Consider the following 144,179-nt stretch of genomic DNA (forward strand, 5'->3'; position numbering starts at 1 on the left):
CATTGGAGTATCCTTCTAGAAGACCCTCTATTAAAAACCTCTATAACAGATACCCCCAGGATTACATATCGTAGAGCACGCAATGTAAAAAGTTTTATCGCCCCGAGCAAATTGAAAACCGATAACAAGCCAAAGCCACTCAGGACATTCCTCACCCTGAAGGGCATGTACCAATGCAAGAAACTAAAGTGCCTTACCTGTAAATTCGTCCACCACCGCCAAAAATCCTTTACCACTAAGGGCAATACGTACCAACTGAAAGAATTTTACAACTGCTCCTCTGAGTTTGTAATATATGCGATCCGCTGCCCTTGCAACCTACTTTATATAGGGCGTACCATTCGCACCCTAAGAAAGAGGTTCGGCGAACATCGCCGATCAGTAGAAGGGGATTCCAATCTCACTATCCCACGACACTTTAAAGAACACCATCAAGGGTCCACAGAGGGCATGCAAGTTTGGGCCCTTGAACAGATACCTGGATCCTTCCCCCTCGCAGAGCGTTTTAAACGCCTCTGCGAGAGAGAAACTTTTTGGATATATACGTTAGACACCCTCATGCCTGGAGGCCTCAACGAGGACATAGAAATCAACTCAGTTGTTTAATCTTTATCCATCACACTTTCTTAATGAGACTTAAAATCCCCCCGCCTTCCCTACCACAAATCAGAATTAACGCGCCTTTTCAGATCCCACTGCATGTAGGTCCATACACGTGTGTGTGTGTGTATATATATATACACATATATATATACACACATATATATATATATATATATATATATATATATATATATATATATATATATATATATATATATATATATATGTATATATGTGTACATAAGTGTGTGTACGTGAATCAAAATGCACACACATATACAATCGTAATACAATACTTCCTACTTTTTATTGAATATATTCTTTATATATATATATATATATATATATATGTTTTATTTGAACATCATTTTTCATTGTATCTTATAATGTCAAATTTCATAGTATCAAATTCTATCAATATACATTTCTCTTACTATCTTACGTCCTAATACCCACCAAAGAAATATACCTTCAGTAATTTAATTAATAATTTTTTTGCCCCATCCCCCGTTTTTCTCTATTTTAATTCTTTTTATTTCTTTGTATTTTTATTTTCATTTTCATTTTCATTTTTATTATATTTTTTTTATTTTTATTATCATTATTTTTTATCTATATTTTTATCGTTATTTTTATTTTTTATTTTTATTTTTCAATTTCTAATAATTTTTTTATATTAATTCTTTTATAATCTATTTCCATTTTGTGCTCTTTTTACAAAATTTTTACAAATATTTTCGTGTTTTTTAAAACAATTAAATAAATAATAAAAAATCCCAACTCTTATCATTTTTTCCACATTTTTAATTTGTATCTATATACACATAAATTTAACTTTTCCTTCACAATGGCCAAGTTCCTTTATGGACACACACACAATAACAATATGCAACAAGCCTGCTTATCAACACCATGCCTTGGTCGTAATAATTCCGCCCCACAAGGTGGAACCTGAACTCGAACGACCAATTAGAACTGCTCTTTTCCCTATTTAAACCACTTCCAATATGGTGATCCAGATGCCTGATGAAGGAGCACGCATGCTCCGAACGCGTGCAACGTAAACCATAACGAACGTCATCGCAGTGCGCCCCCAACGTACCAACGAACGGACCTCCCTGACGCTGCTACACCAGGCCGTGCGACGCTGGGAACCACCGGCGCCACCGGACGAGAGACACAGCCGAATGAGAAACCGCTTCTCCTCGGGAGCCCTGCGATGTCCCCCAGAGACCTTTCTAAAAACATGATGTGCCTGAAACTTTCTGGTAGAGAGTGAGTGTATAACTTTACAAATTAAATGTCTGTGATCTAAAAATACTGCACTTAGATTGGCGCTGTTTTTCTTCTGTTTGTAGAAGGAACACTGCATTTCATAAAAAGAACATTATACCAACAGTAAAATATGGTGGTGGTAGTGTGATGGTCTGGGGCTGTTTTGCTGCTTCAGGACCTGGAAGACTTGCCGTGATAAAAGGAACTATGAATTCTGCTGTCTACCAAGAGATCCTGAAGGAGAATGTCCGACCATCTGTTCGTGTACTCAAGCTGAAACGAACTTGGGTTCTGCAGCAGGACAATGATCCTAAACACACCAGCAAGTCCACCACCGAATGGCTGAAGAAAAACAAAATGAAGACTTTGGAGTGGCCTAGCCAAAGTCCTGACCTGAATCCTATTGAGATGTTGTGGTATGACCTTAAAAAGGCCGTTCATGCTCGAAAACCCTCTAATGTAACTGAATTAGGACAATTCTGCAAAGATGAGTGGGCCAAAATTCCTCCAGGACGCTGTAAAAGCCTCATTGCACGTTATCGCAAACGCTTGGTTGCAGTTGTTGCTGCTAAGGGTGGCCCAACCAGTTATTAGGTTTAGGGGGCAATCACTTTTTCACACAGGGCCATGATGGTTTGGATTTTTTTTTCACCTTTAATAATAAACACCTTCATTTACAAATTGCATTTTGTGTTTACTTGTGTTGTCCTTGACTATTGTTTAAATTGGTTTGATGTTCCGAAACACTTAAGTGTGACAAACATGCAAAGGAACAGGAAAATAAGGAATGGGGGCAAACACTTTTTCACACCACTGTACAGTGCCTTGCGAAAGTATTCGGCCCCCTTGAACTTTTCAATCTTTTGCCACATTTCAGGCTTCAAACATAAAGATATAAAATTTTAATTTTTTGTGAAGAATCACCAACAAGTGGGACACAATTGTGAAGTGGAACGAAATCTATTGTATAATTTAAACTTTTTTAGCAAATAAAAAAACTGAAAAGTGGTGCGTGCAAAATTATTCGACCCCTTTACTTTCAGTGCAGCAAACTCACTCCAGAAGTTCAGCGAGGATCTCTGAATGATCCAATGTTGTCCTAAATGACTGATGGTGATAAATAGAATCCACCTGTGTGTAATCAAGTCTCTGTATAAATGCACCTGCTCTGTGATAGTCTCAGGGTTCTGTTGAAAGCACAGAGAGCATCACGAAGACCAAGGAACACACCAGGCAGGTCCGTAATACTGTTGTGGAGAAGTTTAAAGCCGGATTTGGATACAAAAAGATTTCCCAAGCTTTAAACATCTCAAGGAGCACTGTGCAAGCGATCATTTTGAAATGGAAGGAGTATCAGACCACTGCAAATCTACCAAGACCTGGCCGTCCCTCTAAACTTTCAGCTCAGACAAGGAGAAGACTGATCAGAGATGCAGCCAAGAGGCCCATGATCACTCTGCATGAACTGCAGAGAACTACAGCTGAGGTGGGAGAGTCTGTCCATAGGACAACAATCAGTCGTACACTGCACAAATCTGGCCTTTATGGAAGAGTGGCAAGAAGAAAGCCATTTCTCAAAGATATCCATAAAAAGTCTCGTCTAAAGTTTGCCACAAGCCACCTGGGAGACACACAAAACATGTGGAAGAAGGTGCTCTGGTCAGTTGAAACCAAAATCAAACTTTTTGCCCACAATGCAAAACGATATGTTTGGCATAAAAGCAACACAGCTCATCACCCTCAACACACCATCCCCACTGTCAAACATGGTGGTGGCAGCATCATGGTTTGGGCCTGCTTTTCTTCAGCAGGGACAGGGAAGATGGTTAAAATTGAGGGGAAGATGGATGCAGCCAAATACAGGACCATTCTGGATGAAAACCTGTTGGAGTCTGCAAAAGACCTGAAACTGGGACGGAGATTTATCTTCCAACAAGACAATGATCCCAAACATACAGCAAAATCTACAAAGGAATGGTTCACAAATAATCGTATCCAGGTGTTAGAATGTCCAAGTCAAAGTCCAGACCTGAATCCAATCGAGAATCTGTGGAAAGAGCTGAAAACTGCTGTTCACAAACGCTCTCCATCCAACCTCACTGAGCTCGAGCTGTTTTGAAAGGAAGAATGGGCAAGAATTTCAGTCTCTCGATGTGCAAAACTGATAGAGACACCCCAAGCGACTTGCAGCTGTAATCGCAGCAAAAGGTGGCTCTACAAAGTATTAACGCAAGGGGGCCGAATCATTTTGCACGCCCCACTTTTCATTTTTTTATTAGTTAAAAAAGTTTAAAAAATCCAATAGATTTCATTCCACTTCACAATTGTGTCCCACTTGTTGGTGATTCTTCACAAAAAATTAAAATTTTATATCTTTATGTTTGAAGCCTGAAATGTGGCAAAAGGTTGAAAAGTTCAAGGGGGCCGAATACTTTCGCAAGGCACTGTATTTCTCTTTATCCAAAATGGCTATTGCTCCGCCTTTGTTGGCGGGGCGTATAATCAAATTTTTTTGTTCACTTAGTGATTTTAGTCCTTTCTTAAAACGTGGATCTAGATAAGTCTTCTTAGAAGGTAATTCATCTAGATCTTTCAAAACCAAATTGCGAAACACACTAATGGCTGGAGCCATAGTCCCTGGAGGATTAAACAAAGACCCGTGTGTGTGTGTATATCCAAAATTTACAATCAAGGCCATATTGGAAGGGGAGGTAAAAAAAATGTTGTTGGATACTCAACTTTCTAATAAATTTTTGAATATCAATAAAAGTAGAGAATTTATTAAGTGTCTTAGGAGGAACATATTTCAGTCCCTTGTCTAACACAAATTTTTCCTCACTGGTCAAAGTAACTGTACTTAAATTAAAGATACCAGGGCAGGTTAGGTCCTTTTTCTTTTTTCTTTGGATCCTCCACCCGCCTCTGGTACCTCTCTAGGAGGGCGCTCGTGCACGCCAGTCTGCCAATACCGGCGTGCGCGCGTGCGCACACCTTAAGTCACTTCCGGCTCCGGTGCAATGTTAATGCGAGGCTTGGTTTGTTTACAACCAAGCCTCACTTTCGGATCCTATAGTCTTTTTCCTTTTAGACATCAAGGAACCCATTTGGATTGGTCAACACCCTGGGTCATAGTAGTACTATAGTTGGGCATTGGCTGATGTCAGCCACGTGTCAGGGCGAACCGTTTTCGCTGGCTTTTTGCTTGTCTTCACTGGCTTTTATGAAGATGATCATAGCCTCTGCCTGATCTCTATAGGCTCTGTGTCCTGGCCAAGTACTGGGGGATTTTTGTACAAAGTGTAGGATTGGTGATATGGGGTGATTTTAGTCCATCATGTGAGTAATCCTACCCTATCAATGAATTTGTTGTTATCAATTACGGATTATGATCTTTGATTGGTGCTATATTTGTTATAGTTATTTATATATTTATGTGCAATATGGGGGAGCAGTTAGATGCCCCAGTAGAAGTTCTTTGGGATGAAACATGTAGGGCAAGGTTTCTATGTTCCCTGTATTGCTTTTATATATGTGATCATGTTTTTAAATCCTTTTTTTCTGTATATGCTGGTTTTATGCCAATAAACAGCTAATCCTGTTTTTGACCTACACGATGGGAAGTCGTTGTTCTTTTTGTTTTACATATGATTCCCTTCGGGAGTTTTCTCTTTATTATTAAATATTGGTTGGAGACCACCTTTTTCCCATTGGAACCTTTGGAAGAAAGATTGGAACCCTCGAGACAGTGTCAACCCCTTCTTCATCAACGAAGGGACCTACAGCCCCTCCATTGGCTGATGGACCATCAGTGACCTGTCGCACGGTTCCTGTGGAGTCCAGGACTCATTTGTTCAAGCTCGATTGACCTGGTGTTACCCACATACAGGTCCTTTGTCTCTGGTAAGAGTACCCATTTTATGTACATCTCGTTTGATGTCATCTCCCCAGATGCCCTTTGGATCACCTTTTTGCCTATGCAACATATGAGCCACCATATTGGTGATATATACATGGACTCTGGGGACTGATTCATTAGTGTTTGTATTTTTTGTGTATTTGGATTGTACCATTTGGGTTGGTGTTAGCCACTTCACCACTCTTTTATTATCATTATTAATATTTTTTTCAGCGCTACATTATTGTTTTTCTTTGCATATGAATTTTTGTCAAGTTCGTGTGTAGCGGCTTGGTTCACCTTTTTTATATATAGGTTAGCGCAATAATATTCTTTGCATTTTCTAATGAATGAGCAGTAAGAGCAGCAGAGTTGTTATTTGTAGAAAATGAAAGCAAACATGGTTTCGGGGAAATCATTTGGTTTCTTCATGTGGCAGTTTATGATTTTTTTTTTATGGTGGGCAAAGTACAGCTGTAAAAAAATAGCAATAAAAGGCTGCAGTATAAAAGGCTTCTGCATATTGACCCTGGCTTAATCTGCAAGAATATTTCAAAGTTCATCTTCTCCCTGTGATTCCTCCTATCAGAAGAGTATGTCTCGTAGTGATATTCCTACAACCTGATGCTCTCATAAAGGGGAAAGGAACTATACAGCACAGTGAGTTAACTTTAGTTTCACTTTAAAAGTGTTTAAAAGTTAGAAAACAAAAGATTTGCTAGCAGTTGGAGTTTTTTTGGTGGAGAAGAGACATTGGATGTTCATTCTCTCAAGAAATCCTTTACCTGTCCCTAGAAAAAAAGTTTGTACACTGACTGCATCATATATACTGTAGAGAACACACTAGGGATCATGCCAGCCCATGCCAGGCATCTTAAATATACTGAGAATAGATTCAGGTTCTGGCATACTGTAACAGAAGTTACATTAACAGTGCAGCAGAAGAAGATGTTGGCAGGGAGAGTGGACCTCACACCTCTGGAAGAGAGCAGACCCACCAGTGGAGAACATGCTGTGCAGATTGACCTATTATGGTAAATGCTGCTGCCTACTAAAGGATCCACTCTCAAATAAAAATAGAGAGTGTCTGCCAAAGATCTATAGGATGAAGAGTGTGGGGCGGAGTAGACGACATTGAACACCGTGGTCACCTGTCTTGTGCTTACAAGTCATTGATAGACACTCTCCATCTGTCATCTTCTCCTTGGCTTCTTCCAGGTGCCAGTGTTTGGCCGTCTTGATTGGCATTGCATGTCTCTTCTGCAATAAAAACTTGCCTGTTCGCATTTCGTTTTACACTTTAGTTCCACTTTAACACAACAGTTTTTTTGTATTCTGAGTCCCCCTGTACCTGTTGATCCTGTCAGTAAGTTTGGCACTTGGGAATCACCTCCCATGTGCATGCATGGTACCAGAATTAATGTACGCATGTGTGCTTGCACAGTCATGTTCATGCACAGTACTGGAATTAATGAATTCTTATGCACAGTGCTTTCATGAACGGACTGCTATGTGCATGCATGATGTTGGAATGAACTACTGTGTACATGCACAGTGCCAGAATGAATGGACCCCCATTTGCATGTACTGGAGTTTCATCATTCCCAACAAGATGGCCAAAGTCCTGGAGAAGCTGGAGAGAAGATGTGGACTTCAGTTCTGCTTTACAAACAAGGTTGGCCAGCAAAACTGCCAGCATGTTGCTAATCTCTGCTTGTTCCTGACCTAATCCTGCTTATGATTTGGTGCTTTGCTGCTCACCCAACCCTGACATGTGACCAGACTCTGCTCATTTTTGAACCTGGTGCACCCTCTGTGTATTTTTTAGCTTAACTTCGGCACATCTAATAGCAGCGCCTCCCAGTTTAAATCACCACTTTCCGCACCCAGACACTTCCACTCTTCCCACTCCTTGCATCTTCCAGGATTGCACGGACAGGAATTGTGCCAGAGGCCACCCTTGCCATGTCATGCTTCTCATACAGATATGTGGGAGTTGTCAGGATTTATTCATATAGGTAAAAACTTTATCCCAACAAGAAAAACACTCTTTAACTGCTAGAAAAGTGTTAACTTGAGCTATACTGTATGTTAGTTTGTTAATACGCTTATTTATGTAAAGCCCATTTATATAAATCTACTAGTCTATTTGATACTACCCTTAGGTGACAATGGCACTCCTCAATAGATACAATGGAGGAGTGTAAGCATAGCTACCCAAAGACAAGATGTGTGTTACTAGCAAGATCACCGGGTGAAAATAAAGGAAGATAAACCCTAAAAAAATAAAATGAATGTGGCCATACATCTAAGGATTGGAAAACTGTAATGCAATACATTTTTGTTTTGGATTTAGAATCACTGAGGGGTAGATTTACTAATGCAGAAGCGTGTGAAAGCTGGTGCAGCTGTGCATGGTAGCCAATTAGGTTCTAACTTGCCTGTTCAATACAGTGCTGCAGCAGATTTTTCACTAGTTTTAGAAAATCAGCCACAAATGCTGCTCAAAATGGAACTCTTACCTATTTGTGGTAAATGTTGGCAGGACCAAGTGGTGGTGAATGCAGTGACATGGGGCTTTCCAAACATCCATCCCACTCCACCCTAAACCCAAGCCCCGGCATTTTAGATGACCTTTGACTGGCTGTTCCCACTGGAGAAACTGTGGCTAGAGTCTTTTTCCAGGCTGGAGGGTTCTCCTATGGCATTGGAAATCTTCAGAGTTCAGTCCCTTCCTCTCACAAAGAGTGGTTACAATGTATGTGGATAGGGATGAGCAGAACACCCCCCCCCCGGTTTGGTTTGCCAAACAGACAAAAAACCTGTGCGAACATGCGAACACCGTTAAAGTCTATGGGACACAAATGTTAAAAATCAAAAGTGTTAATTTTAAAGGCTTATATGCAAGTTATTGTCAAAAGAAAAATATTTGGGGACACGGGTACTGCCCCAGGGAACATTTATCAATGCAAAAATGTTTTTTAAAATGGCCGTTTTTCAGGAGTAGTGATTTTAACCACATGCCAACTGGGCCATAGCCGAAAGACAGCTACAGCGCGGTCGGCTTATTCTGGGAGGACGTTCATGGACGCCCCAGCGCCTATTAGGAGACATAGTAGCCTCTAGTGGTGGAAACTCTGACAGGCTCAGTTGGCTTATATTTCTGGTAAGCTTACACACAAAGGGGGAATCACCTGGTGGACAGGTGGAGGATCAACAGCTGCAGTACTTGTAACTTTGTTTTCATGATTATCAGAAATGAATTCCAGCAGCTATTGGTGGTTGCTATTGCCTACCCTAAGGAACTTTCTTTTGGTGGATGGATTTATGACTTCACTTTCTGATATGCACATTGGTTTATAGTGTATCCTTGGACATTGGAGTGGACTGATTTGTTTGTTCATTTCTTCATTATTTGGTTCACTTTTTTCTATTTCTTCGCACCTAATGAGACATTAACATGCTGTAATAGTTGTATGTCTATAATTAGCGCTGTCAATGCTTGTAATGTTCACATTCTGAGCATATTTGTTTATATTGAATAGTAATGGTATGATCACAGCTGTGGGTGCATAAAACTTTTCTTTTTTTTTTTCCATTTTAGAGCACTAGGTCCAGCAGTGCATAGTATTTCTGGAATTAGTACATAAAATAAGCAATCAACGTGGAAAGTATATAAAAAATTCAGTAAACTCATTCCAGAAGCCACCGATCCGACTCGTGGAATCGGAGGTATGACATCAGCACGTCCAGGCCCAACCTAACACGTTGCTTGTTTGGAGCACTCACTCATATTATTACACACCAACCTTAGCATTATGGTTGGTCTTGCTATGATGTGCTTGGTTGGTCTGTATCACTGACACATTTTGTCGCTGTACACAAAACCACATTCTGGTGGATAATCCGTTCTGGATTTGCTGTACTATTTCTTATTTTCAATAAAACTTATTTTTGAATAGTAAAAACAAATTAATCACAAAGATGGTTGCCCTTTAGAAGACTTCTATAGCATCATTTCTAACATCCCAAGCATTGTCCATTCCAGAACAGGTATACTTTTGCTTATATTTTTTATATACTGTCATTTTTATATCTCTTCTCTTGTACACATTATCAAGCATTCTGTCATGTGTCACCAGGTGTAGCTTATTTTCACTTTATTTGTTTACTGTGTTCTCCTACAACGTACTTTAGATAATGAAAATCATATTCTAAATAAAATGTATGTCACATTTGTAGATATGATGAAGGGGGGAAAGGCCTATCCCTTTAAACACATTGCTCAAGTAGTCAGAGGTTGGAAATGAATATTCTCTGTGCAGAGCATCAAAAGTTTTAACACTTTGGGAGAAAAGTAGAGGTTTGATTGTGATGTTAAATGCAGTTTCCAGGAAATTAAACCAAGATTGGGGATTAAGAACTTGAGGAAGTCGATTGATAATGGACAAGCTTAATTCGGTTGGGATGGTAGGTCACAAATTTAAGTGTCAGTCCATACTTTAAGGGTTGCTTTAATTGTCATTGTCAAATTATTAAACGGGGAGCGGAACCCTTTTGTTTAATGGCCAGAAGTTGAGGGTCGTGTTCAGGGAATAAGGAGGATTCCATAAATGACCAGATTTTGTCACTAGAAGGGTCCCACCAGGATTTAATTTGAGCTTGTATCAAAGCTGCAATATGTAGTAGAAACATACATTTAGGAGTCCCATTCCTCCTTTATATTTAGGGCATGTCATGGTGGAAAAGGGACACAGGTCAGTTACTCTCCAGAAAGTGAGAGTTGATTCCTCTTTGTAATGAGTAGAACAATGAGGCTGGAAGAGGAATAATAATTTCTTTAAAAAAAAAAGAGAAATTTTGGGGATGCAATTATTTTGAAATTCGCTTTTCTGCCAGCTCTATAGTGTTCACAATATTGCAGGCTACAGACCTTTTGGGGTAGAGAGGATAGGGTTTTTTGTACTCCAGATGAAATAGCCACAAATCCAAGGACAGGAATTGGATGCTCAAGAACATAGTAGCTTTGTTAGTGTGTAGTGAGATAAAACTTCTTGTATAGCGCAGAATTGGTGAGCATCAGGATAACATCTTCCACATATAGACCATTTTTATCTAGAACCTTCAGGGCCCCGGTGCAAGAAACCATAAAGTACCCCACTGATCCCCTGGCCGGGGGCCATCCCACGGTGGTGGAACATCAGGGTCCAGTTACAAGCGTGACCTTTGTGACCCTGGTAGTTCTGCCACTGGTGTCAGTAGGTTTTTATTTTTGGAATTTTTTATTGGTTTTTGCCATTCTATTTATTTACAAATATATTTTTATTATTTTATACTAATATACTAATATAATATATCATTTTTTAGAAGCCCTGTTGGGGGGACTTTGGTGAGATATCAGAGGTCTAAACAGACCTCAGTTGTTACACCTTTGTGACAGAGAAAAGATTGAGGGCCCTCAATGTGTGGGCTTGGTTGAGAGTATGAAATCCAGAAATGCAAATGCAATATGGGCATGGTTTACGTAAAATGGTGGGCGTGGCTTACATGGGAGTGGCTTAAAGGGTGTGGTTAGAGTCTGAGATGAATGCGGGATGGAGAGGGAAAGGGGGGGATGGAGAGGGAAAAGGGGGGATGGAGGGACAGCAGCCCCAGATCCTACACCACAATAGCATGTGTTTTCCAGAGTTTGACAATCAGCAGATAAAGATACTCCAAATACCTGGTGTTAGCACTTCAGTCATCCCGGCACCATGATTGTTATGGTGTCAGGATGATTGAAGCACATTATTTCTATTATTACATTGTAATATAAAATGAAATCATTCTACTCACCATAATGCAGAATCAGTGGGAGCCATGAGCACGTCACTAGCCGCGTTGCCTGCCACCAGATTCCATCAGGTGACCCCAGCAGAGTCCCTCCTTACATCAGGTGCCCCATCAGAGCCGTCTAACTCACATCTGTGTCTCCATCAGTGGAGCCCTTCCTTACATCTGGTGCCCCCATCAGTCCTCCTTACATCTGGTGTCACCATCAATCCTCCTAACATCTGATGTCACCATCAGTCCTCCTTACATCTGGTGTCCCCATCAATCCTCCTTACATCTGGTGTCACCCATCAGTCCTCCTTACATCTGGTGTCACCCATCAGTCCTCCTTACATCTGGTGTCCCCCATCAGTCCTCCTTACATCTGGTGTCCCCATCAGTCCTCCTTACATCTGGTGTCCCCATCAGTCCTCCTTACATCTGGTGTCCCCATCAGTCCTCCTTACATCTGGTGTCCCCATCAGTCCTCCTTACATCTGGTGTCCCCATCAGTCCTCCTTACATCTGGTGTCCCCATCAGTCCTCCTTACATCTGGTGTCACCATCAGTCCTCCTAACATCTGGTTCCCTCTGACATCCAGACTGGCCCCCCTCTGACATCCAGACTGGCCCCCCTCTGACATCCAGACTGGCCCCCCTCTGACATCCAGACTGGCCCCCCTCTGACATCCAGACTGGCCCCCCCGACATCCAGACTGGCCCCCCCCGACATCCAGACTGGCCCCCCCCGACATCCAGACTGGCTCCCCCCGACATCCAGACTGGCTCCCTTCTGACATCCAGACTGGCTCCCTTCTGACATCCAGACTGGCTCCCTTCTGACATCCAGACTGGCTCCCTTCTGACATCCAGACTGGCTCCCTTCTGACATCCAGACTGGCTCCCTTCTGACATCCAGACTGGCTCCCTTCTGACATCCAGACTGGCTCCCTTCTGACATCCAGACTGGCTCCCTTCTGACATCCAGACTGGCTCCCTTCTGACATCCAGACTGGCTCCCTTCTGACATCCAGACTGGCTCCCTTCTGACATCCAGACTGGCTCCCTTCTGACATCCAGACTGGCTCCCTTCTGACATCCAGACTGGCTCCCTTCTGACATCCAGACTGGCTCCCTTCTGACATCCAGACTGGCTCCCTTCTGACATCCAGACTGGCTCCCTTCTGACATCCAGACTGGCTCCCTTCTGACATCCAGACTGGCTCCCCCTCTGACATCCAGACTGGCTCCCCCTCCGACATCCAGACTAGCCCCCGACATCCAGACTCTGACTCACTGGCCCCCGACATCCAGACTGGCCCTCAACATCCAGACTCTGACTCACTGGCCCCCGACATCCAGACTGCCCCCTCTGACTTCTAGACTGTCATTTCCGAGCGGAAAGAGATTGAGCTGCGGCGCGCTCCCACCTTCCGCCCCTTTCCATTACACCTCACAGACACTGGCAGCGGTGCGGCAGCATCTCTATTGTAGACCAGCTTCTGGTCTTCTTTAAAATGGCGGCCACGGACCTCTAGCAGCTGGCGGTGAAAATCGGGACTAACCGAAATTCCCGGGACATTTCCCGGGACAAAATTTAATTGGGACAAGGGTCCTAATCCCAGTAATGTCCCGGGAAATTCGGGACAGTTGGCAACTTTGCCTTATAGCATAGAATGCATTAACCACTTATGGACTGGCTCATGACTATTTACATCATGACTTTTGCAGCTAGCTACCATAACCCCGGTATCCTGTTCTTCAGCAGGCGGTCCGCTTTCCGATAAAAGTGGTCTCTGCGGGGGATTCACTGCAAGATCACTTTTATTAGGGGCGGGAGAGGACCCCCCGCCATGCTCCGGTGCCCTCCACCGCTTTCCGGAGCCGCTGGCAGCGGTGGAAGAAATCGGATCCTTCACCGTGGTTGGTATGGAGCTGAGGGGAGCGAGGGAAAGCTCCATACCACTGTAGGGCAGAAGCAATGTCAAAACCTCACTTTCGCCCATAGCTCCTAAAGAGACAGTTAAAAAAAATTCAAACTTTTTATTTTATTTTATTTTTTTATTGCATTTTTGTGTAAATATGAGATCTGAGGTTTTTAACCCCCAGATCTCATATTTGAGGCGGTCCTGTCATGCTTTTTTTTTATATTACAATCGATGTAATATAATTTTTTTTAAAAGAACAGCATAAAAATAAAAAATAAAGGTACATTTTTTGTAACACGTCCCATCCCTGTGAGCTGGCACGCAGAAGCGAACGCATACGTGAGTAGCGCCTGCATATGAAAACAGTGTTCAAAACACACATGTGAGGTATCACTGCAATCGGTAGAGCGAGAGCAATAATTCTAGCCCTAGACTTCCTCTAACTCAAAACATGCAACCTGTAGAATTTGTTGGGAGATTTTTAAGGGTAAAAGTTTGTCACCATTCCAAAGCAGGGGGCAATTTTTAAGCGTGAGATGTTGGGTATCAATTTACTCGGCGTAACGTTGTCTTTCACAATATAAAAAAAAATTGGGTTAACTTTACTGCTGTCTTATTTTTTAATTTAAAAAAAGTGTACTTTTTCCAAAAAAGTCCTCTTGTAAGACCGCTGCGCGAAAAGGGTATGACAGAAAGTATTGTAACGACCGCCATTTTATTCTCTAGGGTGTTAGAAAAAAAAAGTATAATGTTTTGGGGTTCTAAGTAATTTCTAGCAAAAAAAATTATTTTAACCTGCAAACAACAAATCTCAAAAAAGATGCTGGGTCCTTAACCACTACAATACAGGGCACTTTCGCCCCCTTCCTTCCCAGCCCAATTTTCAGCTTTCATCGCTCTAGCACTTTCAATGACAATTGCGCGGTCATGCTACACTGTACCCAAATGAAATTTTTATCATTTTGTTCGCACAAATAGAGCTTTATTTTGGTGGTATTTATTCACGACTCTGTTTTTTATTTTTTGCGATATAAGCGCAAAAAAAGCGGAAACTTGGAAAAAAACCTATATTTTCTTTTTTCTATTTTAAAAGAAATCCAATAAAATCAAATTTTGTCATAAATTTAAGCCAAAATGTATTCTGCTACATGTTTTTGGTAAAAAAAATTCCGTTAAGTGTATAATAATTGGTTTGTGTGATCACGGACATACGTACGCAAATGATCATGTACAGATGTGTGCAGATAATCATTGGAGCATGTGATTTTAGTGGGACATATGTGGGGGACATGTGTTTTTTTATTTGGGGACATGTGTGGTGACATGTGTATTGTGGTGACATGTGTGTTTACACTGTGTGGTGTGTTGTGTGTTGACTAGGGATGAGCCGAACACCCCCCGGTTCGGTTCGCACCAGAACTTGCGAACGACCCCCGCGTTCGGCACGAACGTTAGAACCCCATTGAAGTCTATGGGACTCGAACGTTCGAATTGGAAAGTGCTAATTTTAACGGCTAATATGCAAGATAGTGTGCTAAAAAGGGTTTGGCGATCTGCCTCATGCCTCAGGGGACATGGGTCACTACAAAAAAAAAGTTTTAAAAACTACCGTTTTGGCGGGAGCACTGATTTTAATGACGATTAAAGTGAAAAAAAAAAAGTGAAATATTCCTTTAAATATGGTGCCTGGGGGGTGTCTATAGTATGCCTGTGAAGTGCCACGTGTTTCCCGTGTTTAGAACAGTCCCTGCACAAAATGACATTAAACGGAAATAACACCATTTAAAACTGCTTGCGGTTTTAATGTTATATCTGGTTCCTGCAATATGGTTGAAAATCATTCAGAAAAATGGCATGGGTAGCCCTCCCTGCCCATTACCAGCCTATTTGGGTCTTGTACGCATATTAAGGGGAACCCCGTACCCATATTAAAAAAAAGGAAATGCGTGTGGCCCCCAGGCCCTATATACTCAGAACAGCAGTATACAGGCGGTGCAAACAAGACAGGGACTGTGTAGGTTTGTTGTGTTAAGTTGAATCTGTTTGTAATTTTCAACCGGTACATTTTTAAAGTGTAGCTCCAGTCAAAAAAAATATCTTTAAGCTTTTTGGAAAACATAGGGAAGGGTTATCACCCCTGTATAATTTGTTTTGTCGTCCATCTTTTTTCATCTCACTTGCTGTTGTCTCCTTCCGTTTGCAAGTAGGAGATGTTTGTAAATTGGATGTTTGAAAGTAGGGGCCTGCCCTATATGCTCTGCAGAAATGGCGGAACAAGGTGTTGGTTTTGCAACAACATTGTAAGCCTTCAAAGTGACTCTTGGTGGCCGCTGGAGCGCCCTGCTGTGAACGATTATATCAAGAATTGTAATTACATGCCATTGTTGAACAGTGGTAGAAAAATTGACCTTTGGTGGTTGTGGTGCTGGTGCCACAACACTATAAGTCCTCACAGTTACTCTGGGTGGGCACAGGAAGGGGCCCTCCTGTGAAATATTATATCAAGAATTGTAATTACATGTCCCTGTTAAACAGGGGCAGAAAAATTGGGCCTTAGGCACTGGTGCCATCACACTGCAACCTCTGCCATACACTCTAGTTTTATTTCAGGAATTAGCCCTGCTGCAAAGCATTGCATCAAAAATTGTACTTAAACGCCCCTGTTAAACAGGGGCAGAAAAATTGGGCTGCTGGCATCACCCAGAACCAAAAATGTTCTTCCAACATATCAGCGGAGGAGGAAGAGGATAGACAATCAACATAACAGGACAGTCACTCAGCATCAGCATAGGCAGTCTTGAAGGGATGTGGTATTTCAAAAAAAATTATTCGGTTACATCAGCTTCAGGTGCTTGGTAGCTGTGGGTGATCCAAGACTGATTCATCTTGATGAAGGTCAGTCGATCAACTGATTCGGTGGACAGGCGCACCCTGTGATCGGTAACGAAGCCACCAGCAGCACTGAAGGTGCGTTCCGAAAGAACGCTGGATGCAGGACAGGCCAGTAGCTCAATTGCATACTGTGCAAGCTCTGGCCAGTGATCCATCCTCAAGACCCAGTAAGCCAGAGGATTTTCAGTGGGAAAGGTGTCCAAGTCTGACCTTGCCCCTAGGTATTCCTGCACCATGTAAATTAGACGCTGGCGATGGGTGCTGGAACCAATCATACCTTGGGGCTGCGGACTAAAAAATTGTCTGAACGCATCAGTCAGACGGCCACCTTCTCCACCGCTCCTTCTGACTGATGCCTCAGCAACACGTTGTCCAGGACCAGGAGTTTGTGACCTCCCAGTCTCTGGGAACGCGTTGCACAGAGCTTTCTGCAAGGCCTCCCGGAGATGTCTCATCCTCTGCTCCCTCTGCGATGGCAAGATAAGGTCGGCAACCTTACCCTTGTACCGTGGATCAAGGAGAGTGGCCAGCCAGTAATGGTCCCTCTCCTTGATCCGAAGAATACGAGGATCCTTCCGCAGGCTTTGCAGGATCAGGGAGGCCATGCAGCGTAGGTTAGCTGAGGCATTCGGTCCGGAGTCCTCTGGGTCACTAAGGACAACATGATCCGCAGCTACCTCCTCCCAGCCACGTACAAGTCCACGTGTTTCTTGGGACTGTAAATCATCCCTATAAGACTGCTGCTGCTGATGCTGAGTGCCAGCCTCCACCTCCATGCTGACACAATCATCCTCCTCCTCCTCTTCCTCCTCCTCACCCTCTTCCTGTGTGATGGGTGGCACAGCAGGAACACTGTCTGGATAAAGGGGGCCTTGAGAGGCAAGGAAGTCCTCCTCTTCCTGCCTCTGTTCTGCCTCAAGTGCCCTGTCCATTATTCCACGCAGCGTATGCTCCAAGAGGTGGACAAGAGGTATAGTGTCACTGATGCATGCACTGTCACTGCTCACCATCCTTGTGGCCTCCTCAAACGGTGACAGGACAGTGCATGCATCCCTGATCATGCCCCACTGGCGTGGTGAGAAAAAACCAAGCTCTCCTGACCCTGTCCTGGTGCCGTAGTCGCACAGGTACTCATTGATGGCCCTCTGCTGCGTGTGCAGCCGCTGCAGCATGGCCAATGTTGAGTTCCATCTGGTGGGCATGTCACATATAAGGCAGTTCTTGGGCAGGTTCAACTCCTTTTGGAGCTCAGCCAGCCGAGCACAGGCATTAAATGATCGGCGGAAATGCACACAGACTCTCCTGGCCTGTTTCAGGACATCCTGTAAGCCGGGGTACCTGCCCAAGAACCGCTGCACCACCAGGTTAAGGACGTGAGCTACACAGGGCACATGGGTCAGTTGTCCCTGTCGGAGGGCGGAGAGGAGGTTGGTGCCATTGTCGCAAACCACCATTCCTGGCTTAAGCTGGCGTGGCGTCAACCACCTCTCGGCCTGCCCCTGCAGAGCTGACAAAACATCCGCCCCAGTGTGGCTCCTGTCCCCCAAACAAACCAGCGCAAGCACGGCATGGCATCGTTTTGCCTGCGTACTTGCGTAGCCCCTGCAACGCCTACGGAGCACCACTGGTTCTGAGGACAGAGCACTGGAAGAGGCCGTGGAGGAAGAAGAAGAGGAGGGGGTGGAGGAGAGAGGTGTGTCACAACCAATAGTAGCATTTTGGAGGCGTGGTGGCGGAACAACCTCCAATACTACTGCACCTTGTCCTGCATCCTTCCCAGCAGCCAGAAGAGTGACCCAATGGGCCGTGAAAGACAGGTAACGTCCCTGTCCATGCCTGCTGGACCATGAGTCAGCGGTAATATGCACCTTACCGCTGACCGCCCTGTCCAGCGAGGCAAGGACATTGCCTTCCACATGCCGGTAGAGAGCCGGAATTGCCTTCCGTGAGAAAAAGTGGCGTTTGGGGACCTGCCACTGAGGAACCGCACATTGTACAAACTCACGGAAGGGGGCCGAATCTACCAACTGAAAAGGCAGCAGTTGAAGTGCTAGCAATTTAGCCAAGCTAGCATTCAACCGCTGGGCATGTGGATGGCTGGGAGTAAATTTCTTCCGCCGGTCCAGCAGCTGGGGCAGGGACATTTGTCTGCTATAATCGGATGTGGATGTACCACTAGCAGAGTTCCCGGAAGCACTTGGCTGTGACACACCTAATTCTACACCTTCATTCCTCTCAGAGCAGGTTTCAGAGAGGACTGAAGGTCTAGTGGGGTTGGAGATGCCAGCTGATGAGGAGCAAGGAGAGGTCCGCTTTGTTCTTTGGTGTGGGTCTTTGAGGTATGCTTGCCAACGAGCTGCATGGCAGGTCAACATATGTCTGGTCAAGCATGTGGTGCCCAAGCGGCTGATGTTTTGGCCACGTGAGATACGCTTGAGACATATGTTGCAAATAGCAGCGGTGCGATCTGATGCACTCGTCTCAAAAAAGGCCCACACCAAAGAACTTTTAGAATAACGCGCAGAGGAAGCGCTCTGCGCAGAGGAAGCGCTCTGCGCAGGCGGAGCTCTGCGGTGTGATTCAGTCGGTGTGCTGCCCCTAAGCTGGCCCCCGGAGGGCATCCTGCCTCGTTGGACATGTGCCTCCTCCTCCTCCTCCTCCTCCTCCCTCCTTCCAGGCACCCACGTGGAGTCAGTGCCCTCATCATCCCCTCCCTCTTCATCGCTGTAGCAAACCTGGCAGTATGCTGCAGCTTGTGGAACATTACTGCCAGATTGCTGTCCTTCTTGAGCATCCCCTCTCTCTGTGCTCACGCTACTGCCTTCCTCTAGCTGAGTGTCATCATCAGAGCCCACCAAACACTGGGCATCCTCCTGGAGCATGTACCCAACACTGTGCTCAAAGAGTTCAGGAGACTCCTCAGGAGGACGTGGTGGGTCTAGGGAAGGAGTCACTGATGATGACATTGAGAGGAGGGACGACGATGTGTTGGCAGCTGCTTTTCTACTACCCTGAGACTGGGTGAGAGAGGATGAGGAGGATGAAGAGGGCTTGGTCATCCACTCTACCAAGTCGTTGGCATGTTGCGGTTCAACATGTCCAGCTGCAGAAAAGAAGGACAAGCATGTCCCATGGTCACGTGCTGATGACAATGCACCGTGTCCCCGACCAGCACTGTTGTCTCTAGACACAGAGCCTGCTTGCCCTCTTTTATCGGCTCGCGCCTGTCTGCCTCTCCTTGCTGGCCTTCCAGACATGGTAATGGCCTGAAGGGAGTTGGGTAAAACAGTAGTTGGGTAGTTTATATTGTGCTGGAGGCACACAACACCCACTAACTCCTGCAGATGCCTTTTTTATAGAACAGCAGAGTTAAAGGGGTATATACAGATGTATACTGTGCTGTGCTGGAGGCACACACAACTTCCAATAACTCCAGCAGATGCCAATCGGGCCCAAATACAGAACAGCTATGTAGGTGGATAATAGCGGTATGTACTGGGTACAGAGCAGGCACACAGCACGCACTATCTCCTGAGTGACACTGCTGACTGCAAGCTCTATTGTTAAAGATGGACCACTAGCTATATAGGTGAGGTGAATATCACGGTGTATACTGCGGTCAGGGCACGCAGACAATAACAAGAAAACAGCAGAGTTAAAGGGGTATATACAGATGTATACTGTGCTGTGCTGGAGGCACACACAACTTCCAATAACTCCAGCAAATGACAATCGGGCTCAAATAGAGAACAGCTATGTAGGTGTATATAGTGGTATGTACTGGGTACAGAGCACGCAGACAGCACGCACTAACACTACTGACTGCAAGCTCTATTATTAAAGCTAGATCACTAGCTATATAGGTGAGGTGAATATAGTGGTGTATACTGCGGTCAGGGCACAGACAGTAACCACTACACAAGAGCAAAATAGTAAATCAGCCAAAAACGATTGGTGTGTAACTGTGTTGAAGGTACACAGAACACCCACTGCTTCAGATGCTAACAAACACTACACGAGGCCGCCTGAAAGGCAGCTTTATATAGTGTGGGGCGTGCACTACACAGTCTGAGCTATGATTGGCCACAGGCAGGATGCCTGTGGCCAACCATTGCTCTTCCCGCTACTGGCGCTGCGATTGGCCAAGCATGCGGGGTCACAGTGCATGCTTGGCCAATCGTGAGACAGCAATGCATTGCGCCATCGCAGTGCATTGTGGGCCACACGAATTTTGCCGCGAACGGCCCAAACGTTCGGAATTCGGCGAACGCACGAACGACCAATGTTCGAGTCGAACATGCGTTCGACTCGAACACGAAGCTCATCCCTAGTGTTGACACTAGACTGGTGATCAGTTAGTAAAAAGCTGTAAAAACAGCTCATACTCACTGTTCACCAGCCGGCTGCAGCGATCTGCTCTCCTCTCCTCAGCGATGACTTCTGTGTGAGGAGAGGAGGAGCCGATTGCCTAGCAACCGGCTGTTTGTTTACATCACATGACGGCCGTGATTGGACACGGCCGTCATGTGATCAGGAGGACCAATCACAGAGCCCTCCTGCCGATCCGAGATGTGCCATGTCCGGGTGACACGAGTGCATCGGGATCGCACCGCTGCGCGGGCACGCACGCGCGCGATCCCCCTCTTTCTGAAGGATGTTACTGAATGTCCTATCAGAAGTAGACGGCCCCCACCCAGGTGGGAAGTGGTTAAGTGATTAAGGTAAAAACCTTACACTTTTAGAACCACGTAAATTTATACTGTAGTTAGTTTAGTGTAAAGCGTAGTGGAAATGTTTCGCTTAGTATAAGGTTAGAAGAACTTGAATAGGCATGTAAGCTCATCCTCAGACACTGGAGGGGGACGGAGCCCCCCCACTCTGAAAGAATGGATAACTCAAATGGGGGACACCCCCCGGTTGGAGAAATATATCTTCCAGCATCGGGATCGCCCTTAAAAATTCAATACCATATGGTCCCCATGGCTGGATACTTCGGGCCTGAGCCCAGTGGAGTTGGTATTAGACAGACTGTTTTCATGATGTGATGAGTGATCCCTACTGCAAATCTATGAACGTTGCTTTTGTTTTTTAAGTACACTTCTACTTACACCTAACGGTGTTGGATGCTAGTTAAAGGGGAGTGGGAGTAAAAGGGTGGAATAGGGAGGGAGGGCAGGGACCAGTAGAGATATACTTCAACTTTGCCTCTAACTAGTGTATTGTGATTGTGATAATGATGTGTTGAACCTTCTATGCTAATATCTGGTGTGAAACCTGATTTGTTGAACTGTATGTTTACTGTTATTTCAATAAATTCTTTCTGATTTAAAAAAAAGAAGATCTTAAATAACTAAAATGCCAATGAATGAGCAGCAAGAGCAGCAGAATTTTCATTTGTATGTAGCACTGGTATTTTTGCCTGCTAATGTAATGCAATGTTAATCTATGAACAGTGTTATAATTTAGTATTTGGCACCATCTAGTGGCCAATACAGGAAATGGACTCTAATTATTTTCTTTTCTAGAGTATTAGAAATATAACAGCAAGTGACTGTTTACATTTTACTATCACCTACCTACCCAGAATGCCAAGTGACCTACCCATGAACACTCAGAGAACTTCATGCTGGGTAGGCTTTCTCTTCTGGACACATGGCCTGCCTACAAGGACCTGTGAGGAGGTTTCCAGAGAACTGTGGCCTGTTCGGCGTGGAGCCACATTTGAAGCCAGAGGATGACTTCACACCACAGTGTCCTGGGACAGCAGTGTGGTCAGATCGGGAAGGATCCAGAGGCACCCCGACGGAGATAACTGAGGACTCCTAGTGACCTTGTGAAGCGGAACAGCGTGACGGCATGGCCGCACAAATAGACTGAGATCTTGTGGAGCGGAGACATCCATTTGTTTGGACCCAGTTTGGTGAGAGGTTTGTTGCCCATAGTTTATTTTTTTAACCTTTAAAAAATTTTTATTTTATTTGCTTTATATTCAGATTCACAAATATTGCCACAAAATAATCACATACAATAATTCCCCTTACAAACAAATTTCCCTTATCCCCCCCTCCCATCCCCCCTCCCCCTATCAGCCATCTCCCCCTCCCATTCCCCCCGCCGATAATATTCAATTCACAATTATACCAAAAAAAAAAAAAAAAAAAAAAAAGGAAATTTTAAATAACATCAAACTTAAACGAATTACTCATTCCCTTCTCCCATCCCCCTCCCCACCTCTCATTCATTCCCTCCTTCATCCAACACTCTTACAACTTACTCACCCTTTCTCATTTCTCACCCCACTTTCCCCATATTTTAACAAACTTCCCATAATTACCTCTTTTCCTATATATGTATTCCTCCTTTTTTATATTATCTTTCACCCTTTCCATCCATTCCTTTACTGTAGGCGCTTCCCTCCTCTGCCATTTAAACGCAATTAATTTCCTCCCCTGAAAAAGGCATCTAATAACAGCTATGTGGGTATCCCCTTGTACCTCCTCTTCTTCTATCAATCCCATTATACAGATTTTAGCTTCTACTTCCAGTGATAACCCAAACACTTTATTAATTTTCCCTATTATTCCTACCCAATATCTGTATAATCTTGGGCATCGCCAAATCATGTGTATTAAATCTCCTCTTCGGTCTCCACACCTTTGGCATTCTGCGTCCTGTCTACTCCCAAATCTAAACAATTTAAGAGGAGTGTAGTATACCCTATGGATTAAATACATTTGAGATATAATATGTGATGGCGATAAGGAAACTTTCGCCCCCAATGCCAGAACCTTTTCCCACTGTTCTACCGATATTGGGCCCACCTCTCTTTCCCATTTTACCTTTTTTTCCTCCTCTATTACCCCTTCTTGTTCTGTTCCCTTTAGATACCTATAGATCTCAGAAATACCTCCTTTCGATATATTATAACTTATAATTCTCCTTAGTACAGGCATCTTACTCCATTCCAACTTCCTGTCTCTAAATTGTGCCTCTAAGGCATGTTTAATTTGTATATAATTAAGGAGGTAATAGGCCGGCAACCCATATTCATCCCTTAGTTCCTGAAATGTTTTCAGTCTCCCGTCCTTATATAACTGCGCTAAGAAGTGTACACCCCTCCGATCCCATTCTGCTAATCTCCCCATTTTCTTAATTTCCTCCAAATTTTTATTTTCCCATATTGGTGAGAGTTCTGTATATCCTCTATACCCCAATATTACTTTTACCTCCTCCCAACACTTTACCATCAGTTGGACTGTGGGGCAGCTGGTCCTAAATGAGTCGGCTTCCACTGCTTCCGTGACCGTATTATGTGGAGTATCCCTCCCCAGGGGGCCACCCCCCTTTCCTGTCACTGCTACTAGGTTACCTCCCCTCATATACTGTAATTGGGCAGCCAGAAAGTAGTATCTCATATTAGGTAGTGCCATCCCACCCATTTCCCTTGGTCTCTGTAGTACTTGTAAGCTGATTCTTGCCACACTGTTCTTCCATATCACCTCTCTAAACAAACTTTCTATTTTTTTAAACCAATATTTTGGAATCCAAACCGGTGAGTTTTGTATAACATATAGTATTTGAGGCATCCACACCATCTTAATTAAGTTGCACCTACCGGCTACTGACAAGGGGAGGTTCTTCCATATTCTGATTTTACGCTTTAATTTTGCCATAAGTGGAACTAAATTCCCTGCTATATACTGCCTTGGGTCTGCCGTCATATTCACTCCCAAGTACTTCATTTGTTTAACTATTTCTATTTGGGATACCTGTACTGGCAGTGGGGTATCGAGGGGATCCACTGGTAGGAGAGCAGATTTTTCCCAGTTAATTTCAAGTCCGGAGAAATACCCGAATTCTTTTATCAGGGTCATTGCCGCCACCAATGAGGGCCCCCTGTCCCCTAAAAACAACAGTATATCGTCTGCATACAAAGCAACCTTTTCCTCTTCATTCCCTCTTTTAAACCCCCGGATATCCTGCGCCTCTCTCAAGGCTATCGCCATAGGCTCCATCGAGAGGGCGAAAAGCAGGGGCGACAAAGGGCACCCCTGTCTTGTCCCCCTCTCCAAATGGAATCCCTCTGAACATTCCCCATTTATTCTCACTTTCGCCCTTGGATCTGTATACAGTACTCTTATCCATTGCATAAATCTCGGACCAAATTGAAATTCCGCCAACACCCTCCTCAAATAATGCCACTCCACACTATCGAAGGCTTTTTTCGCATCTAGGGACATAACTGCTCTATTCCCTTTGTTTTCTGAAGGAATCTGAATGTTTAAATAGGCACGTCTCACATTCATATTTGTGGACCGCCCTGGGATGAACCCAGTTTGGTCCTGATGTACTAATTTTGATATTATATTTTTTACCCTTGTTGCAAGTACTTTTGCCAAGATTTTAACATCTGAACACAGTAAAGATATAGGTCTATATGATGCGGTCTCCAATTGGTTTTTCCCTTCTTTTGCTAGGACCACCACTGTGGCCTCCATCATTGATTGCGGCAGCTGTCCCGCTTCAAAAGCCCCATTGAGCACCTGTAGGAGAGCCGGTAAAAGTATCTCCCCAAATTTTTTATAAATCTCTATCGGCAGTCCATCCGGACCTGGGGCTTTCTGATTTGTCATTTCTGCTGTTACTTTTTGCAGCTCCTCCAGGGTCAATGGTGCTTCCAAGCCCTCCCTATCTTCCTCCGACAGCCTGGGTAATGTTATTTTCCCAAAAAATTCCTGCATCTCCCCCTCTACTTCGGAGTTTGAAACTTTATATAGTTCCTCATAATATTTTCTAAACTCTTCCACTATTTCAGGTGTTGACTTCCTCATACCTCCCTCCCTGTCCAATATCGCCGGTATTATTGGGGACGAACTATTTGATTTAGCAATCAATGACAATACCCTCCCCACTTGTTCCCCTTCGCCAAAGAAGGACTGCCTCTGGAACTGCCTTTTCTTCTCCTCTTTCTCCCATATAAGTCTTTTATATTCTACCTGATTTTTCTCCCATTCCTTGGAGCTTTCTTCTGAGGGGGCCCTTATATACCTCTCTTCTGACCTCCTTACCCTCTCTTTTGCTTCTATTTCCTTTGCTAACCCATTCTTCTTAATCTGCGATATCTTTTTTATTAGTTCCCCCCTTAAGAAGGCTTTCAAGGTATCCCACATTATTCCCAGGGACGTAGATCCCACATTTATGCTCAAAAATTCTTTTAGATTTTCTTTTACCCCCTCCATGTTATCCATTAGTTCTAACCAAAATGGATTTATCTTCCATTCCCTTCTGCTACATCCTCTCCCTATTGTCATTAAAAACATTACCGGTGAATGGTCCGAAATTCCCCTTGGCTCGTACTCCACTTTCTCCATCATCCCCAGCGCCTCTTCATTACACAGCACCATATCGATCCTGGACAAGGTGGAGTACGTCTTAGAGTGACAAGAATACTGTTTTTTTAAGGGGTTCCACCTTCTCCATATATCCACAAAACCTGTTTCTTCACAGAATTGAAATAACAACCCATTAGGTCCCTCCCTACTACCGACCTTCTGTGGGAACCTATCTATTTTTTGATCCATTATCATATTAAAGTCCCCTGCTATTATGACTGGGATTCCAGGCTTATCCTTTATAAACTTCAGCAGTTCATATAATATTTCTGCATTAAATGGTGGTGGGATATACACAGTTGCAATCACACATACTCTATCTTCTATACCACAAAAAAGGAACACATATCTCCCTTTAACATCTATGATGCTCTGCCTGCAGGTTAGACCCGACCCAGGATCTATTAAGACACTCACTCCCCTTGAGTAGGAGGTGTATGTAGAATGATATTGTATCCTATATTTTCTGTGTCTTAGCACACTGATTGTATCTCGGTCCAGGTGGGTCTCCTGCAAACAGAGCATCCCATAGTTACCCATATTCCCCATGGAAAATAACGCACGTCTCTTCAACTGTTCCTTCACCCCCCGTACATTCCAAGAACAGATTTTAACCTTTTTAGTGAAGTTCCCTACCTTACTGCTTACTCCCATATTTAAAGCCTAAAAACACAATATCATACTTTTATTCTCCATTCTACGTGCTTTCTCTGTGTTTTCACACGTGATCTCCCCCTTACTTTTTTTTTTTTTTCCCTGTGCTCCAAAATTTTAATCCCACACATATTTTGTATCTCATATTTACCATATTTCTTATGCACATTTTACACACATTTTATATAAATTGAACAATATTATTTCCTTGTGCCTCCCTTAATTTCATTTTCTTGTGCCCTTTTTCACTGACCACCGTATTTAATGCAATTTCACACATCAACTTTATACTTAAATATTTTTTGTGCAATTAACAATCCTTTACCATGCCTACCTATATCCTTTCCTATCCTTTCAACCTCCTTTCTCTCGCTATCATTCATCCATTCATACTCCCCATCCCTTTTTTCTTTCCCCTCCCCAACCCTCCCATGCCCCACTTGGGGCCCTTCTAAGGGGCTTCCAACATGACCGTTTTTACCTCCCAGGGTGATATATCCTCCCCACCTACTCGCCCTACCCACCCACTCCCATTACTCTTATTTCTATAACAAAAAATAGTCCACATTACTGCCGAAAAAAAAAAAAAAAAAAAAAAAAAAGGGAAGGGGGGGAAGAAGAGAGGGAGGGAGACAAACAGAGCAATATGGGGGCATTCCCTCTTAGTCCGGAAAAAAGGAAAAAAAAAAAAAAAAAAAAAAAAAAAAAGAAAAAAAAAATGTCCATTTTCTTTCTGTTTTCATATTACAGCATTCCCCTCTGTTGCAGCAGACATTTATTTTCCTCCAACCACGACTTAACTTCTTCTGGACTATTAAAAAATATGTTTTCCCCAAATGCTGATACCCTCAACTTTGCCGGATAAAGCAATGCATAATTCACTTTAAAACTCTGCAATTTCTTTTTACACTCTATAAACTTGGCTCTGTCCTTGCAGCTCTGGGGAAAAATCCGGATACAATGAAATCTTTATCCCATTATATTCAAGATTATGCAGTTCTCTTGCTCTTTGAAGGATAACAACTTTATCTCTATAGGACAGCAATTGGATGATTATGGGTCTAGGATGACTTCTTCCTTCCACCATCCTAAACGGAATTCTATACGCCCTTTCGATTGCAAAAAATCTTGATAGCTTCTCACTCCCTACTTTATCCTTTATCCATATTTCCATAAATTCAGCAAGATCATTGCCTTCACTTTTCTCCGGAAAACCTAAGACTCTGATATTTTTCCTGCGTATAGTATTTTCCATATTGTCCATTTTAGCCATACACAAATTTAACTGTCCCTTCATCATTTGCATCTCCTGTTTCAGCGGGAGTACATCATCCTCCACCTGGCTGACTCTCTCCTCCATATCTGATATACGGGCCGCAGTTTTCTGTACTTCATTTTTAAGATTTAACCCATCTTCTCTTATCTGCTTTAATTGATCTGATACATCATCCAATGATAATTTACATGTATTCACCGCAGAAAGAATTTCTTTTAGTGATGGTTCTTTACCTTTTGCCCAAATTTCTCCTTCTGTACTTATCTCAGTGTCCCGTCCAATCCCCCTCTCCAAGGAGAGATTACTCACGAACGCTTGTGCTTCCGATATTCCACCCATTACACCCGTAGTGTCCGACCGGACTGCCACACATATTGCTTTATTTAAACTTGTCGGCTCTATTTCGGTCGTCAAGCCCTGGCTTTTCCTTCCGACCGTTTGCACGGCTGCAGTACTCTGCGGCCGCCCCTCTCCGACTTGCACGTTCTTTTTGGGTGTTTGGTTTGGAGTCTGATTAGGCGTATGGGCATATCGCTCCAGTTTAGAAGCGGCGGCAGCAGCAGCAACGCCTGTCAGCCCGGTCGAGTGACCAGCCTTATCTTTGGAACTACGTAATGTTTGTGATCCATTATGTGTGGTCGCCTCCTCCACCCCCCTTTTCCTGGTCATACCTTCAGGTCTTACGTCTCTTCCACCGGGGGGGGGGGGGGGGTATCGCTCAATCCCTCCCTTCGCTTTGATTCCCTCTCTCACAGGGTTTCTTACGTGGGGATCGATGTTCCTCTATGGGAGAGCTTCCTGTGGCGACCTTCACATACCTCCACTGTTGCGCCGTTCCGTCAACCGAGTGTACCGTTACTCTCGCTTTGGTGGTGTCACAGCTTCGCAGCGTCCCCTCGTTTCGGCACCTCAACGCTCGGCTTCTCCTTCCCTCCTCCTCCTCCACACTACCTCGGCAGCATTAGTCTCTGGAGCGAGCGGTAGGTCTGAGCCCGCCGCGACCTCTCACCCTGACATCCGGTCACGCCCCCCGACCAACTAAAATTTTAGCCACAACTGCCAGGAAAATTCGCTCATAGTTTCTTAACGCATTTTTATACACCTAGATATTTAACACAGTGTTGCTGGGACCTGTAGTCCCACAGAGGAAATCTTATTCAAAAGGACTGAGTTTAAACAGGCCTCAAGCCTATCCTTCACTGTATTACTGACACTGTGCTATTCAAAGCCAATTGCACCGGAGGCAGTTACAGGTGTACTGCACTACAAGAACAGTTCTAACATTCACCTTACTTTAATCCTTGTTTGTTTAGCTGTTGGATTACAATTATTACAATACAAATAGCTAGCAGAAGACAGAAGACTAAAAGGACTGCATCTATCATTGGCCTTGCATCCTATTAATGCTAAGAGGGACTGCATTATAAAGCAGGGGGAGCTCCCTAGTAATTGTGTTGTGCTTTATTAACAACTTTGTATTTCTGTAGTCACCAGAGTGTGCTGGAAGTGGGAAGGTGCTCAGTTAAGGCGTTGTCACTCTGAGCACTAGTCCCACTTGGAGACACATTCTCAGGGGTCATCTGAGACAACTTTACATGTACAAACTGTCGTGAATACCTATTGTGCTGTTGCATTATGTTTGTGTGACAGTAAAAAATACTGAGATTGCTATTTCATACCCATTCCAGTAAAAATACGTTTCTGGTTAAGCACAATTAGTGTGGAGTGTTGTTCCTTTTCCAGCAGGTGGAACATCGGATACCCAGGTAATAACAAAGGTATATTGTTGTTATATTCCACATTGTGGGGTTATCCTTTACTATTAGCTTCACACCAACATTGCACCACAGCTGTGTCAAGGGGACTGAGCCAAGTAACTGGGGATTTAATAGCAGAGTACAGGCCCAATCAAATTCAGCAGCTCCTTCGGGGGTCAGTGCTACATGTAGAAAATAAAAGTAAACATGGTTTCAGGGAAATCATTTGGTTTCTTCACGGGTGAACAGCGGCGCTAGATATGGTGATAACATAAAATTATATAACAACTGGAATATAGGTATACATAAAATGTGTGTGAATAAGCACACATGATATTAAAACATTTGTTTAAAACATAATGTCCATAAATGATCCGAGATCTTGTATGATTAGCACCTGGAGGCAGCTCCCTTAGAGTGAAGCGATGAGCTCTGTGTAGAAATGGGAACAGAGGGGCGCCAGACTGAGTGCAGTATAAATCATATATTTAATAAAAACAAGTAGTAACTCACAGGTTAAATTAGATGAGTTCAGTATGTGGTGAAAATCGCCAGTCCTGGAGTCTCATAAATGTCTTCCCTTTGCAGCCTGGGGCACTGGTGTGATCTTACAGGGATCCAGAGAATGCTGAGAACCAGGAGGCAGGAAACGAGAAGCAGCTGGTCGTGACTTCACAGGAACAGGAAGTGTGATTATTCACAGTGGCAAGGAATGGTAATGCATTTCGAAGCTACAGCTTCTTCATCAGACCATGATTGGCTGGCAAACCTGGCAGTCTTATATTACAGAGGAAATAGAAACAGAGAGATCTGATGGGCTGGCCAGCCCGTCAATCAAATAGACAGATTCAAAGAGGTAGATGGCTGGAGACCGAAGTGAATGTAAATATGAGTAAGAAGCTTGCTGATTAATAGTGGAAGATAAGTTTATAACGTTTGCAGAAATCGATCAATTCACTAATTGATTAAATACATAAATATTAAATGTATAAATATACCTCAAATTTAAAATGAATACATTTTTATAAGTAAATTAACTAAAAAATGAATTAAGAAAATTATTAGCAATTTGGGAATCAATTGATTATTATAAATTATAATGAATTAATAAAATGGTGAGAATGGAGGAAAGAGAGGACTCTATGCTAGGTATAATATTAAGGTTCTAAGTTATATCATGACCAAAACATCATGTACATGTTTACAACATGCAGTTGTAAACATGTACATGTGCAACAAACGCATGTATATACGTGAGTATATACAAACATCTTTCTGTCCCAATACTCTCTAGAGGGAACATAATATTGTATAAAAAAGGGGAAGGGGGAAGAGAAAAAAAAAAAAAAAGGGGGGGGGGGGGGGGGGTGGTAAAAACAAAAACAAAAAGGGGGGTGGTAAAAAAACAAAAACAAAAAAAAGGCGGTGCCAAATTTGTGTCCGTTGCCCAAATGAGCTATTTAGTGGATAAAACTGGGTATCCATTCATCAGTAACCGGGCAACCCACTGAGGCATGACCAGGGGAAAATCACACCAGCACCTGATTAAATAACAGTGCTGATTTCGATCTCCTCGTTCATTCCTCTAGGCGACATAGTATCCAAAGTGAAAATCCAATATGTTTCCTGACGACACAGTCTTTTGAAACGTTCTGCTGGGGGAAATGTATCTGGAATTGATTCAAGGACCCAAACTTTTAGATCCTTGGATGATTGTTTATGATATTCTATAAAGTGGCGGGGGACACTGTGTTTAGGGATAGTGATGGACGAACTTCCGACGGGACGTTTCGCGAACGCGAAATGCGAACGGACCCAAACGTTCGCGAAACCGAACGTTCGCCGCGGGCCCCATTGACTTCAATGGGAGGCGAACTTTGCAAACCTTCATGTCGAATTTGCGGCCACGTGGTAATTATTAGGAGGTAAAACGTAGTCCCACCATCTGGACAATGACATAATACATGTATGAGGTGAATTTGGGATCGATAACTACAAGCATTTTTTTTTTATTTGGGAAATTGTTCTAACAATTCAGGACTATGGAGCTAATGAAGGCAATGGAGGAGAGGGAAGGTCAGGGACCAGGGTAGGCAAAGAAGAGGGTGCAGGAGATGATCACCAGCAGCGTGACATACCGGAATGACACATGCACCGTGATAGAGGCATCTGACAGCAGCACCGTAATACAGAGCACTGACATCAGCACCGTGACATACAGCGCTGACAGCAGCACCGTGACATACAGCGCTGACAGCAGCACCGTGACATACAGCGCTGACAGCAGCACCGTGACATACAGCGCTGACAGCAGCACCGTGACATACAGCGCTGACAGCAGCACCGTAAGCAGCCCCAGGAGGAAGTCAGCACAGCACAGGGATGGTGTGATCCCCTCATAATAAGAACCCCCAGGAGGAAGTCAGCACAGCACAGGGATAGTGTGATCCCTTCATAATAAGAACCCCCAGGAGGAAGTCAGCACAGCACAGGGATATCATAAGCAGCCCCAGTAGAAATATGACACCGCTCAACCTCTTCAAAGAGGAGGGTAGGGGCATATAGTACGGTGTGCTTTTTTGGGTCAAGGAAGTGAGCCAAATGAATTAAGAAGGTCTGTGTGCTTGATTAAAAAAATAGTTTATAGACATATACATGGTCTACTGGTCACATGTGTTGAATTCCTCCGAGATCCATGCCTCATTCATTTTTATAAATGTGAGGTAGTTAACACTGTCGTGAGCTAGGCGAGTACGCTTATCGGTCACAATCCCCCCTGCTGCGCTGAACGTCCTTTCGGACAGGACACTGGATGAGGGGCAAGCCAACAGTTCGATTGCAAATTGGGCAAGCTCTGGCCAGAGGTCAAGCCTGCCCACCCAGTAGTCCAGGGGTTCATCACTCCTCAGAGCGTCCACATCGGCCGTTAACCCGATGTAGTCGGACACCTGACGGTCTAGGCGTTCCCTGATGCTGGATCCGGATGACACCTGTCGATGGGTCGGCTGAAAGAATGACCTCATATCCGAAGTCACCAACACATCTTCAAACCGGCCTCTTCTTGCAGGCGCTGTTGGATTGGTACCCGCAAATCCTTCTCTGGGAGTGGGAATTGCTCCTCTGCCAGCGCACGCAAAAGCAGAATGCAGCATTTCTCGAAGCAAGGCCTGGAAGTGCTGCATTCTGACAGCCCTCTGCGACGGCGGTAACATTTCCGCCATTTTGTGTTTGTACCGGGGATCTAAGTACGTTGCCACCCAGTACTGGTCCTTGACCCTCATGCTTTTTATACGGGGGTCCCTATTAAAACACTGGAGCATGAAGGCCCCCATTTGCACTAAAGTGGAAGTGGTGTGGTGGCCTGGCTCCTGCTCATCATCCAGGATAATGTCGTCCTCTTCATTCTCCTCTCCCCATCCTCGCACAACAGGGATCCCAGAAAGGTTTAAAGCACGCTCTTCTTGCTCCTGCTCATCCGCCCCGGCACCATCCTCCTCTGACTCCTCATCAGACTCCTGTTGTTGACTTGTCTCAGATAGAGTAGCCCCCCCTGGGAATTCATCCAGCATTGCGACTTCCTCATCTTCCCGCTCCTGCTCCTCCACAGCCTGATCAATGACACGACGCAATGCACGCTCCATAAAGAAGGCATAAGGTACCATGTCACTGATGGCGCCATGGCTGCGACTGACCAGTTTGGTGATCTCCTCAAATGGCCGCAGAAGTCTGCATGTGTCGCGCATGAGCAGCCACTGGCGCGGTGAAAAAAAACCCAGCTCCCCAGAACCGTTTCTTTCGCAGAGTTCATACAGGTAGACGTTAACTGCACGTTTCTGCTGGAGCAGCCTATCAAGCATATAGAAGGTTGAGTTCCATCGCGTCGGGCAATCGCAAATAAGACGTCTGACCGGCAGATGGTGTCGCCGCTGAATGTCAGCAAGGCGAGCCATGGCCGTGTAAGATCTTCTGAAATGGGCCGAGATTTTCCTTGCCTGCCGCAAGATGTCCTGGACCCCAGGTTATTTGACAAGGAATCGCTGCACGACCAAGTTTAAGACGTGTGCCATGCACGGCACGTGCGTGATTTTGCCCTGTTTCAATGCGCTAAGCAGATTGGCACCGTTGTCACACACCACTTTACCAACTGTCAAATTGAGCGGTGTTAGCCACTCATCTGCCTGTGAACGCAAAGCTGAAAGGAGTGCCGGGCCAGTGTGGCTCTTTGCTTCCAGGCACAACAGACGCAGCACGGCATGGCAACGTCTCACCTGGCATGTGGAATAGGTTCTGGGGAGCTTGGGCGGTGCAGCGGAAGAGACGCTAGCAGCGGAAAAGGAGGAGGCAGCTGAGGAGGAGAGGGAGGAGGATGGAGTAGGAGGAGGAGGAGAAGAAGAGTCAGGCCTGCATGCAATCCGTGGCGGTAAAACCAAATCTACACGGGTGCCACGGGTTACATGCTTGACGGCCGTCAGAAGGTTCACCCAGTGGGCAGTAAAACTGATATACCTTCCCTGCCCGTGTTTGCTAGACCACGTGTCTGTGGTCAGATGAATCTTGGCACCGACACTGTGTGCCAGAGATACATTCACTTGCCGCTGAACATGGCCATATAGCTCTGGGATGCCCTTCTCTGAGAAATACTTCCTTCCTGGGACCTTCCATTGTGGTGTTCCAATGGCCACAAATTTGCGAAAGGCCTCCGAGTCCACCAGTTTATATGGCAGTAGTTGGCGGGCTATGAGTTCTGACAAGCCAGCCGTCAACCGTTGGGCAAGAGGGTTATCCGGCGTCATCATTTTTTTACGCTCAAACATTAGGCCCACGGAAGCCTGCCTTTTTGCAGAAAAACGTGAGCTTGGCGTGATGGAAGGTGGAGTGGAGGACAATTGTGAGGAGAGAGGAGAAGGAGAAGTAGAAGACGAGGCTGGACGGTGAGAGCCTGCAGTGTGGCTTTGTGTGTTCCGTTGCTCCCACTGGGCTCGGTGATGTGCCTTCTTAAGACGGTCGTCCCTAGGTGAGTATTGGGCTTACCGCGACTAACGCGTTGACTGCAAAGATTGCAGATGGCAACGCTATTGTCAGCAGCGGACACGTTAAAAAAAGCCCACACTGTGGAGCCATGTGCCGGGGTCCTGGGAGCGCCAGATGTGACCGTACATGGTCGATGACTCGCTCCTGATACATTTGCAGTCTGCTTTGTCCCTCCTGTGCAATGTAAGTCATTGCTGCTTCTCCTCCCTATCTGCTGGTCCATATCTCCCTCTGAACTCCCCTCCTCTTCCTCTCTTGTGGGCACCCACGTGACATCACTAGACACGTCATCATCAACGTCATCTTCCCCACCGCTATAAGTAGAGATCTCGGAGTAGGCAGCAACACCGGGGACCAACCTCCTCCTTGGGCTGATCTGGGTACTGTCGTCAGACTGCTGAGTAGCGCTTGTTGCTACCTCCTCTTCCTGATCCAATACCAAGAGTGGCTGCGCATCAGAAATGTCCTCTTGATATGGATCGGAAAATAATTCCTGTGACTCAAGCGGAAGGTATGTGGTGGTGGTGGTGTTGTTGGTGGTAGTGTCTTTGGGGGTGCACATAGCAGAGAGTGAAGAAGAGGGTGCAGATCGAGAGGATGAGGAGGGTGCAGAAGAGTAAGGCTGAGTGAGCCACTCAACCAAGTCTGGTGCGTCCTTTAAAGTAATTGAACGCACCTTCTGCAACTTCCCACTTTGGCTCAAGGCTGTTGCTCCTGCCCTAACCCTACCACCCCTGCGGAAGGGCCTGCCTCTTCCTCTGCCTGTCATTTTTTAAATCACCCTGTGACAAAACTCTTAGTCCCTATACCGTTGAAGGACTGCTGCAGTATAGGGCAGCGGTCAGCAGTGGTGCACGTCAACCCTATCTATTGTGGACCGATAGCGGTCCTTACAGAACAGCAGACTGTACCGCACTCAAGCCTATGTACCGTAGCACCCTATACCAAGTTACCAGTCCTTATAAGAACTTTTGTGGACCAAGCAGGTTGTGTATTAGTGTTTAGCAGACTGTACGTCAGTTCCTATACCGCTGAAGGACTGCTGCAGTATAGGGCAGCGGTCAGCAGTGGTGCACGTCAACCCTATCTATTGTGGACCGATAGCGGTCCTTACAGAACAGCAGACTGTACCGCACTCAAGCCTATGTACCGTAGCACCCTATACCAAGTTACCAGTCCTTATAAGAACTTTTGTGGAACAAGCAGGTTGTGTATTAGTGTTTAGCAGACTGTACGTCAGTCCCTATACCGCTGAAGGACTGCTGCAGTATAGGGCAGCGGTCAGCAGTGGTGCACGTCAACCCTATCTATTGTGGACCTATAGCGGTCCTTACAGAACAGCAGACTGTACCGCACTCAAGCCTATGTACCGTAGCACCCTATACCAAGTTACCAGTCCTTATAAGAACTTTTGTGGAACAAGCAGGTTGTGTATTAGTGTTTAGCAGACTGTACGTCAGTCCCTATACCGCTGAAGGACTGCTGCAGTATAGGGCAGCGGTCAGCAGTGGTGCACGTCAACCCTATCTATTGTGGACCGATAGCGGTCCTTACAGAACAGCAGACTGTACCGCACTCAAGCCTATGTACCGTAGCACCCTATACCAAGTTACCAGTCCTTATAAGAACTTTTGTGGACCAAGCAGGTTGTGTATTAGTGTTTAGCAGACTGTACGTCAGTCCCTATACCGCTGAAGGACTGCTGCAGTATAGGGCAGCGGTCAGCAGTGGTGCACGTCAACCCTATCTATTGTGGACCGATAACGGTCCTTACAGAACAGCAGACTGTACCGCACTCAAGCCTATGTACCGTAGCACCCTATACCAAGTTACCAGTCCTTATAAGAACTTTTGTGGAACAAGCAGGTTGTGTATTAGTGTTTAGCAGACTGTACGTCAGTCCCTATACCGCTGAAGGACTGCTGCAGTATAGGGCAGCAGTCAGCAGTGGTGCACGTCAACCCTATCTATTGTGGACCTATAGCGGTCCTTACAGAACAGCAGACTGTACCGCACTCAAACCTATGTACCGTAGCACCCTATACCAAGTTACCAGTCCTTATAAGAACTTTTGTGGAACAAGCAGGTTGTGTATTAGTGTTTAGCAGACTGTACGTCAGTCCCTATACCGCTGAAGGACTGCTGCAGTATAGGGCAGCGGTCAGCAGTGGTGCACGTCAACCCTATCTATTGTGGACCGATAGCGGTCCTTACAGAACAGCAGACTGTACCGCACTCAAGCCTATGTACCGTAGCACCCTATACCAAGTTACCAGTCCTTATAAGAACTTTTGTGGACCAAGCAGGTTGTGTATTAGTGTTTAGCAGACTGTACGTCAGTCCCTATACCGCTGAAGGACTGCTGCAGTATAGGGCAGCGGTCAGCAGTGGTGCACGTCAACCCTATCTATTGTGGACCGATAGCGGTCCTTACAGAACAGCAGACTGTACCGCACTCAAGCCTATGTACCGTAGCACCCTATACCAAGTTACCAGTCCTTATAAGAACTTTTGTGGAACAAGCAGGTTGTGTATTAGTGTTTAGCAGACTGTACGTCAGTCCCTATACCGCTGAAGGACTGCTGCAGTATAGGGCAGCGGTCAGCAGTGGTGCACGTCAACCCTATCTATTGTGGACCTATAGCGGTCCTTACAGAACAGCAGACTGTACCGCACTCAAGCCTATGTACCATAGCACCCTATACCAAGTTACCAGTCCTTATAAGAACTTTTGTGGAACAAGCAGGTTGTGTATTAGTGTTTAGCAGACTGTACGTCAGTCCCTATACCGCTGAAGGACTGCTGCAGTATAGGGCAGCGGTCAGCAGTGGTGCACGTCAACCCTATCTATTGTGGACCTATAGCGGTCCTTACAGAACAGCAGACTGTACCGCACTCAAGCCTATGTACCGTAGCACCCTATACCAAGTTACCAGTCCTTATAAGAACTTTTGTGGAAAAAGCAGGTTGTGTATTAGTGTTTAGCAGACTGTACGTCAGTCCCTATACCGCTGAAGGACTGCTGAAGTATAGGGCAGTGGTCAGCAGTGGTGCAGGTCAACCCTATCTATTGTGGACCGATAGCGGTCCTTACAGAACAGCAGACTGTACCGCACTCAAGCCTATGTACCGTAGCACCCTATACCAAGTTACCAGTCCTTATAAGAACTTTTGTGGACCAAGCAGGTTGTGTATTAGTGTTTAGCAGACTGTACGTCAGTCCCTATACCGCTGAAGGACTGCTGCAGTATAGGGCAGCGGTCAGCAGTGGTGCACGTCAACCCTATCTATTGTGGACCGATAGCGGTCCTTACAGAACAGCAGACTGTACCGCACTCAAGCCTATGTACCGTAGCACCCTATACCAAGTTACCAGTCCTTATAAGAACTTTTGTGGACCAAGCAGGTTGTGTATTAGTGTTTAGCAGACTGTACGTCAGTCCCTATACCGCTGAAGGACTGCTGCAGTATAGGGCAGCGGTCAGCAGTGGTGCACGTCAACCCTATCTATTGTGGACCGATAGCGGTCCTTACAGAACAGCAGACTGTACCGCACTCAAGCCTATGTACCGTAGCACCCTATACCAAGTTACCAGTCCTTATAAGAACTTTTGTGGAACAAGCAGGTTGTGTGTTAGTGATTAGCAGACTGTACGTCAGTCCCTATACCGCTGAAAGACTGCTGCAGTATAGGGCAGCGGTCAGCAGTGGTGCACGTCAACCCTATCTATTGTGGACCGATAGCGGTCCTTACAGAACAGCAGACTGTACCGCACTCAAGCCTATGTACCGTAGCACCCTATACCAAGTTACCAGTCCTTATAAGAACTTTTGTGGAACAAGCAGGTTGTGTATTAGTGTTTAGCAGACTGTACGTCAGTCCCTATACCGCTGAAGGACTGCTGCAGTATAGGGCAGCGGTCAGCAGTGGTGCACGTCAACCCTATCTATTGTGGACCTATAGCGGTCCTTACAGAACAGCAGACTGTACCGCACTCAAGCCTATGTACCATAGCACCCTATACCAAGTTACCAGTCCTTATAAGAACTTTTGTGGAACAAGCAGGTTGTGTATTAGTGTTTAGCAGACTGTACGTCAGTCCCTATACCGCTGAAGGACTGCTGCAGTATAGGGCAGCGGTCAGCAGTGGTGCACGTCAACCCTATCTATTGTGGACCTATAGCGGTCCTTACAGAACAGCAGACTGTACCGCACTCAAGCCTATGTACCGTAGCACCCTATACCAAGTTACCAGTCCTTATAAGAACTTTTGTGGAAAAAGCAGGTTGTGTATTAGTGTTTAGCAGACTGTACGTCAGTCCCTATACCGCTGAAGGACTGCTGAAGTATAGGGCAGTGGTCAGCAGTGGTGCAGGTCAACCCTATCTATTGTGGACCGATAGCGGTCCTTACAGAACAGCAGACTGTACCGCACTCAAGCCTATGTACCGTAGCACCCTATACCAAGTTACCAGTCCTTATAAGAACTTTTGTGGACCAAGCAGGTTGTGTATTAGTGTTTAGCAGACTGTACGTCAGTCCCTATACCGCTGAAGGACTGCTGCAGTATAGGGCAGCGGTCAGCAGTGGTGCACGTCAACCCTATCTATTGTGGACCGATAGCGGTCCTTACAGAACAGCAGACTGTACCGCACTCAAGCCTATGTACCGTAGCACCCTATACCAAGTTACCAGTCCTTATAAGAACTTTTGTGGACCAAGCAGGTTGTGTATTAGTGTTTAGCAGACTGTACGTCAGTCCCTATACCGCTGAAGGACTGCTGCAGTATAGGGCAGCGGTCAGCAGTGGTGCACGTCAACCCTATCTATTGTGGACCGATAGCGGTCCTTACAGAACAGCAGACTGTACCGCACTCAAGCCTATGTACCGTAGCACCCTATACCAAGTTACCAGTCCTTATAAGAACTTTTGTGGAACAAGCAGGTTGTGTGTTAGTGATTAGCAGACTGTACGTCAGTCCCTATACCGCTGAAAGACTGCTGCAGTATAGGGCAGCGGTCAGCAGTGGTGCACGTCAACCCTATCTATTGTGGACCGATAGCGGTCCTTACAGAACAGCAGACTGTACCGCACTCAAGCCTATGTACCGTAGCACCCTAGACAGACCAAGTTACCAGTCCTGATAAAGAGCTTTGTGGAACAAGTGAGTTGTGAATGATTAGCAGACTGCAGCAGAAGGGCAGCAGTCAAGTATAATATTCTTTCTATATTTGGAAGAAAGAATATTATACGTGTACAAGCCTATTACCGTACCACTGATACCAGTCCTGAAAAGAACCTTTGTGGAACTAATAGTAACAGCAAGTCTTTAAAATTACCCTCACTGCCTGACAACACTGCTTCCTTCCTGTCCCTATACAAATTGGCAAAAAAGAGTAGGCTGGAACGATTAGTGGTTACTGGAATAGCTCTTTTGTGGACCTGATAGTAACAGCTAATGATGATGATGATGATGATGATGAAAGACTAATCTGGCTGTCCCTGTAGCATACACCGTCCTTTCCCTTTCTCTAAACTAACAAAAGACACTCAGGCTGCTGCAAGAATCAGCAGCACAGCAAACCTATAAACACCTAACACCTATACCAGTCCTGAAAAGAACTTTTGTGTACCAAATAGCTAGCGGTTTATCTCTCCCTACTCCACACAGGAACCTGTCCCTATCGTAACAGAAGAAAGAATGTAAAATGGCCGCCGGATCGGGTGTATTTATAGGTTAGGGGGAATGTCCAAGTGTCCATGTGCTGTCATGTCTCAATTGGCTGTCCTGTATCACATGATAAACGTGTCACCAAAGGTTAAAGTTCTTGTATACATTAAACACGTAAGTCCGCCGCGGCGAACGACGGAAAAAGGCGTTCAAACGTGCGGACCGCGAATGTCGGAAATTCGCCGCGAAACGACCGTCCATCACTATTTAGGGAGACCAGCATCGACAAATCTGCGATGTTCCCCAAATCTGGCTCTAAAGGCTCTGATTGTACGGCCCACATATAGCATGCCACAAGGGCAAGCTAGACAGTAAACCACAAACATGGAAGAACAGTTATGGAAGGTGTTGAATGTGTATGTCTTACCCTTATGAGCAAAGGATTTTTGACCATGTTGAATATGAGCACAAGTCAGGCACAGGGATTTTTTACACTGAAACATGCCCACCAGAGGAATGAGTGTTAGTTGAATGTTATTGGATATAGATTGGGCAGATTTAATTTTGCTAGGAGCGATTTTCTTCCTATAGGCAAATTGTGGCACTTTAGGAATAGTGGTTTTTAAGTGTGGGTCTTGCTGTAGTATAGACCAGTGTTTTTTGAAAACGCTCTCCATTTTCCAGTGTTTGTTGTGATATTGGGTTATGAATCTTGTTCCTACATTTTCTTGTGATCGCTGTTTTGATTTTGGAATGTCATTGGTATTGTAAACCATATGAGCCAGATCGATGAGGTCTGGGGGGTAGCCTTTCTCTATAAATTTCTGTTTGAGGTGAACACTTTGTGTATTATAGTCCTCCAACCTAGTGCAATTGTGCCGTAACCGGCAAAATTGACTTTTGGGGACATATTTAACCCATCTCGGATGGTGACAACTGGTGAAATGTAAAAAAGAGTTCCCTGATGTGGGCTTGGTGTAACCTTTAGCTATAATTGTGGACTCTTGGTGACTGAGTTCCAGGTCCAAAAAACAAAGAGAAGTGGCATTTATTTCTGAGGTAAAGGAAAGACCAAAATTGTTAGAGTTGCAGTGTGATAGAAATTCCTGTACAGTATGAGGAGGACCATCCCAGATGATAATAATGTCATCGATGTAGCGCCCATAGAAGACCAGGTGCGCTGCGAATGGGTTATGTGCCCATATGTACCTGGTCTCCCATAGGCCCATCGTGAGATTTGCATAACTGGGGGCAAAATTTGCCCCCATAGCAGTCCCAGTATTCTGAAGGTAATAATCATCCTCAAAGTTGAAGTAATTATGTTCCAGGCAGAATCTGGTCGCTTTCAGAATAAACTGTGACTGTCTGGAATTGATGTCACTGTCCTCGGATAAAAAATGCAAAACCGCCTGTAGTCCAACCTCATGCGGGATCAAGGTGTACAATGAACACACATCCAACGATACCCACAGATATGTTGGTTCCCAAGTATATGGTTGTAATAACTCTAGGAGATGGGTACCATCCCGGATATACGAGGGGAGAGCTTGGACCAGAGGTTGGAGGAATTGATCGATGTAGAGAGAATAACTGGTGGTAATACTCTCCATGGATGCCACAATGGGACGTCCAGGAGGATTCTCAAGGTTCTTGTGTACCTTTGGAAGATGGTAGAAGTACGGTACATTGTAATATTCTCTATGGAAGAAAGAGGCTTCAGCTTTAGAAAGGACACCCTCAGTTGAAGCTATGGTAATCAAATTCTTGGATTCCTTGATGAAATCTGGTAAAGGGTCTGTTTTTAGTTTTGTATATGTGCTACGATCAGAAAGTAGGCGGTGTGATTCATCAAGATAGGTGGCTCGGTCTTGAATGACTATACCACCGCCTTTGTCTGCCATTTTGATAATTATTTGTTCGTTCTTACTTAAGTTGTTTATAGCTAGACGTTCTTGAGAGGTGAGATTGGCTTTATTATGTATGGATTTGAATTGTTTACATATTTCCAGAAGTTCTGAATATACCACCTGATAAAATGATTCTATGTAGGGGCCTTTGTTATGTCTTGGGTTAAAGATAGATTTTGGTTTAAAAGAGGTATGTTTAATAGGTGGAGAATGGGCTAGTTGTTGGAATTCAAGAATTTGCTCCATATTATCACAATCCTCCCATAGTTCCATCAAATCGCTCATGGCTCGTATTTTTATAGAGTTATCGAAAATGGTGTCAGGCACTGGGATGGTGTTGACATTGGCTACTATGGTATCTTTGTGTTTGTTGGCCTGTAGACTGAAATGTCTCTTGAGAGTAATATTTCGGATGAATTTGTTCAAATCTTTGAAAATGGTAAATGGATTAAGTGGAATAGTAGGGGCGACATTTAGACCTCGTTGTAATAATGACAGTTCATCATCAGTAAATTTAATGGAAGACAAATTGAAGATCTTTACAGTCTCCGCATTTTTTCTGGGTGTGGTGTGTTTAGATCTGCCCCCTCTCCTGCCTCGTCGTTGTCGTGTTTTCTTTTGTTGGGGCTGGATCGGGGGGTTAGGCATAAAAAAAGATGATTTATTGAGAGCACTAGGAGATCGAAATCAGCACTGTTATTTAATCAGGTGCTGGTGTGATTTTCCCATGGTCATGCCTCAGTGGGTTGCCCGGTTACTGGTGAATGGATACCCAGTTTTATCCACTAAATAGCTCATTTGGGCAACAGACACAAATTTGGCACCACTTTTTTTTTTACCACCCCCCTTTTTGTTTTTGTTTTTACCACCCCCTTCCTCCCCCCCTTTTTTTTTTTTCTCTTCCCCCTTCCCCTTTTTTATACAATATTATGTTCCCTCTAGAGAGTATTGGGACAGAAAGATGTTTGTATATACTCACGTATATACATGCGTTTGTTGCACATGTACATGTTTACAACTGCATGTTGTAAACATGTACATGATGTTTTGGTCATGATATAACTTAGAACCTTAATATTATACCTAGCATAGAGTCCTCTCTTTCCTCCATTCTCACCATTTTATTAATTCATTATAATTTATAATAATCAATTGATTCCCAAATTGCTAATAATTTTCTTAATTCATTTTTTAGTTAATTTACTTATAAAAATGTATTCACTTTAAATTTGAGGTATATTTATACATTTTATATTTATGTATTTAATCAATTAGTGAATTGATCGATTTCTGCAAACGTTATAAACTTATCTTCCACTATTAATCAGCAAGCTTCTTACTCATATTTACATTCTCTTCGGTCTCCAGCCATCTACCTCTTTGAATCTGTGTATTTGATTGACGGGCTGGCCAGCCCATCAGATCTCTCTGTTTCTATTTCCTCTGCAATATAAGACTGCCAGGTTTGCCAGCCAATCATGGTCTGATGAAGAAGCTGTAGCTTCGAAATGCATTACCATTCCTTGCCACTGTGAATAATCACACTTCCTGTTCCTGTGAAGTCACGACCAGCTGCTTCTTGTTTCCTGCCTCCTGGTTCTCAGCATTCTCTGGATCCCTGTAAGATCACACCAGTGCCCCAGGCTGCAAAGGGAAGACATTTATGAGACTCCAGGACTGGCGATTTTCACCACATACTGAACTCATCTAATTTAACCTGTGAGTTACTACTTGTTTTTATTAAATATATGATTTATACTGCACTCAGTCTGGCGTCCCTCTGTTCCCATTTGGTTTCTTCAAGCAGCAGTTTACGATTATTTTATGGTATACAAAGTACAGCAGTAAAAAAACAGCCATGAAAGGATGCAGTGTACTATAAAAGGATTCTGCATATTGACCCTGGCTTAATCTATAAGAATATTTTGAATATAAGCAACAGAAATAAATGGTTATGGGACTTTAAGTGAGGCATGTAATTACAAAAATAAAGCATTGAAGCTATATAGTTTAAACAAATGTTATTACAGTCAGAATAAATATTCCATGATTAAAAAATACATAGTGCCATTTGAAGTAGTAGAACCATTTGAATGACCATAAAAACAAGCTGACATACAAAACTACATATAACTGGTAAAATAAATAATAATGATGCTGGTACATGATGATATATACATGCAAAAATACATGATGTACATAAATTGCAAGAACCAAGCAGTCTTGACATCCTAAAAAAAAACTTTTAATCATGTTTATTATATTTATTCTGACTGTAATAAATTTAGTTTAAAATATAAACATTCAATGCTTTATTTTTGTAATGACATGCCTCATTTAAAGTCCCATGACCATTTCCTTCTGTTGCTTATATGTGTAGCACTAACCCCCGAAGGAGTTGCTGGTTATTTCTGGGCTTACCGTTACCTTCCTCTTCTTCTTGTTGCATGACTCTAGTATGACTGATGAAGCTCTGTTGCTATACCGACCACCCCACTCCATACCTCACCCTTTCCCATTAAAAGAGACCACACCTTATTTTGGAGCGTTTCGTGGCCGTAGCAGCCCCTTTATTATTCAAAATAATAATTTAACATGTAAACAAAACCATCAACAAGAACATCATTTAACTTAAAACCCTGAGCACGTTGGTCATTTGCAGGACATTCCCCCTCCCCACGCCATTAGCATATCGATCCAAAACAAGCACTGCGGTAATATTCCTGCAACTAGGCCTCAAGCTGACATGCTAGCTCAAAGACACACAACTCTTTACCGCAGTGCACCCATTCACCAGCTGCCATATAAACCCTCACTATATGGCATATCAGCAACGAGCCCATATCTCCAATGGGTCCCGCATCAACTTTTCTGTGGGGAGGGGTTATCTTCCTTTACCTGCATCGACCAACACCCGCCAACCGCTACGACAACCATCACCAACATCCTGAAAAGAAAAAGAGTTAGCCTGTTCACCCCTCCCACTGTCTGCCGCAACCAGGGTCCCAAGTCCAGCACTCCCCCTATACCTGTCTTGCCATAACAGCACCGCCTGATGTAAGGGAGGGAGGGTGGGAACTCCGCTTCTCCAACCGGCCCTGGGGGAGCGGAGCGCGCACACGTCCTCGCGCTGACTCCGCCCCCCCAGCTACTGCAACCAATCCGCTGCAGTCCCCTCAGGTCATGCCAGCCCTCCTCCTATCGCGCTGCTCACGTATCCGGGCTGTACTTGTCTAGGGGATGTCCCTTGGTAGATGACCCAGTAATTTGAGACTGACAATAGATCCAGTTGAATGGATTTTATTTGCAAACTTCAACCATTGAACGGTCTTTTAACTTGGGATCAGAGGGTTGGAAAGGAAAGTTCAGGTTCTCCAAATGTCAAAGTCAAAAACGTTAAAGAACTTGCTACTTTGACTGCATCCAGAGAATAGCCATTTGCAGCTGGATGAACACTCAGGTTGGACAGTCCCTCTCTCACAAGGCCTAGCAGCCAACAAGGTGCTTACTCAGGAACAAAGTCTTTATCACAGATGTTGTTACAGAACATGTAGGGAAACTAAGCTGTAGAACACTTGTAGGATACCTGGATCTTTCAGCCAGCGTGGCGATATCCACAAGACCGGATTCTCTCGGTTACTTCAGCCCTTCCAGGCTCTTGTTACGAAAACCAACCTGTACGTGGTGTTCTTCTAAAGATTCCTCCCCTGGAATGCTCGAAGTTCAATGGGTCTCTCCCAAACCGGAGACTGCACCCATCCACCTCAGAATCCTCCTTTAGTTTCCCTGCCTTGGGCTAGCCAGCCCCGAGGCATTAAAGTCGGGTGTATCCGCACCCCAGGCCATAGCCTTCCTGGGGGCTGGTCAGGAGGACCAGGACCAAGTACTCAGCATTTCATACTGGACTGGAACCCCAAACCACGTGACGTCCGTGTCTTAAATACCCTCTCCCAGAAGGCATAGCGAGAGGGCCACTCCCACTGACCTGACTGCGAGAGAGAATAAATGAAACACCTGACCAAACCATAGTTCCATGCCTGCCACCAGAGACAGTGCCCCCCCTGTGGCCAGGCTGAACATCTCACAGCCCAGTCAGACTGACACAGAAGTCTAATTTAGACAAATAGACCCTACCCAAACTGTAGTCTGAGTAAAGTTTTAACTTTGAAAAACATAGCGTGTGCTCTTCAGGAGCCTGCTTCTACATATGCTTACCAGGGATGGAGGTATGTCATTATGGTTTCATCAGGTTACGTTACTTTTCTCCTAAAATAATATTTTTAAGTTCATCGTCTCCGTATAAAAAAAAAAATCACTTTTGTTTTTGGATACTTTTGAGATAAAGGCAGAATAATGGAATGAAAGGTGACTGGAACTTACAAAATGAAGGTAAGACATTTTTTTCACACTACACTTTTTCTTAGTATTTTAACAACCTGGTGCTGTAAAAATACAAATCCTTTAAATTACAAGTTTGGGGGATGAGCTGAAGTGGCACTATAGTATTACAGAACAGCACTATGTTCACAGAAAACCTTAGATTCAGTAGTCCATGTTTGACTGTGGAATTGGTATTTTTGCTTTTAGAATTACCTTGCATAATTCAATACCCCAATATGAGTCATTCCAGTAAAAAAAAAAAAAGGAAAAAATGATTTAGTTTAATTAGACCTCAAATTCACAGACACATAGCAATAGTTTTATTGCTAGTGAAAAGGGAAGAAGTAGGGCTAGCTGTGGGGGGGGGGGGGGGGGGAGATATAGGACACATATCAGATAAGGAAGCGTCCACCATACTGGAGAATGTACTCAGGGTGTCATTCTCTTCTTCCCAAAAACTCACTCAATTATTCATTATTCACCAAACTTACCGTACCCCATATAAATTACACAAATGGCACAGAAGAGACTATCCATTTTGTCCTCGTTGTCTGGTGGACAATGGTAGCCTTATCCACATGCTTTGTAAATCTCCGAAACTTCAAAGGTACTCTGGTCTGAAGTGATCAGCTCTATTAATAGAATATGGAATCTTACATTTAAAATTGACCCTAAGCTTTGCCTGCTTGGGTGGTTAGACGAGGAACTATAGACACCTCACACCTACACAGCCACTCTCAGAGTTCTGTTTTTTGCCAGAAAACTCATTGCTAGAAAATAGCTTTCAGTATTACCTCCTACACACGCAGAATGGGTTACTGCCATAAATTACTCTCTTCTGAGGGAGAAGCTGACATATAAACACTGAGGTAGTCCAATAAAGTTTGAAAAAATTTGGGATGCCTAGCTGGAAGTTCCTGGTTTGGCCGCTTTCCAATTAGTCCAAACTTGAATACTCAGTGGTAGGACTTAGTCATCCGTTTACCCACAAGGGTTGATAGTCGGATAAACAGGGTGGGTGACTGATTGGAGAGATGCATTAGGGCTCCATGTGCAAATTGCTCTGAAGCAATATACTTGATGTGGTGATGTCTTGCTCTGCAGTGGTTGGATATATTGTTCAGTTTTAAGTGATAGTTAATATATGAACACTGTGAATCCTGCCCCTCTGTTTAGAGGCGGGTGGCACCCCTGCCCCACCCGGTGGTCCAGTTGAAGGCTGGGAGCGAAGCTGTGAAATAGAATACAAAGAGAACATGCTCAATATATAATAACTTACAAAACGACAGACACGGTTATATGTTTTTATAATATGTCTTTTTATTTTGTATGGACTGTAGCTTTATACACTGTAATGATGCATAAATCATATGGCCGGCTGGCTGTATGACTGGATAACTCTATGTCCTCTCCAACATCTTGTGATATCTTTTTTGTTCAGTGGAAATGTTTTTTTCTTCTTTTTGCTAATAAAAATAATCTGATTCAAAAAAGAAAAGAGAAGGAAGAGAGGTGACAGTAGATGGTCATGCAGGCAGCTGAGATTGCAGAAAGTTAGAAAATAAGTGAAAGCAAAAGAATAAGAAAAAAGAAAGAAGAAAAGGTTGAAGCAGGAGGAAAAGGGAGAAGGTGAGATAGGAGTTGGAAGAGGGGAGACGGGTAGACAGGGATATCTTCCTGTCCACTAGGGATGAGCTTCGAGTTCGAGTCGAACTCATGTTCTACTCGAACATTGCCTGTTCGCCTGTTCAGCGAACAGTGAACAATTTGGACTGTTCGCAGCAAATTCGAAAAGCCGGAACACCCTATACAAGTCTATGGGAGAAATCTAAAGTGCTCATTTTAAAGGGTAATATGCAGATTACTGTCCTAAAAAGTGTTTGGGGACCTGGGTCCTGCCCCAGGGGACATGGATCAATGCAAAAAAAAGTTTTAAAAACGGCTGTTTTTTCAGGAGCAGTGATTTTAATAGTGATTAAAATGAAACAATAAAAGTGTAATATTCCTTTAAATTTCGTTGCTGGGGGGTATCTATAGTATGCCTGTGAAGGGGCGCATGTTTCTGGTGCTTAGAACTGTCGCTGCACAAAGTGTCATTTGTGCAGGAAAAAAAGTCCTTTAAAATCACTTGCGGCTAAATTGTCGGGTCTCCGTAATACAGAGAACACTCAATGAGTGTTCTCTGTATTAGCCAACAATTCATTCATTCATTGATTAAAAAAAAAAAAAAAAAAAAAAAGCGTGGGGGTTCCCCTAAATTCAATTACCAGGCCCTTCAGGTCTGACATGGATATTAAGGGGAACCCCGCATCAAATTAAAAAAAAAAATTGACGGGGGGGGGGTCCCCCTAAAAATCCATATCAGACCCTTTATCCGAGCACGCAACCTGGCAGGCTGCAGGAAAAGAGGGGGGGACGAGAGAGCGGCCCCCCCTCCCTCCTGAACCGTACCAGGTCACATGCCCTCAACATTGGGAGGATGCTTTGGGGGTCTGTGACCCCTCAAAGCACCTTGTCCCCATGTTGATAAGGACAAGGGCCTCATCCTCACAACCCTGGCCGTTGGTTGTGAGGGTCTGCGGGCGGGGGGCTTATCAGAATCTGGAAGCCCCCTTTAACAAGGGGACCCCCAGATCCCGGCCCCCCCCTGTTTGAAATGGTAAGGGGGTACAAAAGTACCCCTACCATTTCACAAAGAAAGTGTCAAAATGGTTAAATAAGACAAACACACTTTTGAAAAATTCCTTTATTAAAAAAGAAAGAAAAAAAAAAAAAGATTCCAGCGGTGCTAATCCACTCTTGCAATCCAGCGACGGATCTCCGGGGTCCAGCGATGGATGATCATATCCAGCGACGGGGGATCTCTCAGTCCAGCGCTGTCCATACATCCTTCTGTCTCCTCTCCGGAGACACTACAGAGAGCACAGCGCTGACGTTTCTTATATTGGGAGGGAGGGGCCACCCGTCACCTGACCCCGCCCCTCTGACGCTGGAGAGGGAAGCCAGGGGTTCCCCAGTGACGTGTGGGTGACCCCGCCCCCTCTGATGTAACGGAAACCTGCATTACATCAGAGGGGGCAGGGTCACCCACACGTCACTGGGGAACCCCTGGCTTCCCTCTCCAGCATCAGAGGGGCGGGGTCAGGTGACGGGTGGCCCCGCCCTCCCAATATAAGAAACGTCAGCGCTGTGCTCTCTGCAGTGTCTCCGGAGAGGAGACAGAAGAAGGATGTATGGACAGCGCTGGACTGAGAGATTCCCCAGTCGCTGGATATGATCATCCATCGCTGGACCCCGGAGATCCGTCGCTGGATAGCAAGAGTGGATTAGCACCGCTGGAATCTTTTTTTTTTTTCATTTTTAATAAAGGAATTTTTCAAAAGTGTGTTTGTCTTATTTAACCATTTTGACACTTTCTTTGTGAAATGGTAGGGGTACTTTTGTACCCCCTTACCATTTCAAACAGGGGGGGGCCGGGATCTGGGGGTCCCCTTGTTAAAGGGGGCTTCCAGATTCTGATAAGCCCCCTGGCCCGCAGACCCTCACAACCAACGGCCAGGGTTGTGAGGATGAGGCCCTTGTCCTTATCAACATGGGGACAAGGTGCTTTGAGGGGTCACAGACCCCCAAAGCATCCTCCCAATGTTGAGGGCATGTGACCTGGTACGGTTCAGGAGGGAGGGGGGGACGCTCTCTCGTCCCCCCTCTTTTCCTGCGGCCTGCCAGGTTGCGTGCTCGGATAAAGGGTCTGATATGGATTTTTAGGGGGACCCCACGTCAATTTTTTTTTTAAATTTGATGCGGGGTTCCCCTTAATATCCATATCAGACCTGAAGGGTCTGGTATGGATATTTGGGGGGACCCCCACGTCAATTTTTTTTTTTTTTATTTGACACGGGGTTCCCCTTAATATCCATGTCAGACCTGAAGGGTCTGGTAATTGAATTTAGGGGAACCCCCACGCTTTTTTTTTTTTTTTTTTTTTTAAATCAATGAATGAATGAATTGTCGGCTAATACAGAGAACACTCATTGAGTGTTCTCTGTATTACGGAGACCCGACAATTTAGCCGCAAGTGATTTTAAAAGACTTTTTTTCCTGCACAAATGACACTTTGTGCAGCGACAGTTCTAAGCCCCAGAAACATGCGCCCCTTCACAGGCATACTATAGATACCCCCCAGCTACGAAATTTAAAGGAATATTACACTTTTATTGTTTCACTTTAATCATTATTAAAATCACTGCTCCTGAAAAAACGGCCATTTTTAAAACTTTTTTTTGCATTGATCCATGTCCCCTGGGGCAGGACCCGGGTCCCCAAACACTTTTTAGGACAGTAACTTGCATATTACCCTTTAAAATGAGCACTTTAGATTGTGAACGTTCGAGTCCCATAGACTTTAATAGGGTTCTAAAGTTCACACGAAGTTTAGGTCTGTTCGCAGGTTCTGGTGCGAACCGAACAGGGGGGTGTTCGGCTCATCCCTACTGTCCACGGTGTACGAAACATAATGGCAAGTATTGAAGTCAGTATTTAACAATTTGGGTGTGTGTAAGATACCAAAATAACTTTGTATGAATTTTCTATAGCTAGTGTGTTACATTGGTTTTCTGCTGTAGCTGTGCTTATTTCCCCTAATCCTCCTCAGGTAAGGCCTTCCCAAGTTTCTCCTCCTATTGAAGCATATAGTGTCCCTTATGCCCCGTACACACGAGAGGGATTAAGTCTGACAGACCTCCAAAGGAGTTCCGCCGGAGTTCCGCCGGAGTTCCGACGGAGTTCTGGCGGACTTTTCGACCGAACGGACTTGACCACACACCATCACACCAAACTCCGACGGAGTCGAACGTGATGACGTACGACTGGATTCGACGTAGGAAGTTCCTAGACAGTAGCCAATAGCTGCCCTAGCGTCGGTTTTAGTCCGTCGGAGTAGCACACACACGAGCGGATTTTTCAAAGGGGACCGGGTCCGGCGGAGTTCCGTCGGAAAAATTTAAAGCATGCTTCATTTCTAAAGTCCGTCAGACTTTAGCTTCGCTAAAGTCCGTTGCAGCCCACACACGATCGGATAGTCCGCCGGACTCAGTCCGTCGGAGTTTGGATGTCGAAAAGTCCGCTCGTGTGTACGGGGCATTAGAACTAGCTTTGGAAAAGCAAATTACATTTAGTATTAAGGAAATGAGACCTGGAGTGTGGGGTTAGTTCAGAGGTTAATCTCAAAAAGAGTGGTGGTGTTTTTTTGTAGCAAAGAGGAGAAAGTAATGGAGTAGTATGTACTGGTATAACTTTGTATTGTTAGTGTGTTTTAAGAAAATACGTAAAGGTTTTGGGTCTCCCAAATGTGAGTAGGAAATGTACATCAGCAAACCCCTTGTGAAGCCCTTATTGCATTGTGCACTCATTTTTTATGGGTCTAAAACATGTATTATTGACGGTTCTATATGTTCTCATGAAAGGGTGCATAATCTAACCAGTATTGACGATCATGCTGATAAGAACATTTTCCAGACTTAAGCAAAAACACTAGTTTAAAACTTTAATGCCTCATACACAGGGTCGGATTTTCCTAAGGAAAATGTTCGATGGGAGCTTGTTGTTGGAAATTCCGATTGTGTGTAGGCTCCATCAAACATTTTCCATAGCAATTTCCATCACGCAAAATTAGAGATCTTGATCTCCAATTTTCCGACAACAAAATCCGTTGTTAGAAATTCCGATTGCCACGCATGCTTAGCATCAAGCAGAAGAGCCGCACTGGCTATTGAATTTCATTTTTCTTGGCTCGTTGTACAAGTTGTATGTCACCGCGTTCTTGATGTTTTGCAATTTCTGACCAACTTTGTGTGACCGTGTGTATGCAAGACAAGTTTAAGCCAACATCCGTCGGAAAAAAAATATGGATTTTGTTGTCGGAAAATCCTATCATGTGTACAGGGCATAATCCAGTTTCTGAAAATGAGCATCAAGTTTAAAGCATTATGAAATGATTTTTTTAAATTAAAATAAAAAACATGTTATACACACATGCTCTGTGCAAAGATATTGTCTTTCTGGGGGTTCTCGCCGGTGCTCCTGGCTCCTCTTCTTAGTGTGCCAACATAAGAAGTGACTTCCTATGGTGGCACACCTGCGGGCTTGCTGCAAGCCAAGCTCTATATGTCCATAGACTCTGCCCCACCGCCTACTCCCTCCTCACAGCATTTGATTGATAGCAGCAGGAGTTAATGTCTCCCGCTGCTGCCTCAGTCCCTGTGAGCAAAGAGAGAAAGAGCAGCGATGCTGATCTCAGGCACAATCCTGGATTGAAAGAGGAGCTAGGTAAGTATCTGGGGGAGGGGGGCTGGGGGGAACTGATCATGAAAGGTGTTTTCCTTATAGCATAGAATGCATTAAGGTAAAAACATTACATCTTTAGAACCACTTTAATATATAAAATAGACTGTAGTTAGTTTAGTGTAAAGCTTGGAGCTAGAACATTTTGAATAACTGCAAAGCCAATGAATAAGCAGTAGGAGCAGCAGAGTTGTTATTTGTAGAAAATGAAAGTAAACCTGGTTTCAAAGAAATCATTCGGTTTCTTCACATGTCAGTTTACGATTATTTTATGGTGTGCAAAGTATGGCAGTAAAATAATAGCCATAAAAGGCTGCTGTATAAAAAAGGCTTCTGCATATTGACCCTTGCTTATTTTACAAGAATATTTTGAAGTTCATTATCTCTCAAAAAAAAAACACGTTGTTTTTGGTTATTTGAGAGACGAGGCAGTATAATGTAATGAAAAGGTGACTGGAACCTACAAAATTAAGGTAAGGCACTTTTTAACTCTACAGTTTTTTATTAGTATTTTAACACTCTGGTGCTGTAAAAATACAGCCACAAAAAAGGGATATTGCTTTATGAAGGTGCAATTTCCAGCTAGTTGTATGAGAATGTCCTCAAATCCTCAAAATCTAACCTTTTTCTAGAACCCTACTGATGTCTAGGGGACAAATTTGATATTCAATTTGTTTCTTTTTGAGGGGCTTATAAATATACTATTGTCAAAAAAGAGTCATAGGAAGCCAAGCCCTGACTTAAACAACATGTGCAAATGCTAAAATGAAAAAAAAAATGAACATATGTAGGAAGAGTACCTTTCATGCAGCATTGAGGGCTACATTGAAGCCTCACAAATCCAATACCCCAATATTAGTCATTCTAGTAAAAAAAAAAAAAAAAAAGACAGGACAGAAATGATTTAGCCTATATAGACCTCAAATTCACAGACATATGGAAATATTTTTTAATTTCAAGTAAAAGGAGAAGTAGGAGGAGAGGGGACAGTAGGTGGTCGTGCTGGCAGCAATTGAGCTTAAATTTAAGCACCGTTATGATAGAAAAAAGTAATTTTCCCTAGGGGTAACTACAAGGAGTCTATACTCCTAAATTATCTCCAGGGTAGATTCTCAATGAAAGAACTCTCTTACTTGGTCTATTTAATTAAATATTACCTGGTTTGATGGAGTTTATCTAACCAGCTACTTCCTATTGATTCTATGGATGTAGATATTTAGACCCCTGCAAGATATAACCTGAAAATACAATTTTGGTTTCTAAATGTTCTAATCCAATTTTTCTTACATACACTGTTAGTTACTCATTGATGATTAGGCTTAATGTTTGGTTTTATCAGTTTTTAACCAAAATAACCACAAAACACATACAAGGATTACCTTTTGTCTGCTCAATAGTTTAATTTGCTTTTGATAATTCTATACTATAACTATTTTCAGAATTATCCTACTTTACATCATAATATTCAATCTAACAGTTACATTAATCCTATTCTGCACTCATAACTCGTTGGTTAAACAGTTCTTATTAATAAAATGTTAAATGGCTGTCATAGTCTCGGAGACAGCCCACTGCTCCTCCATTCCTTCCTCGAGTGCCCATTATTGATTTTGCCGCTCTTTGGAACATTTATATCCACTGGTTGGTGATTTGTAACCACCCCTTGGATACTCGCTCCAATTAGAAGCACTTTTTCTTTTATATTCTGTTTACTTTTCAGGTAGCTTCTCTTAAACACCTATTGTATTAGTGTTAATATGTGCTGCACAACCCCAGTTGAATTCCCTCTCCTATTCCTACTTTCCAGAATAACCCAACCTTCCCTAACCTTCTCTCCTCCAGAGAGGAAATCCTTGTTTTCAAGCACAGTAGCCTTCTTACTAGATCCCGTCTGTATCCCTGAATATGTTGACACTTAATGTACAAGGTCTCAACTCTCCTCGGAAACATACTAAAGCTTTTAACTTTTTCTCCAAACTATCAGCACATGTGGTTTGCCTACAAGAGACACACTTTATCTCACAATCTTCAACAACATTTTTTAGCCGCAAATACCCCCAAGTTCCTTCGGGCTCGGCCAATACTAAAAAAAAAGGGAGTCCTAATTGCATTCCACCGTACAACACCGTTCACCCCTAAAAAAGAACTTAAAGACCACGAGACCACAACTACTATTAGATAGTGAAGATACAATCGCCTCTTATTATGCTCCTAACAAAAACCCACTGTCATTTCTTTCCCATCTTTTTTCAGTTGCTTAATCACATAAACAAGGTACCCTTATAATTGGTGGTGACTCAAACCAAATATTATATCCATTCCTTGACAAATCCCCTACCCTAACTGCCACACTTAAACTTTCCTACCAGCGACTTCTAAACCAATGCTCTCTTCTTGACACCTGGTGGGAACATAACCCTGTAAAGTGACAATACACACAATATTCCCATCCTCACAAACAATTTTACAGCCTAGACCATCTTTTTGTTTCTGTTAGTACCTCAGCACTCATTCTAGGCACACATATTATACCATGCACCTAGTCAGACCATAATGCAGTTGTAACAACTCTTTCCTCCTTGGTTCCAAGACCCAATCAACGTACTTGGTACATTAGTGATAGTCTGCTAGAAAATTCTACATTTCAACAAGAATTAGAGAAAGCCATAAAAGATTATCTTGTCCAAAACAAGGCCTATTCAGGATTTAAATCCGACCCCTTCAATATTGAGAGATGTACTAGACAAGGCAGCCCCCTTTCCCCTCTTCTTTTTGCTCTGGAAATTGAATCCCTGGCTCAACTCATTCAATCCAATCCAAACATCAGAGGACTAGAAACTGGTGGTTATCATCATAAACTCATCACTCTTCTAGATATCCTCTACAAATTTCAAATGATTTTTGGGCCATTCAATAAATCTTCACAAATCAAAAGCCCAAAATATTTCATTACCATCTGTCATCTAAACCCAATTAGTTTGGTCCTTATCAGTTGCCTGGTCAACAACATTTGTCTCTAACTTTATGGCCAATCCTATGGAATTTTAACAAAATTAACAAATTATCCGCCGATGTTATCACTTAATAAACTCCTCACTAATTGGCCAACCTTATCTTTGGCATGGATGGGTAGAATTACAGTGATAAAAATGTTTATTCTTCCAAAAATCTTATATCTTTTTAGAGTGCTTCCTATCATGATCCCATCGTATTTCTTACGCATTTTACAGTGTGATTTTACAAGTAAAACCTTGCAATTCATCTGGAGCAAAACTAAACCCCGATTACCTAAAGCTACTTTATATTCTCCAAAAATTCGAAGAGGCCTCGGCGTACCAGACTTCACCAAATATTACTATGCAGCCCAATTATCACAATTACTCAAATACCACGCTACGACTGAAACCCCACTTTGGGTAGCATTAGAGTCGGTTGATTGTGACCTTCTTTGCATGGCAAATCTTTTATGGCTCTCTCCTGCACAACTACAAACCCCATTACCAAACACAGCCTATCTATTTGGGACAGATTAAAAGCCCAATTTGGTCTACAATCTGTACACAACCCTTCTCTCCTTTCTTCATAATCCATCATTTTACCTAGCCTGGTCCTTCCCAACTTCCTTTTTAGCCTGGTCAGCAGCAGGATTGACATGTGCCCATCATTTCTATAAATCCACGACCATTACACCACTTCCAACCCTACGTGAAATGATCTTCCACCCACAGAAACCTTCAGATACATACAAATTCTTTTTTTTTTTTTTTTTTATGAATAATGTAGCCTCAGACTCAACATTCCCAGGTTTCCCTATATTTGAACAAGCCTGTAAATCTGACCCTCATAGAGGTGGACTCATTTCCGATTTATATGTCCAACTACTTTCACACATCTCTTCTTCTCCCCCAACCTATACCAACAAATGGGAAAATGACTTCAACTACAACCAGAAAAGATAAATTGGACCCAAATATGGCAAACAACCAAATCATACTCACGGAATATAGTGGCTCTTGAACCCAACCACAAGGTACTCATTATGGTACCTGGTCCCTGGCAGAATTTTCTAAATTATCTCCACAATATCCTTCCCACTGCTTTCAAGACTGTCCTACCCTGGGAACACAAGTACATATCTAGTGGGAATGCAAAATAGTCAGATCCTTTTGGTCAGAAGTGTTTACAATTCTTTCCACTATGTTCAAAATAACTTTACCACCTGATCCAACCACAGTGCTCCTAAACAGCAAACCACATGCCTTATCCCACCGCCAGTTCAAACTCATGCTTTTCATAACTACAGCGGCAAAACAGAGTTATGATGCACACAAAAGCAGAAGCAATCTTACTTGATAACATATCCAAATTTGAAGCCCTGTGGTTTGAACATTTCCTACCTCCAGGATTTGTTAACACATTTCTACTTCCTTAAGGACATTTTGCAGATAACTCACCCTAATGCTCAATTCAAATGTTACTATTTAGACTAGTGATCCCCTCTGCAAACATTCCTCACTCACCACTCTCTCATCCCTTTACCTCAAAGCATGTTTAATTAAAGCAGAGGCTCACACAAAAATGGAACCTTCTTTTTTGGAAACCCTCCACCCCTCCGGTGTCACAGTTGGCACCTTTTAGGGGGAGGGGGGTGCAGATACCTGTATAATACAGGTATTTGCACCCACTTCCGGGCATAGACTCCCGCAGGAGTCTACGCCTCTTCCCGTCCTCCCCTGCTGTCTTCTGGGAAACACATGGATCCCAGAGACGGCAGGGACCATTCAGATTGAGCAGCGCGACTCGCGCATGCGCAGTAGGAAACTCGGGAAGTGAAGCCGCAAGGCTTCACTTCCCGATTCCCTTACCAAAGATGGCGGCGGCAGCACCTGAGAGCCGAGCAACAGATCGGCTTCGGGTGCTGACATTGCGGGCACCCTGGACAGGTAAGTGTCCATATTTTAAAAGTCAGCAGCTACAGTATTTGTAGCTGCTGACTTTTAAAGAAGAAAATTTTGTGGGACCTCCTTTTTAACTCCTTTTTTATAAACTAGTTAATCCTGTTAACGTAAGGGTCACTTGGGATAGTCGGGAATATTGCTTTATCTCCAGATAATGCCAGGCCATATTGCAAGAACTTGGTCCTGGAAAAGTCTATTTACTTCTCCTAACTATCCCGTACCATTTTCGACCTACCAGATCAAAAAAACCTTAATTTCATTTAAACTCTGTCATAGTTCTTTATTACACTTCCTTATCTTTTAAACTCTATTATTTATGTTTGCTGTACCTGATAGCTGACATCACAAGCATAAGATAAATATGTTAAATGAAGGATTTTATAATGGAATGCTCCTTACTTTTTGTTTCATAATCTTCACGGGAGAAGCATTAATATTATTTTATTTTCTTATTTTATTTAATCATTGCATTGTAGTAACATGTATGGTATTGTATTATGACCTTTGTGAATCCTTGGAAAACATAATAAAATATTTAAATGGAAAAAAAATATTTTGCAGCATCTGCAGCATATATTTTAAAGTCTGCTACAATCCAGGCCTGATTTATTTTTTAAAAAGTTAGCCAGGTGATGCTGTGTGGGCACAGATGTTGCAGCTATATATGTGAGAGGTTTTTATTTTTTTATTTACTGAGCTTCTCTTTTAACTTTCAACTGCTCATCCCACCACATATAATGTCTTGGCTTATAATATATAATATATAATATATATAATATATATATAATGTCTCTGCCTGTTGTTCAGCGCTGTCACACTTTGACAATTACTCAGTCATGCAACACTGTACCCAAACAAAATTTTTATCACTTTTATAATTTTTTTGAGACAGATAGAGCTTGTACGGGTATCGGTATCATGCCGATACTAAGCATTTGCATGAGTGGCAGTACTCGTGCAAATGCGCCGATACTAGATACCTTCAAGTTTGGTTCTTTCATCTGTCAGTGGGATTCCCTAGCTGACAGCTGAAATGTATACAAAAGAATGCCGCCAATTATCGGTTGGTAAAGAGAGGGGCCGTCACACCCTTAACAACCACTGACGTTTCACCGACGTTTCACCCGTCAATGGGATTTCCCTTCCCCGCCTCCTCCGTTCCCACCCACCAGCTCTACCGGGTACCTTCCCTGCCTCCTTTCTCTCCCTCCAGCTGCAGAGTGTTCTCCTAGCGGCAGGTGCGGACTGACTGGTCAGTCAGTTAAGCAGTGGCATAGCGTGGGGGGTGCAAAATTATTACTGTTCTGTGCCGAGTCTGCTGACAGTGCTGTCCCAAGCGTGCTGTGTGTTGTGGCCAAGTGCCTCCCCCAGGCCCTCCACCCCTTCTGATGAGACATATCCCGGACATTGTTCCGCAGCACTCTCCCCCGCCCAAGGACTCCTGTGGTCCAACATGTCCCCTCATGATCCCCCTGGTGCAGCTGGCCGTGTGAGAACAGCGGGGGGGGGGGGGGGGGTGCTTGGTGCAGAGTGTACGATGGCTGTTACTGGAGCTCTTAGAGGGCTGGGGGATACAGAGGAGCCGCTGGGTGGCAGGACTCCAGTACCCAGTGCTGAGGAGAACCCTGGTCAGATGGACGATCATGGAGGCCATGGAGAGTAAACAATATCGACTGATCTACATTGTACATGTGGGGGGGGAGGGAATGTGAGTAGTGCAGGAAGTTGAAATCAGGTAGGTCAGTGTAGGAATCAGGTAGGTTAGTGTAGGGATCAGGTAGGTAAGTATAGGAATCTGGCAGGTTAGTGTAGTGGTCAGTATAGTGGGCACTTAGACAAATCTGTGTCTGATTGGCTGCATTGGAGGCCAGAGGATAGATGTGGGGTTCAAGACCCCAGATCTCTCCATAAAGGGACTTGTCATGGCCCTTGCTATTGCAAGGGATGTTGTTCATGCCTTGTAATAGCAATAACATTTATCAAAAAAAAAAAAAGTTAAAGGTACAGTGTTAAAAAAAGTAAATAAATAAATAAATGTAACAATAGGTATTGGTAATTGGTATCGGCAGTGACTCAGGTAGGGCTGAATGACTCAGCAGCAGCATCTTTAGTGACTCCCCCTGCTTGCTGGAAACTTGGAGAAGATTCCAGAAGCAGTTGGGAGGAGTCTAGGAGGAGCTGTCTGGAGTGCTCTGAGGGCCCTGATCAATCCCCAGCAGATGGTTTGGCAGGGGGCAGGCCCCCTAAAATACTCAGGGTCAGCCCAGCTGGGGCAGTGGGGTTTTGGTGGAAGATAGAAATTGTGTGTTAGGCTGTCAGGGTCTCTGAGAGTAGCCCCCCAGTCTGGGCTGGGGTGAACTCAGGCCTGCGCTCAGGTGCGGAAGGAGCCCCTTCTCATGGTACACAGGGGGATCCTGACCAGGAGGCACAGTAGCAAGGAGAGGACAGCAGGAGGACACTGCCGGGAAAATCTCCAGTGAGGTAGACAACCAAGAGGGCTGGTGAGTGTTACAGTCAAAGGACTGAAAGACAGCCTGAAGGGACTGGGTGCAAGCAGTCTGGGATGGATGCAGAGCCCATCTGGGAGGACTATGGAGAAGTAGCCACGAGGGTTAGTGAAAGAGGCAGCTGCACCCAGGTGGGTGGCAGTGCCTGAAGAGGTAGTACTGGGATCAGTAGTCACAGCAATACTGAATACTGCTATGCAAAATGTAAGCGCATTGTTTCCATAGAAGCCGAGGTTCTGAATCTGGGGAAGCAACTGTCAGCGCTGAGAAGTCCCTCCATACTAAAGGAGAGCCAGAAACTTACACAGCAGGTGCCGTCAGGGGCCAGCACAGAGGCGGGTGGAGACAAAGAGGTGCAGGCACTAGGAAAGAGTAGATGGGTGACAGTCAGGAAGGGTAGAGGGGGAAGTGACAGCGAGGCCAATCCAGGACTGGAGCATCCCAATAAGTACACTCCATTGAGTGACATTGGTGATCCCAGTCAGAGACCCGCACTGCTGGAGCTGAGGGACTTTCCTAGCTGCCGGGGGAAGAACTCCTCCAGTGAGAGTGGGGGGGAAGCGAAGGGAAAGGAAAGACAGATTCTGGTGGTAGGGGACTCAATTCTTAGAAGGACAAAGAGGCCAGACTGTAACAAAGACCTGAAGCACCGAACAGTATGTTATTTACCAGGCACTCGGGTTTGGCACATCACGGATCTAATGGACAGATTACTGGGAGGGGCTGGGGAAGACCCAGTTGTCATGGTGCATGTTGGCACCAATGACAAAGTCAGAGGCGATGGAGTGTCCTAAAGAACAATTTTAGGGATTTAGGAGATAAATTGAGGAAAAGGACCTCCAAGGTAGTATTCTCAGGAATTATATCAGTACAGCGAACCACACCAGAAAGGCAGATGGAGATTAGGGAAGTAAACAAGTGGCTGAAGAGCTGGTGTAGTAAGGAGGAGTTTGGGTTCCTGAAGGACTGGGCCGACTTCTCAGTCGATAACTGGTACAATAGAAGGGACAGACTGCACCTAAATGAGGGGGGTGCAGATCAGCTGGGAATGAAGATGGCCAAAAAGTTAGAGGGGTTTTTAAACTAGGCGATGGGTGGGAGGGTCCAGAGGTAGGGATAGTCAGCGCGGAACATATTCCAGAGGGTAGTATTGGGGTCATTAGTGGTAGGTTGACCAAAGCACATAAACCCAAAGTAAGTAAAGTAACAAATCCTAGTTACAATCTAGGAACACTCAATAAGAGTATAATATGCGACCGGTCTAAACTATGTGGCATGTTCACCAATGCCAGGAGCCTGATGGGTGAACTAGAGATACTATTGTACAAGGAGGATTTGGATTTTGTGGGAATTTCAGAGACCTGGTTCAACAGCTCTCATGATTGGCTGGCAAACATTCAAGGGTATACCCTTTATCGCAAGAATAGAGAGGGTAAAAAAGGGGGAGGGGTATGCCTATATATCAAGAATAATGTACAAGTGAATGTGACAGATGACATTACTAAGGGAGCTAGGGAGGAGGTGGAATCCTTATGGGTAGAGCTCCAAAGGGATTAAGCGAAGGAAAAAATACTGGAAGTACGCTATAGGCCCCCTAACCTGAGGGAGGAGGGGAAGACTGATCTGCTATCACAATTTAGATTAGCAGCAAGGATGCGAAGTGTTATCATAATGGGGACTTTAATTATCCAGACATAGACTGGGCGGAGGGAACCGCGCATTCATCTAAGGCTCGCCAGTTCCTAAATGACAGGACAATTTTATGGGTCAGACGGTAGACACACCAACTAGAAATAAAGCATTACTGGATCTACTGATTACCAATAATACAGACCTGATCACAGTTGTGGAAATATGGGGCAATTTAGTGAACAGCGATCACAGGTAAATTGGTTTCCATATAAATCACACAAAATAGGAAAGGGGATTACAAAGACACTGAATTTCAAAAGAGCCAACTTCCCTAAACTACGAACCTTACTAGAAGGCATAAATTGGGATAAAATCTTAGGAACAAAGAATGCGGAGGAGAGATGATTTTTCTTTAAGAGCATATTAAATAAGAGTGTTAGCCAATGCATCCCATTGGGTAATACATTTAAAAGAGCGAACAAAAGTCCTAGCTGGCTTAACTCCAATGTAAAAATGCATATAAAAGCAAATAAGAAGGCCTTCAAAAAATACAAGGTTGACGGGTCATCATCAGTAATGTAAGAATGCAATTAGGGCGGCTAAGATAGAACATGAAAGACACATAGCGGAGGAGAGCAAAAAAAATCCCAAGAAATTCTTTATGTAAATAGTAAAAAAGGGAGGACAGACCATATTGGCCCCATAAAGAATGAGGAAGGACATCTGGTTACAAAGCATGGGGAGATAGCGAAGGTATTGAATTTATTCTTCTCCTCAGTCTTCCCGAAGGAATGGGGGGGCTTTAGTAACCAAAACTGCAGTGTTTATCCTCTAGACACATCACAGGAAGCACCTCTATGGTTAACAGAGGACAGAATTAAAATTAGACTTGGGAAACTTAACATTAATAAATCACCAGGACCAGATGGCTTGCACCTGAGGGTACTTAGGGAACTCAGTCAAGTAATTGCCAGACCATTGTTCCTAATTTTTACTGACAGTCTACCGACTGGAATGGTACCAGCTGATTGAAGAAAAGCCAATGTAGCCCCAATATTTAAAAAGGGCCCAAAATACATCCCTGGGAATTACAGGCCAGTTAGCCTAACATAGTAGTAATAATAATAGTATGTAATCTCTTGGAGGGGATGATTAGGGACTATATACAAGATTTTAGTAATGAAAACTGTATCATTAGCAGTAATCAGCATGGATTCATAAATGTTTACTGTACAAAATACCGTCCGTTGGCATGGACCATAGGGTGAGTACCTGGATTGAAAACTGGCTACAAGGGAAAGTTCAGAGGGTGGTGATAAATGGGGAGTACTCAGAATGGTCAGGGGTGGGTAGTGGGGTCCTCCGGGGTTCTGTCCTATTTAATTTGTTCATAAATGACCTGGAGGATGGGGTAAACAGTTCAATCTCTGTATTTGCGGATGATACTGAGTTAAGCAGGGCAATAACTTCTCTGCAGGATGTAGAAACCTTGCAAAAAGATCTGAACAAATTATTGGGGTGGGCAACTACATGGCAAATGAGGTTCAATGTAGAAAAATGTAAAATAATGCATTTGGGTGGCAAAAATAGGAATGAAATCTATACACTGTGGGGAGAACCTCTGGGGGGATCTAGGATGGAAATAGACTTGGGGTCCTAGTAGATGATAGGCTCAGCAATGGCCTGCCATACCAAGCTGCTGCTAACAAAGCAAACAGAATATTTACATTAAAAAGGGGATCCCCTTGGCCGCCATGATTCGCGGAAACCCGAATATAAAGGGAATCTCGGTTAGAGGGAGGGAGTTTAAAATCTCGTTGTTTGCAGATGATATAATCCTCACATTGACCCAACCTAGAATTTCCCTACCAAATTTGCATGCAGAACTGGACAAATATGGGGCACTTTCCGGATACAAGATTAATTCCTCAAAATCAGAGGCCCTCCCGGTAAACTTACCGGAGGCAGAGATGGCTCACTTGACGGCTACCTTCTCATACAGCTGGAAGCAAAAAGCTCTGAAATATTTAGGAATCTATCTTACCCCGAAATTCCAAACTTTGTATCAGGAAAACTTCCCCCCCCCCCCCCCCATTGCGCCATTAGAGCCCTTTTATTGCAGTGGAAAAAACACCACATTTCCTTATGGGGCGGATCGGTAAAAATGACCATACTTCCGAAATTATTGTACCTGTTCCAAACCCTCCCAATTCCAATACCCTATGGACACCTAAAAAAGCTCCAATCGGATTTACTCCAATACACCTGGAACTATAAAAGGCATAGAATTCCAAAGTCAGTGCTGATGGCGGCACGCTCGGACGGGGGTCTGGCATATCCTAACCTTATTAAATATTATCAGGCGGCTCAACTTAAAGTGATAGCCTCCTGGTTTACTCAATATTCCTACAATAAGTGGACGGAAATAGAAAAAATTTGGCTTGCCCCAGTACATCCGAACAACTTACTATGGAACGCAAGCGCAGAGGTAGAACCTGAACGTTTGTTAGGCCCCATGTCCCTACTTAGACGATTGTGGCACAAGCTCTCCCGCAAGCATAACCTGACCTCAGATAAATCACTCCTGACCTCATTGATATGTAACCCCCAAGGTACCAGATAGCCTCACACACCGAATGTCCTCGCCGTGGTCAACGCAAAACCTTTTCCACTTTGGGAACCTGGTGGACCCTAGGTTCCGCAGATTGCTGTCCTTTGCCGAACTACAGACTAAACATGATCTAGCATGGCAGGAGTTCTACGGGTATCTCCAGATTCGCCACTATGCCTTATCTTTTGCACCTAACCTGCAATTTTCCCCTCGGACCTCCTTTGAGAGCTTGGTCCTAGCGGGCTCCGCTCAGAAGGGATTTATATCTGATATATATAAAATATTAAACGCCAGCCCATGGGAGCCCGACTGCAAGCACGCATATATGGTTAAGTGGGAGAAGATCCTGGGCAAGGAGATCCCCGTGGAACAATGGCGGGCCATCTGGTCGCAGGCGGCGAAGAGCTCGCTCTGTACCCTATACAAATAAAACATATACAAAATCCTGTACTTTTGGTATATGACACCGGAGGTGCTGCATGCCATCTATCCAGCTAGTTTGGATCATTGCTGGAGGTGTCAAGGGGACAGGGGCACCCTCTTACACATATACTGGAACTGCCCGTTGATAGTCCCCTATTGGACTTCGGTCCAGCAATTACTGTCTCGTCTAGTTGGGAGCTTAATCCCTTTCTCCCCAAAGTTTTTTTATACTAGGCTGGGCCTCACTTAAATCCCTGTACCCCATAAGAAACTGGTACGCCACGTCCTGACAGCACCTCGCTGTCTGGTGGCATTAAATTGGAAAAAGTGCTTGCCCCCCCCCCTGCCAGAGGCCCTCCACGCAAGAATTAAGGACGTGGAGTTGATGGAAAAAATGACTGCCAGAATACAGGATAGATTGGAAGCTCATAATAGGGTCTGGGAGTTGTGGCATCTCCGCGAGGACCCTCCATGACCAGGTAGGCTGAGCCAGTAAGACAATCCCCATTCTTCTTCCCTCTCTTTCTTTCTCTTTCTTCTTCTAATGCTAAGAGTTTTCTAGGGATCCCTTGGATCACTAGAGTAAAGTAAGTTAACTTGCACTGTCAATAACTAATGTGATGTAAGCATAATGTAGAGATAGTTCTGTGACACATTACATTTTTGTATTGCTATGCATCTATTTTTGTCATGGGCTGTGCGGAAACACAAAAATATTAAACAAAATAAAATTTTGTTATTTGAAAAAAAATAAAAAATAAAGGGGATCAACTCCAGAGATAAAACGATAATTCTCCCGCTCTACAAGACTCTGGTCCGGCCGCACCTGGAGTATGCTGTCCAGTTCTGGACACTAGTCCTCAGGAAGGATGTATTGGAAATGGACTGAGTACAAAGAAGGGCAATAAAGCTGATAAAGGGTCTGGAGGATATTAGTTAGGAGGAAAGGTTGCGAGCACTGAACTTATTCTCTCCGGAAAAGAGACGCTTGAGAGGGGTTATGATTTCAATGTTAAAATACCATACTGGTGACCCCACAATAGGGATAAAAAGTTTTCGCAAAAGGGAGTTGAGCAAGACTCGTGGCCACTCACTAAAATTAGAAGAAAAGAGGTTTAACCTTTAACTACATAGAGGGTTTTTTACTGTAAGAGTGGCAAGGATGTGGAATTCCCTTCCACAGGTGGTGGTCTCAGCGGGGGGGCGCATTGATAGTTTCAAGAAACGATTAGATAAGCATCTGAACGACCAACCACAACAAACAGGGATATATAATGTAATGCTGACATATAATCACACACATAGGTTGGACTTTGATGGACTTGTGTCTTTTTTCAACCTCACCTACTATGTAACTATGAATACCGCAACTCTGGCATATCAACTGATAGATGACTTTTTTTTTCTATAAGTGCAATCTTATCTTTTAATAAATCTTTTTCATCAACGTACTACATTATGGAAGCCGTTTTTGCTTTATGTCTCCGATTACCTCTAGTAAACAGCGGGAATTCCGGATTTTCCATTAGGGTTGAGAGAGACCTTACTTCCCTAGGCTGGGCGAGACTGCTGTGGAGGTCATCGCTTTCTGGTAAGCAGGTTATTAATACACTTTGGGTGGTTATTTGGATGCACTTTGTTTGCTTTGAAGATTTTGTCACGATTGTCTTTTTTGCAAGCTTATTTCTGCTTATTTGGATGGACACTATTTTCTAAGAAACTACAGACTTTTCTTTTATGGGACTTTACTTTAGTTTTTCTTTGTATCACTTTTTTTCTTTTTTCTTTTGGTACTTTTATCTCAATCATTCATATATATTCATAATTATATATATTTATGAGTTTTTAATTAGCACTGCATCTTTTTTTAATATAGTCACAGGAATAGGACAGCCAGCACTTCTCTTTTTGCTATACTATCAAAGGGCCCTGTGGTCCCTGCCTGCAAAGGGCATTCACTGAGATCTGACTGAGTCCATGTTGGATCAAACTGTCAGTGCTAGCTGGTTCTGGACGTTGTAGTTCTACAAGCAAGATTGTGCTGGAGGTAGAAGAGGAGAAGTGTATATATACTGGATGTATATATATATATATATATATATATATATATATATATATACTGGATATACTGAATGTATAAAGTTTGTGTCCCTGAAGAATTTGTTATTGATCACATGGGCATCCCATAACAACCCTTACTCCATCCAAGTTTAATCCCCCTTATAAAAAACAAAAACAAAGCTGCAAGGGTTGATTCTTGTCTCCAGAGAGAGTGGGAAATTTGTGTGCCTGGCTGTGCAGGGTGGAAGATACCCGTGTTCACCAGCGGCTCCTGCAGGGGTAGCTCTACATTTATACCTCTACATTTTTGCACATTATCAAGTATTATTGAAGTCTTGTTTCAAGGAAACCTGTCATGAGTTGATCTCCTTCTGATCTCCTTCTCAAAATGACTGTTGACTGGTTGTCATGCTTTGGCTAAAATATGTTTTGTGTAGCTGATTTCGAAAAAATATACAGTCTCTACAATTATATCATCTATGTTCTTTTTCTACAGCTTACAGCAATCCTGAAAGTTTGTAAGAATGGCTTTCCTCAACTCAGCTTCACACAATCTGAACCAACTAAAAGGAAAATTGATCAACATATTTTCAGAAGATGTGGATGGTTTTTGCGATGAGGTGGACTCTCTGGGTTTAATAACAAAGGAAAATTATATTCTCCTGCATGATGCTAAAAGCCCAGTGGAGAAAGTTAATAAGATAATAAATATTGTAAAGGAAAATGAATTGGCCTGTAAAAAAATATTGGAGCATTTGGAGAACATGATACCAAGATTTCCAGCCTTATGTTTTCTTCAAAGTAAGTTAATTTATCATAATATATTTTTATATCACCCAGGTACCATTTATTATAGGGTGCAGTCACAGTGCTCAGATTACTCACTATAAGGTGATCTAATTCATGGTGAACAGCTGTAATATTTATAACTGTTTCTGTTTTGGATAAAATTCTACCTATGGCGAGATCAGCATATGTGTGTTAAAGGGGTTGTAAAGCTTTGTTTTTTTTTTCTAAATAGGTTCCTTTAAGCCAGTGCATTGTTGGTTCGCTTACCTTTTCCTTTGATTTCCCTTCTAAATGTTTTTTTCTTTGTCTGAATTTCTCACTTCCTGTTTCTCCTCAGTAAACATCACACCATCATCCGACCGGTGTTTAGTCAGCCAGAACAGCTTACTGAGGAGGAACAGGAAGTGAGAAATTCAGACAAAGAAAAACAATTTAGAAGGGAAATCAAAGGGAAAGGTACATGAACCAACAATGCAAAGGAACCTATTTAGAAAATAAAAAACAAACCTTTACAACCCCTTTAATGTGTGTACGCTTCCACAATTCAAGGTCTGACTGCCTTATACAGAGGCCTGGTTTCAAGAAATCCTCTCTAGTGTAACGATGATCTCTAAAGGAGCCGCTAGAACTAATTGTTTCCCCCTACCTGTTCCCCCTACCTACCTACCTACCTACCCTACCCATAAACACAGAGTCTATCACACTCTATATAGCAATGAGGGTGCATGGCTGAAATGATGAATGGCACTGCTAAAGTATAAGTCCAATCCAAGTTATCACCAGCACACCATAACTAGATAAATAAAAAGGACACTATATTGTCACCAACAGAATGAAGCAATGTTTCAAGGCCATTAGGGGCCCCTCCCTCAGGCAGCAATGACAGTGACTGTCACTGTTGGCTGAGGAAGAGGCCCCTTAGTGCCCTTGAAATGTTGCTTCCTTCTGTTGGTGACAATAAAGTATCCTTTTTATTTATCTAGTTATGGTGTGCTGGTGATAACTTGGATTGGGCCCCTACCTCTCTTGGTAAGCATTTTTCAACCAGGGATCCCAGGGACCCCGGGGTGCCTTGAGGTTTCTTGAGGGCTCCCTTGGCAAAATGCCTGAAAATTGCCCAAAAATTGTAAAAAGCCAGCGCGGGGATCAAGGCTGCCTTTCAGTTACGCAAAATCACAGGTTTTCATTGTACACCATCACTACCTTCTAGCCACCGGCATCCTAACAACCAATGGCATCATCAGTTGATAAGGAGGACATCAGATGCATGCACAGCATCCTTGTTTGACCCTCCCCTGCCCCTCTCTGTCATCACTGAAGCCAGATTAGTTGAGTGAGGGAGAGAAACTGACGGAGAAGAAAAACATTGGAATACTAGCCAGTAGCAGTGTGCATAGGTGTATTTGCTTTGGAAGAATACGTTGCCTCTTATGTTGAGTTTCCTACATGTGTGAATGTTCCGTTATATAAATGTAGCACTGATTCCTGAAGGAGCGGCTGGTTTTCTTGGGCTTACCATTTACCTCCTCTGCCTTGTAGCTCGTCCTTCTTCTCTAGGGGTTCCCGAGGTTGATGGCCCAATAACTGCAGAGACCGACACCTGAATTCCTTTTGGAATTTTTATTTGCTTAAAACGTTGAACAGAAACACAGTCTCTCAGTTGGGAATAGATGGTATAGGTATGGAAGCTCAGGCAGTTTGAAACTGCTGACACTTAATAAATGCCTCTCTCTAAGTAATCCAGGGAGTAGCCACTCGCCACTGGATATTTCCACTGTCGGTTAAATCCTGGTTTATGGACTTAACAGCCAACACATGATTCAAACTTAGCAAAGTCTCTGCCACAGACTTGGTTGCAAACTTTTAGATGAACACAGAAAGTCTCTCACAGGAACTTAGTTGTAACAGAAGGATAGAAATAGGAACTTTCTTGCGGTACCAGTATCTTGCAGCCGGTCCGGCAATACCGTAACAAATGTGGATTCAATTAGTGTTCATACAGCTTAACATCCAGGCTCTTACCGAGCAGCCAGCCTCATGCGTGGCCCTCTTTTGAAGTTGGTTGCATGACGAGTTGCTGGGCCTCTCCAAAAGCTGAGACGGCACCGGACCACTTTAGAATCCCCCTTCCAGTTACTGTGCCTCGGACTAGCCAGTTCCGAGACTCGGAAAAGGATGGATCCGCACCCCAGGCCATGAGGGCCTCTGGGGGCTGGTCAGGAGGACCAGAACCATGGAGTCCGAACATACTTCTGGACCGGAACCCAGAACCACGTGACTTCAGCACCTTAAGTACTCTCTCCCGGAATACACAGCGAGACAACGCACCCACTGATTGGCTCCCAGAGAGAAATTGGTACCCAATGCGTCCAAAACAGAAGGCCAACGCATTATGGCGTTAGGCCTTAGGCATGGCTGGCAATATTATATAGAAACGGTCTATATACAGTATTTTTGCCATTTCTATTAACCACATAACAGTAATGTGCTCCTATCCCTGTGCAAAGGTGACACAGCCCACGTGTTGTATGTTACAGATGGTACATTGTAGCACATATTTAACATAATAAGTACCACATTTAATTAATTGCTTGATGAGGAATTGTTGGTTTGTGGTAAGGGAAGTAACTGTCTTGCTTACTTTATGAAACACAACAATAATTACACATATAAAGACCACAAGGGAAAGATCCTACATGATGTAGCCAAGTACTGTATTTATGGGCGTATAACACGCACCTTTTTCCCCTGAAAATAGGGGGAAAATTGCGGGTGCGTGTTATATGCCGATAGCGTACCTCGGGGGGGGAAGGAGGGGGGGGGAGTGCCGCCGGAAATCACTAATCCGCTCGGCTCTCCGCTCGCTCCCCTGCGACCAGCGATGTCCTAATCACACAGTGAGTTCCTGGATATGTAACGGGGGAAACTCTTAGCCTCTGCCCTCTTCATAGAGGACACATGGTTTGTTATAGAAGCACTGACTCTGTAACCTCTGCAGGATATCGGTGGAGCTCTGGACAGGAATGCAGCGGGAGTGTGCAAGCTCTACAGCGTGAGGGGAAGGAGCCAGTACTGCTCGCTCCGGGATGCCTGCTGCATGCTCAGCCCAAGACAGCGCTCCCGGCCTCCCTTCAGCCCCTGCCAGCCCACTGGAGGATAACAAGCATGTAGTGAAAATGCAGTCTGGCTAAAGTAGTAGAGGATACCTCTGAGACCGGACACCGGGCTTCCTGATTAACCCGGTCGGTGCCGGCATCCAAGTCGCCTGAACGCCTTCATTTATGGCATCCTGACAGCCAGGGGTTCTACAGTGCCGACCCCATGCAGAGAGTGCTATGCAGTGCCAAAGACAACAAAAGGGCAAGGTAAGGGCTCTCATCTCCTTGGGGGGCACATATCAATATTAAGTCCTTATTTTTATTTTACTTTGTATGAACAGGAGGGTGTCTCTACCAGGGTTTATTTAAAAAAAGTTTTTTTTTACTGGAACTTGCCTCTTAAATTGGAGTGCGTGTTATACGGCGATAAATACGGTAGCTTTTTTGTGATGGAAAATAGATAAATAGCTAGGCTATAGTAATTAAGCTAGAGTAGGTTCCCTGTGGCTGGAGAAACTACATATTTTAGAGAGGCTAAATATAATATAAATATAATTGACTGTCTTGAAAGAGTTGAGACATTTTGAGGCATTTGAAAGCCTATCCTGATGGACCATTATGCATATCTCATTGTTTAAGCCTCCTAGTGAGTTTTTACATTCTGGGAGATAATTAGCTTCTATAGAGCAATTTCTCTTTTCTAATAAATTTTCCCATAGGGATGGATTTTATTGTGTGAGAAGGGTGACAACTACTTGGTAGTAAAATTAAATTTCCTTCACATGATCTTCTATATCAGCGGTCACTAAATGGATAACTGCGGGCTGGAAGCATACCGACTGACAGTCTGGCCTTGCCACTGGGTGTCCTTTCCGGCCATCAATGTCATCCTCATAGCGGGTTTGGCAGGAGGAGCTTCAGACTTCAAATAGGGACTGAGGGTTGGAGCTGCCCAAGTTATTATGTTAACAAGCAGGTGATTACCTGGCTTGTTTATATGAAAAAATCATGCTCTCTGTCCCCGTCTGCAGCTCCTACCGCCTCGTCCGCTGTGAGGGTGACATTGGTGTCTGGGTGGGAGGCCTGGGAGAGGACACTTCATGATAACTAGTGCCTCTTCCCTGCCAAAGGTACTGTAGGACTGTGCAGGGAAGGCTTGCATTAAAGGGGACTCTGTGTTGTGTTAAGGGCATTGTGACATGTTAAGGAGCTCTGTGTTATGTTAAGGGGTGCTGTGTTAAGGGATGCTGCAAAGTAAAGTGGGGCAGTGATGTGAAGGGGAACTGAGACACTGTGGGATAGTGATGAACGAACTTCCGATGGGATGTTTCGTGAACGCGAACCGTGAACACGGCCAAATGTTCATGAACCGCAAAGTTCGTTGCGGGCCCCATTGACTTAAATAGCAGGCGAACCTTAAAAATCTACAGGTCATATTTTCAGCCACAAAATACTTACTAGCTGTGCACACATAGTCCCACCACATGGACACTGACATAACAAAAGTATTAAGTGAATCTGGGATCGACAACGACAAGCTTTCTTTTTTTAACTGTGAAATTTTGACAATTCAGAAGCGCATGAAGGCCATGGAGGAGAGGCAAGGTCAGGGCAGGCTATGAAGGGGGTGCAGGAGATGATCAGTGCCACAGTCAGGGCAGCGCAGTCCTGTGCCAGTGTCCCAGTGTGCCAACCTGTGCTTGAGCCCCTCCCTCTGCCTGGCCCTTACCCCCACCTATGCAGGGCTCCACTGCGGTGGTCCGAAGGTGCCAGTCCAGTGCTGATCCTCAGCCATGGTGCTGGCACTGCCTGCTGATTGGCTTTTCTGCTGCTATCTCCCTCACTGTCTGAAACCAGCACCGCGATAGAGACTGAGCACTGACACCAGCACCGTGATAGAGAGCACTGACACCAGCACCGTGATAGAGAGCACTGACGCCAGCACCGAGATAGAGAGCACTGACACCAGCACCGAGATAGCACTGACACCAGCACCGTGATAGACAGCACTGACACCAGCACCGTGATAGACAGCACTGACACCAGCACCGTGATAGACAGCACTGACACCAGCACCGTGATAGAGAGCACTGACACTAGCACCGTGATAGAGAACACTGAGACCACATCAGCATCGAGATAGAGAGCACTGACACCACACCAGCACTGAGATAGAGAGAGAGCACTGACACCAGCACCGAGATAGAGAGAGAGCACTGACACCAGCAGCGAGATAGAGAGCACTGACACCACACCAGCACCGTGATAGAGAGCACTGAGACCACACCAGCACCGATATAGAGAGCACTGACACCACACCAGCACCGAGATAGAGAGAGAGCACTGACACCAGCACCGAGATAGAGAGCACTGACAGCAGCACTGATACCAGCAACTCGCTGCGGGACCCAAAAATAGGACACCGCTCAACCTCTTCAAACAGGCGGGTACAGGCATATAGTACAGTGTGCTTTTTTTGTACAAGGAAGTAAGTCAAAGGTAGAAAAAAGGTCTGTGTGCTCGATTAAATAAATCATTTATAGAGTTATGCATCTACATGGTCTACTGGTCACATGTGTTGAATTCCTCCGAGATCCATGCCTCATTCATTTTTATAAACGTGAGTTAGTCAACACTGTCATGAGCTAGGCGAGTGCGCTTATCGGTCACGATCCCCCCTGCTGCGCTGAACGTCCTTTCAGACAGGACACTGGATGAGGGGCAAGCCAACAGTTCCATTGCAAATTGGGCAGGCTCTGGCCAGAGGTCAAACCTGCCCACCCAGTAGTCCAGGGGTTCATCACTCCTCAGAGCGTTCACATCGGCAGTTAACCCGATGTAGTCGGACACCTGTGGATCTAGGTGTTCCCTGATGCTGGATCCGGATGAGACCTGTCGATGGGTCGGCTGAAAGAATGACCTCATATCAGAAATCACCAACACATCTTCAAACCACCCTCTTCTTGAAGGTGCTGTTGGATTGGTACCCGCAACTCTTTCTCTGGGAGTGGGAATTCCTCCTCTGCCAGCGCACACAAAAGCAGAATGCAGCATTTCTCGAAGCAAGGCCTGGAAGTGCTCCATTCTGACAGCCCTCTCTGACGGTGGTAACATTTCCGCCATTTTGTGTTTGTACCGGGGGTCTAAGTACGTTGCCACCCAGTACTGGTCCTTGACCTTTATGCTTTTTTTATGGGAGTCTCTGTTAAAACACTGGAGCATGAAGGCCCCCATTTGCACTGAACTGGAAGAGGTGTGGTGACCTGGCTCCTGCTCATCATCCAGGATAATGTCGTCCTCCTCGTTCTCCTCTCCCCATCCACGCACAACAGGGATCCCAGAAATGTTTAAAGCATGCTCTTCTTGCTCCTCCTCATCCGCCCCGGCACCATCCTCCTCTGACTCCTCTTCAGACTCCTGTTGTTGACTTGTCTCAGAGTAGCCCCCCCTGGGAATTCATCCAGCATTGCGACTTCCTCATCTTCCTGCTCCTGTTCCTCCACGGCTTGATCAATGACACAACGCAATGCATGCTCCATAAAGAAGTCATAAGGTACCATGTCACTGATGGCACCATGGCTGCGACTGATCAGTTCGGTGATCTCATCAAATGGCCGCAGAAGTCTGCATGCGTCGCACATGAGCAGCCACTGGCGCGGTGAAAAAAAACCAAGCTCCCCAGAACCTGTTCTGCCACAGAGTTCGTACGGGTAGCCTTTAACTGCACATCTCTGCTGGAGCAGCCTATCAAGCATATAGAATGTTGAGTTCCATCGCATCGAGCAATCGCAAATAGGACGTCTGACCGGCAGATTGTGTCGCCGCTGAATGTCAGCAAGGCGAGCCATGGCCGTGTAAGATCTTCTGAAATGGGCTGAGATTTTCCTTGCCTGCCGCAAGATGTCCTGGACCCCAGGGTATTGGACAACGAATCGCTGCACGACCAAGTTTAAGACGTGTGCCATGCATGGCACGTGTGTAATTTTGCCCTGTTTCAATGTGCTAAGCAGATTGGCACCGTTGTCACACACCACTTTACCAACTGTCAAATTGAGCGGTGTTAGCCACTGATCTGCCTGTGAACGCAAAGCTGAAAGGAGTGCAGAGTGTCAGGGCTGGCTTAGCCCTTCCTCCTCTAAGCTGGCCACTCAGCTGTCAGCTAATGGCCAGCTCTCTTCTCTTTCCACAGTTACCAGCTGTTCCCGATGATGCTCGTCTGACCTGCCTATTTAAAGCCTTCCTGTTCACTTTTTCATTTCCCTTCATGTTGGTCACATCACAGGGAACCATCTCCTGCTGTTTGTTTCAAGACTGGCTTGCTTCTTATCCTGCTTGCGGTTGCTCTCCTTGGATCCCTGACTTCCGGTCTGGCTGATTACCCGATCTGGTTAATGAACTTTGGACTGGCTGACTACCCAATCTGGCTACTGGACTCTGACTATGCCTGACTACGCTTTTTCTATTTTCCTTTTTATTTTTATTAACAAGTGTGATTTGATTGTACTTCTGTCTCAGTCTGTTTCACGGTTTCTGACAGTACGCGAAGGCCATGAATTCATAAGATACAGTCAATCCACTTGTTGGTAATATTTTTTCCAGATTGGATGAGCAAGATCACTGCATGGATCAGTTTGCCTTGGCGTTACAAACGCTCCTGAATTGCACGGCTCACCTGCAATCCCCCACGGTGGTTGCTCCGGTACAACCTGAGTCGCAGGCCTTCCCTGCTGCTGCGCCAGTCTCTGTGCAGGCACCCGCCTGGGGTATTACCTCTATAAGAGGTATGTCTGGTTTTGCTCTGCTTCCCCAGCGATTTGGGGGTGATCCAGTTCAATGCAGAGGGTTTCTCAATCAGGTTGAGATATACTTCGAGATGCTGCCCCAGGCATTTCCCACGGACAGAAGCAAAGTAGGTTTTGTGATATCTTTGCTTTCTGAGAGAGCCTTGGCCTGGGCTAACCCTCTATGGGAGACACAAAAACCTGTTGTCTTGAGTTACCCTCAGTTTGTGGCCTCCTTTAAAAAGGTTTTTGACATTCCCGCACGCTCCGCTTCTGCTGCCAAGTGCCTCATGTCCATCAAACAGAGTACGAGAACTGTTGTCGACTACACCATTGAATTCCGTACTCTGGAAGCAGAGGTTGCTTGGAACAATGAGGCCCTCGTGGCTGCTTTTTCTCATGGTCTCTCGGATTCCATCAAGGATGAGATAGCAGCTCGAGATATACCCACTGAGCTGGAGAGCTTGATCTTGTTTACCATCCTTATTGACTCCAGACTCAGAGAAAGACTTTCTCTTAAGGTGCACTTGCGGAAGCCTCCTGTACGTTTGCCTCCGAGCTTTGTAGTCCCACCCATGCCTCCCTCACTTCCCATGCCTCCTGGTACAGAGTTGGACAGTGAAGATGAACCCATGCACCTGGGCTTCATGTGTCTCTCTGCGGATGAGAGAGCCTTTAGGAGGAGGGAGAGATTGTGCCTTTATTGTGGCCAGGCAGGTCACTTTTTGAAATCTTGTCCTATCCGTCCAGGGAACACCAGAACCTTGAGGTCCTGTCATGGACAGACCTTAGGTGGCGTTGTTTCGTCCCCAGTTATCCAGAAGGATAAGCCCCTGGTTTTGGGCACCCTTTCTTGGGCTGAGTCGTCCATCGAGATACAGGCTCTAATCGACTCTGGGGCTGCAGGCCTGTTCATTGATGCTGCATTTGTTTCGCAGCACTCGATTTCGCTGCAGCTGCGTGACACTCCACTTGCCATTGAGGCTCTTGACGGGAGACCTTTACAGCCTGCCCATGTGACTCATGAGATGGTTCCGTTGTCCATGGCCATAGGGGCTCTTCACCATGAGATAATCCAATTCCAAGTTATTTCCTCAACCAGATTTCCGCTGGTTATTGGTTATCCTTGGTTACAGAGGCACAACCACTCTTATGATTGACTCCATGCTGAGGTTCTCTCCTGGTCACCACAATTCAGTGAGACATGCTTCCTGAAGGTATCCAAGGTCCTGTGCACCGCTTCACTCCCCTCCTTCTCAGAGGAGTACCGTGATTTTGGCGATGTCTTTGATAAAGGTCAAGCTGGTAGTTTGCCTCCACACCAGCCTTATGATTGCGCAATTGACCTTCAACCTGGTGCCATACCTCCTGGCCGGGTTTACCCTTTGTCGGTCTTGGAGGATAAGGCCATGGAGGAGTATGTTGCTGATGCACTTTCTAGAGGTTTCATCTGCAAGTCCTCGTCTCCTGCTGGTGCTGGTTTCTTCTTTGTGAAAAAGAAGAGCAGTGAACTGAGACCTTGTATAGATTATAGGGGTCTCAATCGTGTCACGATTAAGAATGCCTACCCGATTCCATTGATTATGGAGTTATTTGACCGCTTCAAGGGAGCAACGGTTTTCACAAAGCTTGACCTGAGGGGCATACAATCTCGTGCGCATTAAGGAGGAGTGGAAAACTGCGTTTAATACCAGAACAGGCCATTATGAATACCTGGTAATGGCTTTTGGCCTTTGTAATGCCCTGGCAGTTTTCCAGGAATTATTAACGATGTCCTCCGGCATTTGTTGCAATTGTGTGTGGTGGTTTATCTCGATGATATCCTCATATTTTCCAAGTCCCTGGAGAGCCACCACACAGATGTCTGTCGTGTACTTCAGAAACGAAGAGAGAACAATCTCTATTGTAAACTGGAGAAGTGCGAGTTCCATCGTGAACAGGTTACATTCCTGGGCTATGTCATTTCCACTGCTGGTTTTTCGATGGACCCAGAGAAACTGTCGGCAGTCCTACAGTGGCCTCGACCCGTGGGTTTACATCCTCCTGCAGCGTTTCCTGGCCTTTGCCAAGTACTATCGGAAGTTTATTCGTAACTTCTTGTCTCTGGTCAAGCCTCTGACTGATATGACCAGAAAGGACGGTAACTCCCAGAGTTGGTCTCCGGAGTCCATTACGGCCTTTGAGACTCTCAAGGCTGCCTTTGTTTCTGCTCCTGTGTTGGCACATCCTGATCCTACGTTGCCTTTTATCCTAGAAGTTGATGCTTCTGAGACAGGAGTTGGCGCCCTTCTGTCTCATCGTCCTAACTCTGAGAGTGCTGTGCATCCGTGTGGCTACTTTTCCAAGAAATTGTCACCTGCTGAGTGCAATTATGAGATTGATGACAGAGAGCTGTTGACGATCATTTTAGCCCTGAAAGAATGGAGACATCTCCTTGAAGGTACCACTGTGCCCGTTCTTATTCTTACTGACCATAAGAATCCTACATTCTTGTCTGAGGCTAAGCGACTCTCTCCCAGAAGGTCGCGATGGGCTCTTTTCTTGTCGAGCTTTAATTACATTGTCTCATTCTTACCTGTACTAAGAATGTAAGGGCTGATGCCTTGTCACGACAATTTTCCTCCACTTCCAAGTTGGAGTCGGTTCCGGTTACTATGATTCCTCCTGATCGTATCTTGGCTACGGTTCGCACCAGTCTTACTTCTCCTTTGGGTGACAGAATTCTTGCTGCTCGGGTCCATGCTCCTCCTGATAAACCTTGTGACTGCTGCTTTGCCCCAGAGAGTCTTTGTACTGCAGTGCTCCAGACTTACCATTCTCCCAAAGCAGCTGGCCATCATGGGAAGAATCAACTCATTTGGGCCATCTCCCAACAATTTTGGTGGCCTAGTCTATGGGCTGATGTTACTGCCTTCGTAGCTGCCTGTCCCGTGTGTGCTCGGAGTAAGACTCCACGACACCTTCCAGTGGGCCTCTTACAACCCATACCCAATGGAGAGAGGCCCTGGACTCACCTGTCTATGGATTTCATTGTGGAATTGCCAAACTCCCAAGGCAAAACTGTTATCCTTATGGTGGTTGACCGGTTCTCAAAGATGTGTCATTGTATTCCACTTAAGAAGTTGCCCACCTCTAAGGAACTGGCTTCCATTTTTGCTCGGGAGATCTTTCACTTACATGGGCTACCCAAGGTGATTGTCTCGGATAGGGGCAGTCAGTTTGTTTCCCGGTTCTGGCGAGCCTTTTGTGCACAGTTGGGAATACAGCTTGTGTTCTCTTCTGCGTATCACCTGCAGTCTAATGGGGCCGCAGAACAAGCCAATCAGTCCTTGAAACAATTCCTACGTTGCTATATTTCTGACCATCATAACAACTGGTCTGACCTATTACCTTGGGCAGAGTTTGCTCACAACAGTGCCTTGAATTCTGCCTCTCCATTTATGGCGAATATGGTTTCCAACCTTCCATGTTGCCTGACTCATTTAGTAGCTTACGCGTTGGACCTTCCTCCTAGTATGCGCATCTCTAATGTGTTTCATGTCTTCTTATTGAAACCGTTGGTCTGTAACAGATTTACCACCTCGGTGCCACGTCCTCACCCTATTCAGGTTAAGAACCATGAGGAGTATGAGGTACAATCCATTGTTGACTACTGTAGGTTCCGTGGGCGCATACAGTACCTGGTGCATTGGAAGGGGTACGGTCCGGAGGAACGCTCCTAGGTTTCATCCTTTGACGTACATGCCCCTGTTCTCTTCCGCGAGTTCCATAGACGGTTTCCCCTCAAGCCCGGTGGTCCTCCGAGGGAGAGGGGTCATTGAGGGGGGGTATTGTCAGGGCTGGCCACTCAGCTGTCGGCTAATTGCCAGCTCTCTTCTCTTTCCACAGTTACCAGCTGTTCCCGATGATGCTCGTCTGACCTGCCTATTTAAAGCCTTCCTGCTCACTTTTTCATTTGCCTTCGCGTTGGTCACATCACAGGGAACCATCTCCTGCTGTTGTTTCAAGACTGGCTTGCTGACATCCCACCCGGATTCTTATCCTGCTTGCAGTTGCTCTCCTTGGATCCCTGACTTCCAGCCTGGCTGATTACCCTATCTGGTTAATGAACTTTGGACTGGCTGACTACCCGATCTGGCTACTGGACTCTGGCTATGCTTGACTATGCTTTTTCTATTTTCCTTTTTATTTTTATTAATAAACAAGTGTGATTTGATTGTACTTCTGTCTCAGTCTGTTTCATGGTTTCTGACACAGGGCCAGTGTGGCTCTTGGCTTCCAGGCACAACAGACGCAGCACAGCATGGCAACGTCTCACCTGGCATGTCGAATAGGTTCTGGGGATCTTGGGCGGCGCAGCGGAAGAGACGCTATCAGCGGAAAAGGAGGAGTCAGCCGAGGAGGAGAGGGAGGAGGATGGAGCAGGAGGAGGAGAAGAAGAGCCAGGCCTGCATGCAATCCGTGGCGGTAAAACCAAATCTACAAGGGTGCCATGGGTTACATGCTTGACGGCCATCAGAAGGTTCACCCAGTGGGCAGTAAAAGTTATATACCTTCCCTGCCCGTGTTTGCTAGACCACATGTCTGTGGTCAGATGTATCTTGGCACCAACACTGTATGCCAGAGATACATTCACTTGCCGCTGAACATGGCCATATAGCTCTGGGATGCCCTTCTGTGAGAAATACTTCCTTCCTGGGACCTTCCATTGTGGTGTTCCAATGGCAACAAATTTTCGAAAGGCCTCCGAGTCCACAAGTTTATATGGCAGTAGTTGGTGGGCTATCAGTTCTGATAAGCCAGCTGTCAACCATTGGGCAAGAGGGTTATCCGGCGTCATAATTTTTTTTTACGCTCGAACATTTGGCTCACAGAAGCCTGCCTTTTTGCAGAAAAACATGAGGACAGCATGATGGAAGGTGGAGTGGAGGACAATTGTGAGGAGAGAGGAGAAGGAGAAGACGAGGCTGGACGGTGGGAGCCTGGAGTGTGGCTTTGTGGGTTCCGTTGCTCCCACTGGGCTCGGTGATGGCAGCTCATGTGCCTTCTTAAGGCGGTCGTCCCTAGGTGAGTGTTGGGCTTACCGCGACTTATGCATTGACTGCAAAGATTGCAGATGGCAACACTATTGTCAGCAGCGGACACATTAAAAAAAGCTCACACTGCAGAGCCATGTGCCGGCGTCCTGGGAGTGCCAGATGTGACCGTATATGGTTGATGCCTCGCTCCTGATACATTAGCAGTCTGCTTTGACCCTCCTGTGCAATCTAAGTTCTGCCTGCTTCTTCTCCCTATCTGCTGGTCCACATTTCCCTCTGAACTCCCCTCCTCTTGTGGGCACCCATGTGACATCCCTAGACACGTCTTCATCGACGTCCCCTTCCCCACCGCTATAATTAGAGAGCTCGGAGTAGGCAGAAACAGCGGGGACCAACCTCCTTGGGCTGATCTGGGTACTGTCGTCAGACTGCTGAGTGGCGGTTGTTGCTACCTCCTCTTCCTGATCCAATGCCAAGAATGGCTGCGCATCGGAAATGTCTTGATATGGATCGGAAAATAATTCCTGTGACTCAAGAGAAAGGTATATGATGGTGGGGGTTTTGGTGGTAGTGTCTTTGGGGGTGCACACAGCAGACAGTGAAGAGGGTGCAGATCGAGAGGATGAGGAGGGTGCAGAAGAGTAAGGCTGAGTGAGCCACTCAACCAAGTCTGGTGCGTCCTTTTACGTAATCGCACACACCTTCTGCAATTTGTCACTTTGGCTCAAGCTTGTTGCTCATGCCCTACCCCTACCACTCCTGCGGAAGGGCCTGCCTCTTCCTCTGCCTGTTATTTTTTAAATGACCCTGTGACAAAAGTCTCTAGAGAAGTGCAGTATGTATGTGGAAGAAGGTATATAACACCCCACGTCAATCTGTCGTTTTTGGGGGCCACTGGTCTATCACACCAGTTATAACACTTTTTTTTAATTGCGTTTGTCACTCTTTGTAGTATCGCTGCAGAACTGCTCAGCAGTCACAATGCTGCACAGTGGAAGTGCACTATAATATGCTTTCTATATGTGCAAGTATTTTATACGTTTATTACACCCCTGCATACTGCACACCAAATAGTACACCTATACCAGTCCTTAAAAGGACCTTTGTGGACCTAGTAGCTAGTGTTTTTTCAGACTGTACCTCAGTCCCTACACTGATAAAAAACAGCTGCAGAATCGGTCAGCAGTCAAGTATAATAGGCTTTCTATATTTGAAAGAAAGTATATTATACGTGTACAACTCTATATACTGTACACCTATACCAGTCCTTAAAAGGACCTTTGTGGACCTAATAGTAATAGATAGTGATTAAACTGACTGTCCCTGCTCCACACAGCGTCCTGTCCCTACACTGACAAAAGACAGCTGCAGAATCGGTCAGCTGTGCACTCAGCAATCAGCAGCACAACAGTCAGCAGCAGTGCACCAGAACCCTATATACTACACACCTATACCAGTCCTTAAAAGGACCTTTGTGGACCTAAAAGTAATAGCTAGTGATTAAACTGACTGTCCCAGCTCCACACAGCGTCCTGTCCCTACACTGACAAAAGACAGCTGCAGAATCGGTCAGCAGTGCACTCAGCAATCAGCAGCACAGCAGTCAGCAGCAGTGCACCAGAACCCTATATACTGTACACCTATACCAGTCCTTAAAAGGACTTTTGTGGACCTAATAGCTAGTGATTTGTGTCACTACAGTCTGTCCCTGCTCCACACAGCAACCTCTCCCCACTCCGTCAAAAGACAGAATGTAAAATGGCCGCCAGATCAGGTCTATTTATAAGGTAGGGGGAATGTCCAATTGTCCATGTGCTGAAATGTCTCAATTGGCTGTCCTGTACCCCGTGATGGATGTGTCATCATGGGTCAAAGTTCTTTCACGATGTAAAAGCATATGTCCGCCGGGCGACCAGCGCCAGAAGTCCGCTGCTTTGGCGAATCACGAACACGCAAAATTCTCCGCAAACCAACCACAGGCCATCCCTACTGTGGGACTGCTTTAAAGAGGGGACTGTGATGTAAAGGGGACTATGATGTGAAAGGTATGCTGAAGACAATGATGTACAGGGGAAACGTGATATGTTATAGCACTAACGAGATTCAGACCTCTGCCGGAAAGAAATTTTGCTGACCAGACCTCTGTAAATTTGAATTTAAGACCCCTGTTCTATATGTTTTAAGAATTATGCACCCAGTATCACCATCACAGAAAAGGGTAATATCCAAAAAATGCATGGTATTGCCAACTGTCTTAAAGGTAAATTGTAGCTTTAGCTTGTTATCATTGGCATATCGCAAAAACTGATGTAAAGTTTTATATGGGACCCCCTGTCATATAATAAACAGGTCTACTATAAAACGTCTGTGCCAATAAAAATGGTTGGCAAAGGGGTTTTGTGGGAAAAAGATGTAAAGCTCCTCCCACCACCTCATGTACAAAATGGCAAAGGAGGAGAAAACCTGGCCCCCATGGATGCTCTGAATAACTGTAAATAATAAGCACATCAAATAAAAATAAATTGTGAGTAAGCAGAAATTCAGAACATAATCTGAATTGAACCCAATGACCCTAAAACCTAACTGATATCACCCGCTGGGCAATCAGGGGGTTAAACCTTTATTGGGTAATAAATGGCGGGTGCCCTGATGCTATAAAAAGCAAACTAACAAACCAGCGTCACCCGTAACACTTATACGGTGATCACTGGTGAAAGGGTTAACTAGGGGCAATCAGGGGGTTAAAACCTTTATTAGGTAATATATGGGGGTACCTGACGCTATATAAAAACCTGACAGGGAACCTAAATAACTAACTGGTTAACCAGTGTCACCAGTGACACTTATATGGTGATCACTGGTGAAACGGTTAACTCTAGGGGCAATCAGGGGGTTAAAACCTTTATTAGTTAATATATGGGGGTACCTGACGCTATATAAAAACCTGATGGGGAATCTAAATAACAAAATAACTAACTGGCTATCCAGCATTACCAGTGACACTTATACAGTGATTACTGGTGAAAGGGTTAACTCTAGGGGCAATCAGGGGGTTAAAACCTTTATTAGGATGTATATGGGGGTACCTACCGCTGTAAAAACCTGGCGGTGAACCTAAAAAAAAATAACTGGCTACCTAGCGGCACCAGTAACACTAATGCAGCGATCAGAAAAATAATCCCTTAGTGACACTGGCAAAATGGGGTGAAACGGTTACCTGGGGGGCAATCAAGGGGTTAAACCTTTATTAGGGATTAGGGGGGTAGGAGGCTACCCTGGATCTAAAGGGGCCTAAATCTAACTGCCCTGACACTTTTTACAGTCACAAATGACACTAAATGCAGTGATCAGTAAATAAATGACCACTGCAATCAGTGACACTGTGACTGGGGGGGGCAGGGGGTTATCTGGGTGGTGATCGGGGTGACTGGGGGGGATTTGTTTTGCCTACGTGTCAGTGTAGTGTTTGTGCACTTACTATGATGTCTTCTCTCCTCGCTGCTCCGGTCAAAAAGACCGCCGCGAGGAGAGTGACATCACTTCCTCCTGCCTGTGTCTACAGTTCACAGGCAAGGGAAGCTTCTCATTTGCCAGGAGCGATCGCGAGGGGGTGGCAAGAAATCAATGCCCGCCCCCTCATTACGGATTGCTCCTGAAGTGAAACGGACCACCGCTGCCAGCGGGAGGGGGTCTGGTCGGAACCCCCCACCCACTGGAAGACAGGCACGTAAAGGTACGTGCATGTGCCTGTCCGTGTCAATGTGCCGACGTAAATACACAGGCGGCGGTCCTTAAGTGGTTAAGGATCTTTTTAGTTTGCTTATGTTTGCTTATGTTGTAAATAAAAAGACCAGTTAAACTTGTTTTCTTGAATAGATTTAGAGTGATCAAACAGTAGAGTTTTTATCTACCAAAGCAACTCTATTTATATCTGTATCCAAATCAACAGATCTATATTCCCTTTTCCATAAATCTCTCTTTCGAGATCTGTTATTGGCATTGGAAGTAAACGATATTAGTACAGTTGTGCCACAGTCGATGAAATTGACTGTATGGAACAGATGTTAACCATTGACTCTAATGGCAGCTGTCGACCAGAATGTAACCATTCTGGTCGGTAGGCTTGAAATACGTTTTTGAATTCCAAATGATGATTTATAGCTGAAATTTCCAAATCCAAGAAATGGATAGTGGTACAGCTATCCTCATAACTTAGAGAGATATCGCTTGTATTATCGTTGAGCATGATCATGAAGACATGTAGAGATTCCATATCGTCCTTCCAGAGGAGGAGGATGTCATCTATATATCTTGGACAGGACTAACTCCGGTCTCCTGAGGGCATATAGACAACATCCTCCTCCCACTGTACCATGTGCTAAACTCAGAGAGAACATAGCCCCCATGCCCACATCATGTTTTTGTGAATAAAATTGATTTTGGAACCAAAAGTAGTTATGCTGAGTTGCAAACTTCAGCAATTCCATAATAAAATTCTGTTGTATTATAGGAAGGATTGAATTCTTAGATAGATAGTACTCTACCGCTGCAATGCCCAAATCATGGGAAATGCAGGTGTAGAGGGCAGAAAAATCAAACCTTCCTGGTGCTCAACTGTTTCTAGAATTTTAATGGTATCTCAAGTATCCTTAAGATAAAAGGGGACAAAAATGACCAGTGGTTGAAGATGATAGTCTATGTATCGTCCTATTCTAGACGTAACAGAGTCAATCCCACTGACAATAGGGCATCCAGGGGGATTGATTGGGTTTTTGTGTACCTTAGAAGGGTAATTGTCAAAAACCATGAACCAGACCGAGACAGAAGTACAATTAAATCACACTTGCTTATTAATAAAAATAAGAAGGTAAATAGAGTAAGCATAGTCAAAGCATAGCCAGAGTCCAGTAACCGGATCGAGTAGTCAGACAGTCCAGAGTTCAATAACCAGATCAGGTAATCAGCCAGGCCAGAAGTCAGGGATCCAAGTGGAGCAACAGCAAGCAGGATAAGGAGCCAGAGGGGATGTCAGCAAACCAGACTTTAAACAGAACCACAGGAGATGGTTTCTTGTGATGTAACCAAGGTGAAGGCAGAGATGAAGTGAGCTGGACAGCTTAAGTAGGCAGGTCAGAAGAGCAGGATCAGAGACAGCTTTGTATCTTTGAAGAGAGATGAGAGCTGGCAATTATCCGACAGCTGAGCAGCCAGCCCAGAGAAGGAAGGGCTAAGCCAGCCCTGACAGTAATATATTATTGGAATACGTGGAGCTAAAGGTATTAGGAATTTTTTTTTCTTTCTTGTCAAGAATACCCAATGATGAGCCTTCATTGACAAGTTCTACCAAGGCTCTTTTGTAATCCAAAGTTGGATCTTTGGACACAAGACCATATACAGTCATCAAGTATTGTTATGGAAATATGACTATACGCAATGCGTAATCCATATCTCCTGTGCTAATAAACACCCGTTCCGTCTAATGCTATAATGCATCTGTAGCTAAAATTTTCTGGGCTTACCGATTACCTCCTCCAGCTCGTACACGTTGTTCTTGTCTAGGGGTTTCCAGGGTTAATAACCCAGTAACACTTGAATTCCTTGTTAGGATTTTTATTTTGCATAAAACGATTGAACAAACTCAGTCTCTAAGTTGGGAATAGAGGGTATCAGGGTAGAGTTTAGCCCAGGAGCTTGAAACTGTTGACTTCAATAAAAGTCTCTCTCTATGTACACAGTCTAGGGAACAGCCGTTTGCAACTGGACTCTTTAACTGTGTGATAAATCCTTACGTTTTTTGGTTTAGCAGCCAACAGGTAATTCTAGCCTTTCAAAGTCTTTCACGCAGACTTGGTTGGAAACTTGGAAACTTAGTTACAACTGGAAGGGTAGAAGTAAGAACTTTTCTTACTGTACCAGAATTTTTCAGCCAGTCCGGCGATACAGTAAGAATTGTGGATTCAATCAATGTCCATGGCAACTCTGCTTCCAGGATCTTACTGAGCAGCCAGCCTTGTGCGTGTCTCTCTTACCGAAGAGTCCTCCCCTGATCATGTGTAGAATTGCTGGGCCTCTCCAAAACCCGACATGGCACCGGAAAACAGCTTAGAATCTGTCTTCCAGTTACTGCGCCTCGAACTCGCCAGTTCTGAGGCTCAGAAACGGATGGATCGGCACCCGAGGAAATGAGGCCCCGGGGGCTGGTCAGGAGGACCAGGACCATGGAGTCCGCAACAACTTCTGGACCGGAACCCCGAACCACGTGACTTCGGCACCTTAAGTACCCCTTCCCAGATTATGCAGTGAGACAAACTCCCACTGATTGGTTCAAAGATAAAGATCGGTACCCAATGCGTCCAACCAGACTGTGTTCTCCAGCCTCCCACAGGTGTGCAACACCACCTATGACCAGGCAGAACTTCTATGCAGCCCAGCCAAACTGATGCCAAAGTACAATTTAGCACACTTAGCCCCAAAACTCATTACAATTTTGGGCAGAAAACGAAATTTAACATATAGCGCATACTCGTTAGGAGTACTGGCTCTACACATCTTAATATCACTCTGTTTCCCGCATATCCCCAAGTAAACAGACATGACCACAGCTTATGTACTTACAGCCTCAGGTCCACCAACTAGCCTGAACGCTCTGAGTACTATTTATTTATATAACAATAGGCCAATCAAGCACAGGCAATCTCTCCAACAGGAGGAGTTTATACAACAACCAATGAACAATGACTAAGGGAGTCTTATGGGTGTGTCTGGGCAGGAACAGTGTGCATGATTTCCTGCCCCCTGTACCTGGAAGCCATCATCTTCAACTAGACAAAGGAATCCGCATGGCTGGTCTTGAAATCATGGACGCTTTCCCTCACCACAACAATTCAAAGGCTCCCATTTTTACCGTTGGCATGAATCCTTATTCTGCGTTTTCAGAGAACAATGCATACCCTGATTATACTACCATTCCTGTAGATGGGACATTATCTGCAGGGGCACGCCACGGTCCCGCCATGTGCTGATCAGACACACAGAAAGACAAGCGTGCGCATCCACCCATAACACATAATATCTTTGCAGAGTGAACACATTCCCCTCAGATGAACATCTGTGCTTTGCACAGGGGCCCTTTCACTGGCCCCTGTGCAAATCTTTCACTGGACATATCCCCACTCCACAAACACCTCTCTCCAACCTCAGGAAGTTTTCCACTACCAGACGGGACTCAACCAGCGTCAGTCTGCCCCAGCCAGCTCTTTAGAGCTGCAGGAGTACTAACACTGGGAGACACTATGACAATACTTATTAAATACTCTAAAATTTCACCAGTCCTTCCTCTTTTGTCATCTGCTCCCATGTGTGCCTCGATGAATCTTGATCTTCACCTGGAAATTAATCAGTCCTTACAGTCCATATGAGTCCATAAAAAGGAAAACACAGTTTGACATGTAGACTCTGTTCTTCAGGAGGGATGACTTAGAGGAGGACATGAAGGCCGGTTGGTCTGGGATCCTCTGTGTCTTGTACTTGGGTTGGGTACTTGTGGCTTCAATAGTTTAAATGAATATCCCATCCACAATGGATGAGAAATTGTTCAATCGTATCATAAGCTCAAGCCCCCACCCTGTACAAGCAGGAAACCGTGCCCAGACCTGGTCGGGGTTGGTGAACAATTCCCTTCTATCTGTCCCTGCCATTCTTACCTTCTCTTGTGCCAACAGATCCTTACGATCGACCACAGCATAAGATGCTGGGACAAGTTTCACCAGCTCGCATGAACCTCTTGCATTGGGGCGAGTTACCTTTTAAGCTGTACCAAACTAAAGTTGAAGCATACTTGTAGGCTACCTAGTTGTCTCGATACCCAAACTGGCAAGAACCAGAGCTATTGTTAAAACTATAACTAATTTTGCCCTCTAGAAATGTATTGTTAAATTCTATTGACAAGTGTCTGTTTGGAGTCTTTACTAGTTTTCCAAATTCCCCATACCAATATGAACATTGTATATATGTGTGTGTATATATATATATATATATATAATATATATATATATATATATATATATATATATAATCATGTACCGCTGTCATCGCTGGGGTACTAAAGCTCGGTGGAGATTCAGAGTAGAGCCAGCAATTAGTCCTGTTCGCTTTCGCTTGTCAGGGAATACACTTTAAACAATAAGTTGGTATACTTTTCATTGTTACCCTTGCTAAAATATACTAAACAAAAAAAAAATAAACAAAGATACTCCTCATTCTTTGGTGTGGTTGAGCAGCTTCTTGCAGTGGCTGGCGTGGTCTCGTCCCTCAAGCTTCCTTACAACGACCCAGGCACCTGGTTGGAAATAATGTAAACCGGTTATTTTGTCAGGGTCCAGGAGAGACTTGTGAACCCTGTGGTGGACCTTTTGAAGTTCATGTTACAGTGACTGCACCTACCCCATCATCTTAGAATATAGGCCACAGCTCCTGAGGACCTCCAAACAAACCTCATATAGCAATAACCCAGACATGTGGGAACTTAATGACTGTGGTCACTGCATAACCTGTGCATGGCTTACCATCCAGAGTGTAACACCTGGAACCATTGACAAAAGGGCTCTTAGCATCTGGGATGGCAACTTCTTTCACCAGACTGCTGGTTGCTGATTCAAATTCCATCAAAGAAAGACAGTCGTGGCCTATAGGTCACACACTTAGTTAGAATTAGAAAGGTTAGTATTATTAGTTTGAAAACTGTCATTCTTACATTTATCCCCCCCATCTTCTTCCTCATTACAAACTGAAGGAAGAATTGCAGGGTTTAGAGGGGTGCAGGAAAAAAGAAACAATGAGATAGCGTATGATATCCCAGAGATTGGCTGTGACGTAATGCTGGAAGTGACGTAAGACTGGCGGAAGACGCCAGGCATCCATTTTTGTTATGTGCTGTTTACATTTCTAGTAAATATGAGAGTCTTATTGCTGTTTTAATAAATTGAACCATTCGTTTTTAATATTACTACACCATTGGAGCCTTTTTTCCTTCTCCCTATATTCTTATTGAGTCACAATGCAGTTGATACGGGGATGGTGGTCCAGTGTGGATGTCCATGATTTTTAAGCTATTAATTATTGAAGATCCCCTGGTGGTAAAGGAGAGAATGGAGGCTATTCATTTTACCTGATGTGCTGTTTTATCAAAGAGTGGAGGTGAGAGTTTTGAGAGCCCATATCTTTCCATACTACATTGTGTATTTCCTTACCTCCTGTTTCTCTGATGAGAAGTTATTTGAACCCTTCTGGTGCCACTGAAATCATCTAGAGACTTGTTATATGGACTTATTTATGGTGCCTGCTTTTTAATCATTTATTATTTATCTATTCAGTTTTTATAGCACGTTGCACTTTTTGGATTTATTATTTATATATACATATTTTTATATGCGCAGGATCATTATTGATTTTATTTTATTTCTGTTTATTTATACTGTTAACATGAATTACAAAAGAAGGTGGTGGCTTCAGAATCAGCCAATCAGACACTTGTATTATTTCAAAAGAACCACACATGTATATATTCAAATAGAATACCAGTAGTGACGCGTGCAGACGGTCGTTCACAGAGCCATGCGGCATGCTCTCACAATTTGAACACTACAAAGATGGCTCTCACAGATGGCAATCACTCAGGGACGACCATGTCAGGGACCACCATGTCAGGGACCACCAGTGCTGCTTGTCAGGGACCACCATGTTGACGACCACTCAGGGATCACCATGTCAGGGACCACTATGTCAGGGACCACCATGTCCGGGACCACCAGTGCCGCTTGTCAGGGACCACCATGTGAGAGACCACCAGTGCCGCTTGTCAGGGACCACCATGTCAGGGACCACCAGTGCCGCTTGTTAGGGACCACCATGTCAGGGACCACCAGTGCTGTTTGTCAGGGACTATCATTTCTTGGACCACCTGTCAGGGACCACCATGTCAGGGATTACCAGTGCCACTTGCCAGGAACCACCATGTCAGGGGCCACCATTGTCAGGGACCACCAGTGCTACTTGTCAGGGACCACCATGTCAGGGACCACCAGTGCTGTTTGTCAGAGATCACCATTTTGATGACCACTCATCGACCACTATGTCAGGAACCACCATGTCAGGGACCACCAGTGTCGCTTGTCAGGGACCATCATGTCAGGGACCACCAGTGACACTTGTCAGGGAAAACCATGTCAGGGACCACCAGTGCCTCTTGTCAGGGACCACCATGTCAGAGACCACCAGTGCCATTTGTCAGGGACCACTATGGTCAGGGACCACCAGTTACGCTTGTCAGAGACCGCCATGTCAGGGACCACCAGTGCTGTTTGTCAGGGACCACCATTTTGACAACCACTCAGGGACCACCATGTCAGGGACTACCAAGGGACCAACATGTCAGGGATGACCATGTCAGGGACGACCCAGGTCAGGGACCACCAGTTACGCTTGCCAGAGACCGCCATGTCAGGGACCACCAGTGCTGTTTGTCAGGGACTACCATTTTAATGACCACTCAGGGACCAATATGTCAGGGACTACCAAGGGACCAACATGTCAGGGATGACCTTTGTCAGGGACCACCAGTTCCGCTTGTCGGAGACCACCATGTCTGGGACCACCAGTGCTGTTTGTCAGGGACCACCATTTTGACGACCACTCAGGGACCACCATGTCAGGGAAAAATTACATATTTACACGCAATAATAATGAAATGCAATTATTATCTGTAATATTTAGGACGGACATATCTAAGTGATATATTCAAAAGTAAATACACAAATTTGTATTTGAAAGTGGTTCAAATACACAAAATTTTAAGGTTCATCTTTATGAATAAAGTGTCAACATTTATATATTTTTTACATATTTCAGGCATTCTTACAGTCTTAGTAAAATGGTTTATGTTTCTTGTTTTTATCTTCTCCCCAGACAAAAGACGAGATTTCCAGGAGATTCTAGCACAGCTCAAGATGGAAAATCACATGAATTCTAAACTTACCTTGGGCAGCATTTTAGAAATTGGGCAAGAAAGTTTACAGGAGATCAAGCTTCAAAGAGTACAAGATGGCCCTTGGTATTTCTTACATAATCTCATGGCTTTAAATGTAAAAGCACGAAACCTGGAGCCAGAGGATTCTAATATGGATACAGATATAAATGTTTTGAGTTTTGATAAAAATAACTCTGATGCAGGTTCTTGTCTTGTTCACCCTCTAGATGTCCAGTGTATTCTTCTGCATTGTTCAGACAGTTTCTTACAGCAGGAAATTATGTCCAAAATGGCCATGTGCCAGTTTGCTGTCCCCATCCTGCTGCCATCTGCAGATGGTCCAGACTGTACCTTTATGATTTGGGCAATGAGGGACATAGTGAAAAGGTGGAGGCCTCTGGCATTAAAAGAGACAAAGGGATTCATGGAGGACAACCTGGTAAACATTTCTTTACCATTTTATTCCTTTGTGAGATTGGAGAATTGCAGTTTATCGAAGTCTGTGTTCATTAATCAGCTTCTAAGCCCAAGTCAGCAGCACATTGACTATTTTCTACATAGGGGCATGGAAGGTGGAGACCTTCCTCGGAAAATATCAGATGGTTTAGTGGAGATGTCCTGTTATTTTCCTTCTGGAAAAGAAATCTCTGATATCTTCACAGACCCGCTTGCAGTTCTGAATTTGAGAGGAGACATTTTATCTAACTGGACTCAGTTTTCTTTCTTAACTCAGATATCATCAGTTGTGTTCATTTTTGCAGACAGTATTAGTGAGACAGAATACCAGCTGTTATCAAGTCTTCATACGCCAAGGACAAAATATTTTATTATTCTGACAAAAAATGAAAAAAGTACTGTAGACCACATTAAGAATCTGTATCCAGTTCTAAACCTAGACGATAGTCATATCATAGTAAAGGGACCCAGAGTTAATGATGCAAAACTGGTAAAGCATGTGCAAAAAATCATGAAAGATCTGATACAAAATTACCCTCTGAGGTTGGAACAGATGATTGACACAGCCAGTGAGCTTGGCATCCATGTAGATGAAAAGTCAAAGGAGTGTCAAAAAGCAAAACGTCGAGCTCTGGACATCACTGAAAACATACAGGATGTGGCAAAATACAAGGAAAATACAATGAAGCTTCAGGGACATCTATGGAAGCAGCTTGCAAAAATAGAAAAAGAATTATGTAGAATGAAAGATCAAACTGATCAGGATGATGGAGAACATTACAGAGCAGGGCTTATCAAGAGGAAAAAACTGTTACTTGAAGAGCAAAACCAGCATTCTCCACCCCCTGGTATAGTGACTTTCATAGATGCAATCATACAGTCAAACCCACAGGAGAAACACTTCTTCCTAAAATGGATGAAAATTCTCCTTGATTCAATCTCTCGGGTCAATCTGTCAAAATTACAGTCTGAATACAAAAAAAAATGTAATGATCAATCCTCCAATCTTATGGAAATTAATGCATTAGACCAAAGAATATCTGAAAGTTCCCTTGGTATTGAACACTTCCTACGGGAGCTTGCACAGTTTTACGAAGCTGAATGTTTTGTGGTATATGATGGTAAAATGAAGACAAGTGAGAGACAATTTTGCAAACTCCCTAAAATAGCGGCTGATCTTCTGTTAGATGGATTTCCATTGGAAGTTATTGATGGAGATGCCTCTAACATTCCCCTACAATGGATAACTGATGTCCTAAAGGAGGTTGATAAGAAGATGAAATGTCAATGCAAAATGAGAGTAATAACTGTCCTGGGGGTACAGAGTACAGGGAAGTCCACCCTCCTGAACACCATGTTTGGTTTGCAGTTCCCGGTGGCCAGTGGACGATGCACACGAGGAGCCTTCATGACTCTCATTAAAGTGAAAGAAAACTTCCAGAAGATACTGGGGTGTCACTTTATCCTCATCATTGACACTGAAGGACTTAAAGCTCCTGAACTAGCTTCACTGAAAGACAGTTATGAACATGACAATGAGTTGGCAACATTAGTTATAGGACTGAGTGATATCACAATAATTAACATGGCTATGGAGAACACATCAGAAATGAAAGATGTTTTACAAATTGTTGTCCATGCATTTCTTCGGATGGAAACAGCTGGAAAAAAACCAAACTGCCAGTTTGTACATCAGAATGTGGGTGATGTTTCTGCTCATGAAAAGAACATGAGAGACAGAAAGAAATTTGGTGATCAGCTAAATGAGATGACACAAATTGCAGCACGGATGGAAAAAATGACTGGAGTGACGTCATTTTCAGATGTGATGGACCATGACATGGAGAAACATACGTGGTATATCCCTGGTCTTTGGCATGGTGTACCACCAATGGCTTCAGTGAACAGTGGTTACAGTGAAAATATCAACCAACTTAAGAAACATTTACTCAATTTTTTTGAAAAGTCAAAGAATCCTCAAAGACTGTGTGATTTTTCTATATGGATAGGAAGTTTGTGGAATGCTGTGAAACATGAGAACTTTATCTTCAACTTCAGAAATAGTCTTGTTGCTGAGGCCTATGAGAAATTGTCTACAAAGTACAATGAACTGCAGTGGAACTTCTCCAAAGTGATGTATAACTGGAAAATGGAGACTGAGAATATGATACAAAACAAATCTGCAATCGGTCTGCAAGGAGACTTTATTAACCAGATTAAACATGACTTGACTATGAAGTTAAATAGTGAAGAAAAAGAAATGAGAGAACATTTAAACAAATATTTTGAGGATGGATCTGAGAATTCCGCTCTAATAGAAAGATACAGGGAAGAGTTGTTCAGAAGTGTAAACGTTCTTAGAGTTCAGCAAGAAAACCTGCTAAGCAGCAGAATAGAAGAACTCGTACAAATTCAGAAAGGAAAAAATGCAGTTGAAGGAATTCAAGCAGATTTCCATGAAATTATTGAGAAAAATGTGACTAGTCTTTTCAATGATTACAAAAAAGAAAACAAAAATAGTATATTAGATAATAATAAAGTCAAATCCCAATTTGAAAAAATGTGGAATGACACACTGTCAAGTCTAAATCTGAGCAGCTTCCATGAATACAATATTGAGCAAGACATCCTGAGACAACTGAAGAAAGACATGAGCCACAGCATTGGAGCGGTCACAGAGAAATTAACTAGCATACATAGTTTAAATGGCCTAAAGGACTTTAAAGCTGAAGAAATACATGTAGAAAAAAACGTTTTAAAAAAAATGGGAGATGCTATAAAAAAATGGATTAAATCTCAAGATTTTATGGACTACCAAAATCTTTATTTCTCTCTATTAAAGAAATGCAATAGTTATGTTACAGAGAAAGTAAATTTGAAAGTGGACTATCATCAGACTTATTGTCAGGAATTGTTAAAAATGATCAGAGAAGAGCTTCATAACGACCTACAGAAGCTCCCCACCACGCCCATGTTTGAGTTGGATGTGAAACTTCACATTTTGGGCAAATTAGCACCAGTGCTTCAGAAGATGCACCGAGATTTCATCCAAGAGAATGATCCAAAACTCAATTTGGAGAAACACAAGGGCAAATATCTGTCCATATTTCAGAATATTTTTAATGAAAAAGATGAGTGCCAAAACAGAGCAAAAGATTTCTGTGACATTTGCCTGAAACCCGCAGTGATGAAATTCATTGATAAAAATCTTGGAACAGAAATAGTGGATGATATTTTATTAGGAGAAAAATCCATAACATATCGCAGCCGGAAGTTTTTTCAGTTCACCATGCTCAAAAAGTTGCTGGAAAATAATGACTTTCAACAGTATGTTGATTACATTAGGAACTATGAGACTTTTGTGAAAAACTGGATCATGCAGTATATTAAAGATGAATACAAGCAAAACAAAGACATTGCGGAGTTACAATCTAAACTTTTGACTTTAATCATGAAAATTGTGGTCAATGTGCTAAATGACCCAAGGCTTCAAAATTGTTCAAATGTGCAAGAGTTTTTGAAAACATTCTGTGAAATGTTAAGTAAAGATCTCATTATTTCATCAAATGACTTGAAGGTGATAGAGTTTAAGAATACGGCCTCTGTGCGTCAGTTCTCTGGTGACATTAAGATATTTTTCACTGACACAGAAGAACAAATAAAACAAGAAATGAGATCTTTAAGCATAGAGAATATTCTCTCCAGGCTCACTCTGAACCCTCAAGATCAGCTGTTTAACCAAGTTTTTGGATGTGGGAAGTTGTGTCCATTCTGTAAAGTCCCCTGTGAGGCTGGAGGTAAAATTCACACAAAGCATTCTGCAGAAGTGCACCGACCTAAAGGATTAGGAGGATATAGAAGTTGCAGAACGAAAATCCTGAGTCACAATATATGTTCAACCAAAGTGAATGGAAATGGTAGATTCAGGCTTTCAGCCACAGACATTGTCTCGCACCCTTACAAGAATTACCGCGATTTCTATCCTGATTGGGCCATTCAGGCTGACTCAACCATCAATGCCTCTGATTACTGGAAGTTTGTTTTAGTGAAATTTAATGACCAGTTTGCAAAAGAATACGAGGCTAAACCAGCTGAGCTTCCAAAGGACTGGAAAGAAATTACACAGCAAAAGGCAATGAAGAGTCTACAGGAGTTATATAACCTAACATAATAAACTGGAAGAAAAAAATATTCTACACGCCACTTCTTTTTCATATGCAAAATCTGGGCACATTTATTTGACCTTAAGACTAAACTCTTGGCATTAAGTCTTTTTTTTAAAATGTGCTGGCTTACTATGAGTTATGGCCAACAATGTGCATGCCACCTTGCGGACGCCTCTTTTATTTACAACTGACCATTTTATGAAGCTTTGGCAGCACAGCTTTCTCTACATTCCCAGGGCTATGAGAGGATAGATTCTTTTTTCTCATACACTCTCTACCCGCCCCTCCCCTCTGCTTCCCATTCATGAATGTATTCACATAATACTTGGTGCTCTGTGATTTGGTATAAGGAGGAGAGGGGCGGGCACAGCGACTGCATTCAACTATGCAGCTGTAGGAGCTAAGACCTGAGGGTCCAGTATTGGAGCATCGGAAGAATAGCAATAGCTGTACTCCCGGTGCTCAGCCCTAGTAATCCAGTAAAAAGTGGCTGAATTCCCGAAGTCAGGGAGTAAATGTATAGAAGCATTTGGGCTGAAAGACAGCAGTATATACACACTTTAGTCTTAAATTTACATGAACAAGCCATACTCTAGCAATGGGATCCAACACACATCAGTATTTCCTCTATATTATTCCCCAGCACGCAATTTCCAGTTTTGCGGTACTCACCCTGCCACCACACAAATTGCATACTGAATAATGTCCATGTCCCCATAGACATTGCTCACTGAGCCCAGACACACAATTTGCAGGTTTTGGTTTTGCTCTCGGGCACAACTCAGCTTGGTTATATGAGGAACACTAGTGGGTTTTTGACCAGCCCCAAAGCCAAGACACTATTGTGTTAGCCCTTGTACACACGGTCGGAGATTCCGACAACCAAATCCGTCGGATTTCGTCCGTCGGATTTCGTCCGACGGATCTTGTCCGAAACTGTCGCATACACACGGTCGGACAAAGTTGTCGGAAAATCCGATCTTTCAGAACGTGATGACGTAATTTCGTTACGACGGGACTACGTTCAGGCTAGTAGCCAATAGCTTTGATGTAGGAATTTGATCTGAGCATGCGTGGCACTTTGTCTGATCGGAATTCTCTACACATGATATGTACGATCGGAGCATTTTGTCGGAAAATATTTCCGGCAAGTTGGAAAATTTGGTCCGTCGGATATTCCAACGGAAACAGTCCGATGCAGACCACACACAGTTGGAATATCCGACAAAACGCTCCGATCGGACACATTCCGTCAGAATCTCCGATCGTGTGTACAAGGGCTTATACTTTGTCTGTCCTAACTTCAGGCTCTGTGTATTGATAGCACTGTTTCAATAAACAAAAATTTACAGGAAAACAAAAAAAAACATAAATGTAGCTTATATTGCAGCTTACTCCTTAGATATGGTGGCTACATATGGTGGTTTTGTTTTGCAGTTAGTAGGGAAATCTCTTGATTTTGCAAGAAATGTCCTCGTCATTTCCTGTGAGCTGAACAAAACATGACAACGTTATCATGTTTTCTGTTCATTGGGCAGTTGTAATTTTGTTTAACCTTCCAGTATTGGTGTGAGCACACATTGGAGGTTTTCAGCTGACATTGTGCTGTGTTGGGCTTCTGATGTGTCCCTGCACCTTTAAGGACTAATGGGCTTCCTCTGGACATACCTCAAATTAAATTATCCATTGCTATGTATGTTCCAATAAGGAGACTGCCATAGATGAGTGTTAGGACCACATTATACAGAGGAGAGGTGAAGTGGCTTCCACATTTACACTATATTACTTGACAATTGCACATGCAATATATTACCAAAAGTTTTGGGACGCCTGCCTTTACACGCACACATGAAATTTAATGGCATCCCAGTCTTAGTCCGTAGGGTTCAATATTGAGTTGCCCCACCCTTTGCAGCTATAACAGCTTCAACTCTTCTGGGAAGGCCGTCCACAAGGTTTAGGAGTGTGTCTATGGGAATGTGTGATCATTCTTCTAGAAGTGCATTTGTGAGGTCAGGTACTGATGTTGGATGAAAAGTCCTGGCTCGCAGTCTCCGCTCTAATTCATCCCAAAGGTGTTCTATCAGGTTGAGGTCAGGACTCTGCACAGGCCAGTCAAGTTCCTCCACCCCAAACTCGCTCATCCATGTCTTTATGGACCTTGCTTTGTGTACTGGTGCACAATCATGTTGGAACAGGAAGGGGCCGTCCCCAAACTGTTCCCACAAAGTTGGGAGCATGAAATTGTCCAAAATGTCTTGGTATGCTGACGCCTTAAGAGTTCCCTTCACTGGAACTAAGGGGCTAAGCCCAACCCCTGAAAAACAACCCCCCCACCATAATCCCCCCTCCACCAAATGATTTGGACCAGTGCCCAAAGCAAGGTCCATAAAGACATGGATGAGCAAGTTTGGGGTTTACTGGCCTGCACAGAGTCCTGACCTCAACCCGATAGAACATATTTGGGATAAATTAGAGTGCAGACTGTGAGCCAGGCCTTCTTGTCCAACATCAGTGCCTGACCTCACAAATGCTCTTCTGGAAGAATGGTCAAACATTTCCATAGATACACTCCTAAACCTTGTGGACAGCCTTCCCAGAAGAGTTGATAGCTGTAAAGGGTGGGCCAACTCAATATTGAACCCTATGGACTAAGACTGGGATGCCATTAAAGTTCATGTGTGTGTGGGGGCGTGGCCGGATGTAGACCGAGTAGGACGTGGTGTGCTGGAGCTCCTGCCATCCTGAACTAAATCCTTTCCCATCCTACGCCGGCTCGACTTTGGGGGGGACCTCACGATATCCCCTGCATTCCGGACGCCCCGCGGAGTGGCGGAGCAGCATTTTGGGGCCGCAATCGGTGCTTTTGGCGGCTCCGTGGCTTGCGGCCTAGTCGCATCGCGGGATTCGGCCGCCATCTTGCGGCCTGTGGAGCCTCCGGACCGGCCGCAGCAGAGTATTCGGAGCGGTCGTTCGGCTCCGCGGGAGAGAGGAACGGCGGAGACGCGATCCGGAACCAGACCCTCAGGCCCTGCTGCCAGCTACTGCTTCAGGGACACTTTTTGCCACCCTCGGCCGCGCTGCGGTGTATCCGCTGGTGGGAAGACTACAGGCTGTCAGGAGGCCCTTTACCATCCCTGCTGGGGCGGTGAGTGCTGTGTTGGGGATACAGTGTGTGCACAGGAGCGGTGGGGAGAGGTGTGGGAGAGTGGGTGACTGCCCTAGTGTCCTCCCCGGTTGCTCTTCTTGCTGGGCACATGAACTGAGACTTTTAAAGGGCTACTCCTCCACTCCTCAGTGCATGGCACATCTCTTTGCATGTTATATCATCCTATTACTGGCAGTGAGAGGTTCCTGAGAGCTCCCAGAACTGTGTCGCTAGTTGTACCAATCATCCTTGCCTGTGTCCCTGTGTCTGAGTATTCTTAAAGGGGCGCACCCTCTCTGCTGCACACAAGCTCACCTCAGGCCGGCTGGCCTGTTGCCTCCTCTCCATGCCCTCCAAGGGGAAGTCTGCGGCCAAGAAAGCACAGCTTCAGCCTGTTCAGAATCCCAGTGACCTTTTGAATCAATTCAAGGCTTTAATGGCGGATATGGAGCAGGCGGCCCCACAGGAGGCTAATTCATCTGCTCCCACGGTGCCGCCAGCTAATGATACCACAGTTATTCTTGCGGCCATTGAACAGAGTAGGACTTCCTTGCTGGTACGCATAGATCACCTAGCGGAGGAATGCAACCTTATCAGAGCTGATTTTGACAAATTCCGGGGCAGGCTCTCAGAAGCTGAAACGCGCATCTCCGCGACGGAAGACACTACTCACCGGCATGATGAGGCCATTCAAGCACTGCAGAGAACGGTTCAGAATCTGGTGGCCAAGTCCGATGACGCCGAAAACCGTTTGCGGAGAAACAACGTCCGGGTACTGGGCCTACCGGAGGGAGCTGAGGGAGACCGTCCGGCTGAGTTTGCCGAAGAGTTCTTCAAATCCTTGCTACATTTGACGGATGTGCCCCCGACGTATGTGGTGGAGAGGGCCCACAGGGTCCCGACCGGTCGGGGTCCTCCGGGGGCCCCCCCTAGACCATTCCTTGTACGCTTTCTCAATTTTCGGGACCGGGACCGGATCCTGCGGGAGGCTCGTAAACATCAGAACCTACCTTTCCAGAACACGACGGTGCACCTGTATCCTGACTTCTCAGCTGATCTGCAGCGACGACGCAAGACATTTACAGACATCAGAAGAAGGTTGCGGGAGCGTGAGCTGAAGTATTCAATGCTTTATCCCAGCCGACTGCGGGTGCAACACGGAGGATCGGTGAAATTCTTTGAGTCGCCTGCGGAGGCTGATCAATGGCTACAGTCGCTGTGAATGCCCTGCTGAGGTGCTCTTGATTGCCAAGGTTGGGCTGCCTACACCCACCGGTTTTTCCCCCCCCCCCCCTTTTTTTTTCTGCCTTTTTGTCATTTTTTATTTTTATTTTTTATTTTTTGGTTATCCTGCCAAGAGCTTGACTTTTTCTTCTTTTTGGTGGGGGGTGGGTGGGGGCGGTTGATGTCAGCTTTTTCTATATGGTCTCCTGCGGGTTCCCTGCCTCGGGTGAGGCCCTCTGTCAAGATTGACTATACAACCTCCTCTTTTGTTGTTGCTCCCGTCTGGTCCAGGGGATTGGTGGGGGTGGTGGAGGAAAGGGTTGTCCCGATATTCTTGCCAACGGATTGTCGGGTGGTCGGCGGAGCAGGAGTTCCAGGCACATGTACACTATGTCCAGGTTTTTTTGTACTGTTTGTCTACACGTGAACCCCTTTTTTGGTTCGCGGTTTTTGTTCTACGGTCTAGGGGTCCATTTTTGACCCATCGAGGCCATGCCTTCAAGGACTGTTTTTGAACTTGGTTTGGGGATAGGCTGCGTGTACGAGTTTTTTTGTGTTGTTACACGACAGCAGGGTGTTTATGGGGTTCAAAGGGAGGGAGATTTGTTAGGTGCAGCCCTCCAAGGTATATTGTCTAATTCTATGCTCAATGTTATGTGTGCTTCTAGTTTCAACTGTATGTGTCACAGGTATCGTATGTATTCCATCTACCGTTTCATGATTTATTTGGGGAATGATGCCGGGTTCCAGGTTTAATATAGTTTCGTGGAATGTTAGAGGTCTTAATGATAAATTCCGAAGAGCTTTAATGTTTCAGTATCTTAAGACTATCAGCCCGCATGTGGTGTTCTTGCAGGAGACGCATCTGGATGGGAGCAGGGTACTGGCCTTACGTAGAGCCTGGATACAGAGGGCACTACACGCTACTTACTCTACCTATTCCAGGGGAGTGTCTATTTTGATTAGTAAGGCGGTGCCGTGCACCATTCACCATGTGATCTCGGACCCGGGAGGCAGGTTTTTGGTGTTGGTAGCTGACATTGGGGGGTCTAGGATGGTGCTAGTGAATGTTTATGTTCCACCCCCATTTCAGATCCAAATTCTGTATGATTTATTGGGTAAATTGGCGCCCTACGTGCATCTCCCTCTCCTTATAGCCGGGGACTTTAATGCTATTTTATCTACGGCTTTGGATTCGTCCAACGCATCTAGGGTGGCCTCGGCGGATCTGTCTGCCTGGGCGGCGGCTGCCTCCTTGACGGAAATATGGCGTTGGAAAAACCCTGTCACCAGAGGTTATTCCCATCTCTCTAAAACTCATAAATCCTCCTCGAGAATTGATTTGGCATTTGCCAATGCATCCATGCTACAGGTGGTAGGGGGGGCAAAATATTTGGCGGGTGGTATTTCGGACCATTCTCCCCTGTCAATTCACATTGGATCCAACTTAGGTCCTGTGGGGAGGGGGTGGAAATTAAACCCGGGGTGGTTGGAGGTGGAAGAGGTGTCCTCTCAAGTAGCACCACTTTTGGTGCAGTATTGGGAAGACAACGAGGGGTCTGCGGACACCGATGTTGTGTGGGACGCCTTTAAAGCTTGTATGCGGGGGCACTATATTTCTGCCATTAAACAGGCCCGTAGGTCCCATAATCAGGTTGAGCAAGAACTACAGGACAGGGAGAGGGTGTGTGCCATGGACTACGCGACTAATCAGTCTGATGTCACTTATGGTAGCCTGTTGGAGGCAAGACGTGGGTTAGCACTCCATTATTCTGACCTGACACACACATCTAGGACGAAAATGGCGGAATCAATTTTTGAACAAGGGGACAAGAATGGTAAATTGTTAGCCATGCTAGTGGCGGAGCAACGGGTCCCGACTAATATCCCTTGTATAAAAAATGCTCAGGGTGACCTACTGACAACCCCAACAGACATACTGGACGCATTTGTGGAATACTACAAGACGTTATACGCACCCATACCGACTTATGATGTAACGGAGTTGGACGGGGTGTTGACATCTTTGCAGATCCCGAGGCTGACCAAGCCGGATAGGGATTATCTGGAGGCTGATATCACGACGGAAGAAATTGAAGGGGCTATTAGGTCCTTTCCTGCCCGTAAATCCCCTGGGTCAGACGGCTTCTGCATTGAGTGGTATAGACAGCATATGGAAACATTGGTTCCTAGACTTAAACAATTATATGACTACTGCTTGGAGCACAGGTGTCTCCCAGCATCTCTGCTGGAGGCACAGGTGATCCTGCTACCAAAGCCAGGCAAGGACCCTCTTGAGTGCTCTTCGTATAGACCAATTTCATTGCTGAACCAAGATTTAAAAATTCTCACGAAGGTGCTGGCTACAAGACTCTCGAGGGTTATCACGACTTTGGTAGATATTGACCAGACGGGGTTCATACCGCAGAAGTCTACTGACACTAATTTACGCAGATTGTTTACCCACTTACAAATTGCACCCACTGAAAAAGGATCTAGAGTAGTGGTTTCCCTGGATATGGCCAAGGCCTTTGATTCGGTGGACTGGCAATACCTGTTGAGGGTTCTGCGGAGCATGGGCTTTGGGGAGATCTATGTCACCTGGATTACCTTGTTGTATAGTTCGCCACAGGCGGGTATTAAAATCGCTAATTCAGTCTCGCCTCAGTTTAGCGTCAGCAGGGGCACGCGTCAGGGGTGTCCACTATCCCCATTTTTGTTTGCATTGGCTATAGAACCACTGGCGATAGCCTTGCGGCAATCGCCTGGGGTGGGTGCTCTAGAGGTGGGGGGTATTAGGGAGTGCATTGCGCTCTATGCGGATGACATGCTCCTCTTTTTGAAGGACGCAGGGCCCTCCTTGGAGGCAGTGTTTGGGGTACTCGACAAATTTGCTGAGTTCTCTGGACTCCGGGTTAATTGGGAGAAATCCAACTTGATGGATATAGATGGGGGGGCACGAGCGTTGGCGACCACGAGAGTTCCCATTGCTTGGGTGCAGGAATTTAAGTACTTGGGAGTGAGAGTTTCACCGAGAGTGGGCGATTATATGTCTCTGAATCTCTCCCCCTTGTTGACCAAGGCTAAGGTTCAGTTGGAAGCTTGGAAGCATCTGCCACTGTCCCTTATTGGTAGGGTTAATTTGCTTAAAATGAAGGTTTTGCCAGTATTTCTCTATTTTCTGCGTAATTCCCCAATTTGGGTTCCCTGTTCGTTTTTTCGACGGGTCAACAGTCTTTTTGGCTCCTTTCTATGGGCAGCTACACACCCCAGAATAAGCCTTAGGGTTTTGCAGGAGCCATGGGGTCAAGGTGGTTTGGCACTGCCGGATCTTTTTAAATATTATCTAGCTGGGCAAATGGTGGTGGCTGGCCGCTGGCTGACGCGGGAGGACGGGGATTCGGCAAATGTACTGGAGGCGGCTCTGTTGGGCTCATACGAAAGCTTGTCTTATTTGGTGTATAGAGGTCCGAAGGCTTCATTGGAGCTGACGGCCTCGATGCGAGCAACAATACGGGCCTGGGACAAGGTGCAGGCCTTGCTGAAACAACCAGAGGGGAGTTGGTCTCCTGACACTCCTCTGTGGTTTAATCCTAAATTGCCGCACTTTGGAGAAATCCCAGATCCGGTTATATGGGCCAAAGTTGGTGTTAAACAATTGAAACATGTGGTAGGACGGGGGAAACTTTTAACGTTTGATCAGCTTAAGGTTCAATATGATCTTCCAAATTGGTATTTCTTTCGATACCTGCAGTTGCGGCACGCTTTTCTCTCTCAGTTTGGTACTGGGGCTGTGGAGATGGGAGTGTCGCCTCTGGAGAAGACGCTGCAGACGGAGGATCTGAAAAAGCCTCTTTCCGTAGTGTACAGACTGTTGTTCCATGACAGACCAAAGCCTATCCAAAAATGTAGAGACATCTGGAGTGCCTTGGTACCTGACTTTGACGGGGAGGATTGGGATGACATGTGGGGCTACCCGTTTCAGACCCTAGTCTCGGCTAGGGACAGACTTATTCAGTTTAAATTACTGCATAGAATATATTACACCCCGGCTAGACTGGCCAGAATTTATGGTACGGGTGCGGAGGGATGCTGGCGTTGCACAGCTGACCGAGCTGACTTTGATCATGTGTTTTGGCTGTGTCCACAGATTGTTGAGTTCTGGAGGGGTGTAACGCAGGTCTTACAGTCTGTACTTTCGGTGCCGATTCCGGTCACGGTCGCGACGTGTTTGCTCGGGCTGGTGGTGGAGTTGGCACCTCGAAAGGCGCAGAGGACTCTGATTTCTCTGGCGTTATTTTATGCACGTAAAGCTATCCTGTTATGCTGGAAGAAACCTGCACCTCCAACGATTTCCTACTGGAAGGGTTTAATTAATAAAGCTTTGCCGTTATACAAAGCCACTTATCTCAGTAGAGGGTGTCCTACTAAGTTTGAGAGGGTGTGGAGATGCTGGCTTGATGCTGCAGATACTGTAAATTAATTGCTAGGCGGGAGGTGCACTCTCTGAGGGGTGGGGGAGGGGCGGGGCGGGTGTTGCTATATCTGGGTTGGTCTACATCTTCATTCTGGGTATTCAAATCGTCGGTTACGGTATGAGTCATTTTTGTTGTATGGGAGATACGGTTGTGTTCATAAAATGAGCTAAGAAGTTGAGCGGAGGGCTGCACAAGGAGGAGTTTGTTGGGTGGGGGGTGGGGGTTTGGGGGTTTTGTTTTGGGGTTCCTTTTGTATGTTTGTATGTTATATGTGTGTTTAAAAATCTTCAATAAACATAAATTTTCAAAAAAAAAAAGTTCATGTGTGTGTAAAGGCAGGCGTCCCAATACTTTTAGTAATATAGTGTATGTGCACTATTTACTGACTAGCTAAGTGTGCTGTGAAATTTTGCTTTGTTTGCTCCATGCACAGCTCTGCCATGTACACCTTACTCTAAAAGTTATTGGGAACATTGCTTGTTTATCCTCTGGAGTCTAACAACCTGATCTAAAGAGAATCTGTCACTAATTTAAAAATAAAAATAAAAAATTAAGTAAAGCACAGAAAATCCAGTATTTTAAATGCTTTTCAGTGCCTGTGCTGGCCCAGCTAATTTTCCCCTCCCCACATAAACTTTTATCTAGCTGCCAAAAGAGGAGCAAAAGTAAATACTTTAAAATGTTACTTGAATGAGAGCTCTGAGTCTGCTGACATCACATCCAAGATGGCGGCACCCAACAGCAGTCTCAGGGCTTTTGGAAGTCAACACGAGGGATTATTTTACAGGTAAATAATTGGGATAAAATAAGTTAAATATACATAAAATCTAATGGGAAGATTGCTGTTGAAATGAACGGTCTGGTGACAGGGTCTCTTTTAGGGCTGAAACAACTAATCAATTAATAGACAACTAATCGATTATGAAATTAATCGATTACTATTTTCATAATCGATTAATCGGCCAGTAACAAAATGGGGTTAAAGTTAATGAGTCTGATGATATTTACCAGATTGACCCTTTAATTATATATCTCTCCTCTAATAGTATATACAGTATACAGTTGAACGGTGGCAGCATGTCTAGGCTACCCGAATGGGCGTTATGTTAAGTCGGTAACATAAACGCCCATTAGGGGGCGACTGTGTGCCACCGGAGGCCCGTGCGCAACTCCCCGCTCGCTCCCCGAGCCAATGCTAGTGCCCAGCAGTCTCCGGGCTCCCGCGATTTTCACACAGTTTCCAGTTCTCTGAGCAGTGAACTGACAGATCGTCTGTTCATACAGAGTATGAACGGCGGTTTGTTAGTTTCCCTGCACAGTCCGCTCCCCCCTTCAGTTAGAACATTCCCTAGGACACATATTAACCCCTTCACTGCCCCTTGTGTTAACCCCTTCACTGCCAGTGACATTTTTACAGTAATCAATGCAATTGCAATGCAATGCAATGCCAGTGGTCCCAAAAATGGGTCAAAATTGTCCGATGTGTCCGCCATATTGTCGCAGTCATGATAAAAATCGCTGATCGCCGCCATTACTAGTAAAAAAAAAAAAAAGATTCATAAAAATGCCATAAAATGATCCCCTATTTTGTAGACGCTATAAATTTTGCGCAAACCACTTACAAACCACTTTGTGCAAACTACTAATTGCGATTTTTTTTTTTTTTTTTTTACCAAAAATATGTAGAATACGTATTGGCCGAAACTGAGGAAAATAAATGTTTTTTTTTTATATATTTTTGGGGAATATTTATTATAGCAAAAAATATTGTGTTTTTTTCAAAATTGTCGCTATTTTTTTGTTTATAGCGCAAAAAATAAAAACTGCAGAGGTGATCAAATACCACTAAAAGAAAGCTCTATTTGTGGGGAAAAAAAAGAGTGTCAAAAATGTCCGATGTGTCCGCCACAATGTCGCAGTCATGATAAAAATCGCTGATCGCCACCATTACTAGTAAAAAAAAAAATATAAAAAATAAATAAATAAAATGATCCCCTATTTTCTAAACGCTATAACTTTTGCGCAAACCAATCAATAAACGCTTATTGAGATTTTTTTTTCTTTTTTACCAAAAATATGTAGAAGAATACGTATCGGCCTAAATTGAGGGAAAAAAACGTTTTTTTATATATTTTTGGGGGATATTTAATTATAGCAAAATGTAAAAAATAATGCTTTTTTTTTTGTTTATAGCACAAAAAATAAAAACGGCAGAGGTGATCAAATACCACCAAAAGTAAGCTCTATTTGTGGGGAAAAAAAGGACGACAATTTTGTTTGAGAGCCACGACCGCGCAATTGTCAGTTAAAGCGACGCAGTGCCGAATGGCAAAAAGTGCTCTGGTCTTTGGCCAGCCAAATGGTCCGGGGCTTAAGCGGTTAATTGTACTGATATCTTTGGCTCCGTTAGAGATTTCCCATCACTTTCTGTTCTGGTGATAACGGTTTCATCAGATAGGAGATGAGGGAAAATCTCCAACAGGGAAACATAAAAAAAATAAAAAGATGACCGTAATTCTCTTGTTTCCTATTTATGACTACTGCGGTGGTGTTAAAAAAAAAAAAAAAAAAAAGACAGGGGTCCCCACACCATCCAAAATGTAAACTAAAACTGGCTAAAGTTACAATTTATTAAGCAACAGCAATTAAAGTCCACAATTAAAAAAACAATCATTGGTTTAAACCTATCCAGCAGTCTATGCGTAACAAGGTTCTGCCTGGAGTTGATCTTTAAGTGTTATTCCTTAATTATGACATATATTATATATTCTATATTCTATAGCCTATATACCACTTACCAATCACAATGTTTTCTTTAATATGACATTTAATTTGTGCAGTGGTTGCAGAAAGAATCACACATTATGAAATATATATATATATATATATATATATATATATATATATATATATATATATATATATATATATATTCCTTTCTTTAAATTTATAGCGTGGAACAGCGCATATTGTATCTGTATTACAAGTAACTAATGTACTGTATATGCTTAAGAAAATCACGTAGCAATGGAATTACTAGATAAATCTCATATCTTTTTGTCTATAATGAAATAAAAATATAATAGTATTGTATGTACCTCAAATTATGCTACGTGTTACTTTGGATTGTATTTACTTAACGAGGGACATTGATCCCATTCTCTATTGTTCTGCCCTGATGGATGTTTTCCTCCTTTCTATAAATAAAGAATTTGAAAAAAAAAAAATATATATATATAGTAGCGTAATAAACTTGAACACACTTCTGAAAGCCACTTTTGTTGCTCCAGAATCTTTATTATATTGTGAAGTTGTGTATTTTTTTTTATTTTCCTTTGAACGATTAAATAAGATGTACAAATACAGAAAGAGATCAGATGGGTCTATTTGTGAAGGATTTACTGGGAAATTCGCCCAAGTAACAGTCACCTGGCATGCTAGAGTCACATTCCTCCTATATATAATAGAAAATAAATAAATTGGTCATTTTGGACCAATTTCAGTCTAACGGGGGTGCGATTTTGAAAATTTTAGACTATTTTATAGTTAAAAGGGTGCCGGTGTTCTGCTGAGAAGTGTCCCCTCCATCGGATAGTGTCCGCCCCGTAGTGCGCAGGCGCAGCGTTTTTGCGCAGTACGGAGGACAAGTAGACGTCGAAAGTCTCCGAAGATGAACGGCGCCTGCGCACTTAATGGTACCTTCTGCCCTGAGGCCAGGTTCAAGCCCCACCATGCAAGAGGACATACGGTAGATGATGTAAAACAGCACTTAGTAACAGGGCCCCTCGCGGGCTCGCTTCACTCGCCACGCTTCGGGCACGGCCTCGCTTCACTCTGCAAATTTTTATTCTGACTTTATGTCCACTTGGATGGTGGGTCTTGAACCTCGCAGGCGCCGTTCATCTTCGGAGACTTTCTGCGTCTCCTTTGTCATCTGTACTGCACAAGTGCAGTACAGGGCGGACACTATACGACGGGGACAGTATTCGACAAGACACTGGCAGTGCAATTTTGGTCATTTTGGACCCATTTTTGGCTAAAAGGGCCGGCAGTGCGATTTTGGTCATTTTGAACCAATTTTGGGCTTTAAGGGCCGGGAGTGCGATTTTGGTCATGTTAAACCCATTTTGGGCTAAAAGTGCCGGCAGTGCGATTTTGGGAAATTTGCACCCATTTCGGGCTAAAGGGGCTGGTGGTGCAATTTTTGTCATTTTGGATTAATTTTGGGCTAAAAGTGCCGGCAGTGCGATTTTGGTCATTGTGGACCCACTTCGGGCTAAAAGGACCGGCAGTGAGATTTTGGTCAATTTGGACCCATTTCGGGCTAAAAGGACCGATAGTGCAACTTTAGTCATTTTGGACCCATTTCGGGCTAAAAGGGCCGGCAGTGTGATTTTGGTAATTTTGTACCCATTTCAAGCTAAAATGTTGACCCAAATGTAGTAGCTGGAGATTCGTTGCGTTAAGAATCCAAATTTGGACACAATTTTCATTATTTGTAGATTCGGATGCATCTTAATTTCAACGAATCTGAAATAAATGATAACCAAATTAATTATCCTGATTTTACTATGAATTTGATTATGAATTTGATAATGAATTTGAATTCAAATTCAAAATGGAAACATACAGTATTGTAATAAATACAGTAAGGTATAAAAGTGACATAAGAGGATTCCTACTTAGGCTGCCTTAGAGAATAGAATAAAAAAGGGTAGAATAAAACAAAATAGAATAGAATAAAAGGAATAAAAAAGACTAGAATGAAATAAAATAGAATAGAAAAGAATAAATAAAACTGAATAGAATAAGGTAGAATAGAAAAGAATAAGAGTAGAAAAGTAAAGAAAAGAAAGAAAAGTAGAATAAAACATAATAGAAAAGAGTAGAATAAAGTAGAAGACAAAAGATAGAATAGAATAAAGCAAAATAGAATAAAACAATAAAATAGAATTAAATAAAAAAGAATACAATAGAATAAAAAATAAAATGAATATAGCCATTTTGTGTAATTCGAATTTTGAATACATATACAAATATACATGACGAACTCCAAAAACAAATCATTCTAACATAAAGAATATGATGAAACAAAATTTTTTACTTAATGGATGAATCCAAAACAAATATTTCTATTGTGCACATCTCTAGTAGCAGCAGAATGTCAGAAGTACAGTAAGTTGTCTAATGGCTTCTAAGCCATGGTGGACCATGCCTGAACAAATATGTTGGCATGCCAGCTTGTAGCCCCCCCCCCCCAGAGACATGTGTGTGACAGGGTGACAACGCAAGAGCACAAATGACAGTTGTCACCCCATAACGAAGTCCAAATGAAATGATTTTCAACTCAAACATATTGCTAAATGGGGGGTGCATGTGCGGATGCCTGAGAGAGCAGTCACGCTTTCTTAGAGCTCCACTCCCATGATAGACAACACCGGAGCATTATCAGCTACAGTGTCGCTACGGATGGCTCCAAACACTGCCGCCTAACACCTAGAACCCTTAGGTAAACAAAAATGGTCCTGAGAGGACAAAAATTTAAATCAAAAACAGGCAATTCCAAAGAGGTACCACTGCGGCCTTCAGGTAATAAGGCACTATCAGTTACCTCACAGCTTACCTCACAGCTCACCTCACAGCTCACCTCACAGCCTGCCTCAGAGCGCACATCTAAATCCCTGTCACACAGTCTGTATACACAGAACTCTGGAGGAGAATCTGATTCTGATTCTGGAAACTCACAACATATTTCTCAATCCACCATGTTTATATAATTTGAAAAAATGCTAAAGAAGGCATTAAAACAAACATCAGATCACATAACAGATAAGCTTACCAGAGAAATAAGGGAATTGGGACAAAGAACAGATGAACTAGAAAATCACACACAGCAATATATTGATGAGATTGAAAATCTTAAAGAGGAAAGACTTCATTTACAACCCAGTTTAGAAGATCAAGAAAACAGGGGCTGTCATTCTAACATAAGAATTAGAGGAATTCCTGAGAATATTCTTGATTTGCAAACTGCAATGACTACACTTTTTCAAGAATTACAGCCTGACATCCTGGTCGAAAGATTAGAGATGGATAGAGTACACAGAACCTTGGCCCCACGCAAACCTAATGGTCCCCCTAGGGACATAATTGTTAGGTTTCATTATTATAGAACAAAAGAGCAGCTACTTGCAACAGCCAGAGGGAAGAATGCCCTTGCCTTTCAAGGTACTGAATATCAGCTATTTACAGACCTCTCGCCAATCACAGTAGCTAAAAGACGTGCACTCAAACCATTATTGCAAGTTCTCCAACAACACCAAATTGTATATCAGTGGGGGGTTCCCATTTTCTCTCCGCTTTACACACCAAACAATCAAACATGTCTTTCACTCTTCAGAGGAATTATGATCAACTCTGATAGACATGGGACTCTTAGACAAAGGTGCAACCAAAGATAGATTCCATAGTCGCTCGACTCCTAAATCTTCCTCACAACAAAGTACCTCAGGCTCAGGACCCTCAACCATCACATTGCAGAATCAACATAATAGAGGTCGCTTTGAAAATCTATCACCATCTAATGAGGACTCTATGCACTGATTTTATCACCATGGACGGTCTGTTTCACTGTGCTATCACCTAGCAAATTTTGCTTGATTAAATTCTTCCAATTTTTTTTCATTTTATTTTTTCTTCTAAAATAATATATATTTTTTTTTTGAGAAAAAAGAAAAAAAAAAAAACTCGAAACTCTAAGCTACACTCAAATTTTTTTTTATTTTTTATTTGATTCTTTTTTACTTCTTATCCTTTTTCTATTTTAGCTCAAAGTCTGAGCTACATTCAAAGAAGGGTGTTGTGGTTATATACATAGGTATATATCTATGTGTGCGAATATATGCGTACGTATATATATGTGAAAGAAAGCATACCTATGTGTATGTGTGTGTATGTATGTATATGTATGTATGTATGGATGTATGTATGTGTGTATGCATGCGTATATGTGTGTGTATGTGTGTATAAATGTTTATTCATGAGTGTACATGAATGTAGGTGTATATATATGCTTCTATATATCATTCCCCTTCTCTCTTTATTCATTCTTTTCTCAGATACCTTCAACAGAAGATTAGTACATTATATATAACAACAATATTTCTTGGTTTATTCTTTTACACATTAGTGTCTCTAATTTTTATAGCCTTTTGTTAACTTCACCATTGCTTTTCTAAAACCAGGCTACATTGATTCTGACGCTGTCATATTTATCAGTACTTTACTTATCTCTCTTTAAACTTGTACTTGACCAGATGGCTCCTTTTTTGTAACAATTCTGAAGTAATTCATTTTTACTACTATATTTATAGTTATAGTTTTCTAATGCTCAGTTATAACGGTTCACATATGACCGCTGGTGGCGTCTATCCCTAGGGAACCTTTTGCTGCCTCCTTACACTCTAAAAAAAAGTATTTGCTTACATTTTTACTTCTTATTTTCCATTCAAACTCAAAAGTCACATTCAAAGTAGTGTGTTTTGGTTATACACACATAAATATATAAGTATATGTGAGAATATATGCGTAGTGTATATATGAGATAGTAAGCATGCCTATGTGTATGTGTATATATATATATATATATATATATATATATATATATATATATATATATATATAGGTATATAGGTTCGGGTATATGTATGTAAGAGCGAGTGAGTGTGAGTATACGTATGCATATTCATGAGTATAAGTGTGTTTATGTGTACATATATGCTTATGCATATTATTCCCTTTTTCCCTTTATTTTTTCTTTTATTTTTATATATATTTTTTGGAATATCTTCCGGTTATTCAATGGAAGATTAGTACATTATATACAACAACAATATTTTTTGGTTTACTCTTTTACGCATTATTGTCTTTAATTTAAATAGTCCTTTGTTACCATTACCATTGTTTTCGAAAACCAGGCTACATTGTTTCTGACATTGTCATATTCGTCAGTACTTTCTTTATTTATCTTTAAACTTATATTTAGCCAGATGGCTCCTTATATGTAACAATTCTAAAGTAATTACTTTTTACAACTATATTTACAGTCACAGTTATCAAATGTTTAGTTATATGGTTTATATATGACCTCCGGTGGCGTCTATCCCCAGGGAATCTCTTGATGCCCCCTTATCACCCTCAAACCCCTGCTACTGTTATGCGGGTTCCTGAGAGTGACTATGGAACATCTCGGGGTCTCCTTGATATTCCCCTGAGATGTTCCTATACCCTATTTATCCATTGTCATTTATGGATATTACTGACATATTTTAGGGTTACTCGATTCTTTTATACTCTCTCCTCCTATTTTCTCTCTTCGTCCTTTCTTTCTCTCTTGGTGGAGGTTCTGGCTCTCGCCTCAGGTTACACTCCTTATTTAAGGATTTTTTTCTTGAATTTACTATGGCCCCCATAAACATCTTATCCTTGAATGTACAAGGCTTCAACATTCCACAAAAGCGCACCAAAGCAATGCGTTCTTTTGCCACTAAAAAAACCCTTATAGGTTTCCACCACTCTACGCAGTTTTCTCTTACTTCAAAACTTTGTGACCCCGAGGGTAGATATATTTTAATTACAGGTCTAATCGCTGATACTGCAATTACATTGGTATCTTACTATGCTCCCAATAGACATCCGGAAGCTTTTTTATCCCACCATTTCCAGGCGGTGGAAGCTCATAAAATTGGAACTGTTGTGTTATGTGGAGATTCCGATACCACTATTTTTCCTTTCCTGGATAAGTCCCCATCAGTTCCTAATTCAAATACCCAAAAACAAACTTTTCAACATCTGCTTACGGCACATGGTCTAGCAGACACATGGCGGGAAATTCATCCAACTAGTAAGAATTTTACACACTATTCTCATCCACACAAGTCTTTTCTAGAATAGACCACATTCTTACCCCATTAAGCATGCTGCCTGAGATTATATCTTCCAATATCATTCCTTACACATAGACAGACCATTGCGCAGTTATGACCACTCTAGCTTCTCCTATCCCCAGGTCGCATGATGTGACTTGGTGTATTAATGATACTATGCTATCTTACCCATCACATTGCTTAGAAATTGAAACAGCTATGAAAGAATACCTCTCTTTTAATGATATGTTAGACATTTCTGCCCTTACATTGTGGGAAGCCTATAAGGCTGTAATTCAGGGTAAGTTGATACAGCAAGCGACTGCCCAAAAGAGGGAAAGTAAACTTAAGTTTGCAAAGTTGGAAGCTACCTTTAATAAATACCATGCAGACTTTCAATCTACCCCCGAATGGCAGCAACAATACTAAACTAGAGAGAGCTTGATTGGAGCTTGACCTCTTTTTGACCGATTCAGCAGATAAACTTTTACGCAAAAGACAACATATCCAATATCTTAAAGCTAATAAGCCAGACACTCCTATGGCACGTAGCCTAAAGGCAATTCACTACCCATACTTGTCAATTAGACTTAAAACATCCTGAGATGCATATACTAGCAATCCAAAGAAAATATTGGAAATTTTTTGTTCAAAATTAGCTAAACTTTATTCCCCTGCTTTACAGTTTGATAAGTTTAAAGCAGATACCCTATTCTCTGATATTAAACTTCCCACACTAGAACACGAACAAATTACCTTTCTTGAAAACCCCATCACTCCATTAGAAGTCCAAAATGCTATTAAATCATTGACCCTCATAAAAGACCGGGTCCTGATGGGTTTTCGGATCGTATTTTAAACAATTTATGCCTATCTTAACACCTATATTGACTAGGGCCTTTAATTCTTTACTAGATGGACACTCCATTAGACTTGAATCATTAACCTCCATTATATCTATGCTTCCTAAACCTAAATCGGATACCACCTCCTGGTCTAACTACCACCCTATATCCCTATTAAATCTGGATATTAAAATATTCGCAAAAATTCTAGAAAATAGACTAAACTCCAACCTTGGCAAACTCATACACTGTGACCAAACAGGCTTCATGCCCATGCGTCAGGCGGGAGACAATATTAGAAGAGAGCTTTTATTAACACATGCAGCTAAAACAAGACATATTCCTATCTTTAGACATAAAGAAAGCATTTGATTCGGTAACCTGGCCATATATGCCGTTAATTCTCAAAAAATTGTGTTTCGGTAATTATTTTTTATCTTGGGTCTCTTCCTTATACAGCAATCCGAGGGCATACATTAAATATATGGGTTACAAATCAAACATGAAAGAAATTAGAAGAGGGACCAGACAGGGTTGTCCCTTATCCCCTTTACTTTTTGCCCTACTTATCGAACCCTTGGCTCATTTAATTAGAAATAATTCCAATATCAAAGGAGTGGAATTATGTGGACATCAGCATAAAATATGTCTCTTCGCAGACGATATACTTATCTTCTTAACCCATCCTCATATCTCTGCTCCTAATCTTCTAGAAATTTTAGATAAATTTGCCCATATCTCAGGACTCCACATTAACCCTCAGAAATCTAATGCACTTAATGTTTCCCTGTCACAAGATGAACTACAGCAAGCCCAAACTTCATTACCATTTAATTGGGTAACACAATTCTTTCCATACCTAGGAATACAACTTACATCCTCATTTTCAAATCTGTTTATGACAAATTATCCACCATTATTAAAATATACTACAGGCTTAGTGAAACAATGGTCCTCTCTCCCCTTATCTTGGCTAGGGAGGATTAATGCCTTAAAAATGTCTATTTTACCAACATTTTTATACCTATTTAGGGTACTTCCTATTTCATTACCGTTCTACTTTCAAAGACTTTTACAACGCAGAGTCATGTCCTTTATATGGGGTGATACTAAGCCACGTATTCCTAAATCAACACTCTTTTTGGATACACTTAGTGGTGGATTAGGATTACCCAACTTCTCTTGCCTAAATATCATACGAGCATTGAATCTCCATTATGGGTTGCTATTGAATCTATTGACATTGACCCCATTTCGGTGTCTAACATGTTATGGTTAGCCCCCAAAGATAGAACTCATATCTCCAACCCCATAACCAAGCATTCCCTTCTTATATGGAACAAATTCAGAAGTTCTCTTAAACTTCAATCCACGCATAATCCCCTCCTCTCCTTCATTAAGAACCCTGCTTTCTATCCTGCCTGCAAATTTTCAAAATCATTTATAGCCTGCCCTTCAAAAAATTTGGTTTGTTTTCACGATTTAGTATCCACCAACTCTATTCATACTTTCCCCACTCTATGTGAGATTTATAAGCTCCCTAACACTGAGCTTTTCCGCTATTTACAAATCAAAAACTTTTATACACCCCTTATCAAAACGGGATCAATACTTAATCAATTATCGCAATTTGAAAGAATTTGCAAAAGTGACCCTCATACTAGAGGACTGATTTCTTTTTTATATAAACAGCTTAACTCTATTCCTATTGACACTCTACACTATGAAATGGTCACTTGATTTGTATAGAACATTTAGTAAAGACGAATGGAACAGTATATGGTTAGCCACAAAAAAACTCTTCTCCAAATTGCTACGCAATAGAAATCAATTTTAAAGTCCTAGCTCATTGGTATTTGGTGCCAGCCAGAATAGCTAAATTTATCCCCTCTTACCCAACAACATGTTTTGGACCATGCTCGTCATCAGGTACCCACTTTCACATTTGGTGGCAATGCCCAATTGTTCAAACCTTCTGGATAAATTTTTTTGATATGGCTTCTAAAGCCTTGAAAACTCAAATATCTCCAGACCCGGCCATAGCACTTCTAAATCTTAAACCTCCGGGACTCACCCGGACTCAATTTCAATTACTAGTACATCTCACAACTGCAGCTAAACAAACCATAGCTAAGGCATGGATATCCCAGACATTGGTTGTGGCCGAAGCTAAACATCGAATGAATAGGGCTCTTATCTTTAATAAAATGTTGTCTATTGAGGATAATAATATGAAAAAATACAATAAAATCTGGCAACCATGGGTTAAGCACCTTCTATCTACAAACTTTGATCTATCATTGTTGATGCCTAATTGATACTCCTTATATCCTTTTACTATTATCTTTTTTGCTTCTAGGTGCTTCTGGGGCGGGGGCTGGACCAATACCAGGAGAAACTTTTCTTATCTTCTTTTCTTTCACTCACTCTTTCTCTCTCTTCTTATCTTCTTCTTCTACTCTTATTCTTTTCTTTTTACTTACTTTTTCATATAGTTACGAATACGGGATCTTCAGATTCACTCCTTTTACTCACATATATATATTAGAATCCCTGTCACTCATACTTGGCTGATTTCTCATTTATAATAGATTCCTTATGTTATCAAATATAGGATAAATGAGATTCATATAGTCTGCTACATAACTTTATTTTTTCCTCTTTACTTTAATTAATATACTTTTAGTCTCGATACATTTTATCTTATGTCCTAAAAAACCCACGCGCGTTCACAGCTTGAACCCAATTGGGGTGAACGTGTGGTTGGGAATTCAGAGATGTTTATTTAACCACTTGGGTACCGCGCTATTGCAAAATGACGGCAATAGCGCGGACCCACATTTTCGGGACTACGTCTATTGACGTAGTCCCGGTTACGAGCGGCCTGCGCGCCCCCTGAGGGGCGCGCGCGGCACGCTCTGTGATCGGCGAGTCCGTGAGACTCGCCTGATCACCGATCCGTGTAAGGGGTCGATCCCGACCCCTTATCACGTGATCAGCTGTCAGCCAATGACAGCTGATCATGTGATAAAACGGAGCTGGTAATCGGCTAGTATTCCTCCTCGCACTGACAGCGCGAGGAGAAAAAAAAAAAGCCGATCGCCGGCGGCCGTGTTCGGGACATCAGTCCCGATCACGGCCAGAAATTTAAACGGACACCTGCCCCCTGCCAGTGCCCACCTGCCACCCGCAGTGCCATCCTGAAATAAAGTAAGTGCCCCCTGTCAGTGCCACCCAGCAGTGCCCATAGTGCCCACAGTGCCACCCAGCAGTGCCCACAGTGCCACCCAGCAGTGCCCACAGTGCCACCCACAGTGCCACCCAGCAGTGCCACCCACAGTGCCACCAAAATCTGCCTCAAAGGTGCTGCACCCCAGTGCCGCCCATCAGTGCCCAGCAGTGCCGCCCATCAGTGCCCAGCAGTGCCGCCCATCAGTGCCCAGCAGTGCCACCTATCAGAGCCACCTATCAGTGCCACCTATCAGTGCCCATCAGTCCCATCTATCTGTGGTACCTATCAGTGCCCATCCGTGCCACCCATCCGTGCCACTTATCCGTGCCACCCATCCGTGCCATCTTATCTGTGCCCATCTTTGCCCATCAGTGCCGCCTTATCTGTGCCCATCGGTGCCGCCTTATCTGTGCCTATTAGTGCCGCCTTAACTATGCCTATCAGTGCCCACCAGTGCAGCCTATCAGTGCCCACCAATGCAGCCCATCAGTGCCCACCAATGCAGCCTATCAGTGCCGCCTAATCAGCGCACTTCAATGAAGGAGAAAAATGACCCGTTTGCAAAATTTTATAACAAACTATTAAAACATGATTTTATTTTTTTATTTTTTTGCATCTTTTTTTGTTTGTTTAGCAAAAAATAAAACTCCGAGCTGTAACTAAATACCACCAAAAGAAAGCTCTATTTGTGGGAAAAAAATGATAAAAATTTAATTTGGGTACAGTGTTGTATGCCCGCGCAATTGTCATTCAAAGTGCATCAGCGCTGAAAGCTGAAAATTGGTCTGGGACTGAGGGGGGTTTAAGTGCCCAGTAAGCAAGTGGTTAAAGTTATATTAACATTCCTTCTTCTTTGTATATTAGTTGTCAAATATTATATATATATTTGCTCAAATGTGATTATAGCTAAGAAATTCTGATTATATTGTTCTGTATCATATCCCATGCTTGTAGTTTATTCTCATTTCATTTTCTAGAAATTATTTGTCTTTTCCTGTATAAAACTCAATAAAAAGATTGAACAAGGAAACATATTGCTAAATAGGACTTTAGAGGTGCCACATCAATTACCAAACCAGTCTGAAATTCATAATTAATCATTGTATTGTAAAATCGTAATTTTTATCAGAACACATTTTTTTTTTAAAGCCATTTACATAAATCAGTATTTTCCCTGTACATAAAGAAATTGTTAAAGCTCTTTAGTTAGTTTCACACGATCATTCTTACATGTGTTAATTATTTGGATGCTCCCTAGAGCAGTGGTTCTCAACCTCCAGTCCTCAAGTACCCCCAAGAGGACATGTTTTGGGAATTTCTTTGAAATAAAATTGCTGACCAAAATACCAAGCCATTGACTCTGACTTAAAGTGGTTGTAAACCCTTAAGCCCCGTACACACGAGAGGACTTATGTCCGACAGACCTCCAAAGGAGTTCCGCCGGAGTTCCGACGGAATTCCGACGGAGTTCTGGCGGACTTTTCGACCGAACGGACTTGGACACACACCATCACACCAAACTCCGACGGAGTCGAACGTGATGACGTACGACTGGATTCGAATAAGGAAGTTCATAGCCAGTAGCCAATAGCTGCCCTAGCGTCGGTTTTAGTCCGTCGGAGTAGCATACACACGAGCGGATTTTTCGACGGGGACCGGGTCCGGCGGAGTTCCGTCGGGAAAATTTGAAGCATGCTTCATTTCTAAAGTCCGTCAGACTTTGGCAAATCAAAAGTCCGTTGCAGCCCACACACGATCGGATAGTCTGACGGACTCAGTCCGTCGGAGTTTGGATGTCGAAAAGTCCGCTCGTGTGTACGGGGCTTTACAGATCATTTTAACCACTTCCCGACCGGCACACGCCGATGTACGTCGGCAGAATGACATGGGCAGGCATATTGGCGTACAGGTACGTCCATTTCTATATGCCGCCCTGCCATCGCGTGCCCGCCGCTGGCAGCGTGCTTGTGTGCCGGTCGGGACCCCCGTTAGTCCGGTCGCAGGTCCCGCGGACTCGATTGTCCACGGGGATACCCGCGATCATCTCATGGGGAGGCTGTTCTGCCTAGCAACAAGTGACACTGATCTCTGCTCCATGTGATTGGAGCAGAGATCAGTGTTCACTAACACAAAGCCCAGCCCCCCACAGTTAGTAACATGCCCCTAGGAACACTTAACCCCTACACTGCCACCCCCTGGTTAACCCCCTTCACTGCCAGTGTCATTTGCACAGGAATCAGTGCATTTGTATAGCATTGATTGCTGTATAAATGACAATGGTCCCAAAAATGTGTCAAAAATGTCCGATGTGTCTGCCATAATGTAGCAGTCACAATAAAATCTCTGATCGCTGCCATTACTAGTAAAAAAAAAAAAAAAATATTAATAAAAATGCCATAAAACTATCCCCTATTTTGTAAACTCTATAACTTTTGCGCAAACCAATCAATAATCGCTTATTGTGATTTTTTTTACCAAAAATATGTAGAAGAATACGAATTGGCCTAAACTGAGGGAAAAAATTTTTTTTTATATATTTTTGGGGGATATTTATTATAGCTCTATTTTTGCTTATAGCGCAAAAAATAAAAACGCAGGGGTGATCAAATACCACCAAAAGAAAGCTCTATTTGTGGGAAAAAAGGATGTCAATTTTGTTTGGGAGCCACGTCGCACGACCGCGCAATTGTCAGTTAAAGCGACGCAGTGCCGAATCACAAAAAGTGGTCTGGTCTTAAGCCAGCAAAATGGTCTGGTCTGAAAGTGATTAACCTACAAGTGCAAGAAATATCTCCTTATCTACATGGTTAAGGAGATATTTTCCTAAAAAGGGGCACCGAGGTCTATGGCGCATGAGCGCCGTAGACAACGGCGCAAGCACAATGAGCAACATGGCGTTAGTGAAGGCTAACATACCGTCACTGACGGCTCCTGCGCGCATGTGCCGGAGTGCCATCATTGCTGCTCCAGCCACGGACAGCGCCGGAGCAGCGAAGATGGACGCTTTGTGGAAGAGGGGACAGCGGTGACATCTCTGGCTCCTGTGTCAGGTAAGCGATGCATAGTAGCCAGTTATGCTTTACCTTTGCAGGGTTTACTTCCTCTTTAAAGGGGTTGTAAAGGTTTAATTATTTTTTCTTTTAAAAATAGCAAACATATCATACTTACCTCCACTGTACAGTTCGTTTTGCACAGAGTGGCCCCGTACATCCTTTTCTGGGATCCTTCGGCGGCTGTCTCGGCTCCGCCCCGCAAGAGCTAATCCAAGGGACCCAAGGAGCACTCTCCCAAGGGGGTTAGCTTGCGGGCCATGGCCGCTGAGTGTATCACTCGGCCCTGCCCCCGCCGCGCCGCGTAATTGATTTGATTGACAGCATCGGGAGCCAATGGCTGCGCTGCTATCAATCAGACAATGAACAGCCCACAAGAGCTGGGGGAAAGCAACTTGGGATCACACCCACAGAGATTTGGGGCTCAGGTAAGTAAAATGGGGACTCGGGGGGGCCGGAGAGTGCAAGGTGTTTTTTTACCTTAATGCATAGGATGCATTAAGGTGAAAAAACAGGAAGCTTTACAACCCCTTTAAAGCACCTGTGCAAGATAAAGGAAAACCTGAAAACCTGGCCTGTTGGCGGTACTTGAGGACAGGGTTGAGAACCACTGATCTAGAGCTAAAGAATTTTTCTCTGTGCATTTCAAGAACAACATTCAGTTTCTAAGCAGGAGATTATCTATAAATAGTATTCCATTGGGAAAATATTCCATCATTTTTTGGGGATAAATAGTTGTCAGGGCTGGGCTCCTGCTACTTAAAGCGGAGTTCCACCCAAAAATGGAACTTCCGCTTTTCGGAATCCTCCCCCCCTTCAGTGGGGAGGTGGGGGCAGATACCTGTCTAATACAGGTATTTGCTCCCACTTCCGAGCATAGATTGCCGCAGTATCCGCGACAATCTACTCCATGTCTGACCCCTCCTCCATCCCCCCCGCTGTCTTCTGGGAGACACACAGGTCCCAGAAGACAGCAGGGGCCAGTGAGATAGCACAGCGCGACTCATGCGTGTGTAGTAGGGAACCAGAAAGTGAAGCCGCAAGGCTTCATTTTCTGATTCCCTTACCGAAAATGGCAGCGCCTTCACCCGAGAGCCGAGGGACAGATAGGCTTCGGGTGCTGACATTGCAGGTGCCTTGGACAGGTAAGGGTCCTAATATTAAAACATTTTTTTGTCAGAACTCCGCTTTACCAAGCAGCTCTTTTCTTTCAGTGCTTAGAAGCTGCTCAGTTGTCAGTCAATTACCAGCCACTTGTTACCTTAGTGACTCTCCTGGTTACCATTACCCTGCTTCATTAGTCCAGCCTACAGCCAGACCATTTTTGCTATTTAAACAGCTTAGCTCATTTCCTCCTTGCCCTTGTGTTGTCTATGATCTCTAAGTGCATACCTTCCTGTGCTCCTGTGTATGACTTGGCCTGGCTGACTTCCCTTTCAATCCATGTTCCTGATTTTTCATCCTCACTACACTGACTTCTGGTCTCCTGATCCCAGCTTGTCTGACTAGCCGCTCTGGCATCCAATCCCTGGCTTCTTCTTTTATGTTCCTGAACTTTGTTACTTTCGCCATTTCATTAAAGGTGTGGTTTAAACTGCACTTTCTCTCTCCATCTGATTTATGGTTCCTGACTTATGATGGGCCGAACACCCCCCTGTTCGGTTCGCAGCAGAACATGCGAAAAGGCAAAAAATTTGTTCAAACACACGAACACCGTTAAAGTCTATGGGGCACGAACACGAAAAATTAAAAGTGCTAATTTTAATTTTAAAGGATTATATGCAAGTTATTGTCTTAAAAAGTGTTTGGGGACCCGGGTCCTGCCCCAGGGGACATGGATCAATGCAAATAAAAGTTTTAAAAACGGACGTTTTTTCAGGAGCAGTGATTTTAATAATGCTTAAAGTGAAACAATAAAAGTGTAATATTCCTTTAAATTTCGTACCTGGGGGGTGTCTGTAGTATGCCTGTAAAGTAGCGCATGTTTCCCGTGTTTAGAACAGTCCGAGAGCAAAATGACATTTCTAAAGGAAAAAAAGTAATTTAACCACTTCCCACCCGGCCAATGTACATACACGGCCGGGTGGGAGCTCTCTACTTCTGAGAGGACGTTCAGGAATGTCCTTCAAAAGGAGGGGGATTGCGCGCGGGCGTGCCCAAGCAGCGGCGCGATCCCGATGTGGTCGTGTCACCCGGACACGTCGCATCTCGGATCGGCAGGAGGGCTCTGTGATTTGCCCTCCTGATCACATTACGGCCGTGTCCAATCACGGCCGTCATGTGAGGTAAACAAACAGCCGGTTGCTAGGCAATCTGCTCTCCTCTCCTCACACGGAAGTCGTAGCTGAGGAGAGGAGAGCAGAGCAGATCGCTGCAGCCGGCTGGTGAGTATGAGCTGTTTTTACAGCTTTTTACTAACTGATCACCAGTCTAGTATAAACCTACAGTGTAAACACACATGTCACCACAATACACATGTCACCACACATGTCCCCAAAACACACATGTCCCCAAATAATAAACAGACATGTCCCCAAATAAAAAAACACATGTCCCCCACATATGTCCCACTAAAATCACATGTTCCAATACATATCTGCAATCATATGTACGTGAACACCTGCACACATATGTACATGATCATTTGCGTACATATGTCCATGATCACACAAACTGATTTTCTTGATCATACATCACGGGACACAGGAGCTCATTACATAGTGGGTTATATAGGTCACCTCTGGTGATTGGATACTGGTTAACCCCAATTATGGAGAATTCCTCCCCTATATAACCCCTCCTATATGGGAGGCACCTCAGTTTTTTCACCAGTGTCTATGGTGGTTGGTCACGTAAAACATGTGCTATGAAGAAAGCTCTGTGCAGGTCCCTGCGGGGGCCTAAGGGCTACAACAAACCGGATCCATATCTCGGGCTGATATTTGACTCCCAAGATGGTATGGTACCTGGACCTCGTCAGACGAAGAAATGAGATTTGGCCTGTAAGTCCTCTCCTGTTGGAAGACTGGGCTCTGGGAAAACCAGACTTGGTGTACTGTTTACACAGAGCGCACAAAAGTTTCTGGCAGAGTCTTTTATAAGGACCAGGTAGGAGGCTCTTCTGAGAAAGAGCCCCAGATAAACCTGAAGGTTGGCTAACACTGCTCGCCATGATGGGTGAAGGCTGGAATTGGTCTGTTTCAGCAATTCCTGCAGCGAGGACAGGTAAGGAAAGTTAATCCTATACAGTGCCTTGCGAAAGTATTCAGCCCCCTTGAACTTTTCAACCTTTTGCCACATTTCAGGCTTCAAACATAAAGATATAAAATTTGAATTTTTGGTGAAAAATCACCAACAAGTGGGACACAATTGTGAAGTGGAACTAAATCTATTGGATATTTTAAACTTTTTTAGCAAATAAAAAACTGAAAAGTGGTGCGTTCAAAATTATCCGGCCCCTTTACTTTCAGTGCAGCAAACTCACTCCAGAAGTTCAGCGAGGATCTCTGAATGATCCAATGTTGTCCTAAATGACTGATGGTGATAAATAGAATCCACCTGTGTGTAATCAAGTCTCTGTATAAATGCACCTGCTCTGTGATAGCCTCAGGGTTCTGTTGAAAGCGCAGAGAGCATCAGGAAGACCAAGGAACACACCAGGCAGGTCCGTAATACTGTTGTGGAGAAGTTTAAAGCCGGATTTGGATACAAAAAGATTTCCCAAGATTTAAACATCCCAAGGAGCACTGTGCAAGCGATCATTTTGAAATGGAAGGAGTATCAGACCACTGAAAATCTACCAAGACCTGGCCGTCCCTCTAAACTTTCAGCTCAAACAAGGAGAAGACTGATCAGAGAGGCAGCCAAGAGGCCCATGATCACTCTGGATGAACTGCAGAGAACTACAGCTGAGGTGGGAGAGTCTGTCCATAGGACAACAATCAGTCGTACACTGCACAAATCTGGCCTTTATGGAAGAGTGGCAAGAAGAAAGCCATTTCTCAAAGATATCCATAAAAAGTCTCGTCTAAAGTTTGCCACAAGCCACCTGGGAGACACACCAAACATGTGGAAGAAGGTGCTCTGGTCAGATGAAACCAAAATCGAACTTTTTGCCCACAATGCAAAAAGATATGTTTGGCGTAAAAGCAACACAGCTCATCACCCTCAACACACCATCCCCACTGTCAAACATGGTGGTGGCAGCATCATGGTTTGGGCCTGCTTTTCTTCAGCAGGGACAGGAAAGATGGTTAAAATTGAGGGGAAGATGGATGCAGCCAAATACAGGGCCATTCTGGATGAAAACCTGTTGGAGTCTGCAAAAGACCTGAAACTGGGATGGAGATTTATCTTCCAACAAGACAATGATCCCAAACATACAGCAAAATCTACAAAGGAATGGTTCACAAATAAACTTATCCAGGTGTTAGAATGGCCAAGTCAAAGTCCAGACCTGAATCAAGTCGAGAATCTGTGGAAAGAGCTGAAAACTGCTGTTCACAAACGCTCTCCATCCAACCTCACTGAGCTTGAGCTGTTTTGCAAGGAAGAATGGGCAAGGATTTCAGTCTCTCGATTTGCAAAACTGATAGAGACATACCCCAAGCGACTTGCAGCTGTAATCGCAGCAAAAGGTGGCTCTACAAAGTATTAACGCAAGGGGGCTCGAATAATTTTGCACGCCCCACTTTTCATTTTTTTATTAGTTAAAAAAGTTTAAAAAATCCAATAGATTTCGTTCTACTTCACAATTGTTGGTGATTCTTCACAAAAAATAAAAATGTTATACCTTTATGTTTGAAGCCTGAAATGTGGCAAAAGGTTGAAAAGTTCAAGGGGGCCGAATACTTAGGCAAGGCACTGTATATATAATTATATGATGTATTTCTTCATTGTGAGTAGTTGTATGTCTTACCTGGTTTCCACCACACTTTCAGTACACATGCTCAGTGAAGCCTGGTTCTCCAGAGGTCTCACGTCTCCACTGCAGTGCCTGCCACAACAAGGTAATACAGGGGTCCCTCGTAGTCTGGGGGTCCCACGCAGCTCTAATGAGACTCCTTTTCCCCCCCTGGATTCCGGCGGTCCTCGTGCATGCACACGGGCGCGTGCACACTCGCCGCGCACGCTCCCGGGCTAATGGAGGAGGGGGGAGTGTGGTTGTGAGCCGTGCACGTTGGTGTGCACGGCGCTGTACTGCGCAGGCACCAGGTGGCAGTTTTTAAAAGCCCAGAGCATCAGGGGGCTGTAAGTGTGAGACACAGGAGCTGTGGGCAGTAAGCATCCCAGGGGATTGGATCCAGGCAAACCTTAGACACCTACTCAGCATCAGGTTGTGCAGTATTAAGCATATATATGTTATTGTGAGACTTTTAGCACAACAGTGATTGCACTTTGTACTAGTATCTCTGCTTTGTAGCTTAGGACTATGTCTCCTCGTAAGAGGGTCTCAGGGGGAGGTAACAAGGGCACTGGTAAATCCCTGCCTAGGTCCAGGGGTTCTAAAAATGCCTGTAAGTTACCACCCCCCCCCTGCAAGACTGGAGCCAGCCTCATAGGACGAGTCAGTGCCCCTGTCAGGTTTTGCAGCCTCTCCTAATGTCCCAGCCCCGGTATATGTCACTGAGGACTCCCTTAGGGCTACATTGGAGGGTTTTGAAGGGAGAATCATGAATTTTATTTCTGCTTCCCTGAAAGATAGCAGGAAAAGGGGTAGATCCCCTCCCTCTGCTGAGATTCCTCTCTCAGATGATTCTTCTGACAATGAGGAGAGATCCCTGTCTTGGGACAGGGATCTTGAGAAGTCGGAGGAATCAGAGGAAGAGGAGAGAGTCCCCTCCTCCCAGGCACTCAGAAAACAGGTGCAGTATTATACTGAATTGGTGCGTACCACATTCAGAATGCCTGCTGCTGAAGTCGCTACGTCCTCTGTTTCTTCCCTGGGAGTCAGGAAAATCCCACAGACTGCTTTTTCCTTCCCAATTCATCCCTTAATGGATAAATTGATGTATGAAGATTGGGGACATCCCGATAAACTGTTTGCTCCGCCTAAAAGGTTTTCTATGCATTATCCTCTGGAGGAAAATTTCACCAAGAAGTGGGGGGTCTCAACTGTTGATGCGGCCGTTTCTTGTGTGAATAAAAACCTGACTTGTCTGTTGGATAATGCGCAGGTATTTAAAGATCCAACTGATAAGAGGTTGGAAACATTATTAAAAGCCTCCTTTTCCATGACTGGTGCTGTAGTGCAACCTACAGTCGCAGCCGTGGAGTTGTGTCAGTTCCTCAAGGAACAGGTCAAGCGGATGCTTGGCCTCCTTCCCAGTGAGGAAGTGGAGAATTATGCAGAAATACCTCAAATTCTGTGTTTCATGATTGATGCAATTTTGGATTCTGTCCAACAGGCATCTCGTTTATCTCTCCTGTTGGTACACATGCGAAGGGCCCTATGGCTAAAGAATTGGGCAGCTGAGGTATCGTGCAAGAAGCATTTGATTGGGTTCCCGTTTAAAGGGGAACGTCTGTTTGGTGAAGAATTAGACAAATTCGTCCAAAAAATTTCAGGGGGTAAATCTACTCTCCTTCCAGTCAAAAAGAGCAAACGTCCATCATTTAGCCGTTCTCTCTCCCCCGGCGCATCAAGCTCTAAGCAGTGGCGACGTCCTTCTCAGCCCTCCTCTACATGAAAGGCTCAGGGCCGGGCCCAAGGGCAGAAAAAGACTTGGGGGCGGAAGCCTGCCAAGCAGAGAGCGAAAGTTTCCTTGTGAAGGGGCGCCCCCGCTTGGCCGAGTTGGGGAAGGCTTCGGCAGTTTGCAGAAGCCTGGCGGGAAGAGATCCGGGACAGGTGGGTGATCTCTTCGGTGTCTCTGGGCTACAGGCTAGAGTTTCAGGAGATTTCACCTTCTCGCTTTCTAAGGTCAAGGATCCCCAGGGATTCAGTTAAGCAAAAACAGCTATTTCTGGCCTTGGATCACTTACTATCCCAAGGGGTGATAGTAGAAGTGGACCCAAAAGAACAGGGTTCAGGGTTTTACTCGAATCTCTTCACCGTTCCGAAGCCAAATGGAAGTGTCAGACCTATCCTGGATCTGAAGGATCTGAACCGTTTTTTACACATCCGGTCCTTTCCGAATGCAGTCAATCCGCACTGTGGTCTCCTTCCTGCAAGGGAGAGAGTTTATGGCATCAATAGACATCAAGGATGCATATCTCCATGTGCCAATTTTTCCCACACACCAAAGGTATCTAAGGTTCGCGGTAGGGCGGCGCCATTTTCAATTTGTGGCCTTGCCGTTCGGGCTTGCTACGGCCCCTCGAGTCTTCACAAAGATTCTGGACCCTCTCTTGGCAAACCTAAGAGCTCAGGGTATAGCCGTCATGGCTTATCTAGACGACTTGCTTCTCATGGAGAAAACAGTAGCGTTCCTGAACCCTAGTGTTTCCAGAACACTAGAACCCCTGGAACGCCTAGGTTGGATTATGAACCTAGAAAAGTCGTCCCTACAGCCTGCTAAAAGGTTGGAATACCTGGGTATGTTTATCGACACCGCTCAGGGCAAGGTGTTTCTTCCAAGGCCAAAAGCCTTGGCCATTGGGGATCTGGTGTGCCTAATTCTGGGCAGGAGATCTTCCCCCATTCGGTTATGCATGAGACTGTTAGGGGAAATAGTCGCCTCCTTCGAGGCCGTTCCATTTGCCCAGTTCCACTCAAGGCCTCTGCAATGATGCATCCTTGCAGCCTGGAACAGGAAGCCTATGCGTCTATCCCCAGGGCCTTTCTGAAGTCTCGTCTGGTCGTTATAAACCGAGAATTTGCTGAAAGGCAAAACCTTTCTTCCTCTTCCATGGAAGGTTATTACGACAGATGCCAGCCTGACAGGCTGGGGAGCAGTGTTTTGGAGGAGACGTGCTCGCAGGGTAAATGGTCTGCGATCGAGAGGCTATTGCCCATAAATGTCTTGGAGATCCGGGCAGTTTATATGGCTCTCATAAGGTGGTCTTCCGTAATACGGGGTCTCCCTGTTCGGGTTCAGTCCGACAATGACACAGCAGTGGCCTATATCAATCACCAGGGCGGTACCCGCAGTCTGGTAGCGCGAAAAGAGGTGAATCGCATACTTGTCTGGGCAGAAAAGCATGTTCCATGCCTTTCTGCAGTCTTCATTCCAGGAGTGGAAAATTGTCAGGCGGATTTTCTGAGTCGCCAGCAGTTGTGCCCAGGAGAATGTGTTTTTGGGCATATATCGCAGGTGGGGTACTCCAGATGTAGATCTATGTGCGTTCAGGTTCAACAGAAAACTGGACAAATTTGTATCAAGAACAAGAGATACACTTGCTCAGGGGTCAGATGCTCTGACAGTTCCCTGGGATCAGTACAATCTGATTTATGCTTTCCCCCCGTGCCCGCTTCTGTCGCGGTTCCTGGGAAGAGTCAAGAGGTAAACAAAGTCGGTCCTTTTGGTAGCCCCGGCTTGGCCCAGGCGACCGTGGTATGCAGAGATCATGAAGTTGGCTGTAGGCAGGCCATGGATCCTCCCTCTCTGGCCAGATCTGCTCTCACAGGGTCCAATTTACCATCCTGCTTTACACAGTCTGAATTTGACGGTTTGGCTGCTGAGACCCACATTCTGAGAGGCCGTGGGCTTTCGGGGCCAGTCCTTTCTACTCTGGTTAATGCCAGAATGCCGGCCTCCAGGCTTATTTACTACAAAATCTGGAGGGCATATGTTTCCTGGTGTGAACTCAGGGGATGGCATCATAGAAAGTATGTCATTAGCAGGATCTTGGCCTTTCTCCAGTCAGGCCTAGAAATTAATTTGGCCGTAAGCACTATCAAGGTGCAGATTTCGGCCTTGTCAGTATTTTTTTCAAAAGCCACTTGCATCGCATTCCCTGGTGCGGGCTTTCATCCAGGGGGCTATGCGGATAAGGCCGCCAGTCAAACCTCCGGTATGCCCATGGGATGTAAATTTGGTTCTCTCGACTTTGCAGAGGCAACCTTTTGAACCTTTGCATCTGGCTTCATTAGTTCTTTTGACCAAAAAATTGGTTTTCTTGGTAGCCATTTCCACGGCTAGAAGAGTGTCAGAATTAGCAGCTCTCTCCAGCAAAGAGTCGTATCTAATTGTTCATAAGGACCGGGTGGTCATGCGCCCCAACAGGTCCTTTCTACCTAAGGTGGTGTCGGGATTCCATTTGAATCAAGATGTAATCCTACCATCCTTTTTTCCGGACCCACAGTCCGCAGAAGAAGAATCCTTGCACACTTTGGATGTGGTTAGGGCAATCAGTATCTATCTTCAAGCAACAGCTCAGATAAGGAAAACTGATTGCTTATTTATTTTGCCGGAAGGCCCTATGAAGGGCCAGGCGGCATCAAAATCCACTCTCTCAAGGTGGATTAGACAGATTATTTATCAGGCCTATAGTGTTAGAGGGAAAATCCCTCCTTTTCAAGTGAAAGCGCACTCTACTAGGGCTGTAAGTGCTTCTTGGGCAGTGCATCACCAGGCCTCCCTGGCTCAGATCTGTAAGGGCCGGTTCACACTGCGGGCGATGCGAGGCGACACGACTTGCCTCGCCGCGCTCTGACAAGTCGCCCCCGTTCTGTACAATGGAACCGTTCTGAGAGGAGCGACTCGAGTCGCTCCGACTCAGAAAAAAGGTTCCTGTACTACTTCTGGGCGACCTGCATTGACTTCTATACAGAAGTCATCTGCAAGTTGCCGCTGAGGTCGCGGCAGGTCGCGGCGAGGCAAGTCGGTGTCGCCTCACATCGCCTGCAGTGTGAACCGGCCCTAAGGCTGCAACTTGGTCATCAGTCCACACATTCACCAGATTCTATCAGGTGGATGTCAGAGGGCAAGAGGATATCGCCTTCGGGCGCAGTGTACTGCAGGCTGCAGTTTAGGTCCTCCGGCCCATGGCGGTCTATAATTATGATCTGTGTCTCCCTCCCCTCAATCTGAACATTGCTTTGGGGTTAACCAGTGTCCAATCACCAGGGGTGACCTATATAACCCACTATGTAATGAGCTCCTGTGTCCCGTGATGTACTCTCAAGAAAAGGATTTTACAGGTAAGCTGTTGTAAAAATCCTATTATTATACACTTAACAGAATTTTTTTACCAAAAACATGTAGCAGAATACATTTTGGCTTAAATTTATGACAAAATTTGATTTGATTGGATTTCTTTTAAAATAGAAAAAAGAAAATATTGGGTTTTTTTTTCAAAATTTCCGCTTTTTTTTGCACTTATATAGCAAAAAATAAAAAACTGAGTCGTGAATAAATACCACCAAAATAAAGCTCTATTTGTGCGAACAAAATGATAAAAATGTCATTTGGGTAAAGTGTAGCATGACCGCACAATTGTCATTGAAAGTGCGAGAGCGATGAAAGCTGAAAATTGGGCTGGGAAGGAAGGGGGCGAAAGTTCTCAGTATTGTAGTGGTTAAAAGTACTCATGGCTATAATGAATTGTCGGTCCCAGCAATATACACATAAAAGTTCATTGATAAAAACGGCATGGGATTCCCTCACAGAGGAACCCCGAACCAAAATTTAATGGGAGACACCCGTCGTAATGACAGTCTCTCAGGTGACAGTTCTTTTATAACTGAGGGCAGGGCCACACAATGACATTGCCATAGCGTAAGAAGGGGCGGGGTCACTCAGTTACGTAACTGAGCCCCCTCTGACGCTACGGGAAAGCCATAGGGATGTCCCTGTGCATCAGAGGGGGTGGAGCCACCTGGTTACATAAGCGAGTGTCCCTGCCCCCTCTGACGCTATGGGAAAGCCATAGGGATGTTCCCGTGCGTCACAGGGGGCGGGTTCACCCGGCAATGTCATTGTGTGGCCCCGCCCTCAGTTATAAAAGAACTGTCACCTGAGAGGCCCGTCATTATGGTGGGGACCTCCTATGGAGGCAGATCGTAGGCAGCTTTTTTTTCCTTTTTCTTCGGAGTGAGAGAAGAAGAAGAACAAGACTTCGTGGGACAGTTTTATTTTTTATTTTTTTAATAAAGGACTTGTCCCAAGGCATGCATTTTCTTTTTTTTACCATTTTCACAAATTTTTTGTGAAATGGTAGGTGTACATTTGTACCCCCTAACCATTTCAGATGGGAAGGCTGGGATCTGGGGGTCCCCATGTTAAAGGGGGATTCCAGATTCTGATAAGCCCCCCCGCCTGCAGACCCCCACAACCAAGGGCAAGGGTTGTGGGGTTGAGGCCCTTCTCCCCATCAACATGAAGACAAGGCGCTTTGGGGAGCTACCCCAAAGCACCCTCCCAATGTTGAGGGCATGTGGCCTGGTATAGTTCAGGAGGGGGGGCGCTCTCTCATCCCCCCTCTTTTCCTGCGGCCTGCCAGGTTGCGTGCTTGGATAAGGGTCTTTCCAGCAGATTAGTTAATTCCCTGGCTGTCATGATGATGACTTTAGTACTCTATGAGGTTCATGTATCACAAATTTGTTTGTAAATGTGTCCATTATTCACATAATCGCAATAAATCTCCTCCATCATTTGTTTAAAGCGTAACTCCCCTTTTGTTGAGAAATAAACATTCCCCTCTGGGTGATCTCTGTACATTGCAAGGATTACAACTACCTTTTTTTTTTTACAGATTCCTACCTTTTGTTATTCTGAAGAAATCCCTGTGTGTTTGTCTGTGTCTCTGGGCTTAGTGAGTCGAATGGGAGTGGTTTCATAACTATCAGTCCGCTGTGGCAGCTGCAGAGCACTAATGAGGAAAGCTGCTGGGTCTGTATCCCTTTAGATGTGTTCCTATTGGAAATATTTCACCAAAAATTAGATTTTTGTTGCAGGGGATGCCTGAAATCTGACTTGTATCTAAGGCAGATTTCTTGGAAAATTGGTGAGCCAATCACACAAGCAGGAAATAATGTTTCTGGGGAGTGATAAGTACACATTCTCCATGTAGCCATATTGCAATGCATTTATAAAAAAATTACAGATTGAAAAGAAAGGGTAATTTTTAATAAAATTCAATTACAATATAACTTGTATCGCAATTGTACATGCTATATTTTTTTTCTTTATTTTCTATTTTTTCCCCCCACGAAGGTGGAGTTACCCTTTAATACTAGAGGGTCTAGCTGTAGAGGCAATAAATGCTCACTTTTACTGAAATACTACAGTCAGAAAAAATACTACGTGCCACTAGATGGTGCTGATGATCCTAGAACATTAATGTATCAAGCAAATTATGGTAACGATTTGAGTTGAGTTGATGGAAATGATTGACACATTTGCAGATAGAAGTTTTTTCTACAAAACCCCCTATGAGTAAGTGAGCGGAGAGAAAGTATGTCAATAAATCCTATGTCTTTATTCTGACAGCCAGACAACTAACAATCTACAAATGCTACACTTCAGCATGGGACAAAATGAATTATAATGTCACACATCTCCTGGTCATATGGACTAATTCCAAAACCTATCGCCAATGTATTATAGAAAAAAATCTCAAAGGATTTATAAGCCAAATGACTAGAAGTGAGATTCTTTTAACAACCTAATTTATTTAGAAATTAAATAATTAAAAAGACATATAGACATATACCATGGTCTACTTAAACCAAACCCAGGACCTTGGATGCCTGATTACTCAAAACACTCTATACATGATATACTGGAGGAACCAGCACCGCTTATTTACTCACGCTTACGCGTATTTACTGACATGCATAGTCTGTTTATGATCACCGTATAGAATAATGCTGGCCATACACTATACGAAAAATCATCCGAAAGTTGGATCATTTGGACAGTTCATTTCTTTTTCGGCCAGTTAATGGGCACAAATCTGTAATCGTTGGGATGTTTTTGAGACAAAAAAAAACGAAGGACAAGTTTGGAAATTTTCTGCCCAACAAATGATAAATTGAAAGGTTAATGTGTTTCCCGTCCGAACTGTCTGCACTAGGTATATGTGAAAAAAACGAACAAAAAACTGATTCATTTATGTCCACTGAGCGATTTATCAGTCATTACATGATAGCGCTATCATTTGCTGGCGAAGGTCAAGCAGAATTGATCTGGTCCATCCCAAAAGTGCAGCATGAAGAAGAGGGAGAATCAGGGCTGTCTTTAATATTGATTGGACCTTGGGCAAAACATTTTCTTGCCCCCCCCCCCCATGCAATTTCACTCTCCACCTGCTCTGAGACATACAATAAATAGCAGCTAGACTTAAAATCAGTTTACTGTATCAGATCAGGCAGCGATTGCGATTGGTTGCCATCGGTTACAACATATCATTACTGACTAGTTGCTAGAGGCTACAGCACACATTACGGCTCACTGATTAGTTGCTAGAGGTTACAGCAAATGGTTTCTGCTTAATTGGTTGCTAGAGATTACTGTACAGTAATACTGCTCACTGATGGGTTTCTAGAGGTTACAGCACATCATATCCTCACTGCAGGGGGGCATGATATACATATGAATGCCGTCTTTATTTACATATCAATACCACTGGCCACCGTTTATTTACATGTAAGCACAGGGTCTGCAGGTGAGTCATCTGTGCACAACAATAAGGCAGAGCTGAGCAGCATTAATACCAGCAGTTCACACTGAGATATTGGGACACAGCACAGGACTAAAACTTCAAAATACAAGGGAATTTAAACTGGGATAGTTGGCAAGTATGAGGCAGCTGATTTGGGCCCCACAACAATGACAGGGCCCAGGGCAACTGTCCCTTTTGCCCTGCCTTAAAGACGGCCCTGGGGAGAATAGCAGGGGTTTCAAATCCGTGGACTGCTGGGGTGCTGACAGCTTGCCAACCCTAGAGGTAAGTACAGCGGACCAGGACTGTGGGGAGGGTGTCTGGTATTAGTTCACATTCACATTTTTTCTGTAAAGGTAAACTAACACTTTGAGTAACACTTACAGGTTGTGTTCCTTCCCCAGCCTGTGGAGGTAAAGGACAAGCAGAAGACCAATTAGCTCTTCCCTCTGACAGTATGCTCTCTCCTTCCTATCAGTATTTCCCCTGATAGCAAATGAACAATGCAGCACAACTGATTGGCTCCTTGTGCTGCTTCTCCCTCTCCTAGTCTTAGATCTGCTGTATAGGGGATTACAAGAACCAGATTCAGATTCAGTCTACACTGCTTGTAATTAAAAAAAGAAGTGTTTATTATAGTACATTTATTAATATATTATTGAACACAGACCTGCATTATTTGCACTTTAAAAAAAAAAAGCACATACCCCAATTTTTCCAATGCACAGCAGGGTGCGATGAGAGTCCGGTGCATTTGTTTTGCCCATATTTGTGCATTACGAGGCTCATGCAATACATAGAAACTAAAATGTTTTCATTTTGTATTTTATGTTTCCATCTTTATCATCTTTAATAAACATAAACCCACTAAAACATATTCGGCAACCAGGAACAGTATAGCTGCTATATTCCATGCACTTGACAGCGAGTTGTTTTTAAAGTCAGTAAAAGGTCGGAATGTAAGGCTCAGATCTTTGCGGAAACAGCAGAAGAACCTGTCCACCTGGGGGAAACTTCCTGGTATGAGAACCTGAGAAGGGGAAAACCAAGAAGACAAACCCACTGCCAGGACGGTAATATTATTTTGATTTGGGGATTGTACGTGGCATTGCTTTCTATGTGGAGACTTCTGATCACTTCCTCTCAGACACACTTCGCTAGGCTATAGACCTGGTCAGGATCAGTAAGGTAAGCAAGACATTTTTTACACTTTGTATTTCTGAATGAACACCTTGAGAGTTACACATATATCACAAATTGCAATCTTTAAATTGTCTTGTGCAGTTATTTTCAACCAAGGTTCTGTGGATCTCTAGGGTTCCTCCAGAGTTTGGTAAGGGTTCCTTGAGCTGTGAGCAATTTCTACCTCTCAGATACAGTTTCATGTTCCCACAGATCTCTGTAAGGTGGAATTGTTCTTAGTGCTCTCATATGTAAGGGAAATTATTTCCAATGACCTTTAGGATAAGGGGAGTCTTCTCCCACTGACCACCAATGAAAGAGCAGGCATTCTCCTACTGACCACCAATGAAAGAGGAGGCCTTCTCCTACTGACCACCAATCTAATATTCTTTCACTGACATCAATGTAATGGAGACCCTTCTCTCCCTGAACACCAATGTAAGGGGGACCTTCTCCCACTGACCATCAATGTAAGGAGTAGTCCTCTCCCACTGACCACCAACATAAGGGGAAGTCTTCTCCCACTGACCACTAATGAAAGGGGGGGGGGGCTTTCTCCTACTGACCACTAATAAAAGGGACTTTTTCTCTCACTGACCACCAACATAAGGAGGGCCCCCTTGCACTGACTACTAATTAAAAGGGGATCCTTTACCAATGACACCAATACAAGGGGAGTCTTCTCCCACTGACCACTAATAAAAGGGGAGGGCCTTCTCCCACTGACCACTAATGAAAGAAGAGCCTTCTCTCAATGACCACTAATGAAAGGGGGACCTCCTGTCAATGACCACCAATATAAGGGAGAGCCTTCTCCCAATGACCACTAATGAAAGGGAGGTTTTCTACTATTGACCACTTATGATAGATGGGCCTTCTTGCACTGATCACCAATATAAGGGGGATTCGTCTACCAATGACCACTACTGAAAGGTTTTCTCGCACTTATGTACAGGGGAGTCTTCTCCCACTGGCCACTAATGAAAGGGGGCCTTTTCTCACTGACCACCAATGTAACAGGGATTCTTCTCCCAATGACCACCAATGTAAGGGGGAGTCTTCTCCCGCTGACCAACAATGTTAAGGGGGAGTCTTCTCCCAATAACCACCAATGAAAGGGGGGCTTCTCCCACTGACCATCAGTATAAGGGGACACGACATTTTATTCCAATGTAAGGGAGTACTACAATGACTCCCAGTGTAAATAGGCAATTCACTGACCACCAATGTGAGGAAGCGCTGCAATGTTCATAGTCTTTTTTTCTTTTCTGGCCATTATTATTAGAATTACTGATGAGCTGAACGTACCTGATGGGTTTGGTTTGGGACAGGTTTGGCAAACATTTCTAAAGTTTGGATTCAGAATGTGAAGTTGATTGGGATCGAATGTTAAAAGACAGAAATGTCTATTTTCCAAGCGAACAGGCAAGGGATTGTCAAACAGATGGCATGGAGGGGGGGGGGGGGGGGGTGGTGTTTGGCGCGATTCTGGGCACTGATCTTTGGGAAAACGTGCTGAAGCAAAAATATTGTACTCATAACTAAACTCAGTTTGGCCAGGAGCAGACATTTTAGTAATGATTAAAGTGAAGTATTGGGGATTCCCTGACCCTCCCTGTGTATACAACCTACTATAGCAACACTGACATTTACATAGGAAAAAAGTATTTCAATTGTCAGCTAAATAACAGCGCCCAACCGCTTCCATGTCTTTGTAATCGAAGAGGCCGAGGATTTCATTAATCTATAACACACCCTTATCCTAGATGAGGGTCTCATGCATTTAAATGGGGGATCATCACAAAAAAAAAATCCTTAATTTATACCAGGCCTTTCAGATCCAGTGTAAACTTTAACTGGGACCCCACAAAAAAAAGCATGGGGTCCCTCCAAGCAAGAGGGGAACCCCATGCAAAAATCAAAAACATGTGGGCTACCCTCACAAGGGCCACTGGAAGTAGCTTGTCCCCATTGGTTAACCTTGCAAGCTCCCCAACACCTCTGATATTCTGGGTTCTGACATATTTATAGCAGACATAAAATGCAAAGACACCAATAGTTAGTAATGTATGCAAGTTACCTACTGGGATATTAAGTCAAACAGACTATAACGGACACAGGTTCAGGGCCGGATTAACATAGGGGCTATTGGAGCTGCAGCTCCAGTCCCCTTTCTCAAGATAGGCCCATTTGCCCAAAAAAAAATAAAAAATAAAGATAGACTTCGAGGATTGTAGCTCGGTGATCAGGAGTCAGGGGGTAGGTAGCTAAAGACCCACTCCAGCACTGGTTAAAATATTGGGCTGCTATCACCTATGGTTCCGGAGATACAGGGCTCCTTGCGCAGCCTGTCAGAAGCTACATACAGAGCGGCAGTTTAAATACAAGCTGGAACACTCTGCAGCAGACTGAGAGGATGAACTCACAGTGCTTATAATAAAGTGATTATAATAATTAACCCCTTGCCACCCAGGCCCATTCTGAGACTTCTCTCCTACATGTAAAAGTCATCATTTTTTTTTATGCTAGAAAATTACTCAGAACCCTCAAGCATTATATGTTGTTTTAGCCGAGACCCTATGGAATAAAATGGTGGTCTTTGCAACTTTTTATGTTACACGAAATTTGCGCAGCAATTTTTCAAACTTTTTTTTTTGGAAAGAAACTTTTCATTCATTAAAAAAACCCATTAAAGTTAGCACGATTTTTTGTTGTGTACTAACCGATGCTTAAAATTTTTTTACAGGTTACATGTTTAGAGTTACAGAGGAGGTCTAGTGTTAGAATAACAATCGTGGCGTATATAACCTGTGTGTATCTGGCTCTGATACTAACCAGTGCCTACCCAGGGACTGACTAGTATCTCTCCCCAGTCTGTCCCCACACACCCTCTCACCTCCTGACCTGTGAATGGGGCAATCACTCCCGCAGTGTTATTGTGTTCTGCCAGTGAATACAATAATTACATACTGCTCACTGTCATACCCTCCACACTTCTCTCCTATATATAACGCCCTCTGTCATATCCTACACACTCCTCTCCTGTACATAGTGCCCGCTGTCATACACTTCTCTCCTGTACATAGTGCCCACTGTCGTACCCTCCACACTCCTCTCCTATACATAGTGCCCACCATCATTACCCTCCACACTCCTCTCCTGTACATACTACTCACTGTCATACCCTCCACACTTTCTCTCCTATACATAGTGCCCACTGTCATACCTCCAACACTTCTCTCCTATACATACTGCCCACTGTCATACCTCCAACACTTCTCTCCTATACATAGTGCCCACTGTCATACCCTCCACACTCCTCTCCTATACATACTACTCACGGTCATACCCTCCATACTTCTCTCCTATACATAGTGCCCACTGTCATACCCTCCACACTTCTCTCCTATACATAGTGTCCACTGTCATACCCTCCACACGTCTCTCCTGTACATAGTGTCCTCTGTCATACCTTCCACACTCCTCTCCTGTACATACTACTTACTGTCATACCCTCAATACTCCTCTCCTATAGATAGTGCCCTCCATCATACCCTCCCTCCACACTCCTCCCCTGTAATTACTGCTTACTGTCCTACTCTCCACACTTCTCTCCTGTATGTAATAGTTTTGAAATGTTGACAACTATGCACTTAGGCACTGCCCAAGGGCCACAGGGTCAGTAGGGGGCCCCATGAGAGGCTCCTGTGATATTAAAGCAGTAGTAAACTTTTCTAACATTACTACTTTTTAGAGGCTCTGGGGTAGGTTATGCCATAATGTACAAGTATGTCCAGCATATTAGCACATTAGGGTACACTTAAATTGTCAGACTGAGCCCTCAAGTGCTGTGCTGTGATCAATGCAGCGGGGCCCGGGCACTTCTATCTTCACCCGGACTTCCTTCTGGGTTCTGTGCCTTCGATCACTTGCCTTGGCCAGGCTGTGTTGATGTCATTTCCACACATGTTCATGTGCATCCTCTCTCTCCCATCCCCCCTTTCTCTCTCATCCTCCCTCCCTCACCCCTCACACCTCCTTCATCCCCTTTCTCTCTCTCTCTCTCTCTCTCTCTCTCTCTTTCTCTCCCATCCTCCCTCTCTCTCTTTAATTTAATTTGTTATAACAAAAAATTGTTTGCATTTTTATTTATTGTTTATAAAAGGCCCCACCAAAATCCTCAGCACCAGGCCCATGATGTTCTTAATCTGGCCCTGCACAGGTGTAAGTTGAGAGATAATGCAGTAAAATGAATTCACAGGAACACACAAAGAAATAATAACAATAAGTCAAGTTGTTATAATGAATTAGTTGGAAAAAGAATTTATGACCCCAAAGCAAGAGGGGGAGGAGGAAACTTTTAGTCAGTTCATTCCCTTTAGGCCCTGACGCCACAAGAAATAGGATGTAAACAATATAAATGATCTGTTACCCCCAACATAAGGGAAGCCTTCTCCCACTGACACCAATACAAGTGGGAGCCTTCTCCCCGTCACCACTAATGAAAAGTGGGGGGGGGGGGGGCTTCTCCCAATTACCACCAATATAAGGGGCAGCCTTCTCTCATTAACCACTAATTTCTCCCATTGACAACTTGATAGTGGGGCCTTCTTGCACTAAGCACCAATATAAGGAGGGAGCCTTGAACCACTGACCACTAATAAAAGCGGTACTTTCTCCCACTGACCACCAATGTGATGGGGATTCTTCTCCCACTGACCACCAATATAAGGGAGAGCCTCCTCTCACTGACCATTAATGAAAGGGGTTCTTCTCACACTGAACACCAATGTAAGGGGAGCCTTCTCCCACTGACCACCAATGTAAGAAGAGTCTTCTCCCACTGACCACCAATGTAAGGGGAAGTCTTCTCCCACTGACCAATAATGAAAGGGGGGCCTTCTCCCAATGACACCAATACAAGGGGTAGCCTTCTTCCAATTACCACTAATGAAAGGTGGGCCTTCTCCCAATGACCACCAACGTAAGGAGGGGCCTTCTCCCACCGACCACTAATAAAAGGGGCTTTTACTCTCACTAACAACCAATATAAGGGGGGCCCTCACACTGACTACTAATGAAAGGGGGGTCTTCTTCCAATGACACCAATACAAGGGGGAGCTTTCTCCCACTGACCTCTAATGAAAGGGGAGCCTTCTTCCACTGACCACTAATGAAAGGACGGGCTTCTCCCACTGACCACCAATGAAAGGGGAGCCTTCTTCCACTGACCACTAATGAAAGGGCGGGCTTCTCCCACTGACCACCAATGAAAGGGGAGCCTTCTTCCACTGACCACTAATGAAAGGGGGGCCTTCTCCCACTAACCACCAATGAAAGGGGAGCCTTCTTCCACTGACCACTAATGAAAGGGGGGTCTTCTCTCAATGAGATAAGGAGAAGGAGTTCCCATTTAGTAAACAGTAATGTAATGGTTGCTGAGTTATATTGTGCCACAGGTTCTGTAAGAAGAGTCTCATTTGAAGCAAAGAAGGTCCTTGGAGTGTGGGTACCCACAATTTTCAGCTAGCTATGGTGGGGCCCAGAGATGTTATAAGGCAATGAATGTAAAAGGTGTTATATCTTCCCAGCAAAGACCCTCCAATGGGTCAGGTGTAACGGTGTCTGCATGCATTGTCCTTGAGAACAGTGTCAGAGATAAGATTGGCTAATGGACACCCACCAATCCTGTTGCTACAGGGGATCTGTGAAGCAAGAAGTCCATGTGCAGGCTCTTGAGTGTCCACAGTGAGGTGCTTGACTGGCCTCCTGTGGCCTGCTGTGGACTCCGGAACTCAGCGATGACCGCATGGTTGTGCATGAAATGTGGACCTGATCAGCAGTGCAGCAGATGCGGTAACAGCGACAGCCACCCTGTGCCCAGCGATGCAGCCCTCAGGGTGAGAGGTTCAGTTTTGAAGCCCATGTCCCAAGAGCCCAGAACAGTCCAATTTATCTGGGATTATGAGATTATGGATGATGCCACGCAGATGGCTGTAATTGAATATTTAGGAACTACTGCCCCTACCAATACAAAGACCTAAGTGGAGTATAAAAATGCAAATATGAAATTTAAGGGTAGGTATGGTGCTGTTCAGGTGATACAACCCCTTAAGGTCTGAGATATGCTAATGCTACACCTCCTTTGCAGTTGCAAAGCCTAATAAAAATCGAATAAAAATGCTTGTGTGATAAATATCTGGTGCTATACGGAAACATAAATCTGCTATACATATATGACATGCAATTGTGGAAATTATATACAAAGTGCCAAGTGCTGAGTGATTCTGTAATATGAAAAACAATGCTGATTGTTATGCAGTATTGCAAACTTGAAAATGGTGCCCTGCTATTCAGTCCATATGCTAAAAATAAATTGAAAATATATAAAAATATATGACAGGTGCTCTTCAAACATGTTCCTTTGTGCTTCTTACAGTGCCCCTATAGATAATGCACTCAACGGAATTACTTGCCACTGTGCAGCAATATCCAGATCCACGCTTTTAGAGATCAATCTTTTTTTTACGTTTAAGATGTTACTCCACATCACCCACATGTAGGAAAGAGTTACTCCCATAGCATAATTCCATATTTCAAATGGGTTTATTCAAACGTAAACGATGAATAACTTACTCACATTATCTCAGTAAGTAAAAAGCTTTTAAAACCAGGAACTCGGGACGTTTTGCGTTCCACAGCTTCAAACCCGGAAGTGACGCAAAGAAGCTCCGTCCTACACGTTTCATCATCAAGGCGTCATTCTGCTTGCCCTTTAGTCTTTTAGCACCCCAGAACTTGTAGTTTCAAACAGTATAAAGCAGGGGTCTCAAAGTACTGACCGGTTACAAACGGCCGGCAGGACTGGTCCACCAGGATCAGGGCCGGACTGGCCTACCGGGATACTGGGAAATTTCCCTGTAGGCCGCCTGCCCTGGGGTTACTTTGAGCTGTGGCTGCAGCGACAGGGATGATCCTGGGTGGGTGCACAGTGTGCACTGCTCCCCGGCGCCGCAAACTGAGGCAGAGGGGGGGCGCCGAAGTGCCAGAGTGCTCCACTCCCTCTTCCTCTCCTTGTGTATGTCACACACAGTTGGGATCTCCCGCTGTGTCACAGAGCTTGGATCTTAATTGTTTGGCGGTGCTGTAACAAAGTCCTGCCTCCTAGAATGACTCCTGGGCAATTTAATTCCAAGCTTTGTGACACAGAAGGCCCCCCTCCTGTCATTCTCCGGCGCTTACCGGAGCCACCGGTAGTGGCGGAGGCGATCAGATCCTCTCCCTAGCCTGACATGAAGACAAATGAGGGGAATCTCCATATCATTGCAGGGTGGAAGCGACGTCAAAACATCACTTCTGCCCAATGATCTAAAAGGGACATTTTTTTTAATGACATTAAATTTTATTTTTTTATTGCATTTTAGTGTAAATATGAGATGTGAGGACTTTTTGACCCCACATCTCATATTTCAGAGGTCCTGTCATGCTTTTTTTTCCATTACAAGGGATGTTTACATTCCTTGTAATAGGAATAAAAGTGACCCAATTTTTTTTTTAAAGAACAATGTAAAATTAAAAATACAATTTTAAATAAATAAGAAGAACATTTTTTTTTACAAACGCCTCGTCCCGCTGAGCTTGCATGCAGAAGCGAACGCATACCTGAGCAGCGACTGCATATGAAAACAGTGTTTAAACCACACATGTGAGGTATTGTTGCAATCGTTAGAGCAAGAACAATAATTCTAGCCCTAGACTTCCTCTGTAACTTAAAACATGCAACCTCTAGAATTTTTTAAACGTTGCCTATGGAGATTTTTAAAGGTAAGCGTTTGTTGCCTTTCCACAAGCAGGCACAAATTTTAAGTGTGACATGTTGGGTATCAATATACTCGGCATAACATTATCTTTCACAATATAAAAAAAGTTGGGCTAACATTACTGTTGTCTTATTTTTTAATTCAGTAAAGTGAATTTTTTCCCAAAAAAGTACGCTTGTAAGACCATTGTGCAAATACAATGTGACAAAAAGTATTGCAACGACCGCCATTTTATTCTCTAGAGCGTTTGAAAAAAATATATATAATGTTTGTGGGTTCTAAGTAATTTTCTAGGAAAAAAAAATGTTTTTAACTTGTAAACACCAAATCTCAGAAAGATGCTCGGTCCTTAAGTGGTTAAAGGTGGAAAAAGT

At 44.1% G+C, this 144,179-nt stretch overlaps 2 protein-coding genes across 4 annotated transcripts in view; both read left to right on the forward strand.

Moving 5' to 3' along the window:
* Positions 1 to 6,323: 6,323 nt before the first annotated feature.
* LOC143923648 (up-regulator of cell proliferation-like) lies at positions 6,324 to 98,232 on the forward strand. 3 transcript variants are annotated; one of them, XM_077447455.1, is made up of 4 exons: positions 6,324 to 6,433; positions 66,443 to 66,535; positions 67,502 to 67,806; positions 91,675 to 98,232. In XM_077447455.1, the coding sequence occupies exons 3-4, from the start codon at positions 67,530 to 67,532 to the stop codon at positions 96,360 to 96,362; spliced, it is 4,965 nt and encodes a 1,654-aa protein (XP_077303581.1). In that variant the 5' UTR covers positions 6,324 to 6,433; positions 66,443 to 66,535; positions 67,502 to 67,529; the 3' UTR covers positions 96,363 to 98,232. The 3 variants fall into 3 exon arrangements, with proteins under 3 accessions (XP_077303581.1, XP_077303582.1, XP_077303583.1); XM_077447456.1 differs by lacking the exon at positions 6,324 to 6,433 and adding an exon at positions 53,177 to 53,286; XM_077447457.1 differs by lacking the exons at positions 6,324 to 6,433; positions 66,443 to 66,535; positions 67,502 to 67,806 and adding an exon at positions 88,843 to 89,907.
* Positions 98,233 to 135,847: 37,615 nt separating this feature from the next.
* Positions 135,848 to 144,179, forward strand: part of LOC143923649 (up-regulator of cell proliferation-like) — a 15,933-nt gene continuing 7,601 nt past the window's right edge. Inside the window, exon 1 of the mRNA XM_077447458.1 lies at positions 135,848 to 135,991. The gene's annotated coding sequence lies outside the window, so the exon portion shown is untranslated. The remainder of the gene's footprint in view (positions 135,992 to 144,179) is intronic.

Source organism: Lithobates pipiens, unplaced genomic scaffold (assembly GCF_037356315.1).
Source record: "Lithobates pipiens isolate NorthernLeopardFrog02 unplaced genomic scaffold, aLitPip1_a1.2 Scaffold_22, whole genome shotgun sequence".
Lineage (NCBI taxonomy): Eukaryota > Metazoa > Chordata > Amphibia > Anura > Ranidae > Lithobates > Lithobates pipiens.

Coding starts and splice junctions, on each gene's coding strand:
- LOC143923648 (XM_077447455.1), top strand. CDS start 67,530: ATGGCTTTCCTCAACTCAGCTTCACACAATCTGAACCAACTAAAAGGA. Junction 67,807..91,674: donor AGCCTTATGTTTTCTTCAAA/GTAAGTTAATTT, acceptor TCTTCTCCCCAG/ACAAAAGACGAGATTTCCAG.